Raw genomic sequence first — 144,179 nt, forward strand, 5'->3', positions numbered from 1 at the left:
AAAAATATTTTTGCATACTTTCCTATGAGCACTTCCTGGAAAATTGGGTCCACTTCCTGGTGGGGCCAGGTTGTGGTCTGGCTCTGTAGCCACTCCCCCTCAGCGTCAGGGTGGGCCGGCGTCCTGCTGGGGGAGACCCCGGCCATGTCAGGATGCCAGGCGGCCAATCAGCTCACCTGGGGGGCGTGGCCGCAATTTAAGCCTAGGTGCGACTCTGGGGCTTCCTCTTTCAGCCTCGCGCTGTGGATCTCCCACCCTCCCGCCCTCTTTTAGGTAGGGTCGCTGGCTTTGCTATGGACTTCGGTTGGTCGCTGTTGAGGGGCCTGGTAAGACTTTTTCCACTTGGCAAATTGGCACCAGCCACTTGGTTTTCGCCTACCTCATAGCAATCACCACAACTTTGTAAGGTTTGGCAGTTAGGCATTGGAATAGTGATATGTGGGGAGGGGAGGTGCGGACATCACCTGCCCCTCCATGCTTAAGGGTATTCTGTTAAAGGACTCCGGGGGTGTGGGTCTCGTCTGAAGCCTGGGGAGGGGCTAGGGCCATGCCACGACCCCAGCGGGAACCCAGGGGGTGCTCGAGTGAATCCACATTGGTGGGCTCCCCCTGCTGGTAGTTTACTCTTACCAGACTTCCTGCAAGGTGGGAAGGAGTCAGATATAGTCTGTTGATGACAATGCCTAAGCCAATACTGCTCACCTTCTGTAACCAATAAAGTTGTGGCCTAAATTTTGCCCATTAACATTTAACCTAAAATTCTGTGTCCTTGAATCTTTATTCTTCTTGGGGTGGCTTAGGGGCCTTGACACGCAAAAAGTACAAATGAGCTCACAGGAAGCTTACAAGCAGTCAACGAGCACACATTCTCGCCTTTACCTATTCCAAAAGTATATGATAAAATTTTATAATCAGCATTACTTCAGGCCCCATTTTTCCTCATTCAGTCCTAGTATTAGGAATTCATGTCTTATCATATGTTAAGGGGGAACTTGGAAACTTGGCATTTCAAAACTATAGCTGTTTTCTGTTCAGGGTCCTCTGCTGGGACAAGGAAAAATTCAGCCTGTGAGATTCATTTTAGGTTGTGGTGGAATGTCTCTGTTCTGTTATTAGGGAGGCATTGGCTGTTAGATGATTTCAATGCTTATTAAAAGCACATTTGATTATTTGGGCTTTCTGTAACCCAATAGCATTGGATCCTACTGCCCTATATTTCTGTTAATATCTGTTATATTGGTTTTGTTTTGAAATGATTTTAATGTATATTCTTGAACAGTTTTGAAATTTGATTACAAAAAATGGTAAGTGGTACAGGCAACCCCCAATTTGTGCGGGAGTTGTGTTCTTGGCCCTCGTGTGCCTTGGCACCCCTCCCTGCCCTCATTCCACCCCTTGTTCTGCCCTCTTCCGGGTCCAAGAGGACCTGTGCATCCGTGGTCATGCCTCAAATGAATGCACACAAAATTGTTGCCGCTTGCATAACAAGATTATTCATCTGCTCAATTTCTTCCTCTCAGACAGCTGTTATAGACACAGGAACCTGTAAGGGAAAGAAAAGAATGAACTTGCAATTAATGTTTACTGATTTGGTTTAGTACTTGTAAGTGTCAGTCATGTTGGAGTCAGTACCATAAGTCTACTAAGAGGTCTACTGGTCTTACCTTTGTGACCAGTTGATATGGGTTCTGTTAGCTCAACTGATAAAAGTGTGTGAATGTTTACACAAGGGCAGGAAAAACCACGAAAGGACAGCTACAGGTAGCAAGCAATTATGAGGTATATATTTGGGATTTATGGCTGCTGTTCAAGTGATCAATAAAACAAAGCTCAGATAGGAAAGGTAAGGTAGATTACATTTGACTTGCATCTTACGGTGTTTCTATGCCCTTTCATCTAGTATATTATTTTGTTGCCATTTTAAATTGCGCACAGGTGTGCAAACTCATTGAAGAAAAGGAAGATTTGATCACTTTGTTTTCTGGTTTCTTTTTTGTAACACACACACACACCCTCACCTCTATGAAAAAAGAGAAACATAATGTTGCTTGTTATGGACTACTTGACCAACTTTCTTTGAATCTTCTCTAATTTTTCACTAGTATCTTGGTAGCAGAAGAGCAGCAGCAACAACAACTACATTCTCCATTCCTATTTTTGCAATGAGTCTGGGCATGTCGAGGACTGATAGTCAAAAGAATATTCTGGCTCGAAGTTGACTATATGTGAAGGAATGCATATATTTAATGTTTTTCTTTCTTTTCCATTGAAAAATAATAACTATGGGTTTGTGGTGGTCAGAACTGTTGACTGTGGTATATGGGAGGGGGTCATGGACCAGCTGGATGAGGAAGAGTGGTGGAAGCTGCCTACCCAAGAGCCCCTCAGAGATGGCACAGAAGAAGACGACTTAAATCCTGCATCCTGATGGTGGGATACTGGCCACACCTCAAGAAGGGACAAGCTGGGAGGCGTTAGAAACAGGAAGCTTGAGGGAGGCAGTAGCAGAGTGATAAGGTTTGCTGTTTGGATGCAGGCACCGACAGAGATGACAGATTGAAGCCAGACCCTGCATCCCTCCTGTAGCTCCATCATGACAGCTTCTCTGCTGATGGCTCTCTGGCCCAACTTACGCCTAGAACGCAAAGGCTGCTACATTCTGCCAAGCAACGGGCCAGTCAGGCACAGGAGCCCTGGACAGGAGCCCTGACTCAAAGGGCTAGAGAGTGAAAGAGGGGCTGCATGCCAGTTCAAGCAACTTCTTCATTAGAGAGGTTTGCTTTTATGAGCCTCCTTGTATTCCCCCCCCTTTCCATAGTAAATAAATTAACTGCACATTAGCCTCACGTCTCCCTCTCTGACCTGTGAATGATCTGATCTTCCTGTCAGCCCCATGACGGAGGTGGCTTAGGACTTTCCTCCTGAATTCTCCTCCATCACCAAAGCTACCATCGGCTTCAGCGGAAATTGCAGAAAGCGCAAACGTTTCCTAAAAGAGACACAAAACTTCGAAAAATCTAAGTAACTACCAGCCAGTTGCTAATCTCCCCTTCTTGAGTAAGGTTTTTGAGCAGGTGGTCGCAAATCAAATCTGAATGCTCTTGGGACAAACCTACTTTCTAGGTTCATTGCAATCATGGTTTAGGCCCACTTTTGGCACAGAAACTGCTTTAGTCACTCTGTAGGATGACCAATGTTAGGAAAGAGACAGGAGAAATGTGTCTCTATTAATTCTCCTCAGTCTCTCAGTGGTTTTCAATACCATCAACCATGGTATGCTTCTGGAGGAGCTGTCCAAGTTAGGGGTGGGTGGCTCTGCTTTCTGATGGCTCCAATCCTATTTGGATGGTTGTTTCAAGCGGCTGGTGTTTGGGAAGTGCTCTTTGGCTTCTTGCCACAGTATGAAATGTGACAAGGGCGGGCGGGGGAAAATTGAAAATACTCAAATCCATTCATAAAAATTAAAATGGAACCTGAAAGACATTATATCTATTTAGGTACTGTTTATTATAGCTCAGAAGTGATAATCTGGACACATCCTTAGAGTTTTGACAATGAATTCAATTAGGAACATTTTAGAATAGGCTTTTTAAAGGATCCAACAACATTATGTGTTCTTCTAATTTGTTATGTGAAAGCTGTTGCAACCTCACTGTTATGGAAACACATTTATATCTGCATAGTTCAGGGCTGGGAGAGAGAGACTGGTGCAGTTAAAGAGATTATCTGTCTGCTGATCCTTAGGCTGAATGTTCTCCATTCACAATTTTGACTTCTATTCCTGACTTTAAGGGATGTATCTTAATTAACTAGAGATTTACACCCAAGGTTGAGCCTTATTTTTAGAGCTGTATATCTAAAGCACTGTATCCAATAGCAACTAAACATCCAGCAACTAAACATCCACAATATGCTGGTTGAAAAATTTAAGAGGACAGCCAAGTTCTGCTTCTGGGATTTGCAGCATAGTTATCAAGGCTAACACTAATAGCATGGCAAGATTTCCTTTTCCCCAAAATTGAAGCAAAACAAAATTTAAAATTAAAAAAAAACCCTTCCAGTAGCACCTTAGAGACCAACTAAGTTAGTTATTGGTATGAGCTTTTGTGTGCATGCACACTTCTTCAGATACACAGTGCATGCACATGAAAGCTCATACCAATAACTGACTTAGTTGATCTCTAAGGTGCTACTGGAATGATTTTTTTTTAATTTTTAATTTTTATTTATTTTGTTTTCTTTCGACTACAGCAGACCAACACGGCTACCTACCTGTAACTTTTCCCCAAAATAACAGCCTTAGATAGTTCTTTGGGACAACTAAACCTTCTGTGGACTGATAATTTATTTCCTACTTAAGAAGTGGCATGCTACATAATGCAAATTATGCCAAACATTTACATAGAATCACACAAGCATTCATAGCACTTTGCATGTGTTATCTAAGTCAGGGGTATGGACCCTTAAGTCTGAGGCCAAATATAAACCTCCAGTCTTCTATGTTAAACTCACTGTTACAAAGACCAGTACTCTATACATATGTCTGTGTGTGACACACAAGGCTTAACTATTCCCCCATATTCCTGCACTGCAGGATTTGGGACCAGAAGGGGTCCCTTCCAACTTTACAATTCCATGATTCTGCTTGTTCAAGGTAGATTTTCGTCTATTTGGCACCTTGAAGGAGTTCCATAAAAGCAACGAAGCTTGTATCTGTAAACCTTTTATTACTAGCATTCATACGCAGTTATAAATACATTTGTACAGATGTTTATGTCAGTGAGCACTGGTGAGGCATACATTTAAGGTTGGCATCCTTCCATGGAGCTGCTAAGACTTTCTTTGTCCCTGCCTTCACTTTCTGTCACTGATTTTGTTCTCTCTTCCATTAGTAAGATTTGGGCAACAGTCCTTTACTCACTTACCTCAGAGTAAGCTCCACTGTTATGGAGTGCCAAAGGATGCTGCTTTGTACCCAATGCTATTTAATATATACGTGAAGCCACTGGGAGCTGTCATTTGTGGGGATCTGGACCAAATTGTCATCAGTATGCTGATGCAACACAACTCTGTTTCTCCAAAATACCTGGAGAAACTGGCTCTGGGCGCAGTGGTAGGCCAAATTATTTTAAACCATGGAAAAGCATAAGCCACATGAATGAATGGTTCCCATGTCTGGGAGACAGATCAGTTATCTGTTCAGGGTGTGGATTGAAGTCTCTCTGAAGGAACAGATTCACCCATCTTTGTCACTTTAGACACTGATGGCCTCAGTGACTAGGAGTGACTTTTATCGCCTTCAGTTGGTAAGATGGTTACTGTCAGGAATTGGACTCAAGAGGGTGAGACAGGTGAGGAGCGGTGGAGATCTCACACACCCTTTCTTCTGACGTGGCTCAGAGAGAGACAAACAAGGCCTGGGAAGTGTTAGAAGAAGGGAAGGGAAATTGCGACGGAACAGCCAGCTGACACGTTGTCACTGGAGAGTATTTCTGATCCCCCTTCTCCCAGAACTTGGCGTTCATTAAGGATGCAGGAACAATGGAATCAGAGACATTTTGCTACAAGCAGCCACCGTAAAGGGAGGTGTCGTTGCTAGGAGAGAGGGAGGAGAAGCCCAGTTTGGACTAACGCCATGCTAAGGCTTGTTGCGTTCTTTTGTCTCTCACTATTAGGGTTGAATAAAACTCATTAAAAAGGACTCTACCTTGTTTTCTCTGCTCTTGCTGCAACCAGGTGAGGAATAGCTTTCCTGAAGCCTTGACAGAGCCTTGACAGCTAGGGACATTCCTGGATGGACTTAGCTTGGCCATCACGGTCTTGGCATGGGTAGCCTTAAGAGTGGATTATTGTAATGTGCTCCATGTGTGGCTTCCCTTAACCCAGAACCTGCATCTAGGACAGAATCTAGCAGCTTGGTTGTTGACTGGGGTACCTCACCAATGCCATATAGCACCTCTGCCCAGGGAGGTGTATGGATGGCCAGGATGTTTCTTGGGCAGGCAAATTGCTAACCAACATCACCTCTATCTTGTCAAGATGAAGTTTCAGTTCATTGATTCTCATTCAGTCCATTATTGCTTCCAAATGCCAGACCAGAATTTCTTCTACCTCACCTCACTCTGCTAGAAAAGATAGATAAAGCTGGGTATCATCAGCATATTGATGGCACCAACTCCATATTATCTGGCCTTATTGAATGGCTTCATATAAATGATAACCAACATAGGGGCGGGGAACAGATGTTGACAGGCCCCATAACATAAGTGCCATGGGACAGAAGCAAAGCTTCCCCATACCCTGCTCTGGAAACAGCCCTAGAGATTAGAACAAAGCCAATGAAAAATGGCCCCCAACCTAAATACCCTATTCAGAAGAGTACCATGGTCAATGAAATCAAATGCTGCTAACATACCCAGTGGCAGGGCCAGCCCAAGACATTTTGGCACTTAAGGCAAACCACAAAATGGCACCTCTCCCAACCAAGGAAGACGAGGGGAGGTTATGAAGATCTACATTGGGCACAAGGGAGGAGAAATTGAATCAGCCTTACCTGAACTGAGAATCAAAGGCTATCATGGGATGGAAAAGGTCTAACTCCTGGGCAAGTGCAGGGCCCAGGAAAAATGCCCCTGCCATTTTCTCCCTAGGGGTGGGAGGAGACCAGGAGTGCTACTCACCGAAAGACTACTGTAGAGATGGCAAGGGGGGCTGGGCTGCCAAGGCAGGAACAAATCCAGTCTCCAAGGAGCACACAGCAGTTGTTGCTTCTATTGTGGCAGCTGTAGTAGCAATGAGTGATACGTTCAGTGGAGGCTGTATCTGCTGCCCCTGTGGATCCTGTTATCCGAGGCGGTTGCCTCACCTTGCCTCATAGGTTGGCTGGCTCTGCCAGCGGAATCAACAGAGCTGCCTTTCCTCGGTATCTCTTCTGGTAAAGGTCATCCATCAGGATGTCTATGTTGGTTTCAGTTATAAGGTTCCAAATAAGGTTAAATGGTCTTGCTTTAAGAAAAGTATGACCAATGTATTAACACGTTCTTTTGAAAAAAAAAAGACTTTGGGGAGGTCCTCTCTCCTTTTTGCATTGGCTTAGAAACCTGGAAGAAAGATCATATGGATTTGTTCTGCTATAGCTATTGTCTTGCTTGGCCCCATTTCATCTTCTGTTACAATTCTTGGGGTCCTTTCTGATATGAATCCATCCTTTGAAGTTAATACAACAACAGTACTGAAACATTACTTTATGGCCCAGAAATAACTTTTATTTAAGATTTAACACTATTACAGGGAATTAGAAAAGCTTTTGCCTGTTTTGTGCCCTGTAGACCTTTGATATGTCACAAAGGTTATTTGACATCTTAAAACAGGCTTGGAATGGCACACTTCTCATCCCCTCATACATCTCTGTAGTCTTTAAATATTCTCTCGATTTGCATTGGGCCTGTAGTGAGATCTCAGCTTGATTTTTTTTAAGACCCTGCAGATTAGCAGAAGGTTATTGAGGTAACTATGAATCACTCTGCTGGTCTAATTACTTTACACCATGCAATGATTTAGTTTGCTGCAACTCAAAATCCCTGCTAGAGTTAGTGAAGGGACAAGAATTTGTGGAAAATAGGGCATTTGGTAGAGACAGAGTAAAGGCATTATATTTTGATGCAGTAGAGTAATGAGACCAGGACAATTGTTCTGTAAATAATTCTCGGGATGTTGTTTTGTGGACTTGTTGGCTTTTTTCAGTTATCATTTCTAGCAAACAATGCCACTATAGGTAGATAATTCATGTATTGTGGAAGACACACAATATATAGTATTTCCTGTACTGTACTTGAGTGTGTAGGTCCCCAGGCCACCCCTCAAATAACTTCACACATAACACGTAATTTAGTTTTGGTTTTTGGGCACTATTTTGGCCACAACTTTATTAAAATACAAAATCAGTGAGTGGTTGTTTAGACATTGGTTATGACTATCTGTCCCCCTGCCTGGGACAGAACTGACATCCCGAGGTCCGATCGGTAGCTAGTAGAAGGGAATGTCTAACTTGGGGATAATTTGAGCTAAGCGTCGGACCCACGCCGCTCACCCCAGCAGCTCCCTGAAAGCTTGCCTGCCCGGTCCTATGACAAGGATTCCCATGACAGGGATTGGGCGGCCCTGGTCCCATGACAGGGATTGGATGAAATCATGGCAAGCCCCAGGATTCCTTTAACGGAATTCCCTTCAGCACAACGGGAGGGGCAGGCACGGCCTAACCTGACCCCTCCACCACCAGCATATTATAACCAATGCCTACCCGCAACCTTACAAGTTGTGACGAATTGCTGAGTAGTAGGCAAAAACCAAATGGCACAGCCAATCACCAAATGGCAAAATTCCTACTAGGCCCCTGCGCCAAGGCAGACGACCCCATGACAGGCAAAGCAAGGTCAACCGGAAAAGAGGGTGGGCGGGCGGGTGATCCGATGCACTCTGCAAAGAGAAAGAGAAACCAGAGTGCACTGATATTTAAAGACTATGGTCCCACCCACCCAATTTGCAACATACAATTTGCCCCAGCAACCTGGTTATCCAATCGCAATGCCAGGCAACAACTATTAACCTGCCTGGCAACCAGAGGCCTGGCCCGGCGGCCCACACTGCAACACGTGCTCTCATTTATTGGAGAACACGCTTTCACAAATAAGATAAGAGAAAGAAACAAATATAGCTTTAGGACTTTCAAGGAAATGCTATCCCTTTAAAGTATAGCTGAACATATTGACTCACTTTTTTAATCAAATTGTTCATCTAGACATAGCTTTAGTAGCACCACAGCTGCTGCTAACCCCACCCCCCCACCCCCCAAAAAACCTCTGCATGGTTCCACTTGACGTTATCATTCCATTACTATTTTAGAACACTGTAATCATCAAACTGCTTTTTCTTCTGTCCCAACCCCTCCAACATTTGTCAAGGATCGGGAATGGTGCTACAATATCTTCATTGCGTGGAAACAGGTATCAAAGATGCCAAGAAGGCCCAGTATTTTCTTGTTTGTTTTGCCCTGTGTGTTTTGGCAAGAATGCCTCTATCAAGGGCATTATATAATAAAAACTCATAAACAAGTCAAACTCATATGTGAGTTAAATGTCCAGTAAGAAACTTTGTTGTATTTAGCCACATTGTATGTATTGGACACAATTCTTCCCCTCATACTTGAATGGGGCTCTCCATGCAGAGAAGGTATCTCTCAAAGCATCTCCAATAATCTCTCCTGCTTCCCTTCTAGATGTGCTGCCGTTGTGCTGAGTGTATTTTGTGCCCTTCTCACAAGCAGCTTTTGACAGGCTTCAGCACAAAGCATCTACAAACAGTTGCCAAGGCCCTAGCGCCCCCTCTGGGGTCCACTCCTGACACCTGCCCTGCCTCTCCTTTAATAAAGTCATTGGGTATGGGAGCTACAATTTTAGTTTTGTACAATGTTCCTAACTCCTAGGCGTTCTGGAATATCTAAATGGCCACTCCCAGAACCAGGCAACCTGTCCTGTCAGTAGTCCCTGTCACTAACATCAGGTGAGCTAGAGAGAACCTCTCAAACCTGGTGCTAGCCCTGCCTTTTGGGAATTGGCAATGACTCACTTAAAGCTGGCCCAAGCATATCCTGCCTCATGAATGCTAGTAAACTCTCTAGACTAGGGTAAAACATAATTCCCCCATTATTTATGAGTGTTCATATCAAGGATCTATACTGGGTCCGCTGAAAGACAACTACTTTACTGGATAATATAGGATGAGCTTTATAATCTCTATCCACACCATGGCCAGGATCCAAATTTAATCATGCTCAGAGGAGATCCACTGAAATCAATGGACTTAGTCATGGCTAACATCCCATTTTTTTATCTGGTCTAAGCGTGACTAAATTTGGACTCAGCCCCATAATCAGAACACACAGCAAGGTGGGAACTCATGCTAGCCTTGCTTACTAAGGCTTCCAGGTACCCTAGTAAGGAATATATGAAGTGGTGTCATTAATGAGGAGGTGACAATGGAAAGCTTCTATCTTTCCTGGAAGTAAAAGTAATCCCTGAAAGCATTGTGGCTAACATGCATGAGGTCATGCAGTAAAACTGTAATAGAGGAACTGGGAACTGAACCTTAGAATGGAGCCTTATTGCACTATAAAGCAATCCTTCATATTTTATATCCATAAACACCAGGGATTGTTCTTCCCTAGATGCTATAAATTGAGGCAGAAAAGGGGGCAGGCCCTTATCATGTAAATTGGAATAGGTTCATTAAAATCAATGGAGCTACCCTGATTTATCTCTTCTAAAATTTTAGTCTTTTATGCGGTGACAACTCAGCACAGACCACCCTACTATAAATAATGCTTTGATTTCCTAAAAACAAGAACTGTTCTGAATAAATATAATTTTGAATTGTGCAGACACCTATTACACAGACAGAGTCATTGTACCTGATTATATAATTATGCAAATCTATGATAGAAGGGGAAAATATATATATATAAAAATCACAATTTGCAATTTTATAACACTCCTATTCCATGACAGCACTGTATATTACTGACATCAATCAACCCTGTTATGCTCATTCTCTCTTTCGGAAATACACTTTGTATGATTTTGGGAGACAGAAGAAAGTGGCATGAATAAAAACATTGCAAAATTAATTGCAGAACTGTGTTAGCTGAACGGAATTGATAATGAACAACATAGTGCAGGATGAAAATTTAATGAATGGAATAAGAACATGGGCAGCATTCAGATTGGGTCGACAATTATTTGGTTAAATCTATAGACAGGGTAGGAAATGAGGAGGCAGGAAAGATGGAACAGCATGTGAGAGCTATAGAAAGACAGAGAGGAGAAAAACAAGGGCAACAGATGCCAAACAGAGACACAGGGAGCCAGTTCCATGCCGACAGAGGAACATGACTAGTGTATGATTTCAACCTGTTTTATCCTTCATGACTGATCCTTTGCTAGCTGGTGCTCTCAGGCAAACAGAAACTTGGAATCAAGGTGCTGGGGAAACATTCGAAACACTCCCTTTGCAAAACAAGCCTTTCTTTTTTATAAATTCCTTATGAATGATCTTCTCAGAAAAAAGCATTAATAAACATTGAGGGATGTGGCTGAAGCAAAAGAATAGAACTTTCGCAATCACTTGGCAACTGCGCTGTAGCAATGCTGGAAATTTATTCTGACGCTCTTGACAGTTGGGGTTTTCTCAAGCTATCTAGACACAAATGGTTAAATGCTTGTAATATCTGGAGATGTTCCATGACTCCAGTGCAGAACATGAGCAACCTTACACCATGATACCACAGGGATAGAGTATATTAAGAAAAATGCACTAGATCAGAAGGTTGTACAAGTGGAAGCAAGGAGGGTGGGCCTGGCCCACCCATGAAGCAAGTTGAGACGACTGCCTCAGGTAGAAGAATCCACAGGACCAGCAGATTCCAATGTCAATGTTTCTTTCCACTTATTCCTGATATGTTCCCTCACCCGTTCATCCCTGGCAATGTCTTGGGCCAGTGCTGAGTGGAAGGCTACTTCTCTAAGAATCTTGCCTGCTTTCCCTGCAGCTCTCTTCCAGCAGCTTCTTTTGCCCCAACACCACAAAGCTTCTTTGAATGGACAGGAGAATTTTGCTGGCCTATCTTGCAGTGGAAGACCCAAAATTGGAGGCTGGGAAGTGTTATGCAACAGTGATGGGCAATTCCAATGAATATTTGGAGGGTCACAAGATCCTCTAGCACCTAGTAAAATCATGTTGCAGATGAAAACTGAACTAGGGAACTCCTGATTTACAGTTCAGCTATTTCATTTTTCACTAGGATGGAGGAGTTGAGGTAGATTTGGTGGGTAATAATGGCCATACTGATTTTTTCCCCTGAACAGCTAAGAGTGTGAAGTGCAGTAGGCCATGTTTGAAACTTGGGTAATACTATAGTAATATAAAATTATTCTCAAGGGTAGATTACTTTTCACTCCACCTGCAATTCCTCCCCCTGGCATTTTCCTTGATTCTAGCAATGGTTCAGTAGGAAGACTGTAAAATTAGGAGGGGGATTGAACAGTTTGGCAGCCCCACAAGATTGCATGCTCTCACATAAAACCAGAACATTATCAAGATTTCTGGCTCCATTCAGAAGAAGACAGCACTTTCCTCACTGCAAATTGCTTCACGCTCAGAAATGGTGCCAACACACAAAATTGGATTTCTTTGAAGCAGCCAAAGTATAGTATTTACATTATCTAAGTGTGATAATTAAGTAATTAAACAAAAAGTTTCCAGAATGGGACATTAGTAGGATGAGAGAACTGGTGTTAGCAGTGGGGAGTTTAAATGATTTTATTGCTGAGATATTAAAAGATACTCAAAATGCAGACTCTCAAAGTAGTGAGGAAATACGTCAGAAAAGAGATTTATGCATATACTTTTCCTCTCTCTTGGAGCGAGTATCCTTTACAGTGGCATGATAAAATTGTGGGTTGTCTCAATTAATTCTGGTGTGGTTTGTCCTTGTATTTTCTTGTTTAATCTTCATTTGCTCCTGCAGCTGACCACATCTTACGGATTGTTTACACACTTCAAAAGTAGGGTTGCAGCAAATGATCTCTAATTTAATATTCACTTTGAAAGCAGAGCATTTGATGTATGCAATGAAATTGCTTTTGGGGAAAATCCTCACCTTGTGGAATCTACAAAAAGTTTTGAAGCTGTTTTTTGCATCTCTTTGTCCCTTGATTCCTTCTTGTTTGGATGGCCCTTATGTATCCCACATTTCCTCCAAGGAATACGTATCATATACATCATCCTGCCTCTTCATCCCTTTTATTGTCACAATAACACTGTGATGCAGCTTAGGCTCAAATATGGTCACCCAGTGAGCTTCACAGCTGAGTGGGGATTTGAAACACCCCAGTCCTAGTCTTATTCTAGAAGCACTACATAACAGACACCCTGTTTCATTGTCTCAAAAGACAGATGGATGCCAACCAACATATCAGGGATGTGCATTGGATTCAGACAAATCTTGAGGTTAGGTGGGATTGCCTTGAAGCATTCTGGGGTTTGTCAGACACAATGTGGGACCTCTACGAGGTGACACAAGGCAAAACATGGACCCTGGAAGTACTTCATGGCACCTCAACAATCCAGACAGCCCCAACATGCTGGAGATGGGTGTTCACTAGAAGCATAATTATAGGTTGCATTCAGCATAGCATTACTAATACGCAACAGTGGTAATACTCAAGGAAGTGCTGCTGTCCAGGAAAATGCAGTGTGGGAATGTTGTAAGATAGAAGACAGCCAAATGAATTATCTCTCACATTATTCGCTTCCATACACCAGTAAAGTTAAAGGGATTAATGATTTTAAACTGCTGATTTAAAAGCCTTGAATAGGAGGAATGTCACTTAATGTCTCTATGAAATAATAAATATTTTGAAGTCACATTTAATTAACCAAGCAAAGTAATAAATAGAATAGGGATCTAGACCCTAAAGAACCCAGATTCTACAGGCAAAGGCATTATCTTTCCCTGGTGAGAAAATCCAGACAATGTTAATTGTGAATTCCATTTCACTATGGGCTTGATAGAGCGCTCAGTTGCCGATGATTTGTTTCTCATGAAAGACTCATTTCTTTTTCTGCCGAAAATTCAATCTTGAACTACTCAAACCCACTCAGAATTCATAGTTATGCTTAATCTTCTGCTTCTTTGGCTCATTTACAGGGGACGTTGGCATGCCGTGAATGCAAAATCATTTTAATAGGGGATCCCCTGGGAACGGGAGCAAAAGTTTTAAGCATTTACAATTTTACAATGAAGTGTGGCCAGCTGTTAGGAAGCCCATGCTCCACTGTGGCAGCTTTCAACAATGCAGCCATTGGCACGAATTTTTTCAGGTCAACAGTCTGTAAAGGGAGAAACTAGACAACCCAAAGAATGAAGGACAGGATCAGTTCAAACATGGAAACAGCACTGAGGCATAAAGTACCTGTCAAACCCTCCCTAACAAGCTCTGCCAAAACTCCCTCAATTTTTTAAAAAATCACTGCATTCTATTTTTAAATGCCATTATTTCAGAGTATTACTATGCCATAGGACATTCTGGTGGTAGGGCTCCTGCTCTCTATTTTTGATCTAGCAGAAATCATGGCTTAGTATGGCAAACTTTATCTTTTCAACCGACAAGAATTGAAATGCAGTGACTGCAACTTCTTCACATCATTCATGGTAAAGGGAGGTTTGCAATTTAACCCCCTGTGGAAGATTCATTCTGATGTAAGGAATATGAGACCATAAGTTCTCCAAATTTCACAGTGCAATTCTCCAGCAGGGTAATGTATAGAAAAAAGCATTTACTGGGACTAAGGTTATATAAAAATGCATAGTTTAGTGAAAATAACACACACAATTGCATTCCATTAATTGTGTTGCAAAAATGTACATATTAGACAAATCAGGAAACTAAATTATTAGGAGAAAATTATACTAACATACTGATGAACTTTCCTGAGGACTTAAAAAAAAATCAAAACTGCTGTGGAAATGTGGAGGACTGAACTTAAGACTGGAAAAATGAAAAACTGAGATGAAACGAAACCAACACATTCACCCATTCCTCATGGTGGAGGTCACTGCCCCAATGCCAGAACTGAATTAAGATTCATTTGGTCAGCACTCGCACATGATATGTGAGTGTGCATGGAGACCCTTCTTGTCCTTTGCCTCCAGAAGCCAAACATCCCTGGAGAGTGTTCGGTTAAAATGTCTGTATGCAACTATAACAGCAGATCCATATTTAAAAACCTTTGGAAACGAAACACAGGAGAATATAATACTATACTATACACATGCAAAACAGTGAGGAGCAGATGGGCCTGTCCAGGTTCTGGGAAAATCTAAGTGGTATCTGTTTCTTCCTCACAGACAGAAATGTACATTAACCTTTCCAAACTTCAAGAATCTAAGACACAAACATGGTAAAAAAAACACAGGGCCTTGGTGTCTCATAAAAGCAAGCATGGGGAAAATCTCACAGTAATAAGGCATGCAGAGACTTGACAGACCTGACAGGGACAAGTGGAATGTTCATTGCCCCTCTCCCTCCCTCCCTCTCTCCTCCTCCTCATGCTTATTGAGCTTTCATTTTAGGAAGATAAATCTAGTACTATTTCCCTTCTGATAATCAGCCTATATAACTAGGCACCAGCACCATCAATAACAGGTGTAGAACTGCGAAAGCCCTTGAAGCTGAAATGTGGGGTAATATATGGTGAAACCTTAAACTCCGGTTCTAAAATATTGCCTGGGATAAACCTCCCCTGTCTTGTCATGACTTGGAATGCATATGTGAAGGAAAATTTAATTAAAAATAGGATATGATACTTTTTTTCAAGGTTTATTAAAGAGTACATTCTCTCTCATATCCTGGAAGTACTGGGAACCTTGGGAAGAAGCGATCATGTCCTTTTGGGTTTTATTATACACAAGCAAGGGAAAGCTGAGTGTAGGCAGGCATACACCCTGGACTTTAAGAAGGCTGGTTTCAAAAAGCTTAAGGAGCTGCTGCAGGACATCCCATGGCCAGAAAAACTCAAAGAGAAGGGAGTCCGAGATGGAAGGGAGTTTTTTTTAAAAAGGTGAAATATGAAAGGCACAAAAGGAGACCATTCCAAGAGAGAAAATTGGGAGGCATCTGAAGAAAGAAACGTGGCAGTTGAGGGAGTTGGGGATGTTTAGAAAGAGGAGACTTAGAAGAGACATGAAAGCCAGATTCAGATATCTCAGGGGCTGTCACATGAAACATGGAGCAAGATTGTTTTCTCCTGCTATGGAGGACAGGACCCAAACCAATGGCTTCAAGTTACAAGAAAAGAGTTTCTTACTAAAAATCAGGAAGAGTGGAACAGACTCCCTTGGAAGATGATGGACTCTCCTTCCTGGGAAGTTTCTAAGCAGAGGTTGCATGGCTATCTGTCATGGATGCTTTAGTTGAGATTCCTGCATTGCAGGGAGTTGGACATTGGGTTGCCTTCTGACTCTACAATTCTAAGATTTAGTCATGTTCATTAATTCATGGGGTCCACTTTGAGTAAAACTTAGGCGAATTCCACCCCAAGATTTCCATGCCAGGTCAAAACTGTTTTTCTTTTACCCAGGCATTTTCAAGTTGTTTATTATGTTTAGCCTGCCTCTAAAATTGCTTTTATTACGGTTTTGCTTGTGTTGCTAAATTCATGTTTTGGTGTGATTAATTTTAATCATGCTTCGTATATACTTTCCTGGTATCCCCCTAGGATGAAGGACAGTCTAGTCATATTTTATAATAGTAATGATGAGAATAATATGCACATAAAATGGGGAGAAGTAGAATAAACCTCATTACACACACACACACACACACACACACACACACACACCTATCAAGTACATTCACATAGCAAAGTTTCTTCCATCGTGGAACTCAGCATGGGGCTCGCAAGCGGTCTCCTTCAGGCATTGAACTGACCCAGACCTAAATAGCTTCAGTCAGATGACTACATTCTGTGCCTTTAAAAAAAAAAAAGGCTCAAAATGAGGTTAGAATGAGGACGATCCTCACGCAGGACTTAAGGACTAATGGGATTTCATATTGCTGGCAATGAGAGACTGGATAGGTAGCAGTGTTCTGGACACTTGGAGATATGTATGTTAAGGAAGCTAGGAAGCAGATGAGGCAGGGCATCACTTGAACCAGAGGCCTTCTTCATGTAAGGCAGGTGCTCCACATGTGCCATACGTAGTAATGCCGCACATGCGCTGTACATAGTGGTTTGCCGGCAGCACCGGTCCAGCGCCGTGCAGATGGTGCCGGGATCCCTCCGTCACCGCTACAGCCACGAACGGAGGATCCTCTACATGTGGCTGTAGCAGCAACGGAGGGATCCCACCGCCATCCGTACGGTGTTCGAGTGGCGCCGGTGGCAAACCGCTATGTACAGTGCATGTGTGGTGTCGCTACGTACAGCGCATACATGTGACACGCACATGCGCTGTACATAGCGGTTTCCCGCTGGTGCTGGGATCCTCTGCTCGCGGATGCAGCCTTGAACAGAGGAACCTCCACATGTGGCTGCGGCGGCGTGATGGCTGCTTGTGCTGCCACGAGCCCCCTTCTTGTCACTCCCGCAGACATGGCAACCTAGAGCCCTTGTTTTCTATTGACTTCTACAAGGGAAGGTAGAAAAATAGAACAGAATCCCAGGACCCTCTTAAGAATATTAGGGGAGTGGGCAGGGGAAGGACTATAACAACAACAACAGCTACTACTACTACTACTACTACTTTTAATTTATATCCCGTCCATCTGTCTGGGTTCCCCCAATGACTCTGGGGGGCTTACAACATATAAAACACAACAAAACAACAAACATTAAAAAAATTATATATCCTATACAAGCAACAGGCCAATAAATCAATAAAAACCAATATTAATAATAATAACAACAATAACCAGTGTACAGTTATACCCAAATTAAAATAACAGCCAAGCCCAACTAATCATTTAATCAACACCAACCCGACAAAAATGAAACGGAGGAACCAAAATTAGAACCGTTTAAAACATTTTAAAGCATTTTAGCCAGTTGCCCCAGCCCAAGAGTTGTTCCAGCAATGTCCCAGTGGTCTCCCAGGGCCTCTTTTAGCTGTTCAGGGTAAGTGTGGTCCACATCCCCTAGACCAGGTGGAAATGGGCCTTGCAGCAGGGAGCAGGTCTTCCTTCCAGCACTCAGGGCAGCAGCACTAGATCTTGTGAAAAGTGAACATAATATTTTAGCCGCAGTTCATTCATTTTCAGCTTTGTATTCTTGTTATAAAAAAGTGTGGCTAGACATTTTGTTGTTGCACCCGTAACCTAGCTTTAAGGTGCCATTTAGGTCCTAGCTTTCATATCTCAGTTTCTAACACTGTGTGTATCCTCTTTCCTGGAAGTAAACTGCAGTGAACTCAGCGAATTTGCTTCTAAGCTGATTGCACTGCTGAGAACTAACACTGTTGAGAATCATATCATTGCACTGTTGCTAACTCAAACTGTGGCTGACTGTCCTTCATTTGTAGTTTCAGACATATGCCTTAGACACAAACAGAACATTAGATGCAGTAAAAAATCCAGGATCCTACAGACACAAAAAGATCAAGGCATGAAGAGAGCTTGAAAATGAAGCTCTGAGGTGTATTGGGAATAAGAGAGTTAATTTATGTAACATTTGTCTTTGGAGACAGTCTCAGAGAAGAATGATATTTGAAGCTGGAAGATTAAGGGTGGAAAAAAAACTTCCATTGTTAACATGTGCTGAGAATGTAAATATCAGACAAGGCACAAATGAAATGCAGAATAAATGAAGGAAGATTTCTTATGTTATTTATACACTGGAAAAAATAAACTCAGATAGCTTTCCTATTTACTTTGGAGCAGGCTTATTGTTATCAATAGACTTACAATATGCCGGAGGCCTAGAAGCCAAAGCATTTCTTCTTATTATTAATTTGATTCTATTAATAATTAGAAGTCACCTTGCTTAAAATATATATATATAAATGAGAGACTAATTCAGTCTGATAAAGCACTTTTATATAAGTTTAAATTCTTACTCCAAAGAATCCTGGAAACTGTTGTTAAGGGTGCTGGAAATTGTAGCTTTGTGAGGGGGAAAACTACAGTTGCCATGATTCTTTGTGTTTTAAATGAGCTTTAAACATGGTGTGCCTGCAGCTAACATCTCTGGGCTGACATGGAGCAACTGCAGCCCCAAACACATAGTGCTACTTCTAGTTTTCAGAGCTTAGAATTATGCAGTTAGAAAGTTTCCTTTGGGTGGTACTCAACTTATAGGGTTGCCATATTTTGAAGAGCAAAAAAGAGGACACATTTGCCGGTGCAAATGTAATTAATTAATTAATTAATAATTAATTAGAAAGCCCAGAAAAGCAATGAAGCAAAACAGCAACTTTTTATGGAGAAGAAAGAGAAAGAGAGAGAGGCAAGGAGAGAGGGTGGAGGTGGGGGGAAAATGAAAAGGAGAGAAAATAAGAGAGCGTATGGAGAAGGCCTTTGGTACCAAAGAGAAGGGGGTGGGGGAGGACATTTTGGCAAATTCAGAAAATTCAGCCAGGACAGAAATTCTACCCCTGAGAAAGAGGACATGTCCTGGAAAAAGAGGATGTATGGCAACGCTACAAATGGTTCTCAGAGCAGACCCACTGAAATGAATGAAATTAAGTCATGTTTATTAATTTCAGTTAGTCTAATGAGTAAACCTTAAGCCCCATCTGCACTATACATGGCTTTCTCCAAAGTATCCTGCAAACTTGGGCTTGCTAAGGGCTCTAAGAGCTATTAGGAGATCCTTATTCCCCTCACAGACCTACAATTCTCAGAGCTCTCTAGGAAGAGGGATTGATTGTTAAACTACTCTGAGAATTGTAGCTCTGTGAATGGAACAAGAATTCTCTAACAACTATTAGCACCCTTTGCAAATTCCCTGCAGCAGAACTTTGCTCTCCAATGAACCAAGGCTAGCCAGGTGATGGAGATGTGACTTGCTAAAGTGTCTGCACTGTTCTCTCAAACGATTCTAATCATGAGAGGCCTTGAATGCCTGCATAGGGCACCAGTTAAAACCATAATTCAGGAGGAATTTCAAGGCATGGTGTATCCATGAAACATCAGAAGGAAAAGGGTCTTAGGTACGGAGGGGGCTATCAATCAAACAGAATAAAGACAGCCTTATAGGCATTATGTTCTTAAATTGCCTTGTAATATATTTAATACAACAAAGCATTTGAAATGAAATAAGACCATTTTTTATGTTGTGTATCAAAAGAGTAACCAATCTGCTTCTGCAAACAAAAGGTATTTTTGTAGGGGGGAAATACACAGAAAAGGCTCTGTTAAACTGCCTCCATTTGCTAAATATCATGTTCAGTTGGGGATTGTTAGAACAGCATGATGTGAGCAGAATGCTTTCAGCTTCTGACATCAAGCTAATCTATCCAATTTAATGTTCCAGAAGGCTTGTAATAAAATACAATTTTTAAATGGATCATGGAAGAGAGAGAGAAAAGGGGATGTTATTTTTATGTATATTTATATGGGTTTTGTAATAAAAGCTGATTAATTCCACACATTAATAAAAATATAGCACATTTATAATTAAGCTCCGTAATAACAACCTTTCTAAGAAAAATGGTGTATTGTGTACAAGACCAAGAGAGTAAAACATGAAAACCTCCAGCAATGCTATGATGTAAAGTGGTGTCCGTGAATGTCACTCAGTCAAATGGGAACGGCTTGTTCTCTGCGTTGTGCATGTGCTTATCATTTGACAGGTATTTAAATTCCCATTACTATGGCTGCACATGGGACTTTATTTTCATATTATGGTACATCCAACACACAACGGGATTTTGTTTTCTGTGTTGGGGAGGGGTGTTTCTGCACGCCTACAGGCTTTGCCAGTCTGATGGCGCCTTGGGAAAGGAAAAAGACAATTGTTGCTTCTAAGACTTTGCATGTTGACACCCAGAGACCTCCCCCCTAAATAAACACACATTTGACTCAAATTTTAGTTTTGGTTTTCGGCAGAATTTAAGCCACAACTTTATTGATTACAGAAAAGTGAGTGGTTGTATAGGCTCTGATTCGGCTAGCTCCCTGCACCGTTGCAGGTAGCGCTGACCCAGAACTCCATCATAGGTCAGCCAAGGTTGAACACCTGAGGTAGGTGAAAAGCCCGGGAACAGACTCTGTTCACTCCCCAGATGCTCCCCTGGACTCAGGCATGGGCACAACCCCCTCTCAGGGGTTGACCAAACCAAGTTGATTCCCTGGATTCCTTTAATGGAATACCCTTCACATAGGGATGGTGAGACCGTTCTCCCATCCCTATCACCTGAACCAGTGCCTATCCGCAACCTTACAAGTTGTGACGTTTTGCTACGCAGCAGGAGAAACCCAAATGGCTCCAGCCAATCAACCAAGTGGGAAAATTCTTGCCGTGCCCCTCTCCCAATGACAGACGACACACGATGGCATAGCAAGGTCAATCACAAAATGCCCTAAATATAGGGAGAGGTGGGTGGGTGTTCCAATGCATGAGCCGAAAGAGGAAGCTCTGAGTCTCGAGCATAGGTATATACAGTGGTACCTTGGGTTACATACGCTTCAGGTTACAGACGCTTCAGGTTACAGACTCCGCTAACCCAGAAATAGTACCTCGGGTTAAGAACTTTGTTTCAGGATGAGAACAGAAATAATGCAGCGACGGCGTGGCAGCAGCGGGAGGCCCCATTAGCTAAAGTGGTACTGCAAGTTAAGAACAGTTTCAGGTTAAGAACAGACCTCCAGAATGAATTGAGTTCTTAACCCAAGGTACCACTATATAGGTCCCTCAAACCGTTAGACTGCACCCCACTGGCCAGATTTAACCCAGCAACGAGGGACCTCCCAATCGGTTGTTGTGGCTGTCCAATATACCCACCCACAACCAGGAGGTCAGTCTCCAGGTCTCACCGCAACACGTGCCCTCTTTTAGGGAGGACACACTATGTCGATAGCTGGAAGGAGGATAGTGACGGGAAGGACAACATGTCTGATGCTTTCAGAGAGTAGTCTAGAACAGCAGCGCGAGTCACTTCTTCAGTTGGAGGTAGTGCCATCTATGGTTGGAATAGAAGTATACAGTTCAGACTCTCCCACAGAAAGGAAGTCCTCTTGTCAATGGTACTACAGTTGTACCTTGGTTCACGAACGACTTGCAAGTCAAACATTTTGGCTCCTGAACGCCACAAACCTGGAAATGAATGTTCTGGTTTGTGAACGTTCTTTGTAACCTGAATGTCTGGCATGGCTTCCCATTGGCTGCAGGAGATTCCTGTAGCCAATCGGAAGCCGGGCCTTGGTTTCTGAATGTTTTATAAGTTGAATGGACTTCTGGAACGGATTCCGTTTGACTTCCAAGGTATGACTGTACTTGGTTGGATACGACCAAATACATCAAGGCTATCCCAGTATCCAACCTTTATGTTAGCAGATTTGTGATCTCAGGTTACTGAATGTGCATGTATGTGTGGGTGGGTGCAGTGCACACAGAAGTATGTTAAAATGAATGCTATTCATAGGTATGCTAGAAAAACAAAGTATTCTTTGTGTATAAATGGCAGCCTATTTTAATTAGGCACGCTTGTGCTTAATTTGCAAAACATTGAAGGACATGTGAAATGAGGCAAACAAATGAATCTAAAAAGTGTGTCAGTAGCGGTTGGCATTTCTGGACTAATAAAACATACAATTCAGGAACCTCATATTTCTGTTGTCCTGGAATGGGCTGAATTGCTCACTAGGTGTGAATGAGTCACATTGCATGCCAGTCCAGGCAGCTCTGGGTTTTATGTGCTTAGAGCTGATGCTGTTAAAAAGTGGTGTTGAGCTCACCAGTAACTGAAAAATTCCTGTGGAGCCTCACATATTTGCCAAGACCAAGAGATTTATAGAAGTATACATGATATACGAGGAGGGTGTTTAAGTTGCTGGGGGTGATAACAAAAAGAAACATTAATAACAGATAAAGGGTTCTTAGCTAAACACACTAAAGCTTATTTAAAGAGACCAGATTAGATCATGGATCAACTGGGGCTTCAGTGAGAGGAAGAGTTTTGTCTTACACATGGGGCTGTGTACTATAACTCCACTTAGTTGAGGCTTTGTTAAGATAAAGCTGTTTGCCTTTCAAGCCAACCTTGAGATGACTTTCCCACATTAAAAACTTGGGATTTTCAGGTGAACAGTTCACATAGTGGTTTTACACTGTGTTCCCTGAAGGCACCTGATAATATCCATTATAGAACTGGGCTTTAATGGAAAGCTCACAGAGTCTCAATAACAGTGATGAGGCAGTTGTTCTGAGTAAGTAAGTGTAGGCAGAGTCACTTTCTGTTGTCAATTCTCCAGAATGGTTATTAAGCAGAGCCAAAAATTGACTGCTTTTATATTGTCCAGTAATACAATCACAAGCAGGGATTCTCATTACATTGTGGTTCAGTACAGTATAGTCAGCGAGTGGAAAATTGGCTGTGAAGATGCTGGTCTCTGCAACAAAAATGGCTTCTGGAAGCTGGATACACAGTAGGGCTGTGCATCAGATTAGGCCAAAGCCTGAACCAATATGGGCCAGTTTTGTCATATCTGGGCTTTGGCTGCCACAAGTGATCCTGGACTGCCAAAAGGCAGAACACAAGGACACTGGGGAAAAATAAGGAAAAGCAGGCAGACTATGCAAAGAGCAATGCAGCACTGTTTCTAAACAGGATTTCATATAGCCCCATCCAGGCACCTACTAGAATTAGATACGCTTAGCTTCAGCAAAGTTGCTGCATCATTCAGAATATGTCCATTAACTAAATAATTGTATTTTGGACATTGCAGAGCCTACAGACGTTGTCAGCAAAGACTTATCTTTTCTTTAATTCATTATCTGTCCCTTCAAACAAATCAGGAGAGAAGTCAAAAGCAGGACTTGTTATTACAATAGTCTAGGACTGCAATTGCCATAATATAAACTGCTACAGAGTTTCCTTGAGCAATAACAGCCATTTCAAGCAACTTATTAAGGGGTATTTCTCCCTTCTAGCTTTGGCTGTTACTCAGAAAAGTCCTTTAAGAATCCTTCATTGCGTGGACAGGCGGAGTCCCCAGATTCTGCGCGGTTCCCCCCCCCATCATGTGGAATAACGACTCAAGACAACGTGCTATGGGATTAAATTGGCCACAACTTTATTAAATTTCAAATGTGGGTAGACCTTGGCTCAGGCATTGGGCGTTCTCCCTCCCCAGTCCCCAGCCGGGGACCTAGGGAGCATCAGGGTTATCCAGTGTGTGTGTGGGGGATGGGCTGGCTCTGGAGAACATATGTTCAAGCAGAGATGGCCGCCCCCGTAACGCCGCCGCCGCAGGGGAGAGCAATGACGACCTTCCGGCGTACGGTCAAAGCCTCCCTTCAGAAACCCCTTTAACGGGGAACCCTGGTATCGCCGCCGCAAAGAGGAAGATGGACAAAAGGATTCCGCCCAAGGCCTGATACCGCCAAAGTTGTGACGTTTTGCTACGGGAAAGGTGAAACCTGCCAATGCAGGGAAATTCCTTTCCGGCCCTTTAACAGCGACCTTAACGTAGCAGCGCCCGCATACCTGTGAAGAAAAATTAACCTGCAAAACCTGTGAGGAAAATTAACCTGTAACATAAGACATTGACTGAGGGTGGGTAGGGTGGGAGAAGCTCTGGAGCCAAGTGAGAATTCCCAGGTAAGATCCTCCCTCCTTTGTGTGGGCAGGTAATCCCACCCCTACCTGGCCTGGTCTCCTTGGCAACTCTTCCCCCAGGTGGGATTGGACAACTGACTGAGGTAGGCGGAGACCTCCAGGTATCCCACCTGAGGGAAGGCAAAGCCTAGCCTATGCTGTTGGAGCCGCTCCAGGTCTAGGGGCTGCACGCGTCCATGCAAAGGGCGCCCCCGGTTTTAAGCGGGGAGCGGTCATTCTTTTACTTTCTTCACTTCTAACTTCCATGAGGAAACAGCATTTTAAATTCTTGGATCCTCCTTGGCTAGCAAAACTCCTCACAAACCACACTGATTCACCTTATCAAAAACTAGCCCTTTGTAAACCTTTTCAGGATGGTTATTTTTGATTTCCTGGGAAATTCCATCTTTCCAAACCTTTAGCTTTCAAATACAAACATACTTGCATGCAAATATCTAAGAAAACATGGTCTCCCATAGTAGGTCACCATGCTAGGGTAAACTACCATCAGAGTTGACACCTTGCCAGTTTCCCACAACTATGATACAGGAGTAAAGATGGCAGCAAAGTTCTGACCCATAAGCTTCATGGGTTGCCGACCTGGTAACGTTTGTCTCAAAGGAAAGCTAAGTAAGAAAGATGGAGAAGATTCGCAGCTAAAGAACTGGCCCTGGGAAAACTGGGCTGGAGAACACAACCTCCCCACTGCTGTAAAGGCATATCACCTCCCCTTCCAACTGCTGCTCTCTGAGCACCTGCTACCTGAGACATTTGCATCATTCTGCCTAATGGAAGGGCCAACCCTGCTTTGAAGAGCTTCCTGGTTTGTTTTGGCAATGAGCTGAGCTGTTTACCAAGTTGGGCGTAAATAGACCGGCTTATTTCAGAGCCTATGCAACACAGACTGTGCGCAGCTCACCCTTCTCTACACCTGACCAGTTTTTAAGTGAACAGGCTGCCCAATAACACTGGTGCAGAAATAATTGTGAAACAGTTTATTTTTTCTGCTGAAATTGGGGAGGGAGTGAAGGCATGCCCTTACTGAGAATGCATGTGCATCATATGGTCCATTCACCACCAAAGAGGATGTACTAGTTCTGTTAGCAAACTCCAAACTGCTTGTTTATTTTTTCACACCCTGCTGCTGCCTTGCATCTCTTTATTCAGTGTACTACAGTAGCTCTAAGAGATTCCTCTCCTTCACCATTAGAATGCTTCTCCAGGACTTTCTACCATCCCACCCTGCTTAAGACAGTAGCAGAGTACATTTTTGCTATCACAGCATTTTATACAGCAGTTGGAGGGTGGAATACATATGACCACTCTGAATCAGATCTGTGTGCATCAAAATGTTACCTAGACATTAGAATTTGAGGAAGGTTCTCTGTGCTGAACAGAATGTGTGTGTTTTTCCTCCCTCAGTGGAGGGAGTCTGGACAAAACCTGGATACCTTGCAATCCTATTAATTTGCTTATCCTCCTTAGATTAAGTTAATCAGCTTTCACCAGCTAAGGGTATGACAAACTATAGATTCAGGATTTGTATCTTATTGATTTGGATTGTACGCAGGTACAATGGCTTAGATCCTAAGATGGTAAGTGAAGGGAGTTCATGAGAGAGAAGTTTTCTGTCCCTTCTCCTCTCGGCAACCAATTATATCCCTAGATTACCTTTTGAAAGGGTCAGGAGGGCACCTTGAACAATGTGGGACAGGGAATGAGGAGCTGCAGGGAGGGAAAAAGTGCCCCAAATTGGACTTAAATAAGTTCATGGGAAAAAAGCTTCCCATCCCTCTCCTGGTCCCCAGCAATCTCTGCAACTTATTTCTTTTTTGTTTAGGATGGCCTCCCAATCCCCTAAAGAGTCTTTTCAGTAGGTTTGGGGGAGAGGATACAAGATTTTTTCCTGGATCCATCTTAGGACCCAAGCCAATATCTAAATGTCAATGAGGCCATCAAAATGCTCACTACTGATTAGTTTCCGTGTGTTTTTCTTCTTTAGCAACATATCATTGTAAAGTGTTCGCCTATACGCCTTAGCCATCGAGTGAAACAAACGGTAAGACAGACACCTGTCTTTCAAAAAACAGCTCTTGGCTAAAGGATATACAGGGGAATTGCCTACTGACCTCATGCGAGTTCACAGGGCAGGGTGCTGTGGAAGACAGGAACAGAAGACATACATTTCCTCTCAGATATGCCCTCCAGAAAAAAGTGTCAGAACCGGCACTTTCCTCAGGAATGAACAAGTGGCAAAGCTCTTGAAATACCTGGCTCCTAGTTAAATTCTCTCAGCGTTCATTATTTCAGTTCTAGGGCTGAGAACAATTACCTCAGGAGAACCTGAAGGGCCTTTTCATTGTTCTTTTGAACTTGTAGTATTTGTTAAAATAGATGTTCTCTAGCTGGGAGGAATTGGCAGTAGAGAGAGAATCATTTCACTAGGAGTTAAAGGAAAGAACAGAGCTGAGATTTCTGAGCACTACAATGGACTCTGATCAAAACTCCATTTTAGACATAAGGAGGGTTGCTTTATTATTATTTATTTATTTACACACACAACACACTTGTATTATTTCTTTTTAGTGTTTCAATAGGACTTTTTGTTGTAATCTCCTGAGCAATGCAAGCAACAGAAATGGAAAAGGAAACCTCAACAATGCAGACAAGCCCCTAGGGAGGCAAGAGTGATTAATGGACAATTTTATGGCTCATTTGTAAAATGGGAAACTCTAACAGAGCACTCTGTTTACTTTGTCCATGCGATTCATATCAGGAAGTTGGGAACAAAAAAAAAAAGTATATATCAAAGAATCAGATAGCTTGTGAAAACAAAGCAAACAGCTTATGGACATTAGCATTAAAAGAACCCCAAACTACTGAAGGATTTATTACCAACAATGACTGTATTGGAATGGCAAACTAAAATAACACAACATTTTTCTTCATACTTATTCGAGGAATATAAACTCAAACCTAATGATACATGAACGCTTAATGGTGGCGGTTTCCAAGCCTTTTCCCTCTTCTGAGAAGATGGCTGGTTCCTGACTAAAACCAGCTTGGTGGCTTAATGACTTTTTGGAATCTCTCCATATATTCTTACACACTTGAGGCATTGTGGCTAGATTTTCAGACAATGGGAACTGCATCAAGAAGCCACTCACGTTTTTAAGTCTCCGTTATAGCTCATTTTGCAAAAAACACAAAAAACACTTAAGCCAGAATATCTTGATTTCTAAGCCAATTTAGCCCCCATTGAAGTCAGTGGGGATGTATTAGGACCAATCCAAATACCCAATTTTAACTGGGTCCTGTATAGGGTTGTAAATCAAGGGAGCTGCTAGTTTTTCCTTGGGTTGCCGTCCTTAATACTTCATTCTAACTCTAAAGGAATGAAAGGGATGGGGGGGGGTCGGTGGGAGGGAAACAGATGGAAAGAATTAGATCAGTCCCTGCCAAGTCCTGCTGACACAATGGCTGGTGTCGGATACGGTACTGCCACTACACAATGGCCATCAGATGTCACCTGGTTTTGATGCGTATGGGACCCACCACAGAGAACTTGCAGGTTTTTCAAATGTCAGTAATAGAGTGATTAGTCTGCTTGGGGAGGGGGGCGGACAGAGGGTGGGCATCATCTCACCAGAAGCACCAGGATATTTGAACTTGTGGAGAGAAAAGGATTATCGGAAGGATTGGAATTGCTTTGGGAGAATAGCCTTCAGACATGTACATTTCTGTATTTTAGTACTATGGCAAAGTAACTCAGTCTTAATATGCAGTGGTACCTCGGGTTAAGAACTTAATTCATTCTGGAGGTCTGTTCTTAACCTGAAACTGTTCTTAACCTGAGGTACCACTTTAGCTAATGGGGCCTGCTGCACTGCCGCCGCACGATTTCTGTTCTCATCCTGAAGCAAAGTTCTTAACCCGAGGTACTATTTCTGCGTTAGCAGTCTGTAACCTGAAGCATCTGTAACCCGAGGTACCACTGTAATAGGTTTTATTTAGTCCTGGTACAGCAAGAGAGATTTACTTTCCTCTTTAGACCGGGCTGAGACTCCAAGTTACTTAGCAGATCTATCAACTATAGGCTTGTGTTTTGGGTAGCCATGTCTGCCTTCCTAGGAGAGCTGATTTCAAGTCACAGTCTTTTTGTTCCCATCTTGTGTATGGGGGAAATATATATTGGAAAGTCAATAGCACTGGCAAGGGCATTCCTTTCAAACTGGGTTCTATTTTAGTTATATATAATTTACCTTGCACTTATGATCTCAGTGTTGACGTTCCCAAACTTCACAGCATTTATGTTTCAAGGGCAGGCCAGAGCAGGGTCTAAGGACAAATCTGCATGTTATTATTTTTGTGTTACTGGAAGAACTCATATGGCATATCTTATAGTCTTAATCCTCATGAGCTGGAGTTTCATCTTGAACTGGTTTCTGTATGCAACTGGTGCTTAGAGCCAATCACAGTGGGACAGGTGGGTCTCTGGCCTATGCTATTTGATCAAGGATCTAAAACATTTTGCTATTCCTATAGATTTTAATCTAAACAATATAGGCTGTCACTGGAAGTGTTCTATTTGTGTAAGGCTACTTAAACAACACAAGAAGCTCTTAGGCAAGTGTCAGATGATTGGATCAGTGACTTTCAGCAACACTATGTACAGTATCTCCCTCTCTTTCCCCCTCCCTCTCTCTGTGTGCACTCACACTCATTTAATTATGTATAATCTCATTAAATTTGTTAGTCACTTTATCTTGTGCAAGGCAACACAAAGTCACTCACAGCCAAGCTTACAACCAAATATGTGTAACCTGGATAATGTTTCCCTAACAATTTTCTCAGATGTCTGTAATTTTGCTCCTTGTGTTCTTCAGAATTCAGAGATATTTTGGGAGTCGGGTCTTTCCCCACAAAAGCCTCTGTATCTATTTGCCTGCAATTAATCATCTCTGGAGTGGCTCTTGTCTCTGCAAGTCTCATCTGCTTCTGCTCAAGGAAAAAAAAAGTGATAGCCATTTTTAGACTCCCCTTAAGAGTGAATGGGAAATACAAAGCTTTATTTTACACAGAGTGGATAGGAACTCAAATTACCAGTTGAAGTCGACAGAACACAGAATCACTCAGAAACATATTAGTGCACAGATCCAAAGCAAATCTTGGGTCCAGGTACACCCCTGTAAAATAATGCCCTTGGTTAGTCATATACTTTCCCCTATGAGATGCAGAAAATGCTTCTGATCTAGTGAGTTGTTGGGAGGAAAATCCCTGGTCATCTATGGAGACCTGGATATGATAGGAAAGGTCTAGAGACTTTTGGAATATGATGGGAGAAGATATGATGCAAGAGGATCTCTGGTCTGCCATGCTTCAAATAAAGCAAACCTTCTCCTTCACTGTATTGGAGCCCCCCTCCTTGTGTTCTAGAGTAGACCTGGAACACACAGAAGCAGGAGGCCACTAGATGTCTCTGGAAATGCTTCCTCTTTTCAAGCAGACACCATGTTTTCAACCCAGATTCCTGGAGCGGGGACAGGAAACGTGCAATTGCAGGACTTGCATTTCCCAAGAGCGCTGAGAAATACTTGAGTACGTTTCAATATGCTTGGCTGAAACATTGACTGCTGCCTTGTTTCTGCCACTGTAGTTGTTTGTTTTTCCAGCTTGTTTGGAAATAAACAACATGGATCTACTTTCTTCTGCAGGGAGAGCTCATAATGAAATGGTGAAAAAGGTTGCATTTTTAAAATATTTGGCCGGCAAATTTCATTTCCTTCTCAGTCTCCTAAGCCTTACTCAGGTGACCCCTCCTGGCAGAACATCAAAATTCTGTTGGGAGAGAGAAGCCTGGAGCTGGCAGAGCTTCCCTTGTGGGGTCTCCCTATCAACGTCTGCTCTTATTTGACTGGTCTGTCTTGCCAAAAAGAGCTTCATGGGATCTAATTCTCCAGAGAAAACAATTGAATGCAATGAAAGCTTGAAAGCATGAAAGAAAATAAAAAGACTTTCAGCTAGAAACTCTGCTCAACATAGCTCTATCAGTAAAAGCTCCTCTGCCAGTTTCTCATAGTTATCTTATGCCAACCCTCCAGAACACCCTGATCATCTTATGCTCATGACCTAAGGTGATCTACCTGGTTAATTAAAACAATTAAGCAGTTTAGTTGCCTAGGTTTATCAGTGGGTGTTGACTGATGTTTGAGTTTTTTTTATTTAAAAAAAATCATTGGGGTGGATTCACATAAAACATAAAATTTAGAGGCCTTGCAGTTTCTTCTCATGGGAAATGACACATTATGGGCCTATCAGGGTGCACCAGTTGCCACCGGCCACCCAGTAATATGTGTATATCTTAAGATAAGGTGAGGTGTCTCTATGTAACACAAGGCTGCATAAAATGTGACCCAAGGGCTGCTGCTGTATGTTAGGTTGCTTTTCTGTTTTATTTATATTATAGATTCCTGTCCCATTCTTCAGAAAAACCTCTTGAAGCAGGTCACCTAAAAAGATAAAACCACGAGGGTAACAGCAGAAAAAGTGTCGGCCCAAATTAAAACAGTATAGAAAAACACCACTGTTTAAACTGTCGGGGAAAAATAATGACACCAAAAGACATTGGTGCCAGGTGGGAAACCTGGTGGAGAATATTCAGAATCGGGTTGTCGTGACTGAGAAGGCTTTATCACAATTCCATAGTCACCTCATGTTTAAGGCTGGACAAACTTGACAAAGGGGACTTTGAATGGCATCTTTGTAAGTGGACAGATTTGTGTAGGTCAAGGTAATCTATGAAGTACCTGTATGGTCCAAAATTATGAAATTGCTCTCTGTCTCTCTCTTGTTTAGATGGATCATACGGACAGAGGCTTTTTGCACATGGGCACATGTATGTAAGCTCAATGTTACATGCTATACTTTGCAGGAATAGCACACAAGACAGGGATAGCGAAAGAGATTCAAAAGCAATGCTATGCCAACTTTGTTTGTTCTGACGCCTCTGGCTGCACCAGAAATGAGCACAGCATGGCCTGTGATATAATGCTGTTATTCCAGATTTCAGGGCTTAGCCCTACTTACCTTTCACCCGTGACTTTTTCCAGGTACAGGGCCTCACTTAACAGCTCTGTGTCCAAGTCCATTGTTTGTTGTTGCCCCAGAGCATTGAGCATTCCCCATGATAACCTGCTTTTTAGCGCTCAGTTGGAACAAAGGTTAATTCTGGTTTTCCATGCATTGCCAGCTGCTCCATCTGAGCTTTAAAGAGTGGGTCCATTCTGGTGTTTAGGCAGAAAAGAAGGAATCAAATTCACCCTCTGCAAAACCCTTTGGGGTGAACTTCCTCTCATCTTTGCCACAAGGTAATTGAACAAAAGTCACCTTGTGGTTTAAAAGCAGTGGGTGATGTGGCACGTGGGCTGGCTTGAGATATGCTAAGACAAGCTGGGGTGTGTCACACCTGAGACAAGCTTCTGCATAGCTGTAATTAAGCACACATGGAACAGACTTGGCAATCTTCCCAGATGTTTCTCCCTAAGGAGAAAAGAAACAGACTTCATCTGCCTGGGAGAGGGAGCAGGACATGACATAATATTCCAGCTCTTAAGCATAAAGTTCAACCCAATGAGCAATCTCACATTCACTACTGAAAAAAGAATAAATATTATTGTATAATAGCGGCTTGCATTAAGTGGAGACCATTGGGGACAAACGGAGCCATGCATGTTCGAGTTCTGAAGTCCTACAATGGACCCAGTCTTTTCAGAAGCATTTTCCTACATGTCCTCAGTTATAGAGGGTGGTAAACAAGAGAAAGGGGAATGCAAAAATCTGGAACTGGTGCTAAGGGAAAAAAGAAGGGCGACTGCCAAATTCAAAACAATACATAAAAGAATTGCTTGAAAAGGAAACTTAGTGATATGACAGTAAACTTAGATAAAAGGAAGTTGAAATTTTATTTATTTAAAGCACTTACATGGTGTACTTCATCCTATTAGAATTTCAGGGTGGTGTACAACACTTACTTCACATCATAAACCATTGTCATCATCTTTCAATCCAAATATCTCTGTACTTCATACAAAAACAAATATGAGTAAATTGTGTTGGACTTTGGCAGTGTCACATCAAGCAAATCCTTAGGTAGAGGGTTCACTGGCTATTTAAAGGAACACTCTTCTTCTACTACGTGACAATAGCAGCTAAGGAAGAATAAGTGATTCTTCCTTTGAAAATATATGTGCATGAATGTTACAGGCTTGGAAAGAAACCCCTGAATTGTCACATTCTTCCCATTAACAGTTTATCCAAGCTATCTTTCTTCAGTGTGTAACGTCTGCTAGTTAAATTAACTTTTTACAGAAAAAAATAATAATGAGAAAATTGAGCTCCATTTCATCTCTTTGTGACTATTAAAGTTCACACATCAGTCCCCAGGAATGCAGAAGGAAAGCTAAAATCACGCAGTTTCCATTCCAAAGAGATTGACTGACTGAATAGAAGAGCTCAAGGCATCGTTCATAATTAGCCCATTTTGTTTAATCCCAGCCGTAAAGCGTGTTGAGAAGAGATGGAAAGAATGCAGCTTTGAATTTATACCATTTCCACCAGCATCTCCAATGCAGTTCCAGCAGAGCAAAACCATCATCCATTCCGATTCCAGGGAAGGTTCACTTAACCAGAATTATGGGGTGGCTGAGTCTAGCTAGTATGCAGATTTCAATGATGCTGTGCTTTTTACCCTGAGTGCGTTTATAAAAGAGATTGACTGAGAACATCTTGGTTATTTTACAGTTTCATTTCTTGTGAAATCTATGCACACACAAACATATATATTTACCCTCTGACAAGTGATAATTCATTTATAGGAAAAGCATGGATATAATTACTACTTCAGACAAATAGCTCTCAAGGAACAGAAACATACATAGGGAAATAATGCACTGGACACATAGGAAGTCTTGTTTAATTGGAAGCATGCTTTTGGCTTTAGCGTAGTCCATTATGAGAAAGTTTAAAGAAGTGTCATAGTCAAATAGCACACACAACAATTATTTAACCTGTATTATTAGTAGCACTAGCATTTATCTCTCACCTACTTCTCCAAGGAGCACAATGTTTACTCCTTCTGCATTTAATCCCCAGAACAACCCTGTGGGGTAGGTTAGGCTAAGAGGCAGTGACAGGCCCAAGGTTGATGACCAAATGGGGATTCAAACCCTTGTCCCCCCAGGTTTTACTCAGACATTCTAACCACTACACTCCGCTGTCTCTGTGTGCCTTTTCTATGCCAGCTTTTTGCTATAAAACATCGAAGGCACCTAACAAATGACCAGACTTATAAATCAATTAGGTATCACATGGACAAGTATCTAGATGATTTTATCATAGTAGTAGTAGTAGTAGTAGTAGTAGTAGTAGTAATTATAGCACACCTTTCAGCCTAAAGGTCCCCAGGGTGTTACACAACATTTATTTATTTATTCACTGGACTTTTTTATATCCTGCCCTTCCTCCCCAAAGAAAGCACAGGGTGGCTAATATAGTGGTACCTCGGGTTAAGTACTTAATTCGTTCCGGAGGTCCGTTCTTAACCTGAAACTGTTCTTAACCTGAAGCACCACTTTAGCTAATGGGGCCTCCTGCTGCTGCCACGCTGCCAGAGCACAATTTCTGTTCTCATCCTGAAGCAAAGTTCTTAACCTGAAGCACTATTTATGGATTAATAGAGTCTGTAACCTGAAGCGTATGTAACCTGAAGCAGATGTAACCTGAGGTACCACTGTAACATAAAATGGGATTAACCACAAGAATACCTAACACACCAAGCAGATAATCCAGTCATCTCCCCAAGGCCTGGACAAATAGTGGTGCTGATGATAAACCATTTCCAAATAAATAGAGTAAGTTCCTTGAATCATCAAAGATAGCTGTAATGCACTTCCATATATAACTGTTCTATAAGCATAAATTGTAATGCAGACTCTTCTCTCAGTTCCAAACTTTTCCGCTTTCTTCCCCTCCACCCCTCAACCTCCTGTGATGCCATAAAATAATTAAATTCACAACTAATTAACTCAGATAAAGTGTATAGTGGGAGAGACTTAATGGGTCAAAAACCAGCTGTAATTCTACTTATGTGAAGATTCAGTATAACAAGGGAATACACTAGCAGGAGAACGTCATGCAGGTGGAACTGGAGGAGCAAGCGCCATTGAGCATGCAGTTTCCTGGTACATAATCACCTCAGGAACATCTGGGTTAAATAAACACAGGTTGCTCCCCTTTGAAAGTTCATCAGACCAGATGTAAAGAATGGAAATCTCATTGAAACCAATGAAGCTCTTCTGGTCAATTATCTGGCTGATAGCACTCTCCATTGCCAACAAATGGGCTCATTTGTTGCTGGCAGACTGCTGAATAAATAATAGCTTACATTTAGTTGGATTGAAAGAGTGTTTGGTAAAATCTGTTGCCCAAGTATACCCAAAGTATGAAGAATTGATCAGGAGACATTGAAAAGGGGTTGGCAGAGCCCAAGTTTAACTTGGCCTTTCTACTGAGATGATGGAGGACCTCTACAATGCTTAGGAAAAGTCCTGAAGATGATGTTATATTAGCCAGCCAGTGGTAGCCAGAGAGAATTCCATTAAAATAACTGAAAATATTCCCTATCTGCAGGGCTTTTTTTTCCAGCTGAAACTTGCCGGAACTCAGTTCTGGCACCTTTTAGGTAGGAACTATTGCAATTCTAAGAGAATGAGGGAGGTGTTCATGGTGAATTCTAGCACCTCTTTTTCCATAAAAGTACCACTGCCTATCTCCAATGAATTATGAATGGGTGCAAGATGTCTCACTATGTTCATTTATTCATTGACATTGTTTGTTGTGACTTCATACCCTTCAAGTGTTCCTATTTTCCATGGACAGTTCCAGAATTATGAAAGGTACCCTGGCTTCTGTTTTGATACGGAATATCCCTATTTCCTTTGGGGAGAAGGATGAGCCGGTGCTTGTTCTGAGCGGTGGTGGCAGCAGTGGTGGCTGTGAGAGAGGAATTAGGGTGGGATGGATTGATGGAGAGAAAACTGGAAAGCAGTTCTGTGACAGCTGGTAGTGCACTAGTGGTAAAGCTGAAACTTGAGTGGAAGATCATCATTAACAGACTGTTAAGAGAAGAAGCTTTGGAACTGCTTTATGGTTGATTTTTCTGGGTAGCTATAGAGCAGAAACTTTCCCTGCTTGGTGCTGATAAAATTCTGCGGCTCTGCATCTGGATTGATAATATAAGCCTAGTTAAAGACTCAAAATACTGCAATATTAATCTAGTCCCAAGCAACTTCTTATATGGCTATGATCTTCCTAGATTTACCTACTCTGTTAAATAACCTCTTTGCTAAGACTCAAACCGTGGCTATTCTTGACTATGATTAGTGAAAACAAGTCTGTGTCAAACTATAGTTGTTTTACTAACCATAGTTTAACCACAGATTCAGGTATAACACTAAACTCTGATTAATCTAAATCAGAAGCCTCCAAACTCCTGCTGACAGAGAAGCAGATGAGGGAAACAAGACTTGCTGAAGTCTTGCTCAAGACTTTATTTGGCTTGTCCTGATATTGCTTAACCATGGTGTGGTGTAACATGCGAACAGAGCTAATGCAAGCACCAACAGCTTTACAATATTACCTCCAGGTTTCAGAGAACCTATTGCCTGTACACATCTGTCAGGGTTTCAGGGAGAGAAGAGCAGATGGGGGAGGAGACAGAGAGCGAGGGGGAAGAATCCCAGAGAGATGAGGAGGAGGATGACGATGACCAAAGGTCGTCCATGAGTCTGTCCAGTGAGTCAGAGGACTCCCAAAAGGGAGCCCCCCTGGTCAGACCAAAGGGAGGCCAAGGGGGAAGCAGTGAGGAGCAGGGGAGCGAAGGGAGAAACCCCAGTGGGAGTTGGACACCGGAGCCGGCTTCTCAGCCGGAACGGAGTGAAGGGGGTGGAGTTACCAGTGTGTCAGAGGGAGCAGAGCAAGAAGGAGACAGGGGAAGGAGATCGGAGCAGGACGCTCAGCCGGAGGGGGTGGAGAGTAGCACCGGGAGCAGTGTAGCGGTCGAGAGAAAGGTCAGAAGCAACGTACGCGCGCCAAGTTCAAATGTAGAGGCGCGCGGAAGTGAGGAGAGCCCTGGGGAGGAGCCCGGCCCCAAAGCGAGAAGGAGGGGGGCAGAGGCATCAGAGGATTCAGCCTTGGGCGAGTCCCGGCGAGGGGGAACCCAGGGGGGCAGAAAGACCCTGCGGAAAAGGAAGGAGAGGAAGAGGTGGTCCAGCACAAGCCTCTTAAATTGGTGCCGAGGCGGTACGGATTCAGAGGGGACTTCAGCGGTCTAACGTTACAGACGTAGAGTCACAAAGATGGAATGTAAACGCAACCATGATCTTCAATAAAGACTTTCTGTAAATAAACCGGATTGGAGTTGGGTCTCTTGTGAGCTGGGACCAGACGGGTGGCTCTGACAGTAAGTCCCCTCTCCAGAACGCAAAAAAATTTTTTTTTTTTTGCAAAGCTCACCAACGGGAGCAGCCATGAGCGTGGAGGAACAGCTGCTTACGCTGAGGAATCAGGTTACCGAACTCACAGCTGCAGTCATTGCATCGCAGAAGAAGAATGACGAACTGGACAAGGCTTGCCAGGACCTGCGAACAAGGTGGGAGCAGGCAAGCAGGGCAGGGGTCCCGGGTTCCAGATCGGAGGGAGTTGCACTTGGACGGCGGGGGGGCGCCCTAGTTACGCACTTTAATGGCAACCTGCAAGACTACCCTAACTTCAGGGCAGACGTCGTGTATGCACTGCATTTGCTCCGTCATGATTTTAAAGATGAGGAGGAGAGAGTGGGGTTCATAATTTCGCATCTGCATGGGGAGGCCAGAGCTTGGTTGCGCAATTTGTGGCGCGAAGATGGCCCTGCCCGCCGCAATTCTGATGAATTTATTAAAGCGATGGATGCTTGTTTCCAGTCCTCTGTGGATGTGGATATTGCTCGTAGGCAGATGCACGGACTGCGGCAAGGCAAAGCCACTGTACGTCAATATCATTCCAAATTCTTTGCATTACTAACTGCGTTGGGCTGGGAGAAGGATAGTAAAACCGTCAGAGATCTTTTCTGGGAAGGTCTTAGCCCCCCCGTCAAGGATGAGATCGCCAGAGGAGATAGACCCCAGACCCTGGAAGACGTAGTGCAACGGGCTTTGGCTATCGGAATACGACATGAGGGACGCCCGTGGCACGAGGGGGAGGGACCCCAGGCGCGTGCACCAGCAAGAACCCCCCCTTTTGTCCCCAGGGACTTCAGCCAAACGCACCCCTCGCCCTTGGGGAGGCAAGGAGAAGAGCCGATGGAAATTGGTGGTGCTAGGGCTCAGACACCATCCAGAGCCCCTGTTTCCGGTGCAGTGAAGGCGAAGCCTCCTAGAGGGACCAGGAAATGTTACATCTGTGACAGTGCACAGCATATGGCGAAAGAGTGCCCCCAGAGGCTCCAAAAACACACTGCAGCTCTAGCAACAGTGGCAGCGGAAGTGGTGCAAAGAGAGCAGCCTCAGGGAAACGACAGTGCCTGGCTGGAAGCGGAGCTACTGGGGCTCAGCCAGGCGGATCTGTAGAACAGTCCCCAGCACCCTTGCAATGCACAGACCCTTTACCACCCAAACCAGCAGTGCAACTCACTGCGACCCTTCAGCTGCCAAATGGACAATCCCTGGAAGTTCCCATCACGATTGATTCAGGGAGCAATGCGGATTTTGTGGGAATACAATTTGTCAAGCAGCATAGCATAGCGCTCCTGCCTGCATCGACGCCTCTGAACGTGGTCACAGTGGACGGCAGGAAATTGCTGGGAGGGCAAGTTGTGCAGCAGACGCCTCCCATGGTGATGCAGATTGGAAATCATCGAGAAGTCATTAGCTTCAATGTCACCCACCTGTCAGACACGCCCATTGTGTTAGGCATGAGTTGGCTGGAGAGGCATAGTCCCGCTGTAGCGTGGTACCAGCGGCAAATCACCTTCTGCTCATCGTATTGTGCTCAGCATTGCATCCAAACCAATCAGGAGGAAGGAGCTGAGCAGCAACTGCACCTGGGCATGGTGCAGGCAGTGCCTCACAAGTACGAGGGATTCTTGGAGGTTTTCTGCGAGAAAGAAGCTGACAAGTTGCCGCCTCACAGGCCTTACGACTGTGCGATCGACCTGGTGCCAGGGGCGCAGCTGCCAACTGCAAAGCTGTATTCCATGTCTGAGGACGAAATGCAAGAGCTCAGAGAGTTCATAGAGCATAATCTGAAGCGCGGGTTCATCCGGGAATCCAAAGCAGTGGGAGGCAGTCCTGTTTTCTTTGTGAAGAAGAAAGACACGCCCCAAAAAAGACTCATTGTGGACTATCGATTCATAAACAGACTGACTAAGCCCAAGGCCTTTCCCATGCCCAAGATTGACGACCTCCTAGCGACCGTTAGGAAGGGTAAAATCTTCACCAAGTTGGATTTGCGTGGAGCGTACAACCTCATCCGCATCCGGAAGGGCGATGAGTGGAAGACTGCTATGTTCACGCCTCTAGGCACGTATGAATACAGAGTTATGCCGTTTGGTCTCCAAAATGGCAGCCACGTTTTCCAAGCATTTATGCATCACATGTTGGCGGGCCTCCTCTACAAGAAGTGTGTATGTTTTCTCGACGACATCCTGATTTTCTCGGAATCGCCGGAAGCTCACGAGAAGGATGTAAAGGAGGTCCTACAGAGGTTGCGGGAGCACAGGCTGTACGCCAAGTTGGAGAAGTGCCAGTTTGATGTGACGGAGGTGGATTTCCTTGGCTACAAGCTGTCCGACGAGGGGCTGGCCATGGACAGAGTCAAGGTCCAAGCGGTGTTGGACTGGAAGAGCCCACGCAATCGGAAGGAAGTCCAGAGATTCATCGGATTTGCCAATTTTTATCGCAAATTCATCAAAGGTTTTGCAAATGAGACGGCAGCAATCACGGACACCCTCAGTTCCAAGAAGAAGAAGTTCGCTTGGACGGAACAGGCAGAGCGCTCTTTTCGGAAGCTTAAAAGCCTCTTCGCCTCCGAGGAGCAGCTACTGCACGTGAATCCCGGCAGGCCCATGCGGGTGGAAACCGACGCGTCAGACAGAGCGGTTGGAGCCGTCCTTCTGCAGGAGGATCCGCAAGGCAATTGGAGGCCGGGCGCCTTCTACTCCCGGAAGCTCAGCAAGACGGAGCGGAACTACACCATATGGGACAGGGAGCTGTTGGCCATTCATGCAGCTTTCAAAGCGTGGCGACACTTCCTCATAGGAGCCAAGCACACAGTGCAGGTCCGCACGGATCACAAGAACTTAGAGTATTGGCGAACGGCAAAGCTGCAGACCCAAAGACACATGCGCTGGGCAGAATTCTTTGCGGATTTCGACTTCAAAATAGAATACATCCCGGGGGACTCCAATGTTATAGCAGACGCACTCTCCAGGAAACCGCAATACCTTGAGGAGACGACACCAATTGCAGCGAAGCACATTTTCGCACCGCAGGCGTGGGCGTGCGCTGCCATCGCAGTCGACCTGGACGCGGTGCGACGCGCGTTGCAAGCGGATCAATTTGCACAGTCCAAGATGGAGGAGCTGCGCAGTGGGTCGCAAAGAGACGATGAGTTCCAGTTGCGGGACGGGCTCTTAACTCGCAAGGGTGCCCTCTACGTGCCAAACGACGAACTTCGCGCAAAGGTTCTGCAGCAATTGCACGACGCCCCCAGTGCGGGCCACTTCGGCAAGGAGAAGACAATAGAATTAGTGGCCAGGGATTTTTGGTGGCCCCAGATGCGGGGAGAGGTGGCGGATTACGTCGCCAGGTGTGACACCTGTCAGAGGTCCAAACCAGTACACCAGAAGCCGGCGGGATTGCTGGAACCGCTGGAAACGCCGCAGCAGCCATGGGAGAGGGTAGCACTGGACTTTGTTACTGACCTGCCCAGCTCCAGGGGCAAGACGGCGGTGCTGGTGGTTGTGGACTTGTTCACCAAGATGGCGCACTTCATTCCTTGTGCCAAGGTGGCGACGGCAGAACAGACCGCCAAACTCTTCATCGACCACGTGTTCAGAGTGCATGGACTACCGCAGTCCGTCCTGTCCGACAGGGGGCGCCAATTTGTTTCCAACTTCTGGCAGAAGCTTCTGGGTATCCTGCACGTCAAGATCGACCTAGCGTCGGCGAGACATCCACAGACCAATGGCCAAGCAGAGAGGGTCAACGCGATCATGCAGCAGTACCTGAGGTGTTACGCCAATCAGCGACCCGCAGCGTGGGTGGACTACCTGCCGATGGCTGAGTTTGCCTACAACAACACAAAGCACGCATCGACCGGGGTGATGCCGTTCTTCGCGAACAATGGCCGTCATCCCAGAACCTTTCCGAGGCTTATAGCACCAGGAGAGGGGGTGCCTCAAGAGGCCGACCAGTTCGCAGCAGAGTTGCAAGAGGTGCACGAGGAGCTGCGGAGACATTTGGAGCGGGCCAAACAAGCCTATAAGGTGCAGGCGGACAAACACAGAAGGGCGGGAGAGGACATCCAGGTGGGGGACTGGGTATGGTTAGCGGCCCAAGCGATGCCAGCCAGATCGTTAGCCAAGAAGAAGCTAGGACACAGGCAGCTAGGACCATACCAAGTTGAGGCTAGGATCAATCCTGTAGCATTTCGCCTGGCCCTTCCAGAAGGCTCCAGAGTGCACCCGGTCTTTCATAGGTCGGTGCTCACTCCCTACAAGGCCCCGCACAGGTTTCAAGAGTCAGAAACAGTACCAGACCCACGCAAAGGGTCACCCAAGAGGGGGGGGTCGCCTAGGGCCGAACCCCTCAACGAGGTCACAGAGATACTGGACTCGAGATGGGGGGAAGAGGGGGTTGAATACTTTCTCGCCAGAGAGGGCACCCCAGCCACTGCCAATAGTTGGGTGCCGGGCTACGCGTTAGACGAACCCCTTTTGAAGGAAGAGTTCCATGCACTTTTCCCACATAGACCCATGCCAGCTGAGTACTTTGATGACTGGCTTTTCACACCCACATTGTCAGATAGCACGTTCAGGGGTTTCTCTTCCTCCGAGGAAAGAACACCAGAATCAAGCCCGCCCAGGGGATCGTGCTCGGGGGTGGACACGGAAACCCCTTATTGGTGGGAGGAGCAACCAGAGGAGGAATGGCGTAAGAGGTGGATGATGGGTCCTTGGTGGGCAGCACCAGAGGAAGTAGCAATGGAAGAAGAGACTGAGATGGCTTTGGGTGAAGAACCCGAGTTCGAACACACATACACAGAACTGCCAGCAGAGAACATTGACGTAGACAACCTGTATCCTGAGCCTACCCCCGAAGAGCCGCAGTTTCCACAACCGGCACCCGTCGAGCGGGAGGGGGGAAGGGGGGCTTCGAGGGGGGGATGGATGTCAGGGTTTCAGGGAGAGAAGAGCAGATGGGGGAGGAGACAGAGAGCGAGGGGGAAGAATCCCAGAGAGATGAGGAGGAGGATGACGATGACCAAAGGTCGTCCATGAGTCTGTCCAGTGAGTCAGAGGACTCCCAAAAGGGAGCCCCCCTGCTCAGACCAAAGGGAGGCCAAGGGGGAAGCAGTGAGGAGCAGGGGAGCGAAGGGAGAAACCCCAGTGGGAGTTGGACACCGGAGCCGGCTTCTCAGCCGGAACGGAGTGAAGGGGGTGGAGTTACCAGTGTGTCAGAGGGAGCAGAGCAAGAAGGAGACAGGGGAAGGAGATCGGAGCAGGACGCTCAGCCGGAGGGGGTGGAGAGTAGCACCGGGAGCAGTGTAGCGGTCGAGAGAAAGGTCAGAAGCAACGTACGCGCGCCAAGTTCAAATGTAGAGGCGCGCGGAAGTGAGGAGAGCCCTGGGGAGGAGCCCGGCCCCAAAGCGAGAAGGAGGGGGGCAGAGGCATCAGAGGATTCAGCCTTGGGCGAGTCCCGGCGAGGGGGAACCCAGGGGGGCAGAAAGACCCTGCGGAAAAGGAAGGAGAGGAAGAGGTGGTCCAGCACAAGCCTCTTAAATTGGTGCCGAGGCGGTACGGATTCAGAGGGGACTTCAGCGGTCTAACGTTACAGACGTAGAGTCACAAAGATGGAATGTAAACGCAACCATGATCTTCAATAAAGACTTTCTGTAAATAAACCGGATTGGAGTTGGGTCTCTTGTGAGCTGGGACCAGACGGGTGGCTCTGACAACATCCTTCATGAAATTGCCCAGTTCATATTTAATTTAGACTTCACGACACAGCGTTCATCTGCAGAACAGAAGAAGCCCAGCAATCTATGTAAGAGGCACGATCAGATCAGACAAATGACCTATTAAATTAAATTACTCTGTGTGGAGTAACAAAAAGTAGTCTCAATGAAGTAAATACTGTCTGATCATCCTGAACAAATAGAGCTCAACAACTCTAACTAACAGCAGTAATATATGCTGGTTTCTTAATAGACGTAGCTGTCAAAATGTGAATCCAGCTAATAATACGACCAAGAGTAAGTACAAAGAGTTGGCCTAATGTTGCCATCTCTTTTCTGAGATGATTGATTGATTGATTGATTGATTGCAACAAATTCAGATAATCTCTTTCAACAATACATTGAACGCAGACACGGAGCTTTCACCTTCAGACCCACTTAGTGAAAGATGGCCTTTTGTTTCCAAAAAGAGAGAGAGAAGGAGTATCAATGAGCAGAAGACTGCCATATGATGAAATTATCATTAGATGACTGAGTTTCTGTGAGCTCATCAGAATTTGCTCCTAGTTGTCTTGGTTTGGCCAACCCTCAATCACTACAGCATGGACGATCATAGGAGTGATCCCCAGAGACTTACTTGGGATTAGGGAAATAGGAAACAGCAATTTATGGGATGTATGCTATGATGATATGCCTCCTTACTCCTCAAAGCAGGAAATGTGAGGGGAAAACAGTTGTGGTTTCCACCGTAAAGTCCACAGTTAAGGAGATATACTTGTACGTTGCAATTTGGAAATACCTTTTCCAATTTGGCAGTTTAAATTATGGGCAAGATGTGGCAAGTAACTGAACATGTGGCAAAAAATAAAAAATACATTTGACATCCAGCTTTATTAAAGTATGACAAAAGTTCACATTCTTAATCTAGAGTGGAATGATACCACAGTAGTGGGGCTGGAACAAAATATTGCAGTGATTCTTCCTTCTAATTGGGGGTGTTCCCATTTAGAATTCCAGACAGTTATTCCTTCCAAGTAGGGCGTTGTGCTCCACCCTATCTCGGCATTATTTCTTTTGTTCTCTCAACTGATATTCAACATTCCAAAGCTATAGAGCATGCTTTGTGGTTCTTATCAAACTGCTCTTTTCACTTCCTTATGTATTTTAAATATTTTTTGTAGTTTTGCAAAACTCAACAAACTTGACACCTCCCTCTTTTTTCTCTTCCTTCAGTGGCCCTGTTTGGCTTCAGCCCTGTCGGCCCTTGCCACCTATATTTGCTATTAGAGGGTAAAGCATTGGAGACATTATTGGGTAGTGCAGAAATGCCAGGATTTCTAGATAACCTCCTTTGCCATTATCAACCTCTAAACAGACTGTGAAAGGGAGTTATTATCAAAAGGCATGCTCAGTATTGTAAAATGTCTCAATGATGTAGCAGGGATTACTGTCAGAAGCAAATGAAAAGGCAGCACCATTTATTCTTCCAGTTACGGGCTCAGTTTGTTGGGAGCAAATCCTCTGTGTTTCCTGTCAAATTATTTTTAATGAGATGAATATAATGCTATCTCACTATACAGCATGAACTGAAACAATCCTGGAAAACACCTATTCTTTCTCTACAGGTCCAGATGAATAAGAGAATTATATGCAGTTATGAATCTCCATTTAAAAATATATAAATTATGCAACAGTAGAAAGACGCTTCATGGCTAGGTGCTGTTACAGAAGCAAGGCCAAAACTAAAGATGAACTTGTGCTACCTTGGAACTCGAACGTAATCATTCCTGATCAGGAGAAGGACTACGGTGAGTGAGGAGGGGATGTTTAACCCATTGTGTCCTACAGTGTTAATTACTAAAACAAGCTGAGCCATTTGTGCTAATCAGAGCCAGGAAGGAGGGGGTATTTCCATCAGGATCGCCTGCAGGTTTTCTGAGCACCTCTCCACAGCTGCTATTTGCCTTTTAATGAGACCTTTGTGCATGCTAAGTGCAATGACATTTTGCATCATATCTAGTTTGGCCCAAAGACTTGTGGTGCTGGTGGCTTTGCAATATGTTTCCGACAAAGGACAGTGAAAGTGGCAGAGGTCATTGAATGTCATATGCGTAACAATGGTGGGAGAGGGGACCAGAAGAAAAATCTGCACAGGGATGATGATCAGGCCGTAGCAAGGGATGCAGATGGTGTCATTGAGCCATAAAGTCAGTAAGTCCTGAGAGATAGGCGACAGTGAAGATGCAAATAAGGTGAGAGTTGTATAAACCTGAAAGCATCAAGGCATTTATAACTTATTGTTGGGCTCCATTTTACTTGAGTTGATTTTCCTCTAACATTTTAATCAGTTGCAACTCATCGTTCCATCATCTGCTTAATCACTGGGGCTGATGAGTAGCAAAAACTGGTACCTAGAAGTCGTAAACAGTGCACAGATGCACTGGCTTCCTCCTTCAGACAAATCAATTCTGAGAAAATGAAAGGTGGCTTGGAGCCAAAGGTAGAGGAAAGTTTTCTTCTCTAGTTGAAATTATCCCTCTAACCAGAGGAGCTAAAAACTATTGAACCAGACAGTGATTATTGAAATATATATATCCACAATTCATCTTCAGAATCTGCATGTTCCACAATACTGATGACCCTTGAATTTTCCCCCCTTAAATCAGTATGTCACAAATATCTCCAGGCTGACGCAGGAAAAAAAATATTAAAGTCAGCACTTTCTTTAGCAATGGATAATAACATTTGTTTATTGTAAATTATCTTACACCTAAGTGAAAATATCCTTTTCCTACAAGATGCTGAGTCAATATGAAGTAAAAAAGAGGGGAAAAAAATAATCTTTAGTTTAAATGTCTTGAATTGCTATAGTGCATTTCACAAACTGCATTAGCTGAAGGATTTAAACTTACACCAAGTCAGTGGTCTAGCGCATGTTTTGTAATCAGAAAGTTCCAGATCTGTTTCCTGGCGTCCTGCAAAAGGCTTCTACCGAATTTATTTCATTCTATTTCCATCTTGCCTCTCCCCCAAAGAGCTCAAGGTAACATACCTAGTTCTCTCCTAGCCTATTTTATTCTCACAACAATCCTGTGCAGCAGGCTAGCCTGAGAGGGAGTGACTGGCCCAAGGACAGCCACTCAGCTTCGTGGCAGAGTAGGGATTTTAACCTTAATCTTCTAGGTCCCCGTTCAACACATGTCCTGCAGAGCTAGATGAACTGACTTGTCAGTTTCCTTTTCCCCTATCTGCCTCAGTAAGTTAAAATACCCTACCTTCACACCATCATCTTTTTAGTGTGGTGTCAATATCACTAGTTTATTTAGGTCAGTACAATAACAGAAGGTGCTGTCCTATTGCGGGGGGACGGGACTCACCACCAGCTGTGACATTACAATGTCATTGTAAAACTGTTGAATGATATTTATTACATATCATACCTATGTGGTCCAAAGAGGCAACACCCCATCCTAAGGGCATTCGTAACCATCCATGCTAGCCCAAACCCCTTGGAACAAAATATTTTGACCCTATAGTGTTAATGCAGGGTAGCAATTGTTATGTTGCACAACAGAAGAGACAGGAGGCCACTGTAGCTACAGCATAGCACATCTCTCTATATGTTGCTGAAGCTATTCATTCCTTTCTGGCTGGGGTGCTAATCCTGTTGAAGACAATGAGATTAAGGTGGTGCAAAATCATCATTGTGGCCTGATCCTGTAAGCTGCTCCATAAGTAAGCACAGGTGCTCAAGGGACCAGGCACATTGGTTCAGATAGAATAACAATGATGTCCTCACAGCAGTGCTGCTGAAATTCATGTTCAGCGTACATGCTTGGGCAATTGTTTTGGAACAGGTGAATTCTGCTTTTTCCTGTTGTGTAATGGAATTTACAAAGCAATGATGCGATGGATCCTTTCTTACTGTGAATGTTAGGTGTATTTTTTATGGCAAGGAACACCATCAGTTGTCTGTTCCTTTCTTGGCCACAGATTGGCTATCATTATCACCTCTATCTATTGATCTATTGATCTATCGATCTTATACAAATGCCACTGATTCTAATTAATTGCAGCAGTGTTAATCAGTAGCACTTTAAAATCCCAATAGAATATCCTTTGTTGTTGTCTCTGTAGCGCCCAGACAAAGACTAACAGGCAACTCCCTTCAAGATGGAGAATTTGCAGTTCAATACCTTACTAATGTGATCTAAGGTTAAACACTCACGTGTTAGAACAGAGAACATTCTCAGTTAATCATTAACTCAGTTAGAGCTCAGAGAGCTCTCAATATGCTGCCATGGAAAATCCCCAGTGGTGGCATTCTCCATTTCAGTGTGAATTAAACAATTATACTTAGCAGTTGCTTCCCTTAAGTGAAGGGAAGTCACTCACAGAGAAGCAACACACATGATCAGATCCACCAGCTTGCGAGTGTAGGAAACTGATCCCGCTTGGTGTTCCTCCTCACTGTATTTTTAAACCCCATTTTGACCTTATGTTTAAAAACAACCTTAGCTCTGTCTCCCAAATTTCTTCGGGAAGCGAACCAGAGCAGGGAGGGTTTTCCCTATGGAACCACACAGCACATCAGCCTGATCCAGAGGCCACTGTTTTCTTCCACTTACCAGGACAGAGAGGGAGGGAGGCAGCAGGAAGGTCATGCAGTGCAGAGGCACTAATGGGAATGCAAGATCGACTTCACCAGTGCACCTGCACTGCAGCGGCATTCATGTTCCCTTCTCCCTTCTTTCTTCTGTGGGAAGCTTGCATTGTGACTCTAACCCACCAGTCAAGCCACTTTAGATAATATTGCTTCCTTCACCAAAAGCAGCCTCAAAGTGGACACAGCAAGAAAGGTACAAAAATTCAGAATTAAAATAACCATTAATCATAAAGAGAATCCAACGTACAAAAACAGAAACTAAAGTGCAATCCCATTTCCTTAGAAATCCCACTGTTTTTAATGGGCCTAATATTCACTAACAAGTGAATTTAGGATTGCAGCCTAAAGCAATTAAAATTTTTGGATCCCTTTGGGAAAGGTCAAAAGAACATAGGTGGCAAAACAGCTCAGCTCTTTAACCTAATCCAATGTGCGGCTATTCATTGCATTTCGTGTCTGATTTAAAGAAAGATTAAGAAAAGATGGAATGGAATACTGAGTGAGACCTCAGGGTAGCAAAGCTTATGGAACAGAGGCTTCGCTTGTTTGAATTGTAGTTTGACCTCCTTCTTTGATGACCATCAACCCAAAAATGTGACAGTCTCTCTCCCATCAGCTTTCTAATTTAGAAAAAAAAATTGCTGTAAAAAAAATCCAATCTATGGCAGACAAATATCTTGTGTTTAATGTCACAGATGAACTTTCCTTCACTCTGTCAATAACTCTGAGTCAGCAAGGGTCAATAACTCGAAACAGGGCAGCCCTGCTGAAACCTACCTTCAGTGTCAGGAATGGCATCCCATTGTTTTGAGATAAAACACAATAATTGCTTCAGTTACAATGAGACCTTTGAACCAGCTTCCTTTGGACAGGGATAATTAATTAAATTTCAGCGACTTTTCCCAAACCTTCCATGCTTTAGTGAGCTTCCTGTGAATGGAAATACCTGGAAACCAATACAGAACACCTGAGGGGGAAGATGGGTAATGATGGGTTTCTGGGCACTTAAAGATGCCTCTTACATCCTTGTGGCAAAAGGGCAGAGTAAAAAAAGAAGACGCTTGTTATCAGTGGCACTCATTTTGGAAATAAACGAGGCTACTCTTAATTACATAGTATATATTATCTCTCTCAGGGGATGGAAAGTACTAACAGTGCAATCCATGTCTACTAATTCAGAACGCAGCAGCCAGACTCATGACTGTGAGCAGCTGTCGGGACCATATAACGCCCATCTCGAAAGACCTACATTGGCTCCCAGTACATTTCCAAGCACAATTCAATATATTGGTGCTGACCTTGGAAGCCCTAAACGGCCTTGACACTACCTGAAAGAGCATCTCCAACCACATTGTTCAGTCCAGACACTGAGATCCAGCTCTGAGGGCCTTCTGGCGGTTCCCACACCGTGAGAAGTGAAGCTACAGGGAACCAGTCAGAAGGCCTTCAGGGTAGTGACACCCACCCTGTGGAACGCCCTCCCATCAGATGTCAAGGAGATGAATATAACCATTAGAAGACATCAGATGGCAGCCCTGTACAGGGAAGTTTTTTAATGTTTTATTATGACTTCATATGTGTTGGAACCCACCCAGAGTGTCTGGGGCAATTCAATCAGATGGGTGGGGTACAAATAATACAAAGTAAACCTTATTGAATTATCCCAGGTGGGTTAAACCACAGAGCCTAGGACTTGCTGATCAGAAGGTCGGCAGTTCAAATCCCCGCGACGGGGTGAGCTCCCATTGCTCAGTCCCTGCTCCTGCCAACCTAGCAGTTCGAAAGCACGTCAAAGTGCAAGTAGATAAATAGGTACTGCTCTGGCGGGAAGGTAAACAGTGTTTCTGTGCGCTGCTCTGGTTCGCCAGAAGTGGCTTAGTCATGCTGGCCACATGACCCGGAAGCTGTACGCCGGATCCCTTGGCCAATAAAGCGAGATGAGCGCCGCAACCCCAGAGTCGGCCACGACTGGACTTAATGGTTAGGGGTCCCTTTACCTTTACCTTAACCTTGTATAAGTTGTGATGCTGTGCAGCTGGGTAAATGATCTTTAGGAACAGAGGAATTTGCCCTATATTGAGTCAGACCATTGGTCCATCTATTTCAGTATTGTCTACACTGGCAAGTAGCATCTCTGTGGGGTTTCAGGCAGGGGCCATTCTTTACCCTATGCTGGGGATTGAACTTGGGACCTTCTACATGCAGAGCAGATGTTTTACCACTCAGCTATGGTGCATTGCTAGGGAAGTAATGAGGAGAAGCAAAGTGGTGCTACCTTGAATTAAACAGTCCAGAATGGCACCCTGCCATCTCAATGATCTTTTAAGGCATGCAAATAACGGCAGAAAGGATGCTCATCCTTCATTTCTAGACTCTAATTAAATTTTAATTTAATGAAATGTTGGTAGCCAAGCAGGCCTTGGAGAGACATTCTAATATTAAAGCTGCCTTTTATTTTTAAAAGAGGTCCTAAATGGTTTCGTGTGGCAGTAAATCAACTTTGTAAGTGGTGACTATCCAGCGGGGATTCCCATTTCAAATGGGATGGGATTGGAAAGCTATTGTAAAGCTCAACCCATGGAATAAAAGAATGGAGATAATGCAGCCTTCTAGAATTAAGCAAGGCATCCAGTAAATCACATTTATATAAATAAAATAATAATCATTCAGAGAGCAAGTGAGAGACTACATCTGAATTTCAAGTTACTGGACAATGGTAATGTACCATCAATGCTAAGGACAAAATGTATCTTTAGTGAAGTTATTTGGAAACTTTCCAAGTTATGAAATACAGCAGTGGACTGAGACTGTATGGTGAATTTCATGACTATTTCATGTCTCTCTTTCCCTCCCCGTTCTAACTCTCTCATTTTACCTAGGAATTTGTAGTTTCTTAAGGGTGCTGAGAGTTGTTAAGAGACCCCTATTCCACTCCCAAAGCTACAATTTCCAGAGTGGTTTAACAATCAATCCCTCTTCCCAGGGGACTCTCTGCACCCTTAACAAGCCACAGCTCCCAGAATTCTTAGGGGGAAGCCACGACTGTTTAACGTGGTATTATAGTGCTTTAAACATATTACCTGGATGTGACCAAACACTCACAGAGTCATGGGAATAACCTCTAAATGTAATGGCATAAAAATGAAGAGACTGGCACTTTCTTATGCGAGTTAGTTTGCCTTTTCCCAAAGTAGAAAAACTAGCAATGTATCTTGATTGACTTTTTTTTTTTGAAACCACTTTCCTGTCTCGCATTGTTCTTTTCAAATTGCCTGTTGCCAGGACATGGGCTTTTATTCCAATCATGGCAAAAGTAAATATTTTAAATCTAGATAAACAAGGTTCAGTTGTTAGCGAGAGAGTCGGTCTGACCGGAAGTGCCAAGTAAAACAAGGTTGTTTATGAGGCTATCAATTTTGCTCTCTTTCTCTCCCTCCCTTCCGAAGGAGACTGCTTTTTCATAGTAACTTTGACCTAAATGCATAGAAACAACCATAGCTTGTAGTATTTATAATTGTAGATCGTAGAACTGTAGCCTAGAAGGGAGTATGAGGGTCCCTCGGTTTCTGGCATCATCACACCAGACTGTGTGACAATATATTCAGATGCAGTTTGGAAAATTTGGTCTGCCATCTTGATTCAAAATGCTGTCCTCTGTCTGTGGATAGTCTCTGTAGACAAGCAGAAGAGCTGCTGTAGACAAGTGATGAGCCTTTCTAAGCCTGAGGACCACATTCCCTTCTCTGACAAACTTCTAAAAAACCACCAAATGTATCATTGTACAGTAGTCTGTTTTCTATACACACTCGTGCACACATGCACGCGCACACAGACACACACACATCCTCCATTTAGAGAAGCAAGAGACATTACGAGAGTTTAAGGACACGTTTCAACCTGGGTGGTTTGGCCTGAAGAGGTGATAGTGGCCTGGTGAGAGTTCCAAGGGCCACAAAGAAAGGTGTTGAGGGCCAGATTTTGTACTTGGGCCTGAGGTTCCTCACCCTGTGATACGGTGTAGCTAACATTTATTTATATTTATTTCACTATATTCTCTGCAATGAACACGACAGCAGAGCAGTGTATGAGACAATAGGCCTTTGGCCCAGAGAGGGAAAAGTAGACATGGAGCCAGAGAAATGTTCAGATCATTTTTGGCTCCCATTTGTTGGTTTCAAACCTATTTCCCTTTTTCTTTTTATTCACAAAGCCTCAAATAAACCCATTTCCCTGCTTAATGTTTCCATTTACATACTGTAATAACTTCTTATTTAAAACCATACCAAAAGACTCATACACACACAAAACCCTTTGATGAATTCAAATTAAAAAATGAAGTGCAATAGTGATGATTTATAAGGGTTAGCAAGGGAAATAGTCATATTTCCTGCACATACTTCATACTGTGCTTCTTTAATTTAGAAGCCATGGTATAATGCAATGTATTAATCATCCTAAAAGATTTGTTGTTGCTAAACACCACACACCTGAAAGTAAATTGATTTTGTATTTTCAATATACACCACACAGTGCTTCTGCCTAGTGCTGAAGAGGATCTATTTGAAGAGAGCCCGAGCAAGTGTGATTTAATTTTTTTCTTCGCCTTTGAAGCCATCACACATCCCTTCAGCTCAATTTCCCATCTTCGTTCAATGATCTGTTCCATCCCAGGTGGACAATAAAGATGTCTTGAGATTCGCTGGTGTCTCAGGGAAGAGAATACTGAATTTGCCGCTTGAAATGAAAACCTTGTTATGTCACTTTCACATTTGAAGTACATGAAGCTCACTGATGCCCTGCTGAGACAGGAAGGGTGTCTGAAATATTAAAATGGCCCTATGATGAATCTAATATTGAAGGATGAAAGATAAAGGTGTAAATGTGAAAAGGATTTTTTTTTTTAAAAAAAAATGATATACCCATATAGTTATACATAGTAAGAATTAATTATTTAGCATCAGCTATATAATTATATTATTTAGCATTATTTATATTATATTATTTAGCATCAGCTATATATGGGATGCGGGTGGCTCTGTGGTCTAAACCACTGATCCTCTTGGGCTTCCTGATCAGAAGCTCGGCGGTTCAAATCCCTGCAACGGGACGAGCTCACATTGCTCAGTCCCAGCTCCTGCCAACCTAGCAGTTTGAAAGCATGCCAAAAGTGCAAGTAGATAAATAGGTACTGCTCTGGCATGAAGCTAAACAGCGTTTCTGTGCGCTGCTCTGGTTTCAGTATTCTGTTGTGCTAGAAGCAGCTTAGTCATGCTGGCCACATGACCAGAAAAACTGTCTGCGGACAAATGCCGGCTCCCTCGGCTTGTAAAGTGAAATTAGCGCCGCAACCCCAGAGTTGTCTGCAACTGGACTTAACTGTCAGGGGTCCTTTACCTTTTTATAGGGGGGAGGGAATTGATTACACCCACAATCAATATAGGCATTCATTGACTCAAAGCTTCAGTCTTGGCATTTATCTTGGGAATGAATCCATTGAACCCCCTTGGGTAGACATGGATCAGCTTGGATTTTAAGGATCAATTATTTTTCCGAGGGTCACATTTTATTTGTGTCACAAGTGCTGTGTACTGTATACAAAAAAATAAAAATAAAAATAGGAGTTGGGTACAAATTGTTTTCTTCTAAACTTGTACACAAAATCAAATCTAATTCAATTGGGATATTTGAGTGCCTCCTCTAAATAAGCTGGATGAACCGCACTTTGCACTTTCTGCAGTACTTCTGCTTATCTGGTGTTTTCCTTGTATAACTTGAATGGCTGGGTAATTATGGGCCTTCACTTAGTTTATTTCAGAGAGGTGCTTGCTGCTTTGCTACATCATTGTGTGGTATAAGACTCATTGGTGAAGAGAAGCCATGAAGAAAGCAGGTTGTCTGAAGGTTTGTTGAGGCCACTGAGGATACCCCCTAGGTTTAAAAAAAACTTGGCTCAGAACTGAGTATTCTTTACAAGATATATTATGAAAAAACAAAAAAAATTCCTTCCAGTAGCACCTTAAAGACCAACTAAGTCAGTTCTTGGTATGAGCTTTCGTGTGCATGCACACTTCTTCAGATACACTGAAACAGAAGTTTCCAGACCCTTCTATATAGTGAGAAGGTGGGGAGGGGTATTACTCAGAAGGGTGGTGGGAATGGGTGATTGGCAGATAGCTGTGATGAGCCTGTTGACGACTCTTAACGACTGCAATAGGTCTTACAGGAAAAAGCAAGGGGTGAAAAGGTGAAAAATGGCTCAATCTCTTGGAGAACACTTCAATCTCCCAGGACATTCTATACAAGATCTCAAAGTAGCTGTTTTACTACAAAGGAATTTCAGAAATAGACTGGAAAGAGAAGCTGCTGAATTGCAACTTATCACCAAACTTAAAACCATGGAGAAACCTGGTCTGAACAAAGACCTTGGATTCTTATCTCATTATACATGACAAAGCCATTTTTCACCTTTTCACCCCTTGCTTTTTCCTGTAAGACCTATTGCAGTCGTTAAGAGTCGTCAACAGGCTCATCACAGCTATCTGCCAATCACCCATTCCCACCACCCTTCTGAGTAATACCCCTCCCCACCTTCTCACTATATAGAAGGGTCTGGAAACTTCTGTTTCAGTGTATCTGAAGAAGTGTGCATGCACACGAAAGCTCATACCAAGAACTGACTTAGTTGGTCTTTAAGGTGCTACTGGAAGGAATTTTTTTGTTTTTGTTTTTGTTTTGACTATGGCAGACCAACACGGCTACCTATCTGTAACTGAAGCTATATTATGGTAAGGTTCATTATGAGCTTGAGGTGCCCTGGGTTCATACCTTCTCTTAGTAAAAAGGAGATTGCAAACTTTCACGTCTATTTTTGATTAACCCTGTTTAGTGTTACACTCAAACCCTCCATCTTCAGAGGATCTGGGGTACCAGGGCCTGAAACTTTAGTGATCCACTTCCAGTCAATACATTAGCAAGGCCACAGCCATACAAGAAATTTAAAACACTCTTATGAGACTTTAATAGTAATGGCTTCGCCCAAAGAATCCTGGCAAGGGTAATTTCTTATGGGTACTGATAATTGTTAGCAGACCACTATTTCCTTCACAGAGCTATAGCTCCCAGAGCAGTTTAGGAGCCAATGCTTCTTCCCAGAGAACTGAGGGCATTGTAGCTTCGTGAGGGGGATTGTGGTCTCCTAACGACTCTCATCACCTTTCAGAAACTACAGGTCCTAGGATCTACTAATATATCTACTAATGTATCCTGTCAGCACAAGAATTTCCACTCGTGCAACAGGACTCTCCCTCTCTCACTCCCCATGCACACCCTGTGTACTACCCAAATCTGCTTGAGAGGATTGGGGGAACCCCTAGACTAGATTTAGGGGGCATGTGAGGGGGAGAAGAGAGGGGGAGAGGCTATGTTCTGCAAGCAGAAATCCTTCTGCTAATGGCACAGTCAAGGGTGGAACTGACTGATAATCTTTCGTAATATGGCACCCTGTGTAAGCCCAAAATTTGGTGCCCTCCAATGGATTTTCCCAATTATGGATGTTCTAAATTTTTAGTCCCCTCGGCTCAGTGATGAAGAGAGCACAGCAGAGGTTATATTTTCTGAGAATCCCCCAGAAAAATAATCTCTCAGAGGACCTGTTGATGGTATTTTACCATTGTACTGTTGAGAGTGTACAATGGTCTGTGTGTGTGGTTTGGGAGCTGCACGGTCAGGGAAAAAGCAATGCTGTCCAGGGTTGTAAAGACTGCGGAGAGAATAATTGGGTGCACTCTTCCCACCTTGGATCAAATCTATGCTTCCAGGTGTCATAAGAAAGCTGCAGAGATAGTGCAGGATAGTGCACACCCCGGAAATGATCTCTTTCAGCTTCTGCCTTCTGGAAGAAGGTACAGGGTTATAAAAACTAGGACTAGCCTCCTGAGAAACAGTTTCTATCCAAATGCAATTTTGGCTTTAAATGCAGTGTAAGGTAGTCTCTATGGGAGTATATTGTATTTAATTATGGGGTATCAGAGTTTTTAGGGGGCTAACCAGGCTGGGATAGCAGGGATAGCAGGCTTGTTGGTTTTTTGAATGTCTGATATACATTTTTTCAACTTGGTTGTTCTGTATGGGACAATGACAAAAAAGATTATCTTATAGTATTGTACAGTATATATGAGTCTGGTTCTAGATCACTTCCATTCCCCCCCATTAGTGACCCTACTGCCAGTGCAGCTGCCCCCATGATTACCTTGCCTAGGGGATTTTCAGTAGGCATGCCTAGAAAGGGAAAACCAGGTTGCAGAAGAGATTGGGGTTTGTTTGAGAGCTTTCAGCACCTAAATATAAAGAATGATGAGTAGCAGTAGTACGTCCATTTCCTCCTGAAGTACAATTTCCTCTTCTCTGCACTGAGAAGCTTTGCGGGGTGGTGATCTGTGGTTGGAAACACTGTGAAACTGTGACAACCCCCAACTAAGTACAGCGAAGGAAGAAAATCCTGCCAGGGTGACAAGTGGATCAAACCCCATAAACACCATGTTATGAATACAGCAATTTGACAGCTGTGAGCCAACTTTGCACATCATAATGACTACACCATGAATCAGGCAGGGAAGCATGCAAAACCATAAGCAAATCCATCAGCAGGAGAAGGAGCATGCAAATTCCTTGGAATCATTCAATTCCTGGCTGACTTTTTAAAAATAATAAACATGTGGGGGGGGGGGCTTCTTATTTAGATATTTATAGCTTACTGGTTGTTGTTTGCAAGTTACCTGACAATATGATTGATGCTTTAGTTTTCCTATGCTGCGGCTGGGACACCACAAGCGCCACAAATACACACATCTTATTTATTGCTGCATGTGTGGAAAATTTGTACATGGATGCAGGTAGAAGGTGTGTGTGTGTGTGTGTGTGTGTGTCCCAGAAAGAAACTTGGGTGCATTCTGAATTATCTCTTGTATTTTCAACACGTTTCTGTTTGTGCTTATGAATATACTTTTGAAATCTGCAGTCACCGGAGTCACTGATGTGGGTGTTACCGAGGAATTCTGTCTCACATCAGCCTTAACATTTTCAGTTCAAAGCACTTTTAAGGTCTTGCGTTCAGGCTGCAGAAGGATAACATCTATAATGAAAGAGCATAATCTTGTACAGCCGTGTTCCAAGTAGTTATTTCATAGTTTGAAGGTGGTGCTAACTTTTCTATTAACCAACTGGATGTGACTAGACTGAAATGCATTTCTCTTTCTCACCCACTAATACTCTTTAATCTCCCCATTTTAAAAGTGTCTCGTCTGCGGGATTAGACACCCAGGGTGCCCTCATTCTTGTCCTGGAATTTTTGCTTGTAAGAACAAACAGCTTTGCAGTGGGATAAGGGAGGTGCTCTCTCTCTCTCTCTCTCTCTCTCTCTCTCTCTCTCTCTCTCTCTCTCTCTCTCTCTCTCTCGGCACACTGGAGGGAGGAGGAATCCAAAATAGGAGATACATTTGAAGAGAATAGAGAAGGAAAGGGTGTCAGTAATGTGAGTGAAAGGGTAGAGCACATGGAAGGAATTTTTAATCTTGTTCTCACAAGTTGAAAAGACTGTAATAGGTAACAACAAAAGGTTAAAGAGAGGATAAGGCGACTCCCATTCCAGGTGTGCGTGCATGTAAGTGTGTGTTTGTGTAGGTGTTTAATTTATTATTATCAGTGCTTTCCCCCCCTAAAAAAATGTTTAGAGGTACTCTCATTTTCCTACTCATATTGAAATACTGCCTCTCAATGAGGCCAAATTTAGATTCTCAAAATGTTTAGGGGTATACATACCCCTGCGTCCCCCCAGAAAAAAAACTCCTCCTCCTCCTCTTCTTCTTCATCTTCTTCTTCTTCTTCCATCACTGTCATTCCTATACAGTGGTACCTTGGGTTACAGACACTTCAGGTTACAGACTCTGCAAACCCAGAAATAGTACCTTGGGTTAAGAACTTTGCTTCAGGATGAGAACAGAAATTGTGGCGCGGTGGTGCAGCAGCAGCAGCAGCAGGCCCCATTAGCTAAAGTGGTACCTTGGGTTAAGAACAGTTTCAGGTTAAGAACAGACCTCCAGAATGAATTAAGTTCTTAACCCGAGGTACCACTGTATAGGTCCCTCGAACCGTTAGACTGCACCCCACTGGCCAGATTTAACCCAGCAACGAGGGACCTACCAATTGGGTGTTGTGGCTGTCCAATATACCCACCCACAACCAGGAGGTCAGTATCCAGGTCTCACCGCAATATGTGCCCTCTTTTAGGGAGGACACACTATGTCGATAGCTGGAAGGAGGATAGTGATGGGAAGGACAACATGTCTGATGCTTTCAGAGAGTAGCTTAGAGCAGCAGCATGAGTCACTTCTTCAGCTGGAGATAGTGCCATCTATGGTTGGAATAGAAGTATACAGTTACAGACTCCGCTAACAGTTACAGACTCCACTAACCCAGAAATAGTACCTCAGGTTAAGAACTTTGCTTCAGGATGAGAACAGAAATCATGCAGTGGCGGCGTGGCAGTAGTGGGAGCTCCATTAGCTAAAGTGGTACCTCGGGTTAAGAACAGTTTTAGGTTAAGAACAGACCTCCGGAATGAATTAAGTTCTTAACCCGAGGTACCACTGTACATAGGATGCAGGGGCAGGGAGGTACAGCTGTCATCCCCCCCCCAAAAAAAGTGCAGGGCCTGGAGTGGTTGCTACAAACCCCCTTCCCATTTTGACCATGTATGGATCCAATCTGGTGTCAGGTGAACTATGTTTCCAGTGGGCATTAAGGCAAGGGGTTTGTCCACCTCTCTGAATTTTCTCCCTTTCATATCTGTCAGGACTTCTTTTTATCCTGGCTTATATCAGGAATGAAAGGAATTGCTCCTGTGATTTTGACAACTGTTGGTGTTCACCTGCTAAGGACCAAAGTGAGGCTTCCTTTTGCTGATGCATGGGCTGATACGGCCATTCGTGTTTTGAAATTCAGGAAATGATTAGTATATCTTGGTGTTTCCTGTCAAGCACCCTGTGACTTTCAGATTGCTATGCCATGGTTTCCTTCACGTTGCTCACTGAAATTGCAGGTGGATATTTCCTTGACTCCCATATGCAATCTCAGATAGTAGATCTGTTTATCTTTTCCTCTTACAGTAATTTCCATACTCAGCATTTAATGGCTGTCTTGTTTGCATGATCTAATTACTCCTGATGCAATTATTTCTTATTAGATCTGGTTTTCACCTTCCCACACTTCATGCCGCCAGCAACTATCTCTTTGCAGTGAGGATATATGAAAGAGATCACATTTAACAAGCACGTTTTGCCTATTTGCTTTTGTTTCGAAGGACAGAGGTGTTTACATCAAATATGTCAAATCCTGACTTCTCTATTGCCCTTTTTAACACTGCTTCTCCCTGGATATTTGCAAAAGCCACTGAATTTTGCCGTAGTGTTAGTGAAATTGAACACTGTGCTATTAACAAAATGTAATGTCTGTTGGGATGCATCGAGTGGTAGGACTGAAATGCTACTTAAGCCTAGGATTTCCATCACCAATAATATCTAAAACCCATCTATACCATAGAAATAGTGAATAGCAATTAAATCAATGGCATTGTGCTACCAGAAGGGGCTCTATGATGTACAAAACATAAAGTGTTCTGCTCTAGGCAACAGATTTTAGAGTCAGCAGGCTTTTTTGTTCTTCGGGAGAGTGGGGCCAGTTGACTGTCACTGTTTTCGGGTAGCATGCAATCACATACTGGCAAATTCCCATTGCAAAAAGGTGATTTGCAACAAAACAAATCCCCACACCTTGATGGGAAAGCGTGTTCTCATTAAAAGAGAGTGCGTGTTGCGGATGGGGCCAAGCAGGACACCTTGTAGTTGCCAGGCAGGATAGGATAGAGGGGCCTGGCAAGTATTGGTTATTGGTGTTGCTGGGGTAAAATTGATGTTGCCAGTTTGGGGGTGGGAACAGAGATTATTTAAACAGTGCTCACAGCGATCTGCTTTCTCTTTCGTTGTGGGCACCGGATCACCCGCCCGCCCTTCCTTGTTTTGGGCTTGTGCTTTGACCTTGCTATGCCTGTCATGGGCTCGTCTGCTTTGGGGCAGGGGCCCGGTAGGAATTTTGCCATCTGGCTGATTAGTGGGTGCCATTTGGTTTTTTGCCTACTGTGTAGCAAATCGTCACAACTTCTAAGGTTGGCGGTTAGGCATTGGTTAAAATTGGTTGGTGGAGGGGTATGGATTGGCTGGGCCTGCCCCTCCAATGCTGCTGCTGCAAGGGAATTCCGTTAAAGGAATTCAGGGGCTTACCATCCTTTTGTCCAAACCCCTGGAATCGGGTTTGGGCCGTGTAAGCCCCTGGGAGCATGTGGGGAGAAGCTGAGGGTCTCTGTTGCAGCTCCAGTTATCCCCGATCTTGTTCCCCCACACTGGCTTTCGCTGGAATCTGGGAGTCAGTTCTGTTCCCAAGTTCTAACCAATGCCTAAGCAACCACTCACATCTTGTATGTTTAATCAAGCTGTGGCCAAAATTATGCCAAAAACCTTAAACAAAAATTATGTGTGATGTGTGAGTTATTGGGGTAGGGGTGTTTTGGGGACCTCAGCACGCAAATGATGGGGGAATTGAAAAGTGTGAGACAACACTTGCTTGACATGCCATTGTATAACTTCCGAATGAAATAATCCGAATGAATGCCAAAAAAGCCATGATGTACAACTTCCCTGAAAACTTGCACAAAAGAAATTTGGATGGATACTCAATAAACAGATCATCTGGACTCTGGAAATAAACTGGGAGTGTCTCCAGAATGTTAGCTGTGATGGGGAGGGGTGGCAGGCAATCATCCTTTCATTTCCAGCTTGTTTTCCTGGTGACAGCTGAGGGCTTGGTTATTTGGAGCCACACAATGAGAACTGAGGCCAAACACATGCACACAGCATGCAGCCTGCCCATGGGTAGGTGGCCTGCCACATGTGCACAGGCTCTTCCTGTGAGTTAGCCCCTGACCATGCAAGGTTCCAGCGCACAGGAGCAGTTGACGTGAATTTGCCAGACTGCCTCACTGCAGACATCCTACAAGCTGTGGAAAGCCTTGTGGGAGCATAGGGCCAGCAAGCACAGACTGCCCCATGCTCTTCCTTCACCTGTATGTAGTGACACAACATGTGACTAGGCCTTGAGAGAAATAAGATTCTAAAGATTACACCTTATTACCTCACACAAGTCCCCTGCTCCATAAAGAGGAGCCCCTTCTCTCCTCTCTCAGTGGGCTTGGGATGGGGAATGATGCTGTTTTGATCCCTTGCTTCCATTTACTGTTTCCACAAATAAACTTCTACACCTTAGATGAGCAGTAGCCAACATTCCCCCAGATTTTTCTGGCCTACAGCACCCACCATGCCTGACTGTTAGCAGGGCTGATGGGAATTGGGGTCCATCAATATTGGGAGAGCACCTCATTGACTACCCTTGCCTTAGAAAATACTGTATATATTCTCCCCCTCTCTGCCCCCATCTCCTACCAAAGAAAGGACGGTGTTTGGTTTTCCACCTTTGTCTCCTCTTTCTTCTGAATTTGTGAGGTTTTATTTTTTTAAAAGGGATGGCCCTTCAGAAGCATGTATCTTCCCGCATTCCCTGTGAAGAGTGGAGAGGTCACCTCAGTTTTAAATTTATGTATTGACTGTGATGGATAAAAAGTTTTCTTTTCTTAATTTCTTTTCAAAGTTTTCTTAAAGTGCAATTTCAAGAGCTTCCAGTATCCGGGGAGATGACAAAATAGTAATAGAGGAAGTATTCTTTTGCAGGCATGTAGTAAAATCAGTTAAACGTCTGTCCAGCTCAATGGTGTAATCAGCTTCATGAACAGATTCTCATAAAGCAGTTGAAGAAGCCAGACCTGTTTTAGTTTTGTTAATAATGCAGTCAGTGTTAACTGGCATAATTAAATCAGGGATTTCCCCCATTGTTTTGAATGAAATTTTAATGCATCATTCACAGGCTCATTGTTGGGGAAGACAAGATGTATTCATGTTGATGATTCATATACTGCCCTTTGCACGAACCAGGTGAAACAATTTATGAAATCCACAAAGCAACGTAATCCTTAAAATGCTAAATGCAGAAACAATGGATAGCAATTGGGAAAAAAGTAGCAATTTACTAACAGCAGCAGCAGTAGCAAACTAAACATTTTTCTGTAGTCAAGTCTCTCCTCCAAATGTCCAACGAAAAAGGCGAGTCTTAACCAACTGCCTACAACAATATAAAGATGGGGGTAGCTTAGGAGGGAGTTCCACATGTGAAGAGCCAGTGCTGGAAAAGCCCTTCCGGAGTCCACCACAACATCCTTCTTGTGGACCACCAAGAAGGCCTCATCTGTTGGTCTCAAAGCCAGTGCTGGATTTATGTATAAGCTAAACAAGCTATGGGTTAGGGCCCCACTCTCTTGGGGTCCCCCCAAAAAAATTAAAGGAAAAAAACCACTGGATGTACATTTCCAAAATATAAGATAAAAAACCAAAACCCAAAACCCCTACATACAGCAACAGTGTTTTGTGTTGTGTAGGCTCCTATGATGTAAGTAATGGTTCCTGCCTGCTAGCCTGCTCCCTAAAATATCACTGGTTTTCTCATTTCTATATACAGTGGTACCTTGGTTCTCAAACTTAATCCGTTCCGGAAGTCTGTTCCAAAACCAAAGCATTCGAAAACCAAGGCACGCTTTCCCACAGAAAGTAAAACAAAACGGATTAATCCGTTCCAGACTTTTAAAAACAACTCCTAAAACATTGTCTTTCAATATTAATATACGTCTTCTGAATTGTATTTCAGTTCAACAATTACTTCGAAAAAATACATATTTTGTTATGTGCAAATGGCTTTAGATACCTATTAGGTCCATAAATTACCATATAGCATATATTCAACAACAACAAAACAGCGGCAATTTGTTGTTGACAAAGGACAGCTGGACATATAAAGGGGCCCATTACCTTCAGTAGCTGAGGGCCTCATCAAACCTAAATCCGGCCCTGCTCAAAGAATATGGAGGTTGGCATGGAAGAAGGCGACCTTACATATGCATTACATGTGTCCACCCGACCACCTCAATCTGTGCTGCATAATGCTCATTCCACTTTTGTAAGAACTCATTCGCTTTGTGTGGCAGAGCCTACACTCTGGATCTCCCTGCCTACAGAGATCAAGAAGGTGCTTTCAATGTATTCTTTTCAACACCTGTCTAAAACATTCCTGTTTAGACAAGCCTACCCAGACGCTTAGAAGGTGGAGGTAATTTAAATCTGTTTTAGTATTTTAACTTTTGTATGCTTTAAAGTAGCGCCATAATTTTTCCCCTTGATATTATTGCCTTGTTGTTGGGTTATTTTATTAAAAAATGGCTTTGAAGGTTGTTGTTTTTTGCAATCAGTGTGTAAATTTTATTAAATAAATGAATGAACTTATTCAATAAATCAATTTATTAAATAAATAAATTTAATTTTGTCCTAAGCCGCCTAAGACTTTAAATATCAAGGTAAGGAGACGGAAAGAAGATAAGGTCCCTACCAGAGAAGAATGGCAGGTTAAGTTGATGGATTATGCCGATATGGCAAAAACGACTGGAAGAATCAAATCAGAAAGACCAAAATTTTAATAAAGAATTGGGGGGAATTATAATTCATCTAAAATACCATTGTAAACAGTTGAAATTGTTAGCAGGATTGGAATAACACTTGTAGTTTAATGGTGAATTTTGGATATAATGGATATGTAAAAGATCTGGATTATTATAAAAGATGCAGGAGGAAATGACTAACAATAGAACCCACAAAGGGAAGAAGGAAAGTCCAGGAGATTCTTTGGAATCTTGTTTTTATGTTGCATGTTGGATATGTGATTGTAAAACTGTGATTTGAAAAACCGAATACAGTGGTACCTCGGGTAAGTACTTAATTCGTTCCAGAGGTCCGTTCTTAACCTGAAACTGTTCTTAACCTGAAGCACCACTTTAGCTAATGGGGCCTCCCGCTGCCGCCGCGCCGCCAGATTTCTGTTCTTATCCTGAAGCAAAGTTCTTAACATGAAGCACTATTTCTGGGTTAGCGGAGTGTGTAACCTGAAGCGTATGTAACCTGAAGCATATGTAACCCGAGGTACCACTGTAAATATTATTCTATAAATAAATAAATAAATAAGGACATTGAATGTGGCCCAGAAAACATCTGACAACCAGTAGTTTGCTCATGGCTGCTGCATTTTGCAGTAGTGGCAATTTCTGGACTTTCTGGACAATCCTGCACAGAGTGCATTACTATCATCCATTTTAGGAGGGCATAAGTAACTAGGGTCAGGCCATCCCCGTTCAGAAACTGCTCTAGTTAGCCTACTAACGGATGTCAGGCACCCTTGCCCACCGAGGATATCTTGGCCTCGAGTTGCAGAAGTACCTCCCCAAACTACACATCTCCACCTTCAAGGGGAGTGGACAGGTAATTCTTCCAACTTCCAGACATAGGAACTGCCTGATTATGGCACCTTCATCTTATCCACGCCAATACTCACAAAAAAACCAAAGACAGGAAAGTAAACTCCTTTAGTCCTCACCCCAAATCAACCTAGAAAGCACCTAGCACAAAAGCCTCTAGATTCATTTCTCTGCAGTTAGTCAGGTTTCTTACCTAAGGGATTTTTTTTTAACCCACCCCAAAACTGTAATTGTGATGGCTGCCCTTGTGGTTAAGCCACTACAGCTATCTGTCTCAAATCTGGATGTTCTGTGGCCTCTGAGGGGTGACCTTTCCTGCAAAGTTCATCCCATTTTGCCCCCAAATTAAAAAGTGATAGATGTTCCCTTTTCAAAAAAGAAAGAAAAAACACTTTAAAGGAGGCCAGTGCAGAAGCTTGTGGACCTGTTTGCCTGTAGTTTGACAGGTTTTATACATTCTGGAGGGGCTAGTATTCCTGAAAATTTCATCAATGTCTGTCAAAAGGAAAATTGTTATAGCCATTTATGATTCCCTGCAATAGTGGACAAGGGAAAAACAAAGCTGCTTCTTATTTCCTACTGCAGATTGGCGCTTGGATCCTGAACCAAGTCAGACAGCCTCTGAGGTGCTCAGAGCCAGTGCTAAATCCAAATTAGAACTGAATCTTGTGGTTCCTCAGAGTACACCCCCAGTGTATGATTTTTGTGACATAAGGACCTCGGACAGAAAGTGAAACACTTACTTTGTAGAAAAGGAAGCAAGCACTGACTATTGTGGTGAAGAAGAGAAGCTAGCAAACTTCTGGGAGCTCTTGGGCTGTGAATCATTTGAAAATAAAAGTAAAAAAATGAAGCGATAAAATATGTGATTTCTTGTACCCCTTGAAAATACATTACACAAAGCATCTGTGCATTTTCCTGCTATCATGCACTCTTCCTATCAATTACTAATGTTAACAAAATTCATATTTGCTAGACAAGTTGTGAAAGATAGTACGGCTGGTGGATAATTGGTATTGTATCAACAAACAGATACAGTGAAGAATACACTACATTTTTATGGAACAGGAATTGAGTCATAGTCTTTCACTAGGTTTCCTAGTTGTATTATTTGTGTGTGTGTGTGTGTGTGTGTATTCTAAATATGTAGTCAACAGTCAATTGAGTGACTTACGTCTCTGCTGATTTCACATTCTTTCACTGATTGCTGTTATTAATACCAATTCATAAAAAGCTCTGATCATTTTGAAATATTTTGTTCTATTAGTGCCACCCTAACATTACAAATTATAAAGTAATATGCACCAACACAGTCAAGTTATTATTTTAAAAGCAAAAAATTATTTCTGGTTAGTGAGGCGGAATGGATTTTTTTATAAAAGAAGTTGTTATATAATGTGGCTATATAGAAAGCAATAAATATATTGCTTTCTATAGAACTACATTAAGACTGCAATCTTAACTCCATTTTCCTGGGAGTAAGCTCCATTTAATTCCATGGGACTTACTTTTGAATAGACTTCAGCCTTAGTTAATGAATTGTCTGTCTCAATTAAACTGAAAGAACTACATACGTTACCAAAATCTCTGCTATAAATGCCCTTTTGAAATTAATCTAGTGGCTTAATTGGTGAAAGATAAATTGCAACTCAATTAACATTTTAGAAGGCCATCTTTCATTTTTTTATTATTATTTCTAAGACAACAAACCTTTAAATAAATCTCCTATAGGCTATAATCCAAACCACCAGTCCTCCATTCAGGGGTGGGTGAGTGTTGAATAGGGTGGAGTTCTCTCTCCACTCAGCCTAAAACAGCTTCACTAGCCTACACCTGCAGAATTATGCCAGCATCTCTTCTCTGGCAAGGATCTCTCCATTCCACTTCCTCCCGCTCTCATTTCCTTCTATCTTGGTTACCTCTTGTTTGTTAAATTTTAGTTAATATTCAGGTCGATAAGGTCCTTGGGGAAGGCCCCTCTCTATCTTTATAAAATGACATGAGCACTATCATCTTGAATCTAGTTGTTACTACTACTACTACTACAGTGGAACCTCAGGTTACATACGCTTCAGGTTACAGACTCCGCTAACCCAGAACTATTACCTAGGGTTGAGTACTTTGCTTCAGGATGAGAACAGAAATCTTGCTCCAGCGGCGCAGCAGCAGCAGGAGGCCCCATTAGCTAAAGTGGTGCTTCAGGTTAAGAACAGTTTCAGGTTAAATACGGACCTCCGGAACGAATTAAGTACTTAACCTGAGGTACCACTGTACTACCACCACAACCATTTTGGTTCCAGGATTACTATGAGATGGAGGAAAGCAGAAAAGAGAAATGTTTGCCCATTTCTCCTTTCCTCTGAAGGCTTGGGACTCAGCTACATTGGTAAAGAAAAAGCGCTTTATATGCGTTATAGAACTGTGACACCAGATGGCACTGTGGAGTGCCATCTTTTGCCAACAGGTTTTCTCTTATGAAGTTTAACTGAATCATATTTTTGACATGTCTAGATTCAGCCTTGGTGTCCCCTAAAAAGCTGCTCTGGAGAGTTGGGGAACAGTCCATAACACTGTGGCAGGTGGTGCATGCCATTTCTATTTCAAGGAGCCATTCCTGCATCTCAGTCTCATCTGTTTGCAGAAGTGGCACTCTGGATGATGATAACAACAATTATAGTCCTAATCAGTTAATAATTCCCACCTCCAATTACATCTGCCTCCCGTGAGTTAATGAATTACATTTAGTTTTTTTTAATCTGCCGACTAAAAACCTGCAACCTAGTACATAACTATTTCCATTGCCTGCTCATAACAAGATTGCTATAATATTGATTGCTGTCTCTAACAGTAAATATTTTTTTTTCATTAGGTGCCTCCAAATACACCAAGAAAAGATTGGCTACCACATGGCTGAACGTTTTTGCTTTTCTGAAGGGGTAAAACTCCACCTACAACTCTATATTTTCTGCTAGCTGGAGAACATGACAGAGGCACGCCATGTCGAAGTGACTGACAGATTGTACTTGTCAGGCTGTCTGGAATGAAGGTGTAGAAGGAACTCCTTCACGCCGCTTAAGAGCTAATGCACAGAGCTATCAAGGAAGCTACGTGGGAGCACAGAATGGTCCCCCATCAACAATTTATCAAGGCTTCAGCATCAATGGCTAGCGTGTGGGAGGCAGAGTGTTACAATCCCATGTGCTGTGCAAATCAGGACATAAATAATTGAGCTACCATATTGAGCTCACTTTTCTGTTGAAGTGGAGTCGCTAAAACCCACACCTTATCGGAAACACTAATGCAACTTAAGTGGGGCGAGGAGGTGGAGAATGTTCTTAATAAGATTGCTATAATGTTGTTTCTGCAGAAAAGGAAGCATGCAAGAGAGAGAGAGAGGAATATATTGATGAATATATTGCATTAAGGGAATCAGCATGGAATAGTGGATCATGTGTTGGAGCGATTCGGGATATTACAACATCTGCACATCCATCAGACCCACACCATTTATGCATTTAGCAGAAACCAAGAACAGAGTGTTTATGTGCATCAATGGAATGTATATGTGTGTTTTCTGCGTGTGCTCAGGATAAGGAGAAGGCTGGTCAGGGCAGGGACTGGGGGTGGCTGGCAAGGAGGGGGTGGCAAAGGTTTCTATATCCTTGGACTTTGTTTGTTATGCTTCTTTTCTTTTAAATGAAGTCATTTTCAGGAGAAACACGAGATATGCATATAGCAAATACACATAAACTTGTGTGCTTGGATGCAAACTTAGTCAGGATTGGAGTAGGCATGATTTCTGAATCCAATCCATTTTTAAAATAAAAAAAATCCTTGTTTATTTTCTTTTCTGTTATGATGGAAAGGCGGTGCATGCATGTCTGATAAATACAAAACAAAACACCAACTGCAGTGTTTGAGATTTTAAAAATGATTAAGAGAAAGCTACAGGAATACACCGTTACCCAGTTTGTTCAGATTATCTATTTATGGCACTTGACTGTTTCTTTTCCCCCTAAGAAAAAGTATCTATAAGAAAGGATATTCATTCAAAACACTGTCCAATGTTGTTGTTTCTTCTTTGACAGTGCCTTATTAGTCCATTGTGAAAACCTCTACATTAGGAAAACAAATTCTTGACATTTCTACACATATCACTAGACAGCATAGGGAGATAAAGTGTAAATGTTTATCAAATCAACAAGGTTCCCTGCGATGCACACCTGTTTTATGCCTAGGCTTATTTCTTCTCCTTTTGTCTGAGTAGCAAAATGTTTCATCTAGTTCAGCATAGTGGATTTTTTCTTGTTTCTTTTAAAAAGCCACCCCAGCCAAGACGTCAGTGATGCCCATACTGCTGTCTAATATTCAAAGCATTTGGTCTTACTAGGGCCCAGCTGATGTGATGCAGAATTATGTTCAAATGCAATAATCATCAACTGGACACACATTGCAAGTCATGTATTTGGATTGCTCTTCTGACAGCATCCTTTCTTGGCTGAATTTGGGGATTAATTTTCTCAATGGGAGTGTGAGTAGGTTTGTGTGTGTATATGTAGTGGGAAGTCCTTACTCCGCTGAGGGGAAACTCAAGGTCACCGGTACCTTATAAAGAGTTGCTTCTATTCCCACAAAAAATAGAAGCAGACATAAGCCAAAGGCAAGTTGGGCTGGCTAGAGTTCCTTGAAGCCATTTTTACCTGGTAGGAACATAGGAAGCTGTTTAAAGCAAATCAGACCATTCTTCCACCACTTTAGGATTGTGCATCCTAACTGTATGAATAGGAAATTTGTGAGCAAATGGGCTTTCTCACACTGCTTCATCCTTGTTTGCTCAATCCACCAACCTTACAAAATCAAAACACTAGAATAATTTCATCACAAAGTGGGAACAAAATATATCAAGGAGCAGATTCAAAATCAGAATGGTTTTTGATGAGCCTGTGCTGACACACAGTATGCTTTATTTTATTCAGCCCTAAGGCCAATGCAGTGCAGTAAGGTACTGGCATTTTTGCTGAAAATACACAAGCTCCAATATCTTCCTTTCAGGGTGACTTGCGTTTTCCTTGAATTTCCATTGTATGTAACAGAAATTGCACACCATTCTCTTGACAATGAAGTATTTTGTGTTTTCCCTATTTCTAAATGCTTAGCTTTTGAGCACCCAGAACAACTCACCATCATTGTTATTCCTGTCTCCTGTCTTCAGAGTGACCTTTGGAGCCAATCCTCAGTGTCTAACTCATCTCCTTTCCCTCTGATTGGCTCTAATCAACACAATGGGTGGGAAGATGACTTCTTGGTGACTAAAAAGCTCCCCATTCATGCTGTTTGGGTCACTCTAAGATGCTGGAGATGCTGGGACCATGCTGCAGAAATAGTAGTGGGTCTTTCATGCCTCACCACCCCAGACACTACACCTCTCGCTAAGTGGATGGTTGATCCACAACTGCTGGGAAAGTACCATGGTAATGATGGTGTTGATAATAATAGTACTCAGAACACAACTGGAAGTATTTATAATAGCCCAGCACTTACGTAGCACTTTAGAATTCTGAACAGTCCACGTACACATGCAACATAGCATAAGTAGGTCAGCCATATTATCTCCATCCTGCATATGGGGAAGTTGAGAATGAGAGAGCTAGTGAGTTGTCGAAGGCCACCTTGTGACTTCATCATTTCTGAGTGACATCTCAGCTGCGGACTTCCTCAGAGTACAAACTATTTGTTGCTGTATCGCCCAGCTAATCATGAGATACAAACTCCACACAGCAGCAGCAGCAGCAGCAGCAGCAGCAGCAGCAGCAGCAGCAGCTGGGTTTGCACAAACTTCAGGAAAAATAAGAATGCAGAAGAAATGAAAAGTAAATGATTAAAGTAGGATTTTGTTAGCTGGAAAGCAGAAATGAATTAGAATATCTTTATAAGAGTAGAATATCCCACTCAACTCTCCACCCCCCTTTTTTGTGCAGGCATCCATTGTTCAAATCACTATGATTGGAATGATTGGGATAATAATTCATTGTGATCAAAACCTCTCTTTGCCCATCAAAAAAAGAGACCCTCTTCATCTTTCCACCTTCTGTTCTCCTATCCCCTGCAGGGTGCTTCCTTAATCAGTGGCCACTTTATTTTAAATAGTAAAAAAATGCAGCATTTGTTGTGGTGCTGGGAACCTAGATAATCATCTTGAAATACCTTATTAAGGATACAATCCAGCTCAGGCATGGAAAACCTCTCTTGAGTCATCTCTGTTTGTCTTGTAATTTGGGTTGAACTCCAAGCCAAAGCTCCTCTCCCATAGCCCATGACCATGGTTCCTGGAAACATCAGACATCCCCCTAGTCTCTCACTCTAGACTTGCTTAAATTCTTAAGGCTGCCCACAGCTGTGTCCTGTTCAGCTGCACTCTCCCCACCCAGTTCCAGGTGCAGCAGGTTTGTTGAGTTTCCCAGGGAGCCCAAAGGATGGGAAGAGGGGCCACCTCCACTCAGAGCTGCCCTCTCCTCCTTTCTCTGCTATCTGCACACCTCTCTTTCAGCTGCTTCTACATGGCACATGTAAGACTAACATGCACACATTACTTAGTGTTTTCATGAAGAATCACTTGCAGTCGTATCACTATGTGATCACATGGTAAAGGCAAAACAAAACAAAACATGGGGGGGTTTTATGGTTTATTTGTAAGTCTATAGTTTTACAGTCATAGCTTGGTTCTTAAATTTAATCTGTTACAGGAGTCCGTTTGACTCCCGAAATGGTTTGACAACCAAGGCACGGCTTCCAATTGGCTGCAGGAGCTTCTTGCAGCCATTCAGAAGCTGTGGAAGCCGCATTGGATGTTCAGCTTCTGTAAAATGTTCACAAACCGGAACACTTACTTCTGAGTTTGCAACATTCGGGAGCTGATTTGTTCAACAACTAAGGCGTTCAACTACCAAGGTACAACGGTACTTCTAAGTCCCTCTCCCTAACCAGTCTTGAACAGCAGTAATATGAATTAAACATACAACAGCTGTAATGTCAATATGTAGTTAAGGAGATATGTCAAGCAAAACCCAAGCAGTCAATTCATTACTGTTAAATCTCCATCCCTGACATGGTATTTACAACACAGACTTGTTATAAAAAGCAGTTTCTCTTTCTTTGGTATCTTTTTTCTATCTCTCTGTTTACAAATTCCCTGTCTGTTACTCTTTACTGCATCTAAAATGTTGGATTCATTTGTGTACACGGGCTATAAACAATCATGTGTGCATGTTGTTGTTGCTTTAAAATGATTGCTTAGATGTATGTGCAGCCAGAATCTATGATCTTGGTCTTGAAAGTAGAATGAAGCCATGTAAATCTTAATAAATGGAAATGTTATTAAATACGGGCTCTTACCCAATTTCCCCAAATGGCTCGGAGACATGTTTACAGAAAGTTACATCGCAAGGCATATAAATTTAAAAGCAGCATTTTATTATATCCTTTTTGCCTTGTAAATATCTGCTAGAGTAACCAAAGTTCAAGAGTGCGCTAGACTTTATTTACATTACACCATATGGTTGTTGTGCAATTGCACCCGAAATATGCCATTAAAAAGGATCTCTACCTGTGAGACGTTTTTAAGAGAATGGCAGAAAATCTAACCACTTTTTTGTTTGGCTATACAACATTTAATTTCAGCGCATCAAACTTCTTTGGGACTTTATGCAAACAATAATAATATATACTCTCTGCAATATACTGCAACTCTAAGGGGAGAAGCTGCTGGAGGCTGGACAGACATTCCGACACATCTGCTTGGGGAATCATCAGGGAAAAGCTAGATTTAGCATGTAACTTTTGTTTCACAGAGTCTACACATGTTAGTGGTCTCCAAGGCACTTTATTTGACTCCAAAGAATAGTAAAACTTTTTTTGTGATGGAACAGAACAAAGCCACAAATACTAGAAACAAATTGCCTAAGGCTAATGAAATGCCTTCGACAATGACAAGCAGCCTCAGCGTTGCACTGGTGAAAATCTATAGCACAGTCCCCTGACTCACCACACGTGTAAACTGATGTAACTAGAAGCAGAATTTGGACAGAACGAAAAGTTGCAATGTGATCCACTGTCTGATGTCTGGAGTACGAGCAAGCGGTCTCAGATAATTTAACGTCCAGAGCAGACGGGACAAGCACCTTGAGGGGGAACCATATATCAAGGCAGAGAAGCATTTCCTTTGCTTGCTACTTTAAGTCTCCCTTTCTTCACTACTGTATTTCCCCCGAGACCACTTTTCAGGGTCATAGCCAAAACAAATGACAGGCGATGTTTGAAGCACAGAACAGTCATGGTACCTGACCTTATATAGAATCTCAGCTACAAGCAAAAAGGAAATCCCACATCTGCCCCATAATACTCGTTCTGCCTTTGTAAGAAATCAGACTTTGGAACTCCCTGCCTATTGACATTAGGCGGGTGCTTGATATGCATTTTAATTTGCTTGTAGCTTGTAGTTGATTTTAATCTTTTAAATTTTTCTTAACTGCTTTTTTAGTGATGATTTCATTGTTTTATTCTTTTTGTAAACCACTTTGAATTTATTTATTTATTTGCGTGGCAATGTACCCCCCCCCCCCCGTGAGGTTGAATAAAGACACTTGACACCAGTATTTTAGGTTAATGGGCTAAAAGAGGCCACAACTTTATTGGTTACAGATTGTGAGCGGTATTGGCTTAGGCATTGGCTGGAGTCTGAGAAGGGTGAACCACCAGTCCTGCTGATGCACATCAACTAGGAGCTCCCCCTGGGGTCACTGATAGGGGTTGTGCCTTAGGCCCTAGTCTCCCCAGGCTTTGGACAGAGTCACGCCCCCCAAATCCTTCAAAGGAATACTCTTCAATGTGTGGGGGAGGTGATGGCGCTACCTCCCCTCCTCTCTTCTCCAGCAATATTCCAGTACCTCACTGCCAAACCTTACAAAGTTGTGACGATTTGCTACGAGGTAGGTGAAAACCAAGTGGCTGGTGCCAATTTGCCAAGTGGAAAAAAAGTCCTACCAGGCCCCTCAACAGCGACCAACGGAAGTCCATAGCAATGTCAAGAGATGGAAAACCTAAAGGGCGGGAGGTGGGAAAACCGGAGCAGCTGGAAGCGCAAAAAGGGGAGAGCTTCCCACTGCGTCCTGCTTAAATCAAGCTGGCCACCCCCCAAACAAATCGGATTGGTCACCTGGGCAGTGATGCAGCCGGGAATCCCCCCAATCACGCAGGGTTGACCACACACCCCGCACACATGGGGGGTCGTGAGAGCCGACAACCCCACCTCCTCCTTAAGGCGGAAGAGGCTTAATCAAGTGGCATATAACTTTCAGGAAATAAAAATAAATGAAAAGGATTTCCCTGTTACCTCTTCGGGCTGCAATCCAAAAACAAACAAAACCAGAAAAAATGGTGTTTTAACTGCCCTATCCAATATCCTGCTAAACTTCAGTTGTTTCTATGTTTCAGTCACTTTCTTGTTTTTTAAAAAGCTTTTCCAGAACTTTGTGTGGACCTGACACACCCGTATTTTGGACCTGCTGATTTCAGAGCTCCAGTGTTGGTTAGGCCAGGGCACTAGAGTATTCAGTACCACAGAAGAGGAAAGGCTTCAACATAAGAACACAGGAAGCTGCCCTTTACCATATCAAACCATTGGTCCACCTTGCTTGGTATTTCTGCATCACTGACTGGCAGAAGCTGCCCAGTGGTCTCTTTCAGCTCTACCTGAATATGTCTGGGATTGAACCTAGGTACCTCCTTTGCCTGCAAAGCAGACGCTCAACTGAGCTACAGCCCCTTCCACATCAGAGCTCTCTCTGCAACAGTGGAGCTCCATCTCCAGCATCAGAGGGGTAGAGTCAAACGAATTTTGCAATTGTGAGGACACCTTCCTAAGGGACATAGGATTGCACCCTTAATGCTTGAAATCCAATATTTGAATGGTGCTTTTAATAGCCAATTAGAAATGTAACCAATCTTTTTACTTTACAACAGCTCTAATGTTTAATAGTCTAATCTGTCTACAAATCTGTTTCAATACTGGCATTCACTAATAGATATTTAGTGGCAAATATATGGCATTTGATATTTAGTTAGAAATCTATCTCGGTATCAATGGCAGCGGAGATTCTTTTACTTCCAGAAAGGGAAATTACTTTTCTGAAGTAGTGTAAATGTCAATTTGGCCATTCGTCTTTCAAACTCAATGGCCAAAATGCACAGTTTAGGAGCATGATATAGCACTTATGAAAACCTTTGCTCTAGCAACAAATAACTGCTAATGTATAGTTTTAAAGATTATCTCTTAGAGATATGACTAACAGCAATTTTGTAATTACATTCTTCTTATGGCTGTGTGGTTCATTAGGCTGAATGGTTTAGAACAATTCACAATATTAATTGTTCATAGACAATCCGTTTGATGTTATTGGGCTGTTGTGGTGGTATTTTTTACATAGTGGAGCAGGTGGCATTGTGGTCTAAACTACTGGGCCTCTTGGGCTTGCTGATCAGTAGGTCAGCAGTTTGAATCCTCATGATGGGGTGAGCTCCTGTTCCTCTGTCCCATCTTCTGCCAACCTAGCAGTTTGAAAGCACACCAGTGCAAGTAGATAAATAGATACTGCTGAGGCTGGAAGGTAAACAGCATTTCTGTGTACTCTGGCTTCCATCACGGTGTTCCATGCTAGCCACATGACCTGGAAAGATGTCTGTGGGCAAATGCTGGCTCCCTCGGCCTGAAGGGAGATGAGCGCCACACCCCATAGTCACCTTTGACTGGATTTAACCGTCCAGAGGTCCTTTACCTTTTTACCTTACCTTATTTTTACATAGGTACATGATAGCAGAAATCTAGTTTTAAAGCCCTGCATGTGGGAATATGCATTGACCATATAATTCAGTTTAAACAGCAGCTTGGTGCTTTGGAAAATTGGTCTGAAGTGCTTTGGGTTCAGAGGCAGCCCACCTTTGTATGCACTCTGAGTAAGGGCACTTTTCTGCCTCGGCTGCACCCCCAAGCAGCCAATCCAGTACTTACCTCATTCTTACAATTACATATTAATTAATTTTAATAACAGCAGCAGTAACAACAACAACAACTTATGGCTGCGTAGTTGCTACTTTCTCCTCTTCTTGATCCACTTAGTGGTTTATCCAAGTTGTTGTTATTACAGTCGTACCTTGGAAGTCGAATGGAATCTATTCCGGAAGTCCGTTCTACTTCTAAAATGTTCAGAAACCAAAGCACAGCTTCTGGTTGGCTGCAAAAAGCTCCTGCAGCCAATCAAAAGCTGCGGAACCTGCATCAGATGTTCGGGTTCCAAAGAACGTTCGCAAACCAGCACACTCATTTCCGGGTTTGCGATGTTCGGGAGCCAAAACATTTGAGTCGCAAGGCGTTTGACTTCAGAGGTATGACTGTGTTATGATTATGATTTTCAACTTTTATGAGTCATAGCCCTTACTGTCAAAGAAGTACTAATAAACAGAAATAAGGTTTCAGGCAGGATGTTTATTATAACAGTTGACATTTAAAGCCCTAAACGGCCTCGGTCCAGTATATCTGAAGGAGCGTCTCCTCCCGCATCGTTCTGCCCGGACACTGAGGTCCAGCTCCGAGGGCCTTCTGGCGGTTCCCTCACTGCGAGAGGCCAAGTTACAGGGAACCAGGCAGAGGGCCTTCTCGGTAGTGGCGCCCGCCCTGTGGAACGCCCTCCCATCAGATGTCTAAGTGATAAACATCTACCTGACATTCAGAAGACGTCTAAAGGCAACCCTGTTCAGGGAAGTTTTTAATATGTGACATTGTAGTGTATCTTTCATCTTCGTTGGAAGCCGCCCAGAGTGGCTGGGGAAACCCAGCCAGATGGACGGGGTACAAATAATAAATTATTATTATTATTATTATTATTATTATTATTATTATTATTATTCCCAGTCAAGATAAACCTAAAAGATAAATGACCAGTTAACGTTATCTTTCTCAACATAATTCTGCAGTTTCTTATGATTATATTGTACAAGCGTTTTGTATACGTGTATTAAGTGTTTTTCGATGCAGCAAGAAAGATGGCGGGGGGAAAAGATATGGTAAGACAAATCTTATCTAAGCCATCTCTGGGTAAAAATTCTGATAACCACATGCAAATTTGAATATTGAATGTTGTCAGGGGAAATGAGAATGCGTATCTGAGTCATGAATATTTTCTCAGCTGTAGTTCAGCCACATTCAGGTAAACACTTGGCTTTTAAAGCAAATAGTTGCAGTGTACCCAGAGTCAAGAAGAGTTTGAGATAATTATTCCACAAAACTGATCATAAGCTAGCCTTTGTATGGTGAAGCATTTTAATCTTTCTTTTCAGAGAACCACTTGAAATGAGTCTGTAATGGCTGCCTTTTTGTGAAGGAGGCTATTTCTTAGGTACTTGTTTGAATTTTATCTTCTAATGGCCACAGGAAATCTCCAGACACCCCATTTGCTTCCCTTTAATGGAATGTATTATCCCCAACAGCTGGCGGTTTTGTTGTTTACTTCTGCACTGAGAGATCTGCTTGCTCTTGGTTTCATGACTTTACTGAATCCCTTCAGTGCAATGCTACTTGGTTACATACTGTAGATTTCTCTGGCATGGAGAATATAAGAATGTAAGTAAAGCCCTGCTAGCTCATGGCAAAGACCCATCGAGTCCAGCATATTGTTCTCACAGCGGCCAACATCTTCATCAAACTGAACTCTACTGACCAATCTGCTCAGAAACGGGCCACATTTTACTACAAAACCAGAACCATAATTCAGTTTGAGCTGGCTAAAATATCATTTCCCCAAACGTTCATTGGATGGATGAAGGTGAAAAGAAACCCTCCAGAAAAATCATGGTGGGGAAAAGAAATTTCTATATAACTTCATGTTGGGCTTGCCACTTAACCTAATGAGCTGACTGAACATTGTCATTGTTGCTTTATTATTATTATTATTATTATTAAGCCTTGGGCAGATTTGAGGGTAAACCATATACAGAACGGGTCTGCCCTTGTGGCTCGTTGGAAGTTGAAACTGCTTCACATGTACTATTACGTTGTCGTCTTTATGAGGATATACGTTTGACTTTTATTACACCTGTTGTGCAAAAGTCCAGGAAAGAATCGGAATACCATAGTTTAAAACTACTGCTAGAGGACAAGAATCCCAAGACTACATTAAATGTAGCTAAATTCTGTGTGTCTGCAATCAATCGCAGGAAGCAAGTGGCATCCCATAATGACCAAACCCCTAAATGTTAATTACAGGGGGCACGCTAATAATTAATTTTAATTTTTTATATTTTAATTTTGTTATATTCATATTGTCCCTTGTATTTCTGATATTTTTTCATTTTTATGATCTATGATATTGTATGTGTTGACCCTCGTCTGTGACCGTATTAATAAATTCATTCATTCATTATTAAGCCTACACTATTCACAGGGGTGTGAAGCTCTCACCACAGATTCCCACAAGGCGTATTTCCTTGGATGCCTTGGCAATGCATTCACATTGCATTGCATTGCATTGCATTAATACCAAATCATTCTGGGAAATTCACCCATTGGGAAGTGATGCAAGGCTTTTTCCGGTTTCTATCCAATGCTGGTTAAAGGAAAAGTGGGGGTGTTTCAGGGCAGATCACAGGAGGCTTTAGGAGGGCTTCTCATTCCATTGCCACCCCTAGGATGTGTGTGTGAGGAACTGCATCATGCCTGGTGCTGCCATACTTATTTTTCCTCAGCTGCCTCTGCCCACCCCTTTTCCCCTGCCCACCACTGGTCCAGGATGGCATGAGACTGGTAGGTTTTTACAGTTCTTCTGACATTGAATCTCCCTCCCCTGTCTCCATTTTGCCCATAAGCTGTATTTTAAATACTGCAAATGAGAATGAGGGCTTCTGCTCCACTGTTCTATTTGTTTATTGTGTTGTTGCTTTATTGATGTTAACTGCTATATTATTCATTTTATTGTAGCAGTGTTGGATTTTAATTTGCATTGCAAATCACCTTGGGAGAAATATTTACAAAGGAAAGTGCATAAATTTATTTACATTTTACAACCCTAACCTTTGGTCAGCTACAACTATTTTGAATCAAGCCACATTTACCAAGCAGTGCTGCTTTCACTTTCAGTGCAATTACAGTTCAGAGTTCAACTTCTAAACTATGGAATGTGAAGGAACTTAGCATGAAGAAGCGCCGAGTATAAAATATGAGGCTTGATCCTTATCTGGTAATAGATTACAATGGAGTTGTTCCAATTTGCCCCGGCTAGTCTGGCCTTATCTGTCATCAAGTCCTCAAGTGACTGCTGATGGAATTTAATACTGTTATCAAAGGTAAATCCAAGAAATAAAGTTACACCTCCTTGCACGAAACAACAAAAAATAATTAGACAGGCAATTAAAAATCAAGTAAGTTTAATCCTGTGCAGTACACTGCCTCTAAAGAATTACCATAAAACTTGCTGACATATTTTAGAACAGTTTCCAAAACATGCCCAAAGGATTCCTTGTTAGAGAAAAACAGGGATTTGGAATAGTTTCCCCATTTGTGCCATAAAGACTTCTTGTTGAGCTCTTTTTATTTCCCCCCATTAAATGGCATTCATGCTCAAATAAATTGTGAACCAGTGAAGCTTAGTTCCTTTAATGGCCATAATCCTCTGTTGAACCAGGTATGGCACTGGATATTTTATAAGAAACATCAAAGCTGTGCTTGGTTGTCACCCAGCCAACTATTTTGGGGACCACATACTATGGAGTGGATCCATCTTTTCAAGCCAAGTTTCCACCCTTAAAATGTGAACATGCATTTTCCATTAAAAGGGCCCATGAATGCTTTGCATCTTGACTAATGTTGTTGTGGTTATATTTGGGCTACTTATTTCATAGGTGCTGCAGATCAAAAACAAGGGAAATTCAAATAATGAGAGAAGCAGTATGTTGGTTCGACTTAAAGCTTTCCAAATGGCAAGCCCACAGGGGAGCGATTTAAAGGCAGATTAACCTACAGTGGAACACTCATGGTTGCTCTCCCACTAAAACTAAGGAGCTCCTCTCATGACTATTTCAGTGTGTAGATGTGGATGCGTAGGAGGAATGAGAAATAAGACTTTTCATGCCAACATCCAGCTACATCAGCTTGCTGCCACATGCAAGTTTTACAGCAATTGCTTTTTGCATATCACTATGTTGGTTAGGCAGGTTTCCCTGCATGGCTATTATCCCCATAAATGACTATGTGAAGAGACCCTAAGCTTGCCTGACAGAGTCAGCATTATATTCAATCTGGAGCTCTGGGCAGTTCCACAGACTCCTCTTTCATATTAAGGAATGCTGGCTGCCATCAATGTTCATGGCGTTTTTGTTTCTAAAGGTCTCATAATTTTATTTTGGGTGAGTGACCCAAACTGGTAGCATATTTATCAGCAAGGATAAAAATGATGAGCAGGTGCACATTCTGGTGCACATGCAAACCAATTGCATGTAATGATATGCATGCAACTGTTGCCTACTCGTGCATACACTGTGATCTAAACCACTGAGCCTCTTGGGCTTGCTGATTGGAAGGTCAGCAGTTCGAATCCCCGCAACGGGGTGAACTCCTGTTGCTTTGTCCCAGCTTCTGTCAACCTAGCAGTTTGAAAGCATGCCAGTGCAAGTAAATAAATAGGTACCGCAGCGGCGGGAGGGTAAACGGCGTTTCCGTGCACTCTGGCACTCGTCACTGTCCTCCGTGCACCAGTAGTGGTTTAGTCATGCTGGCCACATGACCTGGAAAACTGTCTGTGGACAAATGCTGGCTCCCTCGGCCTGAAAGCGAAATGAGCGCTGCAACCCATAGTTGCCTTTGACTGGACTTAACCGTTCAGGGGTCCTTTACCTTTTACCTTTACCTTGACTCCTCCTTTATGGTTTCCCCTTTTTTCCAATGCCACATATACTTCATCCCAAATGAAATGCCAGACAAACATGCTTCACTGCCTCAAATATATCCATTTGTACTCATTATTCAGCATTCCACATCTGAAGATATGTAGGTAATGCAAGGTTGATTTCCCCCCATTGTCTACCTATGCCATCGTGGCAGCAATCCTCCATATGAGACAAAATTGTTATTGCAGAAGCGATCCATTTGTCTTTAGAATTCAAATGTCTGTTCACTACTGTGTAGTCTGGAAGAAGATTGGGCACAGCTCATTATATGTAATATGGGTAAAATACTTTTTTGCTCTTTTGAATGAGAAACAAACTGAGCAAAAATAATACATAGTTTCTTGACCAAATCACCCAGGGAAAATAGTGCAAGTTAAGTGCCATATGATTGGCTTTGCTGAATGTCTGCACATTAAGGAAATACCTATGGCAGGCATAGGCAAACTCAGCCCACCAGATGTTTTGGGACTACAACTCCCATCATCCCTAGCTAATATGATCAGTGGTTAGGGATGATGGGAGTTGTAGTCCCCAAACATCTGGAGGGCTGAGTTTGCCTGTGCCTGACCTATAGGCATGATCCATCCATGCTGGAACAGATGCATGCATGGGAGGGGATCAGCATATCAGCTTGAGTTCATTAGCTGCCAGTTTGTTTCCAGGTCCAATGCAAGGTGCTCATGCAAACCGCACCCCCCCCCCTGCAATGTTTGCTGCATGCACAGGGAATTTGCTAGTTGATCTTTGCCATTCTCCTTGGGAACTCAGACTGCACATCATTTATAGCACTGATGGTGTGCGTGGAAGAAACAGTTTTCAAAGATCTCCAGCCTGAAGTACCATTATCTACAGAGGTGATTTAGTAAAAATTGGGTAGATATTCCCCTTCTCCGTATTATATGTGACTCTTGCTATTCAAGTATACTTAATATCCAAGCTGGCTATCAGCCTGCCTTAAAGTATATAGAATCATAGAATTGTAGATTTGGAAGGGACCTCAAGGGTCATCTAGTCCAACCCCCTGCAATTAAGAAATCTCAGCTAAAGTATCCATGACAGATGGCCCTCCAACCTCTGCTTAAAAGCCTCTGTTCCACTGTCAAACAGCTCTTACCTTCAGAAAGTTCTCCCTATGCCTTTTGTTGTATAGATGAAGATGCCTGTTTGTGGTGGTGGGATTATTAAAATAGATCCATCTGCTTAACTTGTGTGGGTTAAGTAGGCTACTGTTAAAAGAATGGGAGCCACAGGCCCTGTTTAATTCTACTGGAACCACTGTAGCTCTGTGACTTCCTTCAGTAGAGAGAACACCTACCTGTTCCAGCTTTCTCTCTCAAAACACAGAAGCTAAAGGAATGTGCCGTTCTGCTTAGTACTTCCATAGCCCACAGGCCTTGTTCTGGATGCAGTCATCTAATTCCTGTTTTGGTTAAATCCATGTTGTAATCAGTGCAATATGTGCAAAGGCTGTTCCTTAGTCAGCCGCTTCACCCACACATCGTGAATGCTTCCTCTGAGAGCTAATCAGAAGAAAGGGAGATAACAGGAGAGGCTGTGCTACTTGATTGGATAGGGGCGCAATTGAATTAAAGAGTATGGGAATATTTGAGCATGTTGTTTCATTATCTCCTGAACCTGATCTGGTGAAGGAAAGCTACAAAGGGATTGTGATGATTGACTTTTTAATGAATGAAGCAGACAGGAGGCTGGAATAATAAATGGAAGGGTGGAGCTTATTAAACTAAGAGGAACAGAAAATGAGCCAGCCATTCAAGTCCCAACCTAGAGAGCTTAGAGTCAAAGGCATTTGCTCAATTAACAAATGAATTTCAATAGCACAAATTATTTCAATGGCTTTATACTGTGATAGCACTCAGGAAAAGTATTTGGAATGCAAGTATTTATTTATTTTCCTGAGAGGGCTTTTGCATAGAAACCCCCTTTGCATTCAAATTAAAGTAAAATTAACTGTTGAAAACAAATCGCTTAAAAACAAAAAAGCAAACAAATAATTTAGGTATACATAAATTATATGTCTGAATAAGCTTGCTAAAATTAAATTATGTTTTCAGAAGGCATCTAAAAAATAGCCAGTATGCCTGCATATGCACAGCAGTGACTGGGCCTGTAATTCTGCAGTCTGAATGCTGTCTGGAGTGAGGGGAATGAGGTGTATCTGCTCTTATTTCTGAGTCCCCTGATGTCTTACGATAAGAAGTGACTTATCAGGTTGGGTAGAGAGGAGGTGCCCTACTAGCTTTCTGGCAGGTGTGTTGCTGTTGCTTGCTGGGAGGGAGCGGGTGAAAGGTGAGGTAGCAGCAGGGATAGAGGATAAATTCAATTCAGTTTGTGTTTAAAAGCTGAATCTATCCAATTTGCACTTCCTGAAACCATATGTGAACCTAAACACAGCTAACCTTCAAAATTAGCAGCTATCTGAATTTTGCGATGCAGTCCTCCAACCAATGTTTACAAAAAGCCTAGGGCTTGCTGATCAGAAGGTTGGCGGTTTGAATCCCCGCGACGGGGTGAGCTCCCATTGCTCGGTCCCTTCTCCTGTCAACCTAGCATTTCGAAAGCACATCAAAGTGCGAGTAGATAAATAGGTATCGCGCCGGCGGGAAGGTAAACGACATTTCCATGCGCTGCTCTGGTTTCGCCAGAAGCGGCTTAGTCATGCTGGCCACATGACCCAGAAACTGTCTGCGGACAAACGCCGGCTCCCTCAGCCAGTAAAGTGAGATGAGTGCCGCAACCCCAGAGTCATCCGTGACTGGACTTAATGGTCAGGGGTCCCTTTACCGTTACCTATTAGGGGAAAGTGCTTGCAAAATCTGCACATTAGTCAAAAGTGCATATAAAATGCATATATTATGAGAAAGTTGCAAAAAAATGAATAATTTATGCAAAAGGTGGAGAAGTGGATTTAAAATTGGAAAAGTGGAAAATGGAGGGAACCAAAATGAACAGACCTTAGATGGCAGGGAGTCAGCATGGTGCAAATATGCTGATAGGAGTGCCTAACTGGTTTCACCAGTGCGTTTGGCGTTGCACCAATCTCCCCACTACCTCTCTCTCGCCCAGCAATCAGCAATGACCCACATTCTGGGAAGCGAATGGAGCTGTTGTGACCCACCTGGTGAGCTGCTACCCCCAAAGAATAAACCCTTTTGCTGTGAACTTTCACCCAGGAAAAAACCCAAAAAACATCTCTGTGGAAAATTCAACCCTTTTTAAAATAACACTATGAAGCATGCAAGCCAAGAGCAGTGTTTCCCAACCTTGTGCCTCCAGCTGTTTTTGAACTACAATTCCCATCATCCCTGACCACTGGTCTTGCTAGCTAGGGATGATGGGAGTTGTAGGCCAAAAACATCTGGAGGCACAAGGTTGGGAAACACTGGCCAAGAGTATGCGTAAATATTCCAGGAAATTTGTCAGGTAATCCTATGGCAGGATCCAACAGGATGAGTGGCTTAGGCCTCAGTGGATCTCTGATTCCGCTGGCTGGTTCTCAGTCAGGCTCAGCTAGCATTTCATCTCCAAGTCCGTTTGAGGCAAAGCTAGACTGGTGTAACTTGCTGGCACTGCTGAGGCAGATGTAAGTTCCCCCAAAGGGGTGTTCCAGGGGTTCACATGGGCAGAACCAGAGAGGGAGGGACTTAGAAGGGATCCTAAGCCCGTACAGCTCCGTCTCGTGACCTGGCAACCCAGCATAGAACACTATTTCAAAGGGATGTTTTCCCTCAGCCACACTTAAGCAGTGAAACAGCCCTAGTGATGAATGGGATTTAGATCTGGTGTAACTTTACAACACCTCAGCTTACATCATTTTGCTTTATGCTAGCTTCTTTTACATAGGATTCCTCTCATAGAATCTTGAACATGTGCGCCATGTTCAAACCATGCATCAATCATACCAAGCAACACTATTGTTAATATTATCGTCTTCTTCTTCTTCTTTACTCAAGTAATAATAGTAGCGCATCGAGAGCTCAGAACAGCCAAGAGGAGCCACATCCCATATGTGTGGATTTTAATTCCATGTGCTGAGCTCTTCATCTTAATTCCTCTACATTTGATCACAACAGCAATTTCTTCCTTCTCATCCTAAGTTTTGCAGTTCATCCATCTGCATTCAGTTTCCCTTGCTTCACATGGGTGATAAATTACACTTTGCTTCCTCAGCCTAATCCTTTTCATTTATTTATATTTTATGGAGGAAACATAAAAAGACTCCTCATAAAAATCCAACTGTTCTTGATAAACCTTGTCATGTGCAAATAATGGAGCCTTGTCAAGCAACAAGCTCTGCTGGAAATTTATACCTTCTAATAATAATAATAAAAAAGAAGGAAAATCAGAAACAAATAAGGAATCTATTGAATAGGATTCAAAGCATGTCTAAGGCTTTGAATCAGTGACAGTAAAAGTCTATTGCATAAAAAAAAGACAGAGTGGGAGTTAAAATACCAGAATGACTAAAGCAGTATATTGGGTTTGATGCTTCTTGCTAATGAACAATATGCAACTGATGATCAGGAGAAAGAAAAACAAATAACAAGATAGCGAAATACTTCATTTAATATCAGGATGTTTTAGTAAAAGCTGGCAGTCCGGGTTGAAATCTCTTCTCAGGCAAGGGTGAAATGAAATTTATCTCTGGAGGTCTTCAAGCTTTTCTGACTGGGATGGGAGGGCCACCTGTGATGACTGAGGAGAACTGGGAACAATTTCTGAGATTACTTTACAGATAAGGTTCGCCCTGCACAATCTATTTTTTTATAGTCCAAAAATCTCCTTATCAGCTGCTGGTTGAGGTGGCAAGACTCTCTGCAACCTCCTAGCTCCAGGATGAATGCAATTTTACTGTGCCACATCATTGTTTCCATGGCGGCTTGGCAGAGAAATGGAAGTGCAGCTGGGAATCCGGAAGCTATGGAAAGTCTCAGTCGCAACTAACAGCTGGTGAGATTTTTGTGAAAAAAGAAGACAATGACACCATCAACAACAACTACTACTACTCTTGGCACCTTGTCTATAATGTAATAGAAGCCAATGCACCATAACATTTCTGGGGAAAAAAATGTCTAAAAGTTGTGGGGTAGCAGGGATTGACAGCACATATATTCAGTATTCAGAAATAAGGCTATATATAGCTATATATTTCTGAAAAGTGGATAACAATATGATAACCCAATGGTGCACTTTTCCATTGTCTTTTGAGACAGACAGACGCCAGCAGGGTAAAGTATTAGTAAAATAATAGTATAAATAAAGAATAATACTCAAAGGTGATGATTCATTCCATTCAGATGAAGACTAAATAAACACAAGGGTGTGCAGTATTTTAACATTGTTTCTTTGAATTTGAGGCAAAACCTGGATTATAATGACATGAATTTCACCTTAGAATGGTTTAGCAATGACCAGATCAACAACGTGTCACAAAGCCTGGTCTTATTGCTGGTGTTATGCTGGCAGATACCATTGCATGCATATTTCGTTGGAAACAATTTATGTAGTACTTGCATTAAGTTCCTATTCCCAGAATATATATATGAAAGAGGTAAATCTGAGAAATAATGAATAGCCCAAGTCCATCCAGTGGGCTGTGTGTTGGCTATCAGGGTAAAGATCAATCAACGCTTACTGAAGGGTAATCAATGGGGTGTTCTCTCAGCGAGTACTTATGCAACCCTTCAGCTTTTACAAAGCAGATTAGAATTTGAAATTGACTAATATTTGTTGAACTACTGAATGAGAAGTACTTGTGCCAAAAAGAGTTCCTTAAGCACTGAATTTACTGCCAAGTAGAATTAGCCAGCAGTGGCTCATTTAAATCCTGGTAAAAAGAAAGAAAGATACAAATTAGGTTTTGGCACCCTGGTCCTGAACAGTGAACACACATACTTGGAATTATCTCCCAACTAAAATAACTTTTTGATGTGATGATTTCATCAAGTTTTGACTAAACTGGTTTGTTATACATATGTAAATCTACAGTGCAGTGAAAATGGCTGTCTAAGTTTGTCATCAACTATGCACTCAAAATCATGGCAATCTGATGAAGTTATCTGTATGATACATTTGGCTGTACATATGTGTTTGATGCCAGTGTAACTATTGTGAAAAGAAAATACTGTGCAACATGGAAAATGTTTTAATAGAAAAATGACAACAACAGGAGTCTTCTGGCTTCCACCTTGGAAAAACTGAAACTATCAACAAGCAAGAAATTGAAAGGGCAGGAGCTTCCTTAAAATGTGCACACATGTGAAGAGGGGCAAATCCCAAAATTTCCAATTGCCCATACCAGATATTCCCTATGACAGATTTTACTTTTTTTAGGTGTGCATATCTGAAGTATACAGCTTGAAGCATGCTAATGCAAGGTAGTCCACCAAATGACTTTTTGAAACATGTAAATCCAGACTCTTGTACAGCATAGCATTAAAGTGGGCACATCGGTATGTTGCTTTGTTCCAGTATGTATTTATTTTTATGCATGTCCCATGTTTCCAAAAGGCATCCAAAAAGTTTAACAAATAAAAAAGCTAAAAACAGTAAAAAAAAAAAACAACCCAGAAAAAATAACAATACCTAGGAACAACTGTCAAAAAGTAAAATGCTTTCAAATCAAGTAAAGGACCCCGGACGGTTAAGTCCTGTCAAAGGTGACTAGGGGGTTGTGGCGCTCATCTTGCTTTCAGGCTGAGGGAGCGGGCGTTTGTCCACAGAAAGCTTTCTGGGTCATGTGGCCAGCATGACTAAACTGCTTCTGGCACAACGGAACACCATGATGGAAACCAGAGCACATGGAAATTCCATTTACCTTTCAGCTAAAGGCCTTTTTAAATAACCAAGTTAAAGTCTTATAAAACAATAAGTGGAAATGTTCTGATGAACCTCAACTGAGGAGACAACATGACTGAAAAAACTTTGCTTCTTTTAGAAGTCCTCCTGGCTTCACAGGATTGAGAAAACAAAAGAGGAACCTCCATTGGTGAGGAGAGAATACAGGAAGAAACAAGATGGAGGAAGGTGATCATTAAGATACCAAGTTATTTTAGGGCTTTAAACACTGCCATCTTGAATTGAGGATGGATACAGAACTATCCAGTGCAAATCAAACAAAACAGGTAGGATACTATTAAAACACTTGGCTCCAGTCAACAGCCTAGTTGGGGCATTTTGCACTAGCTGTGATTTTCAAGGGGTTTTCAATGGCAGTCCCATGTAAGAGTGCATTACCATAGTTTAATCTGGAGGTAGCTATAGTTTAATCTGGAGTTAACTAGTACACACAAATAACATTCACAAAACTACTTTACATTTGTTTTTTCCCCCTAACACAATTCTTTTGTGCCAGAAAAAGGTGTGTCCCCCAGAATGTATAAAAGCAGGTGTGTAAGGGTTTGGTTGGTTGATGTGTTTGGGCTTCAGGTGCATGCATTTGGAAGCTGATACTTTTGGTACTGAGGCAATCATCCTGTGTCATCTGATGTTTTGAGAACTCTGCCTTGTCAAAGAACTTCATGGACTGAATTCTCTTCCTTATATTCCTTGTTTTCAGTAGCACCAGGCACACCCTTCAGTTTCCTGAGACAGCACTTTAAAACCCAGTTCTGCCTCTTCCTACCTTTTCACATTGTGATGTGTTGAAATACAGAGCAGGTAATTTCATACAGCATAATAAAGCATTACGCATTCCTATTGTTCAGATATTAACTTTATTAACCAAGCCATTCAGGAGAAATGGATAATTGTCAAAACAACTTCTCATTGCTTGGAATGTTAGCTTAAACCGCTCTTGCCACATCACCCTGTGTGGTTAACTGAAGCTTAAATTTGCAGGGTTTTGTTTTTTTTAACCTGGTTTATATATTGGCAATAAAGGATCCCAGTTAATAGAGGCAGCCCAGTGCCACAAAGCTAGAGGCATGCTTAACAAAACACTAATTAATTGTTTTGTTATGAATTACTTTTAATGATAACACTGAATTAATAAGGGAGGTGGTAGAATCTGGATTACAGTGCAAATATGTATGACTAAGAACCTAACACTTACATATAACTGCTACAGGTATGCACAGGCCCCAAGATTTGACTTGCATCTGTGAGGCTTCTAAAATTCTGATCTGTTTCTCAGGTGCTCTGTGCTCTGTCCACTTTGATCTGGGTTCAGGTTCTGAGGCACTCTATAAATAAAGCTCTGTGTGTACCCCATTCACTGTAATGGGAAATGGTCAAAGTGGGAGAAATTGACAAGAGCCTCTCCAGAGCTAATTAAGCCTACCAAATTGCAGACAAATAGGCTCAGGAGCTTTTGAGAGGGAGTAAAGGGGATTTACTCTCCTCTATAATCCCTTGTGAGAGCAAAGACAGGGGTTTGTCTCTTTCTTATCATAAAATAATTAAGAGGCGACAGAGTACTGAGTATTCTTGCTTGTATATTTTCTAAAAAAAGATTTGGCAGCCGCACACTGGTCTTTCTTTCTGATGGGTGTTTGTGTCCCTTGATAAGCCTTACAGGCCACCAATAGGGCTTAAAATCTAGACACTGCCCAGGTACTTCTGAAGAGCTCTCTTGTTTGCTAAAGCAAGTGGCTATCATGGAGCAAGCAGAGGCCTATCTCTGATCCGTTGCAGACTTGGGCTCTCAAATTTCAGTGGTGCCCTGTGCAACGCTAAAATTCAGCACCCCACCTCTCTCGCTCTGTTCTCCAGAATTGTTTTGGTCCCCCCTGCAGTGCAGCACACTGCAATCTCACCAGTTGTGCCACCCTAAAACCACCTCTGCTCTGATCTATCAGTTCTGCCGCTGCCTTTCACTGTCAAAGGGAAAACAGAGGCTTCTCTCTGTTCGCAGCATTGTCCTCCCACAGAGCTGTGATTGGAGATAAGCTTCTCACTGCTCCCATGGCTTGAACTTAGAGTCACTTGGCATCAGATGACATCAGGTACTAGCAGGTGGGTGGACCATTTCTCGATCCAGCTCTCCAGCTGGATTCAATCCACCACCCATCCTCTGAGCACTGGAAACTGGGAGCGGCAGGACTTTCACTTTGCTAAATGTTTTAAGTTCAAATTTCCTGGGATTTTTTTATGAACACATTTTCAGTGGAAGCAGTAAAATGGCATATTCAGAATAGCTTTGTTCCACTTTGGAACAGTTGCGTGTTAATAGACACATCTATGACAAGGATGACTTAAGACTGCAATCCTAAGGGGGGGGATGATGACTTATGATTAAATACACAGGAAGAGGTTGTACAACAGTATGGGATAAAGAGTTGCATTGCAATTCGGCACAGATTTAGACTGCTTGACTCCCATTTTAGTTAATGAGATGTGCATTCAGTGGCAATCCATATCTACTCTGAAGTGAGTCCAGCTGAGCTGAACTAAGCACAGTTAGGATTGCAGTAATGTTACTCAGAAAAAGAAAATTATTGGGAGGAAGGAATTAACAGAGAAATTCCCACGAGTGGGATGCAAGGCTTTTGTGCTGCTTAGCTTACTTTGGCCAAGGTGACCAAGAGGTGCTTGAGTGTCTCATTTTATTCTACACATTATATATATGGTGGTCTGCACTCTGAAGGAAGCCCTCCTTGGTGCCTCCTGAAAATCAGAGGATGCTCTCAGCTGGGCTTTCCTCTAAAGAAAAAAAGTTGGTATTCTGCCTTCCACGCACCTAATTGATGCTCAGTGCTGTTTTGTAAATGAAATATATACAGTGGTACCTCGGGTTACATATGCTTCAGGTTACAGACTCCGCTAACCCAGAAATAGGGCTTCAGGTTAAGAACTTTGCTTCAGGATGAGAACAGAAATAGTGCTCCGGTGGCAGCAGCAGGAGGCCCCATTAGCTAAAGTGGTGCTTCAGGTTAAGAACAATTTCAGGTTAAGTACGGACCTCTGGAACGAATTAAGTACTTAACCCGAGGTACCACTGTATATATATTTAAAACCAACAACTATGAATGAAATCAGTACAGATTTTTTTTATTAAAAAGAAGTAAAAGGAATAAATTCCATTAAAAACAAAACCAGCACTTCAATTTAAACCCAGGGTAAGACATCACAAGGTAAGTCTAGCCAATGGGGCTTTTCCAGAATGTACAGGCTGAGAGGGAAGCTGCAGAATGCTTAGCAAACATTTAATGGGAAGAAAAACAGATACATCTGCACACCACACATTGATAAATGTAAATTCAATCCCACACCCAATTTCTAAAGAAATACGAAAGTGTCCTGCATAATAAGCAGAAAAAATGGAAGCGACATTCACAGGTGAGAAAAACTCTTAAGAAACTGACAGCTCTCGGAACTGCCCTAGTGACTATGGTTTTTTCTGTTTCGTTGTTCATGAGACTCACCCTGTTGCATTGTTGCCACACCATGAAGTGACTAGAAGGTCACAGAAGCTATTTCAGAGGACTTTTTGAAGTGAGGGATGTGACTGCTATTTTGCTTCTAAATAGGACGGATCTTTTCTCTATAGGTCACAGACTCATCTTGTAATAAATCATGAGGAATTCTAGGAAGAAGAAGAAAAATGACGAAGGGCTGACATCTAAATATAAATTGTAAATGACCAGGGTGTGGATATTTGTGATTACAATGAATTACTAAGATAAAGCGTGTTCTCCTTCATGTGTTGTGGTGGGGTCTGCTGAGCCACCCCTCTGTTACCAGGCAGGGTCTCTAAAGATGGCCTGGGGCAGTGATTGGTTCACTGGGTTGCTGGGGTAAAAGTTATGTTGCAATTTTGGTGGGAGGGGTAAAATGTTTAAATACTCTGCACACAGCCTGGAGCTTTCTCTTTTGCTGCGTGCAACGGATCACCCGCCCACCCACCCTTGAGTAAGGGGTTGTTGCATTGACCTTGCTATGCCTGTCATGGGGTCGTCTGCCGTTGGGGCAGGGGCTTGGTAGGAATTTTGTCCATCTGGCTGATTGGCTGGGCCATTTGGTTTTTGCCTACTGCGTAGCAAATCGTCACAACTTGTAAGGTTGTGGTTAGGCATTGGTTATAAATTGGTGGAAGAGGGGTTAGGATAGGCTGGGCCTGCCCCTCTATGGTTGCTGCAGAAAGGGAATTCCGTTAAAGGAATCCTGGGGCTTGCCATCTTTTCGTCCAATCTCTGGAATGGGACTAGGGCCGGCAAGCCTTTGGGGAGCATGCGGATGAGAATTGAGGGTCTGTGACTCAGCTCCATTTCTCCCCGACTTGCTTTCCCCCGCACTGTCTTTCGGTGCCCGGAAGTCAGTTCTGTCCCCAGGCGGGGGGACAGATAGTCTTAACCAATGCCTAAACAACCACTCACGGTTTTGTATTTAAATAAAGTTGTGGCCAAAATTATGCCAAAAACCTTAAACATAACTTAAGTGTGCATTGTGAGTTATTTGGGGGGTGGCTTGGGGACCTCGACACGCAACTGGTGTCCTCAAATGTTCATTTGAGAAGAATGAAGCTCTGGTTTGTGTAATTTTAGCTATCCATATAAAAATAATTAAAAAAATAGACAACAAGTTTAACTGGAAAATGGGAGCAAGATATAAATCATGCCATATCATATATTTGGGAGTTTATTATTTTCTACCCCCAAAGTTAAAGTACTCAGTTTCAACTGATCTGAAAACAATTTTGAAATCTTTTGTAGATTGGACCTGATGCCAGGTAAACACAAAGATTGTTCACCAGTTGCATTTCAGTATGTTAGACATGCTTAAACCATTGAAATCAGGATTAAACATGCCTAACTCTGTCTTCAGTTGTGGCTAAGAATTCATAACAGACGTTGAAAAAGCAAAAGTGAAGCTCTCTTTTCTATGCTACGTAACTGCCCACCCATTCAGAAATATTGGGTAATAGTTTCCATGCTTCATCAATACTGACTAAATTTCTCTTTATCCCCGCTAACAACTCCATTATTTATTTTTTATGAGCACATTGTTCTATTTAATAAAATTTTACATTAGTAGTTCTCCCTTTAAATTATTTAAATTAGGAATGTTAATCAGTTGACTGGGTAGATAATTAAATAGATGACTATTGATGCCTAAGCCTAAATTTGGAAAGATGCTTCCAATACGTGATCCAAATATATATTTTTTCTTTTATAGATTATTTTATTCTACATGAATTCTTGGCTCTAAACTGGAAGCTTTATAAAGCTTAAAATGTGGAGGTACTAGCTGTCAAAATTAAGCAGTTTCTCAGCCCATGATCTGGCCATGCAACATGCAGTCCTTCAAATATACTGTCCATACTATACAGTTTGGAAGATCTAGAAATGATACCCACTACAATCTTCTGCATAGACATTTATTACTTGTTATTTATTACTAGTTATTAAATTTATGCAAAAATCACAGGGCAGTTCGTAACATAAATTAGCTATCCACCTGAAAATCAGAACACATTAAGAGATTATCAGGGCAGGAAGCTAGAGTAAACCTACAGCCAGAATGAAAACCTGACAACAGGAATTGGTAAAGCGGTTATATTTATGAAAAATAGTACTGGAGCACCCTACTAGAATCATACAATCATAGAATTGTAGAGTTGGAATAAACTGCTGTAAGTGGTAACGATGAGCTGATACAAACACAGACATTAAACCAGAACTGTGCAACAACATTAAAGCAGGAGGCACAGGAGGACTTAATTATCCTATAACTCACATTGTACAGGGGCAACAAGAAAATGCTCACCTTGCTATAAGGACATCATCCACAGATATATTTTTATTAGCTTTTCAACTTGCATGGTATTGCAACCAAGTCTTACACAGGGTAGACCAGTGAAATCAATATGTTAAGGTTAGTCAAATTAAGTGAATCACCTCTTCTTTCCATGATATTGAAGCCTAATACTTAATTTCTCCTTTCCTACGCCAGTTATCTCATGTAACCCCCCTCTGCCACTTTCCTCTTAAATTAGAGCTTCATGTGTTTACTCATTTATTTAGTTGTTTATAAAGCTGTGTATTTTGAGTTTGGATTGATCAAACCACTATAATACATAATCAGTTGGTTCTGTGTACTCTTTTCTGGTTCAACTGCATTATGCACTTAGTTTTTTCCACTGCTGTGAGCTGGGATACATGCCTCAAGCACCTGAAATAGTTATGCTACAGTTTTTATGATCTGCTAATGAATCTGGAGAAAGTTGCATTAGTTTGACAAAAGAGCCATAAACTAGTTAAGCCAAAGTACTTAAACTGATAGTCAGCCTTGTTCAACTAAAGCTGAAATGTTTTGGATTTGAAGCCATTTTGTCCCTGTGGTAAAAGTCACTTAAACCCAAGTACTTTTATAGAATGAGCTGATGATCCAAATAGATGTTTATTGTGAGGAAAGAAATTCCCTGAGAACATATTTTTATAGCTCAGTACGTTCCAGGCAGGATACATTTCCCTCTGTTAAGTACCAAAGTGAAGATTTTAAAGGTATTGTAATTCACTGTTGTACCAAAGGATTTTCCTCTTTAGGGGTAATTGTGTGATGAATAACATCCCTTTTTTAAAGAAGGAAAAGAAAATCCACCCACTTTGTAACTTCACTACACTGCTAGATCAAATTCTTATTTTCCTCATAGCCCCATATTTATGCTGTACTTATTTATACTGTACTATGCTGTTTAAATTGCTATGCTGCTCATCTAGACCTTCTCTTAATCTAACTAGGCTGTTTCGGGACATATTTCTGTCATTTTGCATTGACAGTTCCCTTTCTTCCTTCATCTCAGCCTCCCACCCACATGCCGCATTAACAACAGTTATCTAATTGTCATCAAGCCTCTCCTAGGTTATTGATATACAAAGTGAGCCTAGCTAGTCCTTGTGTTGCTCTCAACTCAGCTCCCTCCAGCCTGCCAGAACTGCTGTTTCTTCCAGGCTCCCTATAGACCCCGTCAAGGGCACCACGGAGTCAGTGTAAACTGTCTGGAACACAGATGGATTTCTGCTGCTTTATCTTTTTCACTTCCCTTTGTTTCTTCAATGCAAGTGAAAACTGCTGTCTTTGGCTCCAGTCCATCCTATCCAACCCCTGCTCGTCCGCATGAAGAAAATATGCAGCTTGTTTCCGATACAGAATAGAAGGCTGGAAGACTGACTCCCATTGTAGTGATAGATGGGTGCAATTCAGTCAAACCCTGAAGATAAATCGGCGCGTCGCGGCTTCGACTGTTGCTAGAACTTCTGTGACACATTATGGTGTCACTGTACGGTATTACCATAGTTACCAGGCTCCTAATGCCTAGTGTTTAATGTTAGAAAGGCATTACAATGAGGATTTTATTTGTTTATAAAACTTATCCCTCACTGTTCTTCACAAGACCCCATGAAGGGCTACAACAAATGCAGGAAGCAAAATATGTAAACATCATGTTATTGTTAAGGGAAAAACAGCTTTCTCCCCTGCTTTAGGGTCGCATACTGGCGTTTGAATGCTAAAAAGGACCCTCATGCCTCAGAATTACTAGGAAATAAACTTAGCTGTGGAATAGTTTTGATGCTCTAGTTCTCCCCTTTCCACTCAGAACAGGTTGCATGGGGGAAATGAGCCCCTCTGCACCTTCCCTGTAAATGATAATTTGTTCCAGAGGTCCATTCTTAACCTGAAACTGTTCTTAACCTGAAGCACCACTTTAGCTAATGGGACCTCCTGCTGCTGCCACACTACCGCCGCACGATTTCTGTTCTCATGCTGAAGCAAAGTTCTTAACCTGAGGTAATATTTCTGGGTTAGCAAAGTCTGTAACCTAAAGTGTATGTAACCTGAAGCGTATGTAATCCAAGGTACCACTGTACTTCTTGTATACTTAGCTTCATAGGAGCCAGCTCCTAGGTGCCAAAGTCCCTCCACCTCTCCAAAAAATATTTGAGCCCAAAGTTGATGGGCAGTACCATTGAAATGGTGTGTTTGTGTGTGCAGCGTCTTGTGATTGATTATGCAAGGTGGGGCTTACCTGGACCCCGCAATATTTTATTTAAGTTGGTAGCCCTGCTCATCTTCAGTTATGGTAAGTGCAGGTCATGAAACCTGCTGTATCAGGCTCAGGAATAACTAAATTCAAGGGGTGGTAGTTGATGGAAGACAATCAATTGACATAAATGGCATCAGAATTCCTACAGTACCGTCCTGGCATCGGCAGAGCTAAATTAAAGCTGAGATTCTTCTTTAAACCATTTCTGAATTGGGTAGAAATAATGGCCCATTATTGCTAAAGTTGACTGAGCAAGATATGTGCATTATACCATCTCTCTACAGCATGTAAAACTTTTCACCATTAATTTATCTGTTACCACTTTCCATTTCCCATTTGAGTCCTTTCCATCCATTGCTTTATCCTATTCAATTTCACCCAACATTTCTCACATTTTTATTGCTGACAGAGTAATTCATAAAGTTATGCCTCTTTACTATGATGAAACACATTTCTTCCCAGGAAGGGATAAGTTTAAACTTCCATGATATTAAGTGCTTGGAAAAGTAGCGACTTATTTTTTAGCTACAGCTATAGTCATTCATTCATTCATTCATTCATTCATTGTTTTAAAACCTTTTGAAATTCAGGTTATTTCAGTACCTAATAGAGATTGTGCCAAACATAAAGAAATATGGGCAGTGGAAAATATCTACAACAATTGTCTGCTTTGATACATTATAGCCTCTCAAAGTATCCTTGCAACACCACTGGCTATTAATAAGCTATAGATGAACCATGTGTTGATTCATATAAGCATCATTTAATTTTTCTTTCCTCGATTTATTCTGATCTGCATTTCCTAGCCAACTGGTAAGGTTATTAGCCCACCAAAACAAACATAGGGCAAAATTTAAATATAAATATTCAAACTCCATCTTACCAAGACCATTACAGACTTTGCATGGCATTAAAAGAACTGTAGCATTTTAAAATGATACTTAGTTCAAGTCTCATATGTCTGGAAGTAGCCACACAATGCCTTTCTAAATAACCTTAGAGAGGGGTCGCAAATGTTACCTTGCAGATGTTGTCAAACTCCAACACCCATCAGCCCCTACCAACATGGCCAATGTTCCTGCTCTGATATGAACCTGTCTAGCCATTAAGATCTGCCCTAGAGACTCTGCTTTCTGAAATAATCTATGATATTTGCATCCAGTTTCTGAATACTTGAGAAAAGCTTTCAATCTAACCTAATTCAAAACAAAACAAGAACCCTAACCTCAAGTTGAAACTTAAGAAAAGAATGTCAAATGTTGAATAAATGAGTGTAAGTATAATCAATCTGTACATTGCTGACATACCTATTATAAATTATTGACATGTCCAGTGAGAGACTGAAGGGGTGTGTGTCTAAATTTATTAAATCAATCAATAAAACAAACCATTTTCTCTCCCTTGACACAAGCTTTTTATTTTCATTTTTTAACATGCTCGGCTTCCAAAGCCACAGTACAGATAACAACATTTAATGACAAAAATGGAAAATCAATCAAATCAATATTCTTGTTATTATGGGAAATAAAAGCTTTCATTTGGAGTGACATGTTGCATTGGTTTCATTTGTAAAAGTTCTCTGCTTCCCACGTTAGCTTGATAACGTTCCACATGCTCACAAGTGTTATTAGATGGCTGTGTTTGTCCTGGTTCAGATTGTCCTTTATGATTTAATGAGTAATGCTTTAGAATTAAACAGTTGAAAGCTTGTTTGTAAGTGTGAGTGTGCATTATGCGTTGTTTCTCCCCTGGCTAGGTCTTGAAAATTGCCGTAGGCTATAAGCAGGCAGTGAATTTCGTTGGAAGGGCCAAGATGCATCATTAAACACTAATTTTCTCTTTGAAACCAACTTTGAGAGTACCTGCCAAGTGTAAATCACTGAGGCTGCTTAACTACTGCTCGGGATCAGATTAGAAATCTAGCAGCACCACCATGCTAACATTTGACACTCAAAATATATGGGTGTAAAACCCGAAGAATGTGTCACAGGAGACCATTATCAGGCTGAAGCAGAACATAAAAATATACAAGGGTATCTCTGAGCTGCATTGATAACCCAGTTTATGGAATGTGCATTATGTCACGGGCACTGACAGCTTTAACTAGATTGGAAAACACAAGCACCTTCTTCCCCCTTGATAGCAAAAGGTGCCCAGATGGTCTTTGGTGACCTTGTCGAAAGAATGCCAAATGATCCTGCTTTCAGTGTTGGGGCTGCAAGCCCAAGCTCAATGAAAGTGCTTAAATCCTACTGAAAACAACATGTCTCTAAGCAAGTGTAAACTTCTCTTGCAGTTTATTCTTTATTAGGGACTTTTACATGCTTCTCATGAATCTCAACTTGTTTGGGAAGGTGGGGGCAGGATTTATGGTTGTCAACACTGTGTCAAAAGGTGTCAGTGAAGACATGTCTTGCAGAAAGGCTACTCTGGATGTTTATTTAAGTTTAAACACGGTTCATGGAACAAAAAAATTCCAGGGCTATTTCCTCTGCTGAGAATGACAATGCAAATTAAAGATGAGTGTGGATTCTGTTTCTCCTTGATATTTTAATGACATCTCCTCAGCCCCTTGGACCAACTAAAACCTTTTTCTTCTGTGATTTTAAACTAGGTCAGTAATGTAATTTATACCTGATGTAGCTGTAAAGGAGGCTTGTGTGAAGGACTTGGAATGAACTTTGCCCATATTGTGCTTAAAGGTAAGGTACCCTGACTGTTAGTTCCAGTCGCGGAAGACTCTGGGGTTGCGTGCTCATCTCGCTCTATAGGCCGAAGGAGCCACAGACAGCTTCCGGGTCATGTGGCCAGCATGACTAAGCCACTTCTGGCAAACCACAGCAGTGCACAGAAATGCCATTTACCTTCCCGCCGGAGCGGTACCTATTTATCTACTTGCACTTTGACGTGCTTTCGAACTGTTAGGTGGGCAGGAGCTGGGACTGAACAATGGGAGCTCACCCCATTGCCGGAATTCGAACCACTGACCCTCTGATCAGCAAGCCCTAGGCTAACAAACATGCACTGGAAGGAATTCCAAAAGCACTGTTTTTCTCTTCAGCTGTGCTACCTGAGATTCATATTGGTCCTTTCCACACATCACATCATTGGAAGGCAGACCCTTTCCCAAAACTTTGTTGTTTAGTTGTTTAGTCGTGTCTGACTCTTCGTGACCCCATGGACCAGAGCACTCCAGGCACTCCTGTCATCCCCTTCTCCTTGTGCCCTCCATCTTCCCCAACATCAGGGTCTTTTCCAGGGAGTCTTCTCTTCTCATGAGGTGGCCAAAGTATTGGAGCCTCAGCTTCAGGATCTGTCCTTCCAGTGAGCACTCAGGGCTGATTTCCTTAAGAATGGATAGGTTTGATCTTCTTGCAGTCCATGGGACTTTCCCAAAACTAGGAAAAGTTTTAACCAAAGTCTGATTTTATGGTTTTAACCTATTTTTATTTATTTCATTTATTGATTGATTTTCTATACTGCCTTTCATCTGATGAACATAGCACAGTTTACAATATAAATACACCCAAAAAAGGGACACAGCAAAGCAACAAAGTAATACCATCCCACCCTCAACTCCCGCAGTTTAAAAGTTTAATCAGCCAAAAGCCCCTAGAAGAAGAGGAATGGTTTTGCCTGGCGCCTAAAGATGCGTAATGAAATGCCAGGCAACCCACAACGGGGAGAGCATTTCAGAAGTGGGGAGTAGCTACTGAAAAGGCCCGTTCTCGTGTTGCTACCCTCCAGACCTATCATGCAGTGTTCACACAAAGAAGCGCTTCAGATGCTGATTGCAGGGTCTTGGTTGGTTCATATGGAGAGAGGCAGTCCTTGAAGCATTGCAGACCTGAGCTGTTTAAAGCCCTATACGGCCTAGGACCCTCATACCTACGGGACCGCCTTTCCTGGTATGCCCCACAGAGAAATTTACGGTCTGCAAATAAAAACATCCTAAAGATCCCAGGCCACAGAGAAGTTAGGCTGGCCTCAACTAGAGCCAGGGCTTTCTCGGCCGCGGCTCCAATCTGGTGGAACGCTCTGTCACAAGAGACTAGGGCCCTGCGGGACCTGACATCTTTCCGCAGGGCCTGCAAGATAGAGCTGTTCCACCAGGTCTTTGGTCAGGGCGCAGCCTGACCCCCTCCTCTGGCAATCTGCACAGAATTTTGCTCGATGGTTGCCATTAATTTGATCTTAATTTGATTTTAATTAATTTTATAATGAATGTTTTTAGAATGTTGGACTATTTTGATTGTTGTCAGCCGCCCTGAGCCCAGCTTCGGCTGGGGAGGGCGGGATATAAATAAAATTTATTATTATTTATTATTATTATTAAGGCTGTAGAAGTCAAAACCAGCACTTTGAATTGGGCCTGGAAGCTACCTGGCCACTGAATTCTGGACCAGCTGAAGTTCCCAAACAGACTTCAGAGGCAGCCCCATGTTTAATGTATTACAGTAATCTAACCTACAGGTTACTAGAGCATAGGCTGACATCAGAAGTTAGGCTATCCCTGTCTACATAGGAGTGCAGCTGGGCTACCAGCCCAAGCTGATGGAAGGCAGTAGCTTTTCTGTATTGTGTTTTCTGTATACCTCTGAGAGAGGATTGTGGATAAGCGGTATAAAAATTGTGGCAATGCAATAAGGAATGTGTACAGCAATGCATATACTAGGGCAAAGTGTTGATGTGTGTGTGTGTTTGTGAAAATAATATACTAAAACAATTCATAATAGGAGAAAAGTTGCATATGATACAGAGTGTTTGTAAAAATGTTACATGGAAAAAATACGAGAGACATTACACATACTTCTGTAAAACAAGAAAATCTTTAATAATATGATACAGTGTATATTCAGAGAACTTCACACTAAAATGCTGATGGATCTTCATAAGGATTTATTTCAAAAGAATTCATGTGGAAATGTGGAGAACCGAACTAAAAATGGGGAAAATGAAATGGAAATTGATGGATTTGCCCACTGCTACTCACAACCACCATGTGGTATAGATTAGGCTGAGAGACAGTGATGGCCCCAATGTTACCCAGCATGCTTCATGGCTGAAGCCACTGCCATAAATGGTTGTGGCATCTACGGAGGTAAAAAAAGAGAGAGTTCTGCAGCTGCTATTGTTGTTACACAGGGATATCTGTGCATTCCCACAGGAAGCATAGATTTGTTCAACTACATTTGTTATCTCTATTGCCACAGGAATAGTCTCTCCAGTATGTACTTAAGAATACCAGCACATTTATTTTATTTATTATTTCAGCACAGAACCAGCAAACAAAAGGAAACTATTTGGAAGTATTTTAAAGATGGTATGTATTATTCAAGACATTGCCTTGAATCAACTACACACAAAAAGGCCACATCATAAAACAAGCAAGCCAAACCTCAGCTATTAAAATTGATCATATGCTTTCATGTTCTCCTAATTCTTTTGCTTTATTTACAAAATAAACACCCACGTAAATATTTAATACAACAGCTAAGGCATGAAAAGGGGCCATTGTCAGTACTCTGTGGTAAGTACATGTTTTTAAATTACTGCTCGTGATGGGGCCCGTTTCAGACTGAGACAAATAATATGAACGTGACATGTTCATTAGGAGACAAGTCTCTATTTCTTGCAAGGAAGCTTAAACACACCTATTGAAATAAGTATCACATGAATATTAAATGCCCAAGATGAGAACATAATAAGTGGTCCTGCTGGATCAGACCAATAGGCCCTCTAGCCGAGCAACAACAGCCTCCCATCATATACATGCTAAAAAATCTTTTTTTTTTTTTAATATTTATTAGGGTTTTTACAGGAAAAAAAAGAAAGCATCCAATAACAGTATACAATATTACTTTGTTTAACAAAATTTCATATCCTCTTTGAACTTCCTCACGCCTCCCACTCCCATTTACATCATTAAAAAATTTTGTCCAGCAAATTATCATCTTATTTCCAAATTTTAAAACCGCTTAATTACAATAAAATTATTCTCCTGCTAATTTGTTTTTCTTAATCTCTCTTCTCATCAGTTCCTGATCTATTTTAGTGTTGGCCAATTATTTATAACTAAGCATCTTTTTTAACATTCCGATAAATCATAATATTTTTGTAGATAAATCTTGAATTTCTTCCAGTCTTCTTCCATCCTCTCTTCTCCCAGGTCTCGGATTCTGCCAGTCATCTCCGCCAGTTGCATATAGTCCATCAGTTGCGTCTGCCATTCTTCCAGTGTGGGTAGATCTTGAGTTTTCCAATTCTTGGCGAGTAGTATCCTTGCTGCTGTTGTCGCATACATGAAAAATGTTCTATCTTTCTTTAACACCTTCTGGTCGACAATGCCCAGAAGAAAGGCCTCTGGTTTCTTGGTAAAGGTATACTTAAACACCTTTTTCAACTCATTATATATCATTTCCCAGAAGGCCTTCACCTTAGGGCAAGTCCACCAGAGGTGGTAGAATGTTCCTTCATTTTCCTTACATTTCCAGCATTTATTGTCTGACGAATGGTATATTTTAGCAAGTTTAACTGGGGTCATGTACCATCTGTATATCATTTTCATTACATTTTCTTTCAAAGCATTACATGCAGTAAAGTTCAACCCAGTGGTCCACAACCTTTCCCAATCCTCAAACATAATATTATGCCCAATATCCTGTGCCCATTTTATCATAGCCGATTTAACCATTTCGTCTTGTGTATTCCATTTCAACAGCAAGTTATACATTCTTGATAGTACCTTAGTCTTAGGTTCTAACAGTTCTGTTTCCAACTTCGATTTCTCCACCTGGAATCCTAACTTTTTATCACTTTTGAAAGTTTCCTTAATCTGAGCGTAGTGTAACCAGTCTCGCACTTTGTCCTTCATTTTCTCCATACTCTGCAATTTCCAATTATCTCCGTCTTTTTCTAGCAGTTCCCAATATTTTGGCCAGTAGGCCTCCATATTGGTTCCTTTTCGGGCCTTAGCTTCCAAAGGTGAAAGCCACCTTGGTGTTTTATTTTCCAGTAAGTCTTTATATTTAGTCCAGACATTAAACACTGCTTTTCTGACAATATGGTTCTTAAAGGCCTTATTGATCTTAACTTTATCATACCACAAATATGCATGCCAACCAAAAGCATTGTTGTAACCTTCAAGATCTAACACATCAGTGTCCTCAAGAAGTAGCCAATCCTTTAGCCAGCAGAAGGCTGCGGCTTCATAGTACAACCTTAAGTCTGGCAGGGCGAAGCCCCCTCTTTCCTTTACATCTGTTAATATCTTAAACTTAATTCTGGGCTTTTTGCCCTGCCAGACAAATTTGGAAATATCTCTCTGCCACCTCCGGAAACACTCTGCTTTGTCCACAATTTGCAACGTTTGAAACAAAAACAACATCTTTGGCAGCACATTCATCTTAATTGCAGCAATTCGGCCTAGTAAAGAAAGCTTCAACTTTGCCCAACTTTCCAAGTCTCTCTTAATTTCCGACCAACATTTTTCATAATTGTCTTTAAATAGACTCAGATTTTTAGCTGTTATATTTACCCCTAGGTACTTTACCCTTTTCACTAGTGATAATTCTGTTTCTCTCTGAAACCGTTCTGACTCTGTGTCTGTCATATTTTTCCCTAGCACCTTCGTTTTTTGTTTATTTAACTTAAATCCTGCCACCTGACCAAAATCATTTATCAATTGTAATACTCTTTTCGTACTAGATTCTGGCTCCTGCAATGTCAATACTAGGTCATCTGCGAAGGCTTTTAGTTTATATTGTTTCGCTCCGACCTGGATCCCCTGCACCAGCCGGTCTCCTCTAATCAAATTCAAGAGCACCTCCAGAACTGAGATAAATAACAGAGGGGAAATCGGGCAGCCTTGTCGTGTTCCTTTTTCAATTTTAAATTCTTCTGTTACCACATTGTTAACTATCAGTTTAGCTTTTTGTTCTGAATATATTGCCTCAATCCCATTTTCAAAACCCCGCCCCACTCCCATTTCTTTTAGATTTCCCTTCATAAATTTCCAAGAGATGTTGTCAAAGGCCTTCTCCGCGTCTATAAATATCAGTACTGCTTTAGTGTTTATGTCTGTTTGCAAAAGTTCCAAAATGTCAATAATGTTCCTTGTGTTTGCAAACATGTGTCTGCCCGGGAGAAAGCCGGCCTGGTCTTTATGAATTACTTCATTTAAAACTCTTTTAAGTCTGGATGCTAAAACATCAGCAAATATTTTGTAATCCACATTTAAAAGGGAGATGGGGCGGTAGTTCTTAAGTTGTGTTTTTTCAGTTTCTGATTTTGGTATCAACGTGATAAAAGCTTCCTTCCACGATTCCGGCGCCTTCTTTCCCTCCAATTCCACAGGGTTCTGAATATTTCTTCCTTCAATTTCTAAATTTGTTACTGTATTCAACTTTTGTCTCTTCTTCAACTGCCAGGCCAGCAGTTTCCCACATTTATTTGCCGATTCAAACGTTTTTTATTTCATTGACTTAATCTTCCATTCTATTTCCTGATTTATCAATTTAGAATATTGCGCCTGATGGAGTTTAATTTCTCTCAGAATCGGCTGCGACTTCGGATTTCCTCTTAGCTTCTTTTCTAATTCTTTTATTTTTTCCAAAATCTTGTCCTTCTTTTCATTTTGTTTCCTTTTCTTGATAGCATTCTGCTGTATTAGGAACCCTCTCATCACAGCTTTGCTTGCGTCCCAAATTGTTCTTTTTTCCACCGTTGTGTTCAAGTTTATTTCAAAATAGTCTTTCAAAACTTTTTGGGCCTTTTTAACAATCTCCTGATCTCTGAACAAATTGTCATTCATCTTCCATCGGAAGGAGCCGGTTGGTAGTAATGTCAAATCCATTTTCAGAGCGTTATGGTCGGAGCAGGTCTTTGGGCAGATTTCCACTTTTCTGACCTTAGGTGCCAGACATCTAGAAATCCATATTTGGTCAATTCTTGTCCAAGTCAGATGGGCTTCAGAGAAGAATGTTCCTCCCTTTTCCAAGGGGTTTCTCGTTCTCCAAATGTCAATCCAATCCATATTGTCTGTCATTTCAAAAAAGGTCTTTGGTAGTCTGCCATCTTTGGTAACTTTTTGGCTTTGCGACTTATCCATGTTAGTTGAGACGATCCCGTTCATATCTCCCATCAAAATGATGTTGTCAAAGTCCAGATAATCCAGCATGCTCTCATGCAACTTCTTATAAAATTCCGATTTCCCTTCATTTGGTGCATAAACTCCTAATAACAAAATTTTTTCGCCTTGATGCTGTATTTCAACTGCCAAAATTCTGCCTTGTTCATCTTTAAATAATAGTTTAGGTGCAAGGCTCTCCTTTGCATATATCACCACCCCTCTCTTCTTGACTCTGTCTGAAGATATAAATTCCTGGCCTAGTCTTTTATTTACCAGAATTTTTCTGTGGAGCCTGGTCACATGTGTTTCTTGCAAGCAAATAATGTCCAATTGTTCCTTTTTTAATATGTGGAAAATTTTCTTCCTTTTCTCGGGAATGTTACAGCCATTTATGTTCCAGCTCAGAAGTTGCAGAGACATCCTGTAAGAATCTGGTTATTTTTCCGGGGGTGGAACTTTGTCAACCAAGGGTGCCGGTTCCTTTGGTGCTCCAGGCTCCGGCAGTGATCCAAGTCCTTTGTGAAGGTCTTCTCCGTACTGGTTCAGAAATTTATCTCTGTCTTCCAATGTTCTGATTTTGATCTTCCTTCCTCTAAAAGTAAATGATAGTCCTTGAGGAAAGTCCCACCTAAAGATAATTGAATTGCTCCTCAGTAGTTTTGCTAGTTCTGAGTATTCAGATCTCAAGTCCAACAGCTGTCTAGGAATATCCTTATAAATTTCAATTCTTTTACCCAGAATGTCCAATGGGTTTTTGTAATGTAGGCCCAGGATCTTATCCCTTTCCTCCTTTGATCTCAGTGTTATCAGGCAGTCTCTGGGTTTGTCTTTTCTTATCAATCTTCCCAGCCTGAAAGCTGATATAATTTTGAAGTCTTTTTCCTCGAGTTTCCACTGCACAGAAATTATTTTGGTCAGGAACTCAGCCAGTTTGTCTTCTTCTACTTCAGATACAGATCTTATCCTTAAATTGGTCTCCCTATTCTTCAATTCAATCATCGAAAAGTAGGTCTGATGTTCACCCACTTGTTTGTTGAGTGGTCTTACTTCTTTTTCCAACTGCCCAAGTCTTTGGCTTGTATCTTCAACCAATTTCCTGTTTTCCCCTGAAGCCTCCTCCAATTTCGCGATCGATTGAGTGTTCTGTGCCACCTGCCCAGTTATTCTATTTAGGCATTCTGTGTTCTGGTCTATTTTCGCAGTTTGCTCGTCGGCCTTCTTGTCCAAAGATTCCACTCTCTTGTCCAAAGATTCCAATTTTTCATAATTTTTTTCTAAAATAGAGGAAGCTGATCCTGAGGCCATATCCTCCAGTTGTAAATCCTCTGTCTCTCCTCCCCCTGCCTGTGGCAAGGAGACAGCTTCTTCTTCAGAGAGTAAAATAGGCACAGACGATCTACGTTGCTGTAAAGTTGAGGCTAAAGTTGTTTGTCTCGTTCTTGGTCTTTGTTCTTTTTCCTTAGTCTCCTTAATCTCCTTTTTCTTTGCGCCACTCATTCCAAACTTATCTAATAGTCAAGGTCAAACTGACTGTTCCCATGAGAAAGAAACAACCCAGGTGCAGCACTCAGCCAGCAGGCCAGGAAATAGAAAGTAAAATAAAGTCACTGCCGTTCAGTCCAAAAACCTCTAGGGGGAGCCTAAAATGTCTTCTCAGAAGGATTACTCAAAAATAAAAGTTAAAGTCCAAAAACCTTCCAATATTCAGTTTTTAGCAGAGTTGGTAATATATAATCACAATGTCTCAAAACAGTGCTTGCTGGTACTTCAATTGTTGTTATAAAGTAACAAAGTTCCTACCTCTCAGATTTTCCCAGTTATTGTATCGAACTGCTTGGGTCTGCAAACTGATTGTTACTGTTATCAGGCAGTTCCAGACCTGGTTTCTCTCTTTAAAATTGTAACTTTAACAGAAAGAGATTTCAAAGTCCATGCTAGCAAATAAGTCCAGTGCTTGAACTCCTTTTCTGTCTTTAAATACAGCTCAATGAATGCCCAGATCCAATCATAGAAAACAAGGTTACTCACAGCCTCCACTCCTCCAGCTCTTTGCGTTCAAGTTCAATGGCGGCGGAAGACGGACTTCCTTTTTCTTTTTCGTCCTCCGCTTTCAGCCAAATACAACTACTTTAGTCTCGAATTGGTCTCCAATCGATTAAAGGTCTCTTTACTCACGGGTTGCTTAATTTAAGAGCCAAATCCAGGAAGAAAGGTCGGCGCTCACCGGCAACGGCTTCGCGGCTTCTCTCCGCCGATCGCGGAACGACCCTCAGCGCCGCTGCCTCCTTCACGGTCCAGAGCCCCTTACGGGGTTCCTTCCACGTTTCGGGGGCAGCTTCTGGCGCCCGCCGGGTCCCAAGGCTGCAGGCTTCTGCCGCCTGCAGTTCTCCGGTGTGGGTCTCCGCTTCGCCGTAGCGGACGACCCGATCTCGAGCGGAGTTCCCTTCCCGGTTAGGAAAGGGCAGCCATTACCCTTCGCGCCGCCTCCGGAAGTGCATATACATGCTAAAAAATCAATGAGGACCACGTGGATTCATGTGCCAGTAGCCACAGAGTAGAGGAGCAGTTCCCCATCTTCACCTTATGGGTGGAACTGATCTTCAAGAAAGATCTCTAGGGAAGAAGAGAGCTACCGATCTCAAGGAAAGAATATCCATGTGGTGCCCCCATGCCCATGTAGTAGTACCATAAAGATACCATGGTTGCTTGCATCAAATGTCACTGAGAGATCCAGGAGAGTCAACATGGTTAGAATCCTCCTGTCCATAATTTGGCACAGTTCTTCCACTACAGCAAGGCATTCTGTCCATAATCAAGCCATCATGTAACCTGAAAGGGATGGGCTCTGCTGCTACAACACAATCAGAAACTTGGTCTCAAAATGGAGGTAATATTAAAGGTAATATCCATGATAGTTCTCCAAATCTTCACAGGGGTTAGTAGGAGTAGTCTTGCTGCTGCTTATAGAGAGGAAGGGAAGATTGATGTGGTGGAAACATTGGGAGCAGCAGATTGGTTGTGGGAGCACAATGTCTACACAGCCCTGACCTTGCTACCACCTTGCATTGCCCGTGTGTCATCCAGGTAAGTGGTAGTGGTGCTGCTGCAAGGAGGCTGGCAACACAATACTACCCCTCTGTGCTGGCTGCTCTCGGAAGTTGGTCCTTATGTGTATAGGGCTCATTCAAATGTACTGTACTGAGACTGTAAAATCCATCCAGTTTCAGGCTCGGGGAATTCTATCCGTCCCCTAGTGGCAGCTCGAAGCAGGAAAAAACAAAGAGGGTTCTTAGTAATGAATTTATTCAAACATCATGATGAGAGACACAGGAATCCAGTCAGTCTCCCATAATGGCATTGTTCCAACTGAGCTCCTCCCTTTCTAGCAGCAGCACTTCCCCTTACAGTGGCTGCCAGGGGCTAATTGTCTCTGATTCCTTTGCTCTTGCACCCTCAACAAACACTGAGTTCAAGGAGAAGGGGGGTCAGAAATCTTCTTCTTCTTTGGCGATTACTCGTAGCTGAGTAAGGTTGTTTTCCATAAACACGGTTTTAACAATGAGTCTGTGACTATGGAGGCCAATTCTGAATCCACACATCCTTCCAAAGTGGGGACATTGGTTTCTGAGTGGGAGTTAATCACGGTGTGGATTTGCCAAGCGTGCCTTCCTCGTAGCACATTTGTCCCTTGCGTCCTGAGTTCAAGTGTCTTCAAAGCCCATGACACCTTTGGTAAAGGCTGTTCTCCAATTGGAGCACTCGCAGGCCAGTGTTTCCCAATGGTTGGTGTTTATACTACATTTTTAAAAATTTGCCTTGAGACAATCTTTAAACCTCTTTTGTTGATCACCAGCATTACACTTTCCATTTTTAAGTTCGGAATAGAGTAGTTGTTTTGGAAGACGATAATCAGGCATCCGTACAACATGACCAGTCCAACAAAGTTGATGTTGAAGAATCATTGCTTCAACACTGGTGATCTTTGCTTTTTCCAGTACACTGGCATTAGTTCACCTGTCTTCCCAAGTGATGTGTAAAATTTTTCGGAGACACCGTTGATGGAATCTTTTGAGGAGTTGGAGATGGCGTTTATAAGTGGTCCATGTTTCACAAGCATGCAGTAAGGTTGGTAGTACAATAGCTTTGTAAACAAGCATTTTTGTTTCCCTGTGAATGCCCCAGTCCTCAAACACTCTGCACTTCAGTCGGGAGAAAGCCGCATTCGCAGAACTCAGGCAATGCTTAATTTCGGCATCAATGTTGGCCCTTGTGGAAAGATAACTGCCCTGGTAGGAGAAGTGATCGACATTTTCCAGCGTTACACCATTGTAACGTTATCACTGGAAAAATACTCTCCAGTGACAACATGTCAGCTGGGTCCCCTGGCTCTGTCTCTCCCCTCTCTTCTCCCAATACCTCCCAACTTTTCTGTTTGTCTGTTTCTGCACTGAGACCTTCCTCAAACCACTGCTGTAATTCAATACTCCCTCCCTCTTCTCTGGGAGCATCAGGAGAAGGGGGAGGGGTGATCTCCACCATTCCTCCTCCCCTTCAGTCCAGTCTCTAACATCCAGACAGGACAGGTGAACCTGAAGGATGGTGCAGGCAGATGCATCACCAGCCCTTTTGACCTATGGACACATCTGCAAACTGGGAAAACTGTTGTGGCTGTCACCTATCTCCTGCAACAAAGCACACACCACAACCTATTCTCCTGGCTACAATAATTTCAGTCTAATTTCAGTGAGGGAGGGGACTACATGGACACCTGGGAGGACCTCTGTGGGAACATGGCTGCCCATGGATGCCACTTGGTGCCGTCTGTCCAACATACTTACAGCACATTCCTCTTCATGTCTACTCAGTAAGCCTGCTTTAAGTAATGTGTTTTTCATTGTTTTGTTGCTCCTTCAGGAGGAAAAGTGGAATATTTATTTATTCCACAGAACTTACTTTCCTGTATGGGTGCATATGTTTAGAGCCTAGAGTTTCATCCAAACCTGCTTTGTCTGTTTCACATACACACACAACCCAGTTCAAGGGAAGGGCACCAATTATCTATTTACATACATCTGAATAGCATATGATAACAGCATTCAACTATGCATTGGTTAAATACTAGCAGAACCCGACTCTTATTGTCAAATTACATTTCTACATTTTAAGTGCAGTAGAGGTTAAAACAGAGGTTACAAATTCTTAACCAATGATCCAGTCTTTAGGCATGCATTCAAGACATCACTGACTTCACTCTTTTTAACCAACATCCTAATCATTCATCATCCAGCTCAATTTATTTCTATCAGCACATAGAGATGGCTAAATGCTAAGCATATGCTCATAAAAATATCAGTTTGATTAGCACAGTGGAAATTTTGGTTGATGGGATTTAAGGACCAGTAGAGGAATTCAAATGTCTGACAGCCAATTTATTATTAACAATCATAGCAATGTACACACACACACACACACACACACACACAGAGAGAGAGAGAGAGAGAGAGAGAGGGGCAGATAGACACTTCAGTGCTGATGGAACAATACCTAGCAAGCCTTAAAAATATTTAGTCTAGGCCAACCTGTAAGACCAATTAGCCAGGGAATTTAAAATGTTTCCTGATCTAGGACCCCTCTTTAACTTCAGTGTGCAAGATGTTTAACTTTTAAAAAGCTTACATATTCTTTTAAATTTTACAAAGGCCTATTCTTGAATATATTTAAGATTAAATCACAAAACCAAACCAAACATGTATCATTTAAGAAAAAAGTTGTATGTGTTACTATTTATTCCTCATAATAAGTAACACAAGTTTATCCACATGAGAGACTTAGGCAAACACATTTCACCTTTTATTAAGTGAAGGGATTTGTGGGATTACATAAACCCATTTAAATGTTTATTACAGTAGTAATTCAATGTACCATATCAGTGGCATGATCACAAATGTTGATGAATAATATGGGATATGAAACATAGGAACAACATTTCCCCAGTCATTCCCATTTTTCTCCAATTTAATACTGAATATATCCAATAATAGGCCTTGGGAATGTGCCATAAATATCTAGGGATGGGGCAGAAATTAGATTCCTTTTGCTTTTAAAAGTGAACCTACCAATCCACATTTTACAGAACTATATATGAACAGTAACACAGCCATCATTCAATATTCACACTTCTCCAAATTTTGCAATGCAGTTCTCCAGCCAAGCAATGTGTTCAAAAATGCAAATATACTGGAATAAAGTGTCCATAAAATGCACATATTAGTGAAAACAACATAGAAAAATGAACTATGTCAGGTGAAATAGCTGCACAAAATATGTATATTGGGCAAAATTGCAAAAAATGACTGGTTTATTCGGAGAGATTTGCACCAAAATGCTGATGAATTTTATTGAGGATTTTTTAAATGACACACAGATGCATAATGATATTAAAAAATGACACATTTTGAAATTTATTCTCAGTTTTCTTCTTCTCTTTCCATTTCCCCATTGCTCTGGGTTCTGGTAAGATCTCACGTGTTAAAAATCACAGTATGCCATTTATGTAAGGACATAAATTGAGGATTCATGTGTAGTTCGTAATCTTAGTAAAAGTAGTCATGCTGGCCACATGACCTGAAAAGCTGTCTGTGGACAAACGCTAGCTCCCTTGGCCTGAAGTGCCACAACCCATAGTCGCCTTTGACTGGACTTAACTGTCCAGGGGTCCTTTACCTTTACCTTCTACCTATAAGTAGCACCAATTCAGCAGCAATGCTTGCACTATGTATTACAGTATGCAGATTCTCTTTGAATATCATCCATGGAGTAATTGGTTTTTCAGACTACACCCGACTATGCAGAAATATTCAGTATCTATACCACACACACATTAGACTAATTTTTAGGAAAGGTCAGGTGCATTCTGTTTCTGAGAATCAGATTGTGTGGGCCATTCCTTATGCAGTCAAAATGGCACCACACCCATGCATAAGAGGGAAGGTATCAGTAGCCTTGGGAAGAGTTTCAGAAGTACAAACATAAGAACTGGGGGATAGCTTGCAGGGGACCTCACCAAACACCCTAATGAAGGAGGAGCTTGTTCAATGGCCACAGAATATTGACTATGTGCAGCAAGATAGATAATTGGATGGGGGGGGGAATGGAGTGACTGGAACTTTAACTATTAATCCTCCAAATTGCAACCTTTTGTTGCAGGTCCTACTTGTATCTCTCAATGGAAGAATACGATTCAGAAGAGGACCCCTTGAGAAAGACTGGGTCACTGAAATTACTATAGGAGCTCTTGCAGGTAGAAGAGTGAATGCATTGCTGCTTCTGCAGTTATAAGATTAACTGTCATAAATATGCAGACATTAAAATACTGCACAAAGAAAGAAAAGATGCAGTTGTGGGTTATTTCTTGCTACAAAATTATAAAGCATTATTGGATCAGAAACAATGTTTGCAGTATCGCTAGTGAAAATGTGTTCTTTGTGCTGAATTTTTTATTTTTACTAAAAAAAAGTGCAGTGTAAGACTTTATGTATCACATGCTGGGTTCTGCACTACTTTATGTGTGGATTACTTTGATACTGACATATCTTTATTTAGAGACTTGTATTCATTGACATAAAGCACCATGGGATGCCATAGGAACTTAAAAATGAGGCTGTCAAGATGTTTCTGTTCCTTTTAAAAGCTTCTCTCGCACAGTTTTGCAAAAAGAAAAAGAAACAGAGGGAAGACAATTTAAATGTGACAACCTTCAAAACCTTGAAGACAAAATGTGTTCTTTGTATGAATGATCTAATGTCTTAAAATAGGTTTTTTCTGTGTGTTTGTGAAGTGCTGGTCTCCGCTCTAAGCTCTGCATAGCCAAGAATGTGGGTCAGAATGGCAGGATCCAGAAGGTATCAGAGAAATGATGTTCTGCTGCACGTTAGAAATCATTTCACGTGTTGCCAAATTCCCAATCAGAAGTCATCTTAGGGAGCTGCGCAATTCTTATGTGTATTTGTTTCAATCAACATATATGCATATTTCTGCACAAAATATATATGGGTCACAATGTTGGGACCAATTATACTATATTACACTGCAGCAATAACTTGTTCTGCTGATTTAGTAAAATACGAGTGCTTATAGGTATCAGATGTATGAAATGGGCTGTGGTGTGGGGGTATTTGTATAGTAGGCTTGGGTTGGGGTGGGAAGGTGGGTCAAGATAGGCATCCTGGATAGCTCAGTTGCTTAAAGTGATGTGCTGATAATGTCAAGATGGCAGGTTCAAGCGCTTGGAGAGATTTTAGTCTGAAATTCTGCAGAGCCACTGCTGGTCACTATAGGTAATGCTGTATTTGGATCAATGGTCTGATTCAATAAAATTTTTTTTTATGTTTCTTGATCTTTGGAGAGAGTCTCTTTGATCAGAAATGAGGGAACAGAATCAACAAGTGTACACTACAAAAAGAGATGATGACCATCTCTTTTTCCAAACCTGCTCTTTTAAAACTGTTCCCAGCCCTTGTAAAACAACAAAATCCCCCCACCTGCTCCATAACAGCTGTGTACAGTGGGGAGGGGGGGAAATCCTCATCTTCGACTATGAGATTATTTCAAGTCTCTATGTATTTATCGCCTAAGCAGTCAAATGCATGGCCATGTTTCAAGCGTCGCATGCCGCTCATCACATTAATAACTTTGGCATGGTGAAAAGCAGAGAAAGGCTTTGGAAGGGGAGCAAACCTAACTCCTGATTTGCAGACGGGTACATGAGGGAAAATCCAGTGCTTTTTCCAAAATTGCATTGGGCAATTTAATGGTAGAATTCTCACGGAATGAGATCAGTTGCCCGGGGTGGGGGTGTTCCATAGGATGCACCCATTAGTCATTGCAGCATGAAATGGTTTCCAAATGGCAGGAGGGACACTGGAGCATTATACAATAGAGGGAAGGAGCCAAGGAGTCTGCTTGGTGGCTCAACCTCAGCAGATAATTAAATCAGTAAGTTGAGAAAGGTAATATCTATGCTCCAATGAGAGTCACTTCTTGAATAATCTGGTTCACCAGTTAGCCCTTGACAGAAGGCAAGTGGAGATTCCCAGCCTCTTAAAGTTTAGATGAATGAATGAGAATCTCGGCTTTCAGCAAACATAAGCAGAAAGTGACAAAACCTCTGTGTGGGCTAGAAAAACATTTTGAAAACGGGAATGCATGTAAACTCAGGCAAAACAAATATAAAGTCTTCAAATTCTCTTAAAGGTGCCTCATACCGGTTTTGTGACTTCTGATTTATTTTTATTTTCTTGGAGAGGGTGGTGGTTAAAATATTGCAGCTAGAGGGTGATTAGGATATATATTACATTGAATGCTTACGTGTGCTCAGCAGTTTCCTACGTCACAGTACAAATGTGAGGAAAATAAAGAAGTCACAGTAAGTCTTCATTCCTGTCCTCCCCTATCCTATTTTCCATGCCCACCCCCTCAGCTGCTATATGAGTGCTAGGTGGGGTTTTTTTGGGGGGGAGGGGCGGAAGAAGCCTGGTCAGAATCCCAATAGAAGCATGTCTGTTTAAGTATACCTCTTTTTTAAAAAGTGTGAATAATGTAATGAGCAGTTTGGCCCTGATTTGGGAGGAAATTCCATTGTGTTCTGTGGGACAAACTTCAGAGCGAATGTGGGGGGGATAGGATGATAACTCTGAGTGAGGTTACTCCAACAATGCTTTATATAACATATAAGGGTTCAATTTCCCTTTATGAAGGCACCATACAGATTCTGCTATGGAATGTTAAGAAATGATTAAAGACAAAGCCATACTGACAGACTGATCATGAATTGGCCTGGCTTTCTAAGCAATGTCATAAGCTACCGTTTATTTTCTGCAAGAAGAAAGGCAAGCTGCCATGAGCAGTCTTTCCCCCCTAAGGCTTATTAAATCGAGGTCCAGGGCCCTAAAATGCATTTTTACATTTTTCCCCTTCTTTGAAGCATGACAAAGTTTAACTGCTTCCAAATTTGCATATTTTCCCCTTGTTAAGTATTACAGTTGCAGTCTGTCCCTTACAACAAAACTCAGACAATTGAATTTATTGCCCTTATTAATAAAATATGCATTATTGATCAGCTATTATCTTAAAGGAGAAGCATGTGGCTTCTTAACATGTGCTAGCCATTTAAAATACCAGGAAATATTGTTTACAGGAGGTAATTATATGATTTGATTGTAGGTTTTTTCTTATTATTGTCCTGATTTCTATTCCAGAGTCGACCCATTGCTGATCTTGGCAACAGAGATTCCATCAGGGTGGGGTTCAGTTGGAGCTGGTAGATTTACACTGTACATTGTACTAAACCAACAGCTGTAAGAACTACCTAATGTGTAAAATCTGTGTTTTTGTAGATCTGCGGTTGGCTGGGCCCCAGTTGCCAGAGAGTGATATCCAAACATAAAATAATCTCTACGTAAACTGTGGGTTTCTTTCTTTCTTTCTTTTTAATGTAAGCACTCTGTGTTTGTTCTCTCTGTCGGAAAGAAGGCCTTTCTGATCAGATATGAAGGCAAGATGGATGTATCCCAGAGAATAGCTCCTAGGTTCAAATGTGTCTGAATCTAAAATTTTCCATATTAGACAGATGTATAACAGTTTTACCCAATCACATACCCTCCAATATTTAGCATTTTATTACTTCCTGATGTGCTGTGGGCACATTTTCTACATGTTTGTGAAAACTTTTTTTAAATTTGATGCTTCATGTGAACATGTTGTTTTATCTGTGCTGCTGGTAGAAGTGGACAAATCTGTCAAAGTTTGCATGAAAATGTGTAGAAAAGGTATATATTACATGAAATGTGTATAATATACATTTTTGTATGCAATTCTTTTCTACTATACACATGTTTGCAAGCAATTTCCCATAAAAGAATTTGCATTACTTTCACCAATGCACACATTGTTGTTTGCACATTTCATTAATACAACATTTTTCAGTGTATTGTTTGATTGGAGAACTGCATCGGGAATTCGAAAGAAGTGCAAATTTCGCCAGATAACTGTGTTTGGGCTTGTGCATTTGGTTCAAGAAGTGCATTTCCCCACATTAAAATGTGAAATGGATTAATTTTTCCTCAATCCCTAGCTGCCTCTTATCACATTGTATATCATATTTTCTTTTATATGACTGTATTTTGTCTTAATATTAGGGTTCCTGGGGGAAATTGTCATCATATTTCTTGTGAGCTGCTGTGAGTGATGCAAACACATTAGAAAGGTGGGATTAAAAACACCCATATAAATGAATAAAACTAAAATGGAGGAAGCTGTATGCTTCTATGCAAACAGCAGAATGAATATATGATGAGGATAGCCCACGATTCCACTCTTACCTATATTTGTCCAATGAACCAAGATCCTTGGCAGTGCTCTGTTTTCAACATCTACATACTTAGAGACATTCTCATTGGCTGCTTTCTGGTTTTGCAATGCAATTCCCGTTCTCCAGAGTTTTCCACAAAGTCACAACTTGAGGGCCTTTCAGTGACAAATACAACTTTTTTCTCCAAAAAAGGCAATAAACCTTATTTGTGCAGGTTCAGTGCTTGGGGATTGAAAAGGATTATTTTAGCTGCATGCATATATTTAATATATTTTATATTTCTGTCTTTCACAACCAGAAATTTTATAACCTGCCCTGAGCCCGTGGGGACAGGATGGCTTAGAAGTCTAAATAAATAATATGCATTACTTTTCAACTTGCTCAGTGAGTTCCCAGCAAATCATATGTTATTACAAAGAAAAGACAATCCCTGCTCAGCTTTAAGCTTTCTTGATAGTTTGAGTATTGCAAGTAAATTCAGCCACAGACATTAACTATTTGACTGAATGCTGTTAAAATGACTATCATATAGGAAAAGGGCAATACCAGCCTCAGAACAGACAGGAAGATTCTTTCATCACCTGCTAATTTCAAAGCACAGGACACTGAGGGTCCCACCTTCATGCTAGCGGATAATCTTTCCGTTTCCAACATTTCTTTATTGCGTTTGAAACAGAAGTGCCTTCTAAAAGGCTTCTGAACTATATCATAGCAACATTAAGAAATTTGACTAACAAGAAATGCTTCGGAGTGCATTCTTGGCTGGATCCCCTAAGAGAATTAAAAAGAAGAAGACTGGAAAATATTTTGGGATAAATGCCGGGAATCAAGCTCACATAAGTGCTCTAATGTGGGACTTGAAGAAGGGCGACTTAAAACCATCACAGTGTTCATATGCTCCTGTGACCTTTTATTAAGACATTAGATAAACATATAGACTATAGTTTTAACATACATTCATGCTGGTGTGCCAACAATATCCATCACTGCCACATCCTGTCTGAATATACAGAACCATTATGCAACCCACAGATATGTAAAGACAATGAAAAAGGATAGTGTTGGCGTGACACTATACATCTCACGTGTCTTTTTGGACTGATAGTACCCTCCACTGCCCTGTTCTCCACTAGGTGGCAGCTACAATGGAACTTGGGTTTGCAAAGGAGTCATCTACAGGTGTTTAGCTATAGAAGAGCTGGTGGCTCTTTGTATAGAATTGGATAAGGCATCTTATGTAGTTCATTATTTCCGTGATTTTTTAATGTTCTTTTCCTATCTAGTTAATTCATTTGTTGCGTAGAATATAAATGAAAAATTCAGAATCCTTTCCCCAGAAAGAAGTAGGACAATGAATTTCCTTTATTTTTAAACAAAGATATAAAATATCTTTAGAAGAGAACATAGGTTGTTGTTGTTTTTTTTGTCAAACACTGCATTTTTCATTGACGTAGAAAGTAATGAATGTCACTCTAACACTTTAAACAATTAAAGGGTCATTTAACTAGTTAATTTTGAGGGAGAAGGTACAGATTATATTTTTCATAAATGCACTAATATATAACATTTAAAAGCAGTTTTTCACTGAAACATGCAGGCTACCTTAAGGGTAAAACAATAGAACATTCACCTTACACAATCCCATTTCTTCTGTAGCTTAGGTTCTTCTAAAAGTGTGTCACATTTGACCCTTTCCACAAAGACAAGGTCTGTCCTCAAAAATCCTCAAAAAACGACTATGGTCATGTAGGGATGTCTACCTGCTTTCTTCACCACAAAGCCCTTTTGATATTCCCCTTAAAGCCATGGACCACAAAAATTAGACTGAGGACAGGACCACTCATTACCATGACTACGCTGCCTGAAGGGTGGCATTTAGGTGACCTTTCACAAGCCCTTATCAATTATCTGCATAGTTTAAGTCGATTGTTCATTGGCCACTTCTGATGTTACTGTCTCAGCTATGAGACTACATACCAAAATCACATCTTTGAGAAAAATAGTAATACTTAGTAGTACTTAATACTCTTCCGTACTTATGAATGAGATAGGGATATGTCAACCTGTGCCTGGGATTCTTGCTTGATCTGCATTCCTATATCTGGGACAGTTTCCTTCCCTGTTCCATTCTGTGTTGTCCTATAGCTGTAGTAGTGTTCAAAAGAATACGTTCAAAAGAATACGTTGGGTTCAGCTGGGGAGGATAAAAGGATATGTGCTTGCATCACACACACACACACACACACAACCTACCTACCTACCTACCTACCTGTGTTGAGCAGGAATGGCTTAAGGGACTTCGAAGTGTGTTCCAATTGAGAGTAAGCTAGTAAGGACATTCAGACGAACATACTGTACTTTTCTGTCTATAAGATGCCTCCATGTATAAGACGCCCCCTATTTGGGGGGACTCAAATTTAAGAAAATAAAGGGAAATGGCCCAGAGTTGTTCATCTTTTTTTAAGGGGGAGGGTTGCCAAAAATCGCTCACCCACACGTGTCATAAAATCCACCTCACATCTCCAGCAGAAGCTGCCAATTGGCACACACAACTGCTGGAGCGGCAGCCAATCAACACCACCCATTGACACTGCGACGAATAGCACAGACAATAGCTGCTGGCAGCCGTGGCAGCAGCCAATCAAACGTCCACCCTATGCACTACCCATGTATAGGACGACCCCCACTTTTTAGCATGATGTTTTAAAAAGAAAATAACACAGAAAAGTACGGTAAGTTCCCTTTAGGTTGAGGTGTGTCATCATGTGTTCACCCAGGTATCAATTTATTATATCTTGTACTCAGTATTCAGAAAGTGGTCTCATAGGTTGTAAGTCATGGTTATGAGCAATTTTTACTCTAATATAGACTTCCTGCATTTTAGTCCTACAAACATTTAGCCAAATTTATAACACAGCGCCCCACAATAAAAACCACAAGCCCCTAACCCTAGAAAGTAATAGTTGCCTGTGTTTTTGTTGTGTGCGCATATAGTGAGGGAATTTGAGGACTTGCAGGTATGTAATAAATTCTAAAGCCCTGTTAGTCTGAGCTATGCATTACCCTATTTCATGGTCAAATTTGGCATAATTTCACAGTAACCCCCCCCCCCCAAATAAATATTTCACAATTAAATATAACATGTTTATTATCATAAGGGGGACATTAAGGGTGGATTGAATCTCATATAAATCTGTAACAGCAAGGCAAAAATATAGCTTTGACAAAACATATTGCAGAATTGGCTGCACCCCTGAACTCAGTGAACTCACTGAAAGCATCAGCACTGAACTGAATGTTCAGATATTCAGAAATATTGGGAAGTACTGGTACATCTGAAGTTATAGAACTAGGGGTATTTAATAGCTTCTCTATCTTTTTTGTCCTATTAAATAATATTTACATATGATGGTTGCATGTGAAATTATATTTTCTCTTTTCTATATTACATAGCCTAGGTTCCTGAGCTATGAGTCCATTTATTTATTACCTTTCTGCCCTGATGTTCCTCTGAGGAGTCATTCCTCCCTTCCTCCAAGGAACACATGGTATCCACCCACTATTTTATACAAATCCAGGGTGGAGTTCCTAAGACAGTTGAATGGTGTCTTGTATGCCTCCTGCTGGCAACTCTTGCAACCAAGCTAGTGCCAAATGTATTGCTCTGCTTTCCTTTGCACTACGTAAGTGAGCAGGGCTGTCTTACTCATAGGCACTAGGGGTGCGGGGCACCCGGGCACCGGGCTCTGCGAGCTGAGAGTTGAGTCTGGGGAAGAGCCTGCCCATTGGTTGGAGTGCCACAGTGGGCTCTTCTGCTGCAGGCGGCTCTGTGCCGCGAGTTCGGGGGCAACCAAGCCAGCGAGACATTGAGGTGGTTGGCCAGCTCCACCCTCCTGTACGCCTGGAACTGGGCAACCGGGGGGGGGCACCGGGCAGATCTTTGCACCCCGGCGCTGCATGTGCTTAAGACAGCCCTGTCAGTGAGGCTGAGAGGAGAGTCTTGGAGTCTGGGCAGCCCAGGACCTCCATCCACACTACCCAGGCTTGCACCCCAGGAAGGTCACTTCAGTGGTGCTAAGACAGGGGTTTGACCCCCAAAGGCACTCTCCATTGTCTTTTGAAGCAGATGGATGCTAGCGTCACTAATTCTTCATAAACCTGGAGTGGTTGATCAACCACTTGGAGTATCTGCAACCTTTTTATGAACTGTTGATTGTACATTTCTAGGTATAAACACATTGTTATTTTATTTTTTGCTATTAATATCAATAGTTCCATCATAGTTCCATCATTTCATTCTTCTTATAGAACATACAGAGCATGAAATCAGGCAAGCTGTATCCAATTCATGCCTGCACATAAGTTAGTTTTCACACTGGCTTGGATCCAAAGTGGAAGACACTTATATGCATGCAAGAGTGGAGAGGGCTCCAGTTTGTCCCAATCCTCCCTTTTTTGCTGAAGTTACTCGACCAAACTCTGTATTATTCTGAAGGGTCCCCCAACTTTCAGGATGAGCTCGCCAGGGGTCCACAGAGATCCAGTGACAGGGGAAAGTTAAGAAAATGCTATTCTATGAGCAGAACACTGCTCACATGTTTCATAGAGATTGTATAAAAAGAATATGTAGGATTTCTATGTTGGAGCAGAACTGTCCCATTTTTAGATCCAGGAAAGCTAATTCATATTTCCTTGGAAGTATGGTGATTTGATAGAGGAGGAGAGAATCTCCCCTCTCCCACAGAAATTTCTGCTCAAATTTTCCTGTGCCAAGGAAAAATTCTCTGCCTGGCATCAGAATGAGGCACAGTTGATCGTAATGTAGATTGCACTATATCAACAGAAGGCATATCATTTCATGCCAAGTGGCATATACATCAGCTGTGATTCGTCATTCCTGTGAAATGTGGTGTTTCCCACAGAGATGTCATTTCTTATGAGAAAAGCATGGAGCAACATCATGCACATGAATAAAAGTTCTGAAATAGAAGCAACCCACACAATGACAAATGGCTAGCAACTTACTCATAAAACCTATTTCTGCATGCCCACATAGCTTGGATGAACACACACACACACACACACACACACAAACACAAACACACAACCTGTTCTTTGCATTCACCTGCAGAAGAATGTCTATTATTTCTTCTCTGCTATCTGTAGCAATTGTCAATTCCTCTCCATTATCCCCCCCAATACACTATAGTGACTACACAAACCACTTGGTTTTCACACACTTTCATTGTTAATACTCAAGGAGGGGCCTTTGAGGGGCCTTCTGTTTTATTGCTTGCAAATAAAGGAATGCTTGCAAAATCAAGATTGCATAGGCTGACTTCCTGTACCTCCTGTCGCTGGCCCTCCTTGTAACCAAAATAAAGCATTTACCTTGAAGTGGGAGAAGGCAAGGCTGGCTGAAGACATTTTGCTGCCCCAGGCAAAAGGATCAGATTATGTCTCTCTCTATTCCAAGTACCAGATTTGATTACAAGGAGCTGCCTTATGCCAAACCACACCATTGGTCTGTCTAGCTCAGCACTGTCTATACTGAATGGCAGTGGCTCTCTGAGATTTCAAGCAGGGGAAATTCCAGCCCTACCTGAAGATGCCAGGGATTCAACCTGGGACCATTGGCATGCAAAACAGATGTTCTACCACTGATCCACAACCTGGTTCAAGTAAGCTGAATTTTACTTCAGTACTGTAAAAGGGGAAGTGTCCTCCACCACACACAACATACAACACTGTCCTGCAACCTTTCGTGATGCCCCCCAGAGGCAGATTTAGGGTATTGCGACTAGTTTTGCTGCACTGGACACTGAGCCCTCCAAGTGTTTTGGGACTACAACTCCCATCATCCCTAGCTAACAGGACTAGTGGTCAGGGATGGTGGGAACTGTAGTCTCAAAACAGCTGGAGGGCTGAGTTTGGGGATGCCTGGTCTAGAGAGTGCCACAGGGTGTTACAATTAGTGAATTGAGCAGAATGGAAGGCGAGAGACGTCAAATGTTGGCCTCGCACAGGGCGCCACTGAAAACTGAAAGGTCAAAGTCTGGCCCTGTGTTCCTTCAGCATCAGCTGCCTGAGGTGGCTGCCTCACTCTACCTAAGGGTAGATCTGGTCTTTGGGCAAGAGGGCTTAACTGGTGGGTGACTACCTGCCTCCATAATTTGAAGCCATGCTGTCTCCTGTACCCATAGAAATATAGTGTTCTGCTGGAACCAAAACTATAGATGGCCAGCATATTGTGGTGAGCTGGGTTCCCTCCCACTCCCAATTCATCTGGTTACATCTCTTCTGAATGTAGAAAACAGCTTGACTAAGGCTACAATCAAGCACCTTCTTCTGTACCCTTGGAGTAAGCCCCATGGAACTCAGTGGCGGTCTTGCATCTCGGCACGAAAGCCAATGGATCACCCTGCAAGTTAGCTTATGCAAACAAAAAATGAAGGGAATTGCCATCTTAAAACACACACACACACACACACACACACCACTGTGTGGAAATGAAAACCTCTTTACTGCAGCAGTGATGGCTGTTTCAGATCAGACTTTTCAAGAGACATGGCAAATCTCCATTCTTAATCCATGGCACCAGAAAAAAACACCACACCAAAATGTTCCCAGAATTAATAAAAGTATATTTATACCCTCTTTCGAGTCCCTTTTATACAATACGTTTTATATTTTAACGGCATCATTGCGTTGCAGCAAAGAGTTTTATTATTATGCTTTTCTCAGTGGCTGGCCAGCTGTGTCAGTGCCGCCTTTCCTCCCCTTTTACAAGCAATGAAATCTTATACAATTCTGATATAATGCTTCGCTTTCGTTTGGATATTTCACGTTAAAGAATTGGAGGGCTTTTCCGTTCTTGGAAGGATTCTGTTAAGGATAGGATTCAAACACTGGCAATAAGTTGAAAGAAAGGCAATCTGAAGCTATAATCTATCCTATAAAACCCCCTGCTGCGGCCTTGTCCCCTGGGAATGACTGCTTCGGAAAATCTCATGGCACAGAAAAGGACTTGCCAATCCAAGTTGCCACAAAGGTAACCTAGGAAAACCTTAAGGATGGGTCGCTGAAGATCAGAGTTCATGTCAGGAATGTCAATGAACTGATACAATTTGTTCTTTGCTCACAGCTCCTCCAGGCAAGGAAGCAAGCAGCTATTCCGAGCTCCTTTTGGGACCAAAGACACTTCTTTAATTAGTCTAATTGAATAAATGAATGCCATAATGGCTGGATTCCTGACAGAGGCTCTGCAAGAGCAGCATGAAAGAGGAAATCTAAAAGAAACCAAATGCCTCTAATGAAAGCATTTTTTTTAAACAGAGGCTAAAATTAGCAAGGCAACCCTGCCTCAACCTCCGAAGCTGAGCAAATGCGTAAAGCTAAATGTGAGGAGAGGAAAATACTGCAAATTGCTTCAAAAAGGTCAACGAGAAAACAGAAAGCAGGTAGCCTGCGACCAAGCACAAGTTCTTGCTTTCCTGACAGACTATCCCAGTGCCAAACCTAAATGTGAACCAGCCCCAACTTCAGAGATTGCTCCTTGTTAAAGAACTATCCATTTTGGGATACCGTTTTGGCCATATTTCACACTGTTTGGTTTAAATATTTCTCAGACTCAGGATTTAATATACCCTCTAAGAATATTTGAGTTTCTTTTCATCTTCTTTTGCTTATTAATCATATGGTACAGCTTTTCTCTGAAGTGTGTTTGCACAGCTGCAATATGCAGATGCTAAACAGCAAATAAATAAAAAAGCCCAGGGTCCTGGGGGTGAATGTACAGATGGACATAGTAAATGCCCATATATCAAAATTTGGGTCAATATATATTCATTGGTCTACAATTTGGGAAAGCCACACATGGGTTGGGATAAAAAAAAAGTTTCTGGAACCAATTCAATCTAAACTGAAGTAAGCCTTTACCCCCCACTTCATTTTCAGGCTATGAAAAATGGCTTTCTTGTATGACCAGGCTGTGATGTTTTGCTTTGGAGAAAAGTTGTGTGCTTGCTTGCGTGTGTGTGTGTGTGTGTGTGTGTGTGAGAGAGAGAGAGAGAGAGAGAGAGAGAGAGAGTCAAACAGATAGACAAAGAGAGAGAATAAGGAAGAGAGAGATTCAATTCTCACTTAATGCTAAACCAAACCATGGGTTGGCACAAAAGATGAAATGTGCACATTTTTGAAGAGATCACAGCTGCTTTGCTCCTCCTGCTGAGCCAAACTATGGCTTAGTGTGAATGAGTAATAGTGCAGGATCCCAAGGAGAAGATTACAGCTGCTTTACTTCTCAGTCAGTCCTGCTGCTCCCGTGCTGTTGTGAGTTAAACTATGGTTTGGGTTAGCATTAATTCTTGGATCCAGGGGTAACTCACTGCAGGCAAACTTAACTCACTCCAGGCAAAGTATGAGCTGTAGCCAGGATTTGTTCTATGGTTTGCCACTTGCAGTTGGTCTGGCAGACATAAACAACTAGTCTGGGTTTGGTTGTAACATGAAGCTAAACCATAGTTTAGCTTTGCTCACAGCAATGTGGCAGTAGTAGGCCTGGCGGAGGAGCAAACTGACCATGATATTCTTTCTAGAAACCAACAGGTTTGTTTGGTCATGCTGTGCCATGGCTTGGCTTAGCATGAAATGGGCCTGTGATCAACAAATGAAGTTGAAGCAACAATTGATCGTCATTTCATCTTTCCTCTATAACAGCAAGTAAGGTAAAACCAGTTTAATTAAGGAAATGTATTATTAGCCTGTTGCAAAGAAAGACTGAACATGCTTAGAAAGCCTAGCGATTAAGCACCATATAAATGTATTAATAAATAAAGATCTTACTAAATTAGGTAATTATATTTAATATGGCTCTATATGCACACATGGTTGCCAAAGCCAGAGCAATTTTCATGAAATTAAATGCTGTGTGTTGTATCAAACCATGTCCCTTTGCTCCTTGAAAGAGCAGTGTGCATTGCCCCATATCTCCCACTCAGGCATTTACAATGCCTGAAGTTGCCTATGAAGAAATCTTTGAAGAAATCTATGAAACACAGAGCTGACCAAAATTGGTAGCCAGATAAATAGGAATAGAGTCATACTGCTCTAAGCACAATCAAGCTGACAAAAAGTGAATTGAGACAAAAAAGAATTTGTGATTGATCAGATCAACTGCTGGAAGTTAGTTCCATGCATGAATTAAAATTGATTAACATACCCACCAGGACCCACTGGCAAATGAAGAACTGGTTTTGGAAGTGATCTAAGGAAAAATAAACTTGTGAAGTGTCAAAATAAAATTGGAAACCTCAAGCTATTTGGGACTGGTCTTTCAGGTCTGGGATCAGAACAGAGGCAGAAATATGAATTCAAATATGAATTCAAAGCTGGCAGGACCAGGACTAGAGCACTTTGGGATGAAAAATCTATCCATTTCCAGTCCATGTCAGTTGTGCCTGGAATAGTTCGTTCCTAAGTTAGTTTTGTCTGCATTAATCTGCTTAAAAGATAAATAAATTCTAAATTCCTTCTATCTATTTGCTTGCTGACACTCTTAAAGAACTCTAAATGGTTAGTTTCATTTAAAATGCCATTGCTGAGTTTTTGTGGGGGATCTTGCAACCTCTATAAACTTTTTAGGAGACTACAAACACTGTTTATATTGCTCCCGGAGGAGTTTTAGGTGTCACAATATTCTGAGCTATATCCTCATTAAGACCTTCTTCCAAAAAAATAGAGAAAGATAAGTGGGAGATGCAAGGATAATAGGATAACCACAGTTATAGTGAGTGTTGGTATCTCATCCTGCCCACCCCCCATTTGCTGAATGGGATCTTATGGTGATGCCATTCAGTTGATACTATGTACATGACATCATCTGAAGTTAAGAGACCATATAATACCGGTCCTGAAAGACCTACATTGGCTCCCAGTACATTTCTGAGCACAATTCAAAGTGTTGGTGCTGCCCTTTAAAGCCCTAAACAGTCACAGCCCAGTATACCTGAAGGAGCATTTCCATCCCCATCATTCAGCCCAGACACTGAAGTCCAGCTCCGAGGGTCTTCTGGCAGTTCCCTCACTGTGAGAAGGGAGGTTACAGGGAACCAGGCAGAGGGCCTTCTCGGTGGTGGCGCCCGCCCAGTGGAACACCTTCCCATCAGATGTCAAGGAAATAAACAACTATCTGACTTTTAGAAGACATCTGAAGGCAGCCCTGTTTAGGGAAGTTTTTAATGTTTGTTGTTTTATTGTGTTTTTAATATTCTGTTGGGAGCCACCCAGAGTGGCTGGGGAAATCCAGTCACATGGGAGGGGTATAAATAAATTATTATTATGAAAATTTTCATTCATTACAATTCAGAGTGCTGCCTTATAATCCTGAACTGCTTTTAGCACATTGTCTAAAAAGAAAAACAAAACAAATGACACTGCCTGATTGTTATAGAGCCACTTTTATTAGAAGCAGCAACTCAAGAACACTTTCAAGAAGAACATACACTTCTTAATTTCCCCTCAACACTACACTGCAAGTCAGTTCAACATTAGGATTCACAGAAATCAAATTTCTCAGCCATCCCTAACCTGCTATTTGTCTCTTCTTTACCAGTCCTTTAGCAGGTTCTATTCATGTTCTACACGTTACTCAAGGCACATACACAATTATGGTTAAGCAATTAATTACACGAAAATAATATGCACTTCACTGTAGTTTTGTACCCACAGTCAAAAATAATTATAATTAAAATTGTGAGTCCACCCATTGGAATACTGGACTGGTATGCATTTTCCATTCATGAACTAAAAAAGGTAAAGGACCCCTGGATGTTTAAGTCCAGTCAAAGGCGACTATGGGGTGCGGCACTCATCTCGCTTTCAGGCTGAGGGAGTCGGCGTTTATCCACAGACAGCTTTCCGGGTCATGTGGCCAGCAGGACTAAACTGCTTCTGGTGCAAGGGAACACCTTGATGGAAACCAGAGCACACAGAAACGCCGTTTACCTTCCTTCCGCAGTGGTATCTATTTATCTACTTGCACTGGCATGCTTTCAAACTGCTAGGTTGGTAGGAGGTGGAACAGAACAATGGGAGCTCACCGTGTCGCGGGGATTTGAACTACCAACCTTCTGATTTGCAAGCCCAAGAGGCTCAGTGGTTTAGACCACAGTGCCACCCGCGTCCCTCATTCATGAACTATACTGATTGTGAGTACAAGGTTGAGGTAATAGTTATGAAAGCCAATCTATTTATTTGTGTGAAATGATCTTGAGTATATATCTCTAGATTTAAACTCACTGGTTGTTGGACTGTACATGTATCCAACCACCACTTCATTAGCCCTGGAAGAAAGGGAATACTTGATGCTTTTAATTCAAGAGAAGCAGAACTACATGTCATATATGGATGTGAAACTTACATATGACCTAATCTGAATGTAATGATAATGACTGCGATTGCAGTGAGACTGGACGTGGACCTCATCTGGTGTAATTGCAATGAAGAGTGTCTTTGAGAAGGAGATCACATATTTGTTTCCCACTTATTATTTTTCAGATAGTAATGCAGAAATCATGAAATCCGCTACCATTTCCCAATAACTGCAGTTATCATTTCATCTGAGTCAGGAACTGGGGCTACTTTTATCTATGATATGTCCCAACCTGTTGTGATCAGAAAGGGGGATTTGATTCTGACTGTTCAGATCAACCACAGTTTATACTAACCACAGTTTCTCCCCATTTGGACAAAACTGCAAACTGTGGTTAATTTAAACTGTCGTGAATGCTTCCAAACTCCTCCTAGTCTCAATGGTGAGGAAAGGGAGTACAGAAGGAAACCCAAAGCTCACTCATATAGCACAGCACTAAACTAGTAGTATGGGGCTGGAGGGAGGGAGCAGCCATCAGAATTTTGTGGAGGAAGAGGTTGCTAGGTATAGAAACTACCAGCTAGAGAGGATGCCATTAAAAGAGAACAATAAACCATCTTGTTTGGGGCTGAAACTGGGAGATAGAGATTAGTTCTCTGTGCTAAATCCAGAGCACTAAACTAAATATTTTGAAGACACAACTGTGTCTGATTACGTTCATTTGATAGAAGCCAAACCCAGGGTATATGCTGATACCTCTGAAATTTCCACTGCTCAGAGTTGGGTCCATGTCACACTAGGCTTTAGTGTTATGTTCCAACACCCTCAGTCTCTGAATATAGAACTTTCTATTCTATTCTGAATATAGAACATTCCTTATGAGGTGGAGTGCATCTCTGTATAAATAAACCTACACCTGTGTGAATTTCAATAAAAGCAATTATTGCCTATTAGCATTATATAGTTTATTTACACTACTTGCTAACCAGCATTTATTTGCATGTCAGTATAATAAAAACAAATTCTTGGTCTTATTTACCTGGGATTGTTGCCTATATTAAGACTGCAACTGCCCTGTGAAAATTTAGTGAGCTTTTAATCACAAGTTGCTTCAGGGTCAATTTCTTGATGGTTATTGCCCTTCTGAATACATATTACTTTTTGATTTGGTTATAGTAAGAAACTGATCTTTTGCTGGCATAACCAGATTCAGGCAATGTATTGATGTTTTATTTTGCTTTATACAAAGAGACAAAATAAAGACAGTTTTGTACATTCATTTTGTGTTTACCTTTACAGTACACATAGCCATCATGAATGGCTCAAGGAAAATAATCTGCCTGCAGCAAAAACTTCAGAAGTCTGGGACTTTTTGCCCTCTTTTTCTTGGGCACATCAGTGAAGCAATGTTCACATATTTCAATATATTTACTATTCATTGTTCAGCCCATCAGTGTATAGGATAAGTGTGCATTTAATACTTTTAATACAGCATATTGTCTACTGTCATAGACCAATTTTCAATAAGAATTATGCTCATTCAAGTTAATATGATTTTCAAAATACAATAAATTAGCTTTTAAGCCCATATCGTCATCGTGGTAGAGCTTGTTCAAGACAGCTTCCAGCATGAATATATATCTATAACGATATCATTCCCAATTTACAAAATATGGCAAAAATTACATAGTCAAACAATAACTTAATGAAAACATATCATAAAGAAATATGCAATAAAACTGAACAATCTCCTTATAATTCAGAATAAGGTCAAGCAATAAAAAACAAAACAAAAACATGCTTCCTATAACAGTAAAAATAACACAACTCCAAAATCAAATATTGAGCACAACAAAAGCTAATGATATCCCAGGCCGGCTTCAAGGTGCTTATGATAATATATAAAGACCTAAAAGACTTAGGCTCTAAGTATCTAAAAGAACACCAGCTCCCATGCTAGCCTGCCAATTTCTTAGGATCTCCTCATTGTGGAGCGAAGCTTGTAGTGCAAGGAAGCAGAGGAAGGGTTTTCTTTTTCACAAGCTACAGCTTTGGAATACCCTTCCCTTTGTTGTGGCACGTCTTGCCTCTATGTTTTTCCCTTTGGACAGCAGGGAAAGGAAGACTCATTTTTGGGTCCAAGCCTTTGGAGCAGGATGAAGTACATGTTGATACAGTGGTACCTCTGGTTAAGAACTTAATTCATTCTGGAGGTCTATTCTTAACCTGAAACTGCTCTTAACCTGAGGTACCACTTTAGCTAATGGGGCAGCGGGGGGATTTCTGTTCTCATCCTGAAGCAAAGTTCTTAACCCGAGGTACTATTTCTGGGTTAGCGGAGGCTGTAACCTGAAGCTTCTGTAAGCTGACGTGTCTGTAACCCGAGGTACCACTGTATTTTATTTACACATGCCTCCTTTTTGTGATTGCTTACTAATTTTATGATGTCATCTGATTGATTTTGGTTTAAATTGTTAATTGAGATATTACTGTTTGCCACCGTGGGGCTCTTGAGCGAAGGGTGGGCTACAAATATCTTTAAAAACTAACAAATATTTTAGTAGGATGGGTCGAATTGATGCATGCCAACAGGGCTGTCTTAAGCATATGTGGCGCCGGGGTGCAAAGATCCGCCCATCCCCCCCCCCAGGTTGCCCAGTCCCAGGGACACAGGAGGGTGGAGCTGGCCAGCTGCCTCAGCATCTTCCTGGCTCGGTCGCCCCCGAACTTGTGGCGCAGAGCTACCCACAGCAGAAGAGCCCACCATGGCGCTCCAACCGACAGGCGGACTCTTCCCCGGACTCAACTCTTGGGCTGTGGACTCTCGGCCTGGCGCCCCTGAGAGCCTGGAGTCTGAGTGCCCTGCACCCCTAGTACCTATGGGTAAGATGGCCCTGCATGTCAAGGTAGTTCTTCCTGAGTTCTGAATAGCTTTTGCTGTCCAGATGTTGAAGAAAGGGAAATCCTTTGAGCACTTCTAGCATATCTACGTGTCTCTCTGTATGTTTTGAAGCAACAAGAACATGGGTGTGTTTCCAAAATTCCCATTCATTGTGTAACAAAATAAATCTCCTTGTTAATTGTTTCGTGAGCAACCATGAGGAGATTCATCTTGGTAACTCTTCAGGTATTTAACAAGCCTAGAAGTCCATGATTCTGTAATTCTGTGACTTGAAAAAAAACTTTTGAAAAGAGACCAGCTGTGACATGTCTAACGCAGCATAAAAAACCTGTCTATATTAATTATATAAAACCTATATGGCCTTCTATCCAACCATGCCCTGCTGTTGTTTGTTTCTTTGACATCATTCTGTTCTGAAACAAAGGTCAGATAAAATTACAGCAGCTCTAATCCAGCAATATTTCTGGCTTCCCCTCTTTTTAAACCTCTCCTGCCCAAATTGTTAAAAGGCATGCATCAAATATTTTAGTAAATCGAAAGGGATGGGCTTTTTGTGGGTTGTGTGAATGTACTGGGTTTTGTTTTTTTAATTCTTTAAATTTACAAACTTAGAAACTTGTGCATACCTAGAGAGTCCCTATAGTAGGTAGAAACCACTAGTATATTTTTAGGTGGCCCATTTCACTTCCAAACTGATAGGCACTCAACCCCCTGAGTTTGCTATTAGGAGGAATGATGCATTTGACTTTCAAAAATTGCCTCTCAAATGTGTATAATAATTCAAGTCACACACTGAAGACACTCTGTTAAGATAAGGACTTGTCACACGCACCTTCTATTCAGGCCAGCCACTCCAGAAATACTCTACATGCAGAAGATGAAGCGCAGAAGAACCACTTAGAAGCTTTAGATTTAGAATAATTCTTTTCTCTCCCAGAACAACGAATGCTCTTGAGAAGCATTAGAATGGGCTGCCATGCGTTTTAGACATGGCAAAAGCAATGAGCTATCGGATACACTTCTTGTGGGGAAATGGCTATTAAGCTTCAAGGTATAGACCTTTAATCTATGGATCAGCAGGGATGAGTGGACAGTTATTTAGCAGCTATTAAACTCTGATGATGCTCTGTTTGGCACAATTATTATTCAATTAATCAAACCCTTGGGAACTCTTTCTTCAGAAGAGCTATTGGAAACAGAATGGACAGAAAGTACTGTGGGAATATTTTTTTAGACAAGTGATTGTACAAAATAATTACTTTTGGAATACAGTGTCTACTTTAAAGGAGTAGCAGCTTTCAAGTTTAAAAATTGCTTAGAATTTTGCCCATTTATTTAGTTTTCCTTTATTTGCCTGTATATTTCCATGTAATTCCATCACAAACTACAGCAGGGATAGGGAAATATAAATCCCAACATCCCTAATCATGGACTATGCTGGGTGGGTTTGTTTTTATTTTTTAACAAAATGTATATACTGCTTATACATACTGCTTTTCTAAACTTCCATGCAGTTTAGGAAAAAAACAAAACAATGTAATTATAATAAAAGACTGGTAAAAACGGATATACTTTTCTTTAAAAAGACACACACACACACCATTCAAAACTACTGTAGTCAACAAGCTATGAAAAGGTTAAAACACAGGTAACTTCTCTGTGTCTGAATAGGTTTGCCTAAACAAGAATGTTTTAAGCAGGCATAGGCAAAAGGATAGTCAAGGTGCCTGCCTGATGTTAATATCAGGGAGTTCCAAACTGTACGTGCTTCCACATTAAAAGACAGCAACCAGTACAGCTATCTGAGCAGATGTGTAATATGTTGACAGGGTTTCTCCCATGTCAGCAGTTGCACTGGAGAAAGGACCACATACTGTGCAGTATAGTCATCCAACCTTGAAGCCGCCAACACTTGTACTACTGTGGTCAGGCTGGGATGAGAACTGGACTCCAACAATGCTTGGGAAGTTCTGGGTTTCTCCATTCAGACCTATAGATTCAAAAGTTCTATTCTGCTAGAAAAATGGGTTGCATGACTTTGTTTATCATTTAAGGAGAAGGAATAGATCCAAGAAGAAAGACATCCAGGGAAAATTGTATTGTGTCGTGTGAAGGGTTAGTGAAAACATGAAATTACAATGTTGGGGAAAGTTGTAGGTTTTCTCCCTCTTGGTGTTTGTTTGTGTGGTTTTTTTTATTGCCGTGTTGTTATTAAATGAAGATACATACATTTGCCTTGAAACCTCCTGCCGCATTGTTTTTCTAGCAAAGTGCTTAACACACATGCAACTTGGCTTATAGACAAATAACTTTCTAGGTGATGAGATTCACCCCCCCCCAGACAGGAATATGTCTGAAATGACATACATGACAGCTTTTATTGGACACCCTTTGTAGACACTATCATTAAGATATTAAATTTCTGTGGGCCTGGAGCTCACATTCCATTTAAACAAATGTATATTTAGTTTCTATGAGTTGAATTTCTTGCCCTTCTACAATAGCAAGGTGCAGACAATCACATGCAAAAAAATGTTCAACAGAAGACAGGGGCTTATGGTAGCAAACCCCCACCCCCTCCTCTGTATGGATGCATGGACTCTCTTTCTTTCTCTGTCTCACAGAAAGAGGGAGAGAGACATGTAGGCAAAGACCACCTGAGAACATTCTACCATCTTAGTAGAGAGAGGTAAAGAAACAGGCAAAGAAGATAACAGGACCTGCTCCAGCTAGTCTATTCTTTCCCTGCATAGGAACAGTCTCCTACGAACCACCTTGTGGGATGGATGTTGGTCACTTTTAATACAGTGACATTGTTAATTTTGTGTGTGTGTGTTTAATGATTTGATATTACTTCAGTAGGCTTTGTGTTCTGAAAAGGTAGGATGTAAATAATTGTAACACATAAGTGATTTACAGGCAGAGCCTTTATGGTTTGATTCCTTTACATCACTTTTCGAGAAGGCTCATTGTACAGAAGCAAAGGTCGATGGAGAGACAGACAGATTAATGGTGCAGCACTTTTTAATCGCTGCATTGTTTTTAATGGAAATGTTACCACGCAATAATAGATAGGGAGAGTTCTCCATCTATATCTCCCGAGAGTCTCCAGAATTCACATTAACTATGGAAGGACTCTTTGGAATTGTGAACAAGGTTTGCTCTGACAGCCATCTGAGAAGCAATCGTCCTCCCCTTTCTGGGTGTATAACTTTCCTCCTATGGCTTTGATTTTAGTGGGGGATTAAAGTTAAATGGAGTCCAGATCTTCCTACATGATATTGCTCAGACATCTCTGCCCACTGGCCCTTCCTCCCAGAAGGGATGTTTGTTTTTCTCCTGCTCCAAGTCCTTGATCTTCTTTCCAAGTGAGGTAATTCAGCCACTGCTAAGGCTACCCTGGGGCTGGCTGGCTACATGCCAATCAATTATATACTCTGCCACCAATACCTATTTTCCTGTCTCTGATTTTCTGCTTCTTTTGATGACTCCATCCCACCTCCCAGTGCAGGGCCCAACCCATAAGGATCCTCGCTCACTTAATCTCCCTTCCTCCTATTTTTAATATTTAATGGTACTACTTTGACGTCCATCTATAATTTTGCAGGGAGCATTGACAGAGATGGCTCCAATTTCTTCTAGATCTCTGAACAAAAGACCTATCCAGTTTTGAAGGGCTGTACCTCATTGGTAGAGCATTTGTATGTGTGCAGAAGGTACCAGGTCCAATCCTTGACATCTCCAGGTACAGCTAGGAGAGAATTGTCCATGATGCCCTAGAAAGTTGCTGCAGTCAGTGTAAAGTCACCTGGGTGGACCAATGGTCTGACCCAGTATAAAGCAGTTTCCTATGTTCCTGAGCAACAGCGCATCTTGCATAAATCCATTCTTCAGCTGCCTTGGCCACAAAGAAAACAAGGAGTGGGGTAAGATTTTAAAGCAAAAAAATCTGTGCTTACCTCTTAGCTCCTTTGACAATTTTGGCCTAGAAGGGTCTTCAGACAGAGTGGTATACATCAAGAGAAAGGAGTGGTGGCAGATTTTCTGTACACAATTTTATTTCCAGTCACTAAGCTCAGCTGAGGAAAAACTTAAGCCCATGTTCAGAGTATAGCTCTCCCCAAAGAAGCCTGGCAGCTGTACCTTGTTAAGGGTGCTGGGGACCATTTGTATGCAGTGAAATTTTTCATAGAGGAACAGTTAGGGCCAGAGGTGCCAGCTTGTGAGAATGATTTGAGGGAGGGGGCAACGTTGCGTGTGTGATGTTGTGACATTGTAGGCATGAACATTGCGTCTCCCTCCCAAATCTGGGCAGAAACTTCCTGGGCTTTTGGAAGGAGGTGCCAGAGGAACATTTAGCCTAATCTGAAGGCAGCCCTGTTTAGGGAAGCTTTTAATGTTTAACAGACCACTGTATTTTAATACTTTGCTGGAAGCCGCCCAGGGTGGCTGGAGAGACCCAGCCAGATGGGCGGGGTATAAATATATTATTATTATTATTATTATTATTATTATTATTATTATTATTATTAATCCCCTTAGTTCACTGACCACCCTCCACTTCTGGGAACTGTAGCTCTAACATGGGTAAACTACAGTTCACATTTTTCTTTGGATGAGGTTGTGTGCTTCAAATGTACAGTGTGTATGCTACTTTGCTTGGAGAAAGAAGCTTTGAGTAGGAAATATAAGTAAGCAGGGGGAAGTTCAATGCTGCTCCCCAAAGCACCACTTTTGTTTTTTAAATCAGACTCTACTTCCTCTGTCAGTGTTCTTGGGTTCGTTTTCTGCTGAAAGGCACTGAACTGCCTCCATCATGTCTAGTCTGGTCCATTGTCTCTGGACTGGACAGAGAGTGGAGAGAGACATAGCAAAAAGCACTACACACGAGCCTTTTGTCGAATGGGGGAAGGGTTTGTAACATGATGGTGTGATTCTCAGAAATGTATTCATCACTTCAGTATTGCCTTTCTAACCCTTTTCAACATTCAGCAGGACGGCCATACTGGGGCTGCTAGCTATTAGGATTGCAAGCTGCTTTTCAGATTTACAGCTGTGCAATTGTCGTTTCCAGATGCAGTTTCTACTAAGACAGTCACTCAGGAAACATTGTGAGAAGCAGCAGGTTCCCAGTAAAACAGGCCTATAAACACAATGGTTGCTGACAAAATAAGGCTTACACCCAGATGCTTCAGGGGTGTGTGTGGGGGGGGAGACCCTATACACAGCCAGTTCTTTGTTTGCTCTTACCTTGAGGGTTTCTGTGTGAAAGACTAATAAATACAATGAACCAGACTCTCTAGCCCAGTTTATTGTGGATACATGACACCTATTTGCAGATAGCTGTAGTATTTCTGGTATTTTACAGCTGGAATGTTGGCACAAATGTGAATGAAAACCTACATGTGGGTAGAGCATTAGACTAGCAGCCCAGCTGTATCACCTGTCATGGGGTGTGCGGTTAGGGCCAATTTATAGGATCAGCAGGTAAAATGCCACCTGCTTTGTGCTACATCAGATTTCACCTGGTGGTGCTGGTTTCCTACACTCCGAGAACTAGCAAGATGAGGAGAAGTTTAGGACATATTCAGCCATGCAATTTTCACCCCTGCCAGTCAATCCTTTTGAGGCTTAGATATGGCTAAAACCAGGCCAGATCAGTAATTTCCAGCATCAGAAAACAAATTCCGTTTTTTTAAAAAAAAAATGCAATAAATGAACATATAACGTCTGCTACAAAACCTCTGAGACTGGGATTGGAGTTGTAGGGAGCAAGATGGGTGAATCTGTCAATTTTGATTTCTCTGTTTCTCATTTCTTAAATTCAGTTCTCAACAACTCCACATTGATTTGAATTTTTTTAAGATCCTCATGAGAATTCTTCAGCATCTCCAGTGTGAATTGCTCCTAATGTTCACCTTTTTTGTGTATGCAATTTTGCCTCCTCTCCTTGCAAAAACGACCTTTAAACAACCAGCATTGTTGGAACAAATGAAGGGAGGGAAGCATATGAATCTCCCTCCTTTAATGTAAGGGTGTCAAAACAATAGCTACAATGCCACAACACCATTCAGGAGGGTGAGACTGAAAAGTCTGAAGCAAACTCAAAATACAGAAAATACCTTTCACACCGATGGAGCCTTTAAGCTCTTCTCACATACGACTTCGTTTTCTAAGATCAAGGTATTTGAATGGTAAATCTGATTTTATCTCAGGTCCTACTAAGAATGAATTTTGTAAGACCTTTCTACTTACTGAGGCATTTGTGGCTGGATTTAAAGGGCAGAAATAGAAATTTATAGTTTCTTTTCCTTTCCTTTTGCTGTACTGATTTTTACTCATCTGAGCATCTGGGGGTAGTGCAGAATATAAATACTAGCATATATAATAATACCAGAATATTCTGGTGGGGCACAACTGCTGTACACCTGACATCAAATATGACATCAGATGTTGGGCAGGTAAAGATGTGGTTGAACTGAAAGACAATTTAGAGTCACCACTCTGTGCTTTGCAAGCACCAAGGATCAGCTGATTGTCAGGGCTTGCAAAGCACTGTGCCCAAGGGCCACATTCTTTTCTGACCAATCATCTGAGGGCCTTATGGTCGTGTTTTTATTTTGAGCTGAATGTGATTACTTATTGCTAGTTTATTATTATTGATGGTGTTTTCTCTGGCAGTTGTGGTCTTAATATGGCATGATATGATATTTTAAGCTGTAATTGCATAAGCCTCCTTGAGAGACAGGGCTGGAGACTCTACCGTTAGGCAGAGTGAAGCAGCCACCTCAGGTGGCAGATGCTGAGAGGCAGCATCAACCGTACCCAGCTCTTCCCAACCATTCTACTGTTGCCAAATAATCCATCCAGGCCTCTGGTTTCTCCAAGCCCTAGGTGCACCTCTATAGATGTCTCCTCAGAATTAAGCTCCATTGAATTTGACTTTTGGAATGATCTTTTGAAAACACTGACACTGACATTACAGTATTTCAGATGCCCAGGTTAAGATCCTGCTATTTGTCCAGGCATTTGAAATGACATTCTGGCTGGAACAGCTGTTTGGTTTTAGTCTGCCCCTTTTTCTTGTTGTTTACTGTTATGTCTATGTGTTAGATTTTTATTTTTTTACCATTGTGTTCTGTGTGAATCATTTCATTCACCAATTTGTATACCACCTTGGAATCTTTTTATAATAGACAAATAAGGAATATATTAAAACAAACTGTCTGTTAATCAGAGGTTATTAACAGTGTGCTCTCCAGATGTTGTAGATGATAATTCAAACAAATTGGTCATGCTGGTGGGGCTGATGGCAGTTGGAGTCCGACAACAGCTAGAGGGTACCACAATGGCTACCCCTGCCATGAGTACAGGATTGTAGCCCTCATAGCTAAACTCCACTAGTGCTCATGACTCTGTTTCCCTTTCTTAGGCATTTCAAAACCCAGGCAGACTCTCGGCTCCTGGGCGTGGGTTTTTGCAATGTATATTTGAAAAGCATTATTTCCGTCTTGGATCTAGCCAAAGGTCCATTATCATTATGCCTCAAGGTCTGTCTCCAGAGTCTTCATCAATGGCCAGCCAGATACTTAAGGAAAGCTCAGCTCAGAAGCAGGCAAAAGGGTCATTGCCATTCCCTGTTGCTCATTCCCAGCATTTGCTATATAATTACAAAATTTTATCGCAGTGGAAATTTTCACAAAGTGTTTCACATGATTTCATGGATATGAATTGACACAATGCTGTGAAATATGTTGTTTCATGGAAATAATGAAATCTCAGATTTCATGACCTTAGTGACTGGCGGGAGACAAGGGAAGAAGGCATCTCATTTCCTCATGTCTTTTATTTGTGTGATTTAAGATGGCTACATCATTCCGGAGGGAGGGGTGAAGTAAATCCCTCAAGTCAGTGATTAGGTCACTTTAATGAGGGAAAATAAAACTGTTTTTCCAAAAAGGCAGAGAACCTCTTTTAATTAGGTATCTGTAGAGTGCTGTTATTTTTTTATAACTTGTTTTATGGTGGTTGTTCCCCCGTCCGTGCCCCCGCCTTAGAATTTGTGTTTGAATGTGGGAGAAGAAAGAAAGAAAGAAAGAAAGAAAGAAAGAAAGAAAGAAAGAAAGAAAGAAAGAAAGAAAGAAAGATTTACACGTCTGCAATTTGGGATATCATTGTTCTAGTTACACTAGTGATCATATAGAATAAAATATTTTATCTGCCTTAAAAAACCAAGGCCTGTAATGTTGGGCTATAAAAAAGACAACCACCGCCCCAATCAAAAAACATAGTTAGGCATTGCGAGGACCAACAAAACATTATGAGGACCAACCAAAATTCACAAAATAGTGAGCAAGCTTTGGAGTTCTTCATCAGACCAAACTGTGTATACACAACAACTTTAACACACATTTGAAACACAATTCCCTTTTCAATTATTCTGGGCATCATTTGTTAATCATGCTAGGATCTGTAGCTCTGTGAAAAGCAAACTACAATGTCCAAAATTATTTGAAATATGCTTTGTCGGTGCTTTAAATGTATAATGAGAACAATGTCACAAAGGGTTGGAGAGCAAAACAGTACAAAATATCATCATCATCATCATCTTCCTAGTGTATTTAGACACACTGTGGCAGTTTAAGGCTGCACATGTGTATTATCAGTTCTGTTATTTATGTACCATAGTTTTATAAGCTGTTAGCACTGAAATAGATCCAGGTCAAGAAATCTTTTGAAAGAAAAACCATTCAGGTTTCTAAAACAACTCTAAAGTAAAAGGTAAAGGTAAAGGTACCCCTGCCCGTACGGGCCAGTCTTGACAGACTCTGGGGTTGTGCGCCCATCTCACTTAAGAGGCCAGGGGCCAGCGCTGTCCGAAGACACTTCCGGGTCACGTGGCCAGTGTGACAAAGCTGCATCTGGCGAGCCAGAGCCGCACACGGAAACGCCGTTTACCTTCCCGCTGGTAAGCGGTCCCTATTTATCTACTTGCACCCAGAGGTGCTTTCGAACTGCTAGGTTGGCAGGCGCTGGGACCGAGCAGCGGGAGCGCACCCCGCCGCAGGGATTCGAACCGCCGACCTTTCGATCGGCAAGTCCTAGGCGCTGAGGCTTTAACCCACAGCGCCACCTGCGTCCCCAACTCTAAAGTAAACATGACTATAAAGCAAGTGTACCTGAACACCTATGCCGTTGTGTGTGTGTGTATGTACACACACAAACACATACACACACATATATACCTCAAACTCTCCTTCCCTCCCTTCCCTCTCCTCTTTCTCATTTCACAGTTTACAAATATACTTTTCAGAATTTCCACTCTTGCGGCTAAAATAAATGGCCAGTCACTTCTGTTTGAAAAAGTTAAAAGTTGGGATATATATATATATATATATATATATATATATATATATTCACTCATTCATCTGCCGGGCAATACCATGCTTGAGCAATGGCATTGGGCATGGTTGCTGTGTTCTCCAGTTTACTTGTAGACCATTAAAGTTTATTGGTTGCTGAATTATTTTCATTCCCAGAGCAACTAAACTTCTGATGCTGACTTTGAACATGTGTAGGTCAAGGGGAAGGAAAATTAAGGGTCATCTTAAGTTTATACAGTGGTGCCTTTTCATTTTCTATAAAGCTAACTGCATTTCGGCTCCCTGTTGGGTAAGTTTTTCTCCTGTCTATTATTTTCCAAAGAGAGAGAGTGCATATGACAGTCTAAGAATCACACCAGCTTGAAAACAGATGGTAGGGATTATCCTACACTGAGCCTTGACCTTCAAAACATGTAGTTTCCTTTCAAGGTTTCTCTCCTTCGACAGACGTGCTGGTTTTTGTCAATTAATATCATTAGTGCATTCCCCCCCCCTTCCTCTTATGATCAATTGCCTGTGCTTTGTAACATGTCTTAGAATTACCGCAGCATTCAAAGGCTGCCGTAGCAGAGGCCTTAAATACTTTTTGCTCTAAGAGCCAGATGCTGTGAAATACTGGAATATTTAACTCATCACGATGAAGTGGCATTCCAGAGACCATTCAGTAACCACTAGCATTCATAGTTTTAAAGCAGCTGAGGAATGAGCTTCGCAAAACATCTATCTGGTCTCTACTGTATTCTATACAAAAGTAGGTGGCAAAACAGATGTAGGTATTGAAGTCAGAGGATCTCATTCATTCGTTCATTCAAAACATGCAAGGAACATCCTTTTGCACGTGTGGTCCTTGACCCAGCAGCAGATATATGTGTGGAAAGCTGCTTCTCCATCCTTCACACTTCCAAAATCTAGATATAGATTGTGAATTAATAATTAGTGCTTATAGGACTTGCAGGGATGCAGGTGGCGCTGTGGGTTAAACCACAGAGCCTAGGACTTGCCGATCAGAAGGTTGGAGGTTCGAATCCCTGCGACGGGGTGAGCTCCCGTTGCTCGGTCCCAGCTCCTGCCAACCTAGCAGTTCGAAAGCACGTCAAAGTGCAAGTAGATAAATAGGTACCTCTCCGGCGGGAAGGTAAACGGCGTTTCCGTACGCTGCTCTGGTTCGCCAGAAGCGGCTTAGTCATGTTGGCCACATGACCCGGAAGCTGTATGCTGGCTCCTTCGGCCAATAAAGCGAGATGAGCGCCGCAACCCCAGAGTCGGCTATGACTGGACCTAATGGCCAGGGGTCCCTTTACCTTTACCTTATAGGACTTGCAAACATTATTTTACAAAAACAGCCAAAAAATAATGATTACCATGTCTCAATTATAACCATTTTCACAATTTGTTATATAATAAAACGCTGTGAAAAAAGTGTTTCTACCATCTGCATTATTTGTCTCATTAATAAATATCTGGAGGGTTGCACTATTACTTTTCTTAATTTTTCTGGTATTTAGAATAAGCCTTGGAATCTAAAATGAATATGTAATAAATTGATTGCAATGACAGTTTTTCTTTCTTTCTTTCTGAGTTTGTGGTTTAGAAATATTCCTATTCCAAAAGCAGATCATGATTTTCACATACTTTTACTCTTTATTAAATACCAAACATTTATTTGAGTCCTTATCCTGGAAGAAAGTCCCATGGAACTCAGTGCAACTTACTTCTGAGTAGATAATTAAAGGGTTGCATTAGAAGTGTATGCTTAAATATTCCCTATTACTAAATTTTGTCTGGATCATGGAGATACATTTAGGCCATATTCCAAAGCTGATTCATGAATGTAAACAAGGCAGTAGGAAGGATGAATTTTGCGTAAATGGGAGGATTCATCTTAATGTAGATTCCTAAATTGACTTTATATAGCAGGTAGTTTTTAATTTATTTCCAAAGCCTATCCCAAGACCACTGTGGGTATTAGTCAGGCTACCAACATGTAAACTTGGTAATCATTTAGCAGAAGTAATTGTTAACTCTAAAATGAACACTTTTTCAAAATACAGCCACAAAATAGACACAAAGACTCAACTCACAAAATCAGGTATGTTATATCCTAAGTTGGATACCACTTGATGGTATTATCCTTCATGCAAATGAATGTGTCCATTAGCTCTGTTGAAAAGAACTGTGGTTGAAATGATACCAGTGATCATGACAAGCTCTGTCCATGGTGGCTGATCTGTGTTTTAAAGGATCATTAGTTATTGCGGCCATAAAGAAAGCATCATGCAGGAGTGAACACATCCTAAAAGGTGGGCATTATTTATTCATTACTTAATGCCTTCGAACTTATTTACTGGTGGGATTGTGTACCCCATATGTGCCCACTGATATGGCACTGTTACATGAAATACTTGTTCTGCACTTGTAAGAAATCAATATTTTAGTATGACACTACCTACACTTTCAAACTCCCTGTCTGTTGACATCAGTACACACCTTCAATGTACACTTTCTGGTGCCTGTCTAAAATATTTCAAGCCTATATTGAGAGCCAGCGTGGTGTAGTGGTTAAGAGCGGTAGACTTGTAATCTGGGGAACTGGGTTCGCGTCTCCGCTCCTCCACATGCAGCTGCTGGGTGACCTTGGGCCAGTCACACTTCTTTGAAGTCTCTCAGCCCCACTCACCTCACAGAGTGTTTGTTGTGGGGGAGGAAGGGAAAGGAGAATGTTAGCCGCTTTGAGACTCCTTCGGGTAGTGATAAAGCGGGATATCAAATCCAAACTCCTCCTGCTCCTCCTCCTCTTCTTCTTCTTCTTCTTCTTCTTTGTTAAAATAAACCTATCCAGGCACATCATTGTTGACATGTTTTAATCTCATTTAATGTTCATTTTAATTATTATTTTTTTGGGGGGGATGCTTTTAACTGTTTTTATTTATCATTTTACTATTTCTTAGGGGTTTTACTACACACACATACACTTAATTAATTAATTAATTAATTAATTAAATGGATAATAAATTCAGGCAACTATTAAATGAAGCCATAAACTGAATGAAGACCTGGAGCTTTTGGTGAAATGAACATTTTCAGAAGATTACCATACTTAGTCTGCAGTATTTTGAGGACTACCTGTTCTGTAAAGTTTCAAGGACACGGAGCTGTTTGTATTCTACAATTTCACAACTTTGAAAGGCAGAATAGTTTGGGCTTACTTTTCCTAAAGTATTATCACCCTTACGAAGAGTGACTCGTTTGTTATTAATTGCACAATTAGGTTAGAATGTACAGCTATAAAACTACTTTACATCTAATTAATGTCTAGCCAAGGATTAATTAAAGTAACAAATAATTTTGACTATAACTAATAAGAATTGCTTTCTTAAAGAATTTGCTCAAACCCTCCAGTAATTTTATTAGCACCACATGCTGCAATGTAATAATTCCTTAATTAGTAATTAATTACTTAAAGAAATGATCCATGTCTAAATCAGAACAAGCACATGGTGTCTGTCTTTATTTTTTAAGGCAACCATTATCAGCATTATTAAGACACCCTCTCTAATGAGTAGAGTAATGTATGCCTATCCAGAGCATGTCTTGAGCTAAGGCTCAGCACAGATAGTTGACTTCCAGTGTGACCCAACCCACCCTCAATTGTCACGTGAGATCAAGATTGCACACCTCATCAAATGATGGGACTTCCCCACATCTACTTCTTTTAACACTTGCCATTTATATTTATTTATTAAATGTTATATTGCACACTTTAAGCATGTAGAACTTACAGGTGGCGGAAAAAAATACAATGAGCAGGAAAATAATATTTACTTACAGGGGAGGAAGCCCCATTGAATTTAGTGGGACTCACTTGTGAGTATATGATTACACTATCACTATTAACTATGTAAGCAGTGCCGGATTTACGTATAAGCTAAACAAGCTATAGCTTAGGGCCCCACTCTCTTGGGGCCCCCAAAAAATATACTTCTTAATTGTATTTCAGTTCAACAATTACTTTGATAAAATACCTATTTTGTTATGTGCACATGGCTTTAGATCCCTATTAGGTCCATAAATTACCATATAGCATATATTCAACACAAAAAACAGCAACAATTTGTTGTTGACAAAGGACAGCTGGACATATAAAGGGCCCCATTACCTTCAGTAGCTTAGGGCCTCATCAGACCTAAATCCGGCCCTGTATGTAAGTAGGGTGAACTGGCTATATTTTAAGCATCCTGCATTTACAGTTTCTATTCATATTTATAAATTTGCTACCTGCCCTTGGGTTACATGATGGGCTAGAAAATCTCAATAAATGAACGCTTCTGGAGCTTGAGGTGAAATTAAAAGCAAGGTTATGGCTGTTAATTAATTCATAATCTGTCTGGAAAGCATTTACTTTTTTCTGTCTTTAGAGAGAAACCATTTCAGTCTACAGTAAGTATTAGTATTTTATACTATTGCTAATTTGTCTGTGATTTAAAGGGATTATGGCTAAAAGATTATACCTCTTTATTAACACACACTTCATATCAGGCACCTCTGATATACTGGACCATCCCAGGGCATAACATGCAGGCCAGGATAGTCCATCATTTATATAGTTACACAGTGCTGTGTTTTATATAATTTAATGCCTCCTACCACCAGTAAATCCCCTTTCTTTTCTTCTTCTTCTTTTTAAATTTCCACATTGTGGAAATTTAAAAGTAAAATTTAATTTCCTCGCCGATTGACATACTGCCATGCTTTGAGCCCTGATTTGCTAATGATTTTTATTCCATCTGTACTTGCATTCTGCCATTGCAATATTAGGCCATATCAAGCCAAATATTTGGGGTTTCATTCAGTTTTGTCCCTGCATGGTCAGAAAGTTTTATGATCCAGCAAAAAGTTCTGTGGAATGAAAGTGGGGATGAGAATGGTGTCCCCAACCCAAATTTCCTTATTTCTTTTTCAACCCCCTTGCACAACCTCCCACACTGTTTCAAAGAGTCCCTCAATCAGAAACAGAGTGAACCATCCATCTTGAATACTGCGTACAAAATTGAAGTGTTTCTTGCCAATCCTTTTTTAACTGTGTCAAGTGAGAGGCTGCTGTTCTTCAATATCTCTGTCATTTTAGCTAGCAGCAACTCATATCTTATGCTCCTCAGATTTAAGATGCTAAGCATGTTGAAGCAAAACCACTGATCAACTGCCCAGTTTTGGTGGCGAA

Source organism: Podarcis melisellensis (genome assembly GCF_964234715.1).
Source record: "Podarcis melisellensis genome assembly, chromosome: 5".
Classification (NCBI taxonomy): Eukaryota; Metazoa; Chordata; class Lepidosauria; order Squamata; family Lacertidae; genus Podarcis; species Podarcis melisellensis.